General features: G+C 43.1%; 1 protein-coding gene across 4 annotated transcripts; it reads right to left on the bottom strand.

The window, feature by feature from the left end:
• Nucleotides 1-29,332: 29,332 nt before the first annotated feature.
• Nucleotides 29,333-111,701, bottom strand: Mme (membrane metalloendopeptidase). Of its 4 annotated transcripts, none has more exons than XM_076867329.2 (23): nucleotides 111,554-111,701; nucleotides 107,159-107,325; nucleotides 106,287-106,322; nucleotides 78,540-78,701; nucleotides 77,659-77,739; nucleotides 77,464-77,559; nucleotides 77,233-77,351; nucleotides 75,761-75,826; nucleotides 68,268-68,402; nucleotides 66,301-66,402; nucleotides 64,665-64,801; nucleotides 64,463-64,556; nucleotides 63,250-63,378; nucleotides 62,266-62,364; nucleotides 59,492-59,572; nucleotides 57,542-57,645; nucleotides 46,418-46,476; nucleotides 41,088-41,207; nucleotides 39,613-39,746; nucleotides 39,386-39,451; nucleotides 36,743-36,838; nucleotides 36,363-36,439; nucleotides 29,333-30,749 (listed from the first exon to the last, which is right to left on the bottom strand). In XM_076867329.2, the coding sequence occupies exons 2-23, from the start codon at nucleotides 107,313-107,315 to the stop codon at nucleotides 30,650-30,652; spliced, it is 2,250 nt and encodes a 749-aa protein (XP_076723444.1). In that variant the 5' UTR covers nucleotides 107,316-107,325; nucleotides 111,554-111,701; the 3' UTR covers nucleotides 29,333-30,649. The 4 variants fall into 4 exon arrangements, with proteins under 4 accessions (XP_076723444.1, XP_076723445.1, XP_076723443.1 ...); XM_076867330.2 differs by lacking the exon at nucleotides 111,554-111,701 and adding an exon at nucleotides 111,303-111,366; XM_076867328.2 differs by lacking the exon at nucleotides 111,554-111,701 and adding an exon at nucleotides 110,927-111,108.
• Nucleotides 111,702-144,179: the final 32,478 nt, after the last annotated feature.

Raw genomic sequence — 144,179 nt, 5'->3', positions numbered from 1 at the left:
TGAGTTGAGCTTTGCTTTGTCACACCCTCCCAACCATAATGGTGGGCTCACCTTGGCCCAAAGCAATGGGACCAAGCAAACCTTTGAAACTTAAGCCAAAGTAAACATTTCCTTTTTAAAGTTGTTTACGTCAAATACTTTGTTACAGTGATGGAATTGTGATTACTGAAGGAGCTAAGCAAACCTTCTGTGGGTTGTTGGTCAATTTCAAATTTCCTTCTGTTTTGGTACCAGGGAATGAACCAGGGGTGATTAACCACTGAGCCACATCTCCAGCCATTTTTATTTTTTATTTTGAGACAGGATCTTACTAAGTTGCTTAGGGCCTCCCTAAGTTGCTGAGGCTGGCCTTGAACTCACAATCCTCTGGCTTCAGCCTTCCAAATCACTGGGATTATAGATGTGCACCACTGCGGCTGGCTCTGGTAGAGTCTTGACCACTTTGCTTTGTTTCAATTTCTTCATCTGTAAAATGGGGATACAGATACATTAATATGTACCTTAAAAGTTTGTGGTGAGGATTAGGTTAGATAATGCACGTAAAACAGAATGCAGAATTAATGATGCACGCTATTCAGCTTTTGGGGGTGATCCCAAAATAACACTTCTCTGTACTGCCCACACTCTGACCAGTTAAAATATAATAGCATGATTCCATGAAGTACTGAAATATTCCCAAGATCAACGAGAAGAGCTGGGTTACAAGATACGACTTAGTTTGAGCAACAAAATAGGCTTCTCTTCATTCTCAGCCTCCGACCAACTCTCCTGAGGGAAACTTTTCTTCAGAGGAGCAGACAGAGCCCAGGTTACTCCCTGTCCCTGGTGTGGATGCAGAGGAAAGGGAAGCGGCTCGGTGTCTTTGACCCTTCTACTCTGAATGTTGTACGTGACTTCTGCTCCCCACCTCCACAAAACAAACAAACAAACAAAAAAAAACCCAACAAAAACAAAAACAAGAAAACCCACAGCCAGCTGCTGTCAGCTGATACAGATGCTCCTCCAGGATGGGACTAAAGACCATGGAGTGAGGAGAAATACTCAAAGACGAGACAGAGTGAGAAAGGCAGAATGAGAAAGAGGCACTTTCCCTGACACTTTCCAAGGGCTTATGGGCAGTACCTACATGGTCATCATCATGCATATGTACAGCCCGGATCATTCAGTGTGCTAGCTTGTCAGGGCAGGATGGACCCTGACCACATGTCATCCCCAAATTGGAGTCCTACAGACTGTACTTTGTGAGGCACTCAAAGGGTGGCTGGGGAAAAATGGATTATTCCAGCCTCAAATGATTTTGGAAAAACCTGAATCAAGAAAAACAAAATAATTTCTTCCCTTTAGGACACCATAGGGTCTTTTATGTGCTAGCACACATTTGACAAGCTGATGAATAAATATTCCCCTCTATTTCACACCTTCCTTCCTCTGTTAATCGACAGTTCAGGAACAGTGTTCTGTGGATAGCTCTGTGGTTGACAGTCAGGGAGAGGCTTGATTCAGATTAATCTTAAATCAACCAATTTATCCAACTGCTTAGAAGAACAATGATAACTATTGTATATTGTACATGTCAACTTATTCCTGATTTGGACCAAACAAGACAAGGTCGTGGAAATCGAAGTAAAGTACATTTTACAAAATAAATATTGCTTTTTTTTTTTTTTTTTTTTGACCCAGGAAGAAAAATACGAGTTAGCTCATTCTCTTAAGTAAAGGCTTATCTTTTTTTTTTTTTTTTTTTTTTTTTCAGTGTTGCCATCCAGTGGCCCACGGCCCTCCTTCCTGGGAAAAGGCAGGTTTCTGCATATCAGTCATGATAGATACTACTGGCACGGAGGGAGAGTTTGAATTTGGGGGCTCATTGAATTTAGGTTTTTAATTCAAGCTAAGGGTTCCTGAGAAACTGGTTTTGACCTGAAAGTTTCTTGCTTAATTTCCAAAGTCACTATAATAATAAAAGTTAGACGCCATAAGCTTGTAATTCCTTTATAATTCTTGTTCCCAAATGTTGTATTAAAAATTATTTGTTTATGAAGGCCACAGAAGAGCATCGTTAAGTAGTAGAAGGAAACTACTGTGGACTGGATTTCTTACCCAGAGAAAGTATCTTTCACAAAAGAATAACGTACTGGGGCTGGGGTTGTGGCTCAGAGGTAGAGCACTCACCTAGCATGTGTGAGGCACTGGGTTCAATCCTCAGCACCACATAAAAAGATAAACAAAATAAAGGTATTTTTTAAAAAAGAATAATGTGCTATGCATTTCACAATCTAGAGGGGTTTTGAATGTGTTCATCACAAAGGAATGAGAAATGTTAGAAGCTAGATGTTCACCTGGATGTAAACACGACACAATGTATGCATGTATTGAACCATCACATAATACCTTATAAACATGTACAATCTTTACATGTTTAGAATCTGTTAAAAATAAATTTAAGCCGGGTGCAGAGGTACACACCTGTAATAATAGTGGCTGGGGAGGCTGAGGCAGGTGAACTACAAATTTAAAGTCAGCTTCAGCAAGTTATTAAGGCCCTAAGCAAATCACTGAGACCCTGTTTCTGAATAAAAAATAAAATAGGGCTGAGGATGTGGCTCAGTGGCAGAGTGCCCCTGAGTTCAATCCCCAGTACCAAAAGTAAATGAAAAAACTTTAGGGCTGGGGATGTGGCTTAAGCGGTAGCGTGCTCGCCTAGCATGCGTGCGGCCTGGGTTCGATCCTCAGCACCACATACAAACAAAGATGTTGTGTCCGCTGAAAACTAAAAAATAAATATTAAAATTCTCTCTCTCTCTCTCTCTCTCTCTCTCTTTAAAAAAAAAAAAGAAAAAACTTTAAAAGAATTATGAAAAAGGAAAGTAAAATAAAGACCTTCTCTTTCTCTGTCTCTGTTGCTCTCTCTCTCATACACACACACACTCACACACAAATATAGATTTCTGAATATTTCTGTTTTAATTCAACCAGTTCATTTCCTCTCTGTAGTTGGCAGGTATGGCCGTCTAACCAGTTTCTGTGAGCACTTGTTCTTTGGCAAATCCATGACACTGTTTTAGCCTTGTTTTGTTAATAAAAGAACCCATGGAGGTGTGTGAGCACATTTCTTTCCCTGATCGTCACCAAAGCCCTCTGAGGTCCATGGATCGGTTGCCCTGTACACAGAAGGGACTGTGGAGAGGTGGGTAGCTCCTGAGGCCCCGTCCACCCATAGCAGAGGCTGGGTGGGAGCGGAGGCCAATTGTGCACTTGACCTTCACCTCCGTGTCAGTTTGCGAGTACTTGAAGACACTGTCCTTAAAATCCATCTGGTCTTCAAGGTCTTTCCAGCACCATAAACTGTGTGAATCCAAACATACTTTGTTTACTGTTCACATGAATGACTCTATATTTGGTAACTCCCAGGGCTCGCTTAATAATTTAAAAACCACAATGTTCAAACTGTCCTGGGAGGAAATGATTAATAGGAACAAAGAGTCAGCTAATCTTGTTTAATTGGGCCAGCATAAGTGGCTGAATAAAAAGGAAAAATAAGAGCACAGTCGCTAGTGGGACGAGACGGGATGAGCACGGGGCTGTGTTCCTGAAGCTTCAAATGGACCTGGGTGCAGTGCCGGCTGTGATCCAGGCGTCTTAGGAACGTGAACAGGGTGAATCAAATGCAGCAGAAATCCCAGGCCTCGAACTCCCAAAAAAACTGCTCTCAAAATATTTGCCATAAACAGTGATCCTTTTGTTGTTTATGGGCACTTTGGCAGATGTGCCAAGATTCATACCTTACCTGGTTTGAATTCTGAAAAAGGGTGTGATCACAGATGAGGGTAAATCACCTCCTCAAATGTGACAATGTTTCCGCCTTCATTTTCCTTTTATTTTTTGTTGTTCCAGCTTGAGAAATGTTCTATCATACGAAACTGATTAAGCTCTGTGTGGCCATCTGAAAGTACATTGAAGCCACATTGCCCCAGCAGGCATGATGCTTGCTTTGGGGGTGGGGGGGTTTAGTTTAGCATTTCAATAATCACATGGTGCTCAATATTTGAGTTCTAGGAAGAAGATTAAACCATGTTCCCCTGTCCTCCATCCTTTCTTTAATTCCTGCCTCATCGAACTTTTAAAGTTTTCAAGAAACCTTTCTTGTGCATGTAGCAAAGCTACTCTATAAGATGATAACGTGCCTGAAGTAGACTTCTGCGTCCACAGGATGCACAGGCTCTCTGAGAAGCCAGCCATCAAATTCCTTCTGCCTGAGGAGAACGGGGCCACGAAACTGCAGACCCAGAGGAGGCAGAACTGAACTCAGCCTGAGAGCCTCAGGGAGCAAGTCCTGGAGGAGGAAGTGACATTGGAGCTTGGGTTAAAGGACAGGGAAGATTTTGACTGATTGAAAAAAAAAATGTTAGATAAGAATTTCAGACTTAGAAGTAGCTTAAAAGAAGAAGGAGTGGTGGGGATTATGGGTACCGGAAAGGTGCACACCTTCTTGAAGGCATGAGAGTCAAGCCGAAGAACCCATCACAGACACAGTTGTTCCAGACTCAGCTGGTGGGTTGGCGGTTTCCAATCCCTGGGTTACAGATCAAAGGGCAGAGATCACAGCCACTGAACCCATCACCACTCAGAGCTCCAAATCAGCCTTCTCATTGCTCGGCTCTTCAGCATGAGCAGATGAGCAGATACCTTAGGACAGCCTCTGGCATGAATGGCAAACACACACACACACACACACACACACACACACACACACACACACACCCACGAGACTCTTGGAGGAAACCAAAACTATACAGAAAAGTGAAAACAAAAAGAGGAAAACAGCCGTTGTTAATCTCCTCAGGGAGCTAAGAAAAGATACCGTATCCTTGAAGCAGGGGCAAGATGCTCTCATAAAGGGAACATTTAGAGAACAAAAAAGGACTCTTACAAACAAAACATGTGATAGCAAGTAGGAGGAAACTTTTAGATACTCTTTGGAAAAATCAAGAAGAACTGCTGTGAGGCCGGCCGATAGTCCGCCAGGGCTGCTCTACACAGTGCCACAGACCGGGTGGCCCAGCCACAGAGGGCCATGTTCTCCCAGGCATGGAGATGCAGAGCTTGCTCCAGGTCTTACAGTTGGTACCTTCTGAGCCTCTCCTCCCCTCAAGGTCACGTGGTGTCTGTCCCCCCACCTGTGCTGTGTCCTATTTCTTCGTTTTATTAAAAAAAAAAAAACCACTATCATATGGATCAGGGTCCACCTGGATGACCTCACTTTAACATGATTACCTCCTTCTGAGGAATATGGGGCTCGACTGCCCCATGTGAGGCAGGGGTGGGCACAATCCAACGCAGACAGGGACCAAAAGGACTTAGAAATGGAAAGTAGGTATCGGATGGTCAAGGAGATCCAACACCCCGTGGACAAGCTCCTTGATAGAAGGACAGAAAAGAAGAGGGAGAAGATGTTAAAGAAGAAAACTCCTGAATGAAAAGGCTCAATCTACAGGATTAGAAGAGGCTGTGATATGCAAGAAAATAAACCAGGCACAGAAAGATCCTACAGATGCCTCAAGAGAGAAGCATGGAGCCGACTGCTCCCTTGAGAAGACGGGTTGAGGGCCAACAGAGCCTTCCCTCCATGCACTGCTCCATGTGTGCCTCAGCTCGCACGAGGCTCCTCTCATCCTCACCTGGAACTCCGGTGGGGACCCCTGGAGCACCACTCACAGCCCCTGCCCTGTTCTTCTGTGTTCCCTGGGTCTTCTGTGGCTCCTGTCTTTCTTCTGTTGAGCTCAGGGCACCCTCTGCATATTGCAGGAATGATCCTGAGGAAACCAGCAGATCCCTGAAAACCCTACACACGTGGCCTCCTCTCTTCCATCTTCCCACCAGGACTCTCTCCTCCATGCTTTTCCAAGTTCTTGGCCTCTCTTGGGGTGAGAATCATCTCATTCACAGGTAACAGGTGTGCTCTTAGGAAGAGATTGTCTTTTTAAGGGAAAGTTCTCAACAATGTCCCACTGGCAATAGGTCAGCAAGGGTTCTGGTGATGCACCGTCCAGTGAGGACAGTTAGGAATCTGCCAGTGCAGGGAGCAGAGGAGGTGGGGGAAAGGCTGGGTAGCAGGAAGAGGAGCCACCTGAGACTTAGAACAGGGGTGTGGACGTTCAGCGTCAGGGTGCTCACTTAGTATGTTATTTCCCAAGTTCTCAGCAGAGTATGCCACATATTTAAAAAACTTACTGAAAGTGGGGCTATTATTTATTTTTGAGAAGCATGTTTGGTTTGAAAATAGTGACGATAAAGGTACACAAAGAAGGCACAGAGTAGACTAAGTTGGCGAGCAGAAAGTCGAAGCTGAAGATGCTCATGAGTCACCAGACAAAAACCACGGGGATTTATATCAGTCCTCTCTGGATTTCAGGGGACAGTAAAACCTCAGTTGCCACCTTGGGTTCACCTTGATTATAGCAGACACCGTTATCCACATGGGATCTTCTGTGATTGTACATGACATGCACGGTCAGAGGGTTGGGGGGCAGGGGCAGGGGGTGGGGGGCAGGGTCACGGTGAAACACAGCTGATTCCTCTGTGGTAAGAGACGTGGGGACTACAATTGGTACTAGAGGGGGTTCTAGAAGAAAAGCAACAGGTGTCTGGATCAGAAAATTTTCCTTTACTCAGCTCAGATGTAGTTGCTAAGATCATGATAAGACCCTTAACCCTGTGTTGTATATCATATTACGATTTGAGAATTCTTGCCTGGGTCTGGTCATTATCATTCAGCATGAAGTTCACGTGGGAATGCATTCCTGAGCTCTCCTTCTGTACCAGCCACAAGTTCACACACAAGATCAAGGGCAGTTTTATGAAGACAGAAAATTACATCTATTCTGTTTACCTCTGTGTCCCAGGACAGTGTCTGTCCTGCACTAGACACAAAATAAACATTTGTCGAATGAATGAAAAATTAATAGTTGCTTAGTAAATTTTTAAATAGTTTCTTAAATAATGCATTCCAATGAACAGGAGCGAGAAGAAATGTGCTGATTGGTGATGAATGAGAAGTAGACACCAAAAATAGGCAGAATGTACTGATCTATGTAACCCATTACCGTGCTTCCTTCTTCTTGTCTGGTGCCAACTAACCTCATGTGATGCACAGTGGAAGCATGATTATTTCAATTCTTTGCGTGGGGAAATTTTTTTTCCAACTTATTCACGAGTGAATTTCAGTGTTTGCCAACAAATGGAAGCTGGTTGGCTAAAATGTACTCTTTTTTTTTTTTCATGTTTTTTTGAAGTCTATTTCTTTTGTGCTTTTAAGCAAACTAATAATGCATCTGACCTGGATCGGGTTGTTGGAAGCTATTCCCAGAGGTTCTAGAAAACGGTACCGGTCTGCTTTTGCCTGTCACTGTGTATTCTCAGTCACCTGTATCCCAATCTTGCTGCACCAGGCTTACATCGATGACTGAGTTTCATTAGTTAAACATCTTTCAGTTTCTGGGTGATATCAGTTTTCTCTGTGAATGGAAAATAGGCTTGTCAATATCACATGCATGAATCTTGGTGAAATACAGTTCTAGGGAGGCTTAAAATGACTTACCAGACTAAAAGCTTTTATATTGTGAGCAATTAATGTAATTAAAATACTTGGTTACATCTGATGGCCTCATTTTCTGAATAGAGTAGTGATCACAGTAGAATAAATGCATATCGATCAAGTATTGGATTACTTTTGCCTTCTGAATTTTTGTTTGATTTTTCTGGGTAGTTTCATGTTGTATAATCTCCTGCTTTCTTTTACTGGCCTGTGTATTATTTGTATCAATTAAATGGTGGCTGTCTTAATTTCCTGGGGCTAATGTAATAAAGTACACAAACTGGGTGGGTAAAAGAGCAGAAAATTCCTGTCTCTCATTGCTAGTTCTGGAGGCCAGAAGTCCAGGATCTAGGCATTAGCAAGGTTCTGAGGGTCACAAGGGAGGTCCTCAGTTGTATGAGATTTGGGTCAACAATGGCAGTTGTATTAGATTTGGGCCACCCTAAGGACATCATCTTATCTTAATCATATGGAAAGACCCTATTTTCAAATAAGATCCCATTCAAAGATACTGGGGGTTAGGACTTGAACATCTTTATGGGCGGGGAGGACACAATTGAACGAGAGAGGTAGCATATCATGTCAAGGAATGGTGGTGTAAGGTCAAAGTAAATAAGAATCAGAAATTTCTTGGGGTGTTGAGCAGGGCCTCAAGGGGGCCGAGTGCAAGGTCCGATGGAGAGAAGCCAGCACCGTGGGAATTAGGAGTTATAGCAGTCTTTTGATTGCTGTATAACAGCTGAGCCAAATGCAAATGGAAGCCTTTTTTTGGAAAGAGATAAATAGCCAAAAAAGAGTCAGATTTCAGGCCCAGCTTTGCTATTTTTCCAGCTAGGTAACCATCATCTGCAAACCTCATTTTCCTTGTCTGTCATGGAGAATCCAGTAATCTGTGGCTTCTATGAGACAATCTCTGTGGAGTACCCAGAACTGTACCCACAATTTGGCAGAGCTCAAAAATGGAAAGTCTCTCCTGTTCCCTTTCCATTCTCCTTTACCCTGTTCCTTGGATGGATCTTAAAATTGCCCACATTAGTGACTGTAAATAAGTGAAAGTGTTAGAGCCTCGCACTGTAATTGCTGAAGGTAGGCGATTGAAGGATGAGCTTGCAGATCTATTGTAAAAAAAGGAAGGATTCTGAGCTGCTGCTCGCCTCCCATTCTGGCCCTGGAATTGGAGCTAAGGCCTGGGGCTTAGTAGTTCTTCCTCAGATGCTTGCCTTTGACCTGGGAGATTGTCATGTGAAACATGAGCACCAGATGGCTCTCAGAGGTGGGGGTATTTATTGGATGAGTCAGTAGGGCTGACAGGCTTGTGATAAGGTCAGTTTTGTTATGTCTGAAATGCTTTGGATCATTGCCTAGAATTTATCAAGCTCCTACTCTGTGCCAGCATTGGGTGGGTGCAGGATGGCTGTCTCTGAACACCTTGACTCTTCCTTCCAGGGAAGCATGGGCTGTCTCCACAGGTGTGTTCCTCTACATAGGGCCAGGTGAGCCAGAAGGAAGGGTTCTGCTACAGGCAAAGAGGGAGAGGCTCTGAGGACTCACTTCATCTGTTTTGGAACTAGTGCTGAAAAACTAAACTTTACTCCTTAAACAGTGGTTATAGTGATAAGGTTAGAGTAAAACTTTTTGTTGTGGCAGTACTCAAAGAGACAACCTAAAAGCAGAGCCCACTGAAAAATTACTAGTGTCATAAAAACTACAGTGTTATAAAAGAGGCCATCCTGTCGACTAGGCACAAGAAACAATGTCCTAAATAAGGAAATTAGGAGAAAAGTTAGAATTCAGGCACGGGGGGCCTTGTTTAATCCTAAGAAGGGGAGCAGGCGTGGGCAGTCTCACAGAAACATGCCATTCCCTGACTTAGCCATGCTGACCTTCCAGAAGCATCTCAGTAAGGTACAACGTTGGAACTGGGTCAGAATTCAGACCTTGTCTACTCCAAGTCCCTCAATTTACAGGAGGAATCAAAGTGCAGAGAGAGTAAAACAACTTACTCAAGTTCTTGGCCTCTTTCAGGACGGTCGGGTCACTTCCAGCCCGATTCTCTTTCCTTTTGGAGTTGCTAATAAGAAACAGCACTATGATCATTTCAAGTTTTTAATTGTCGATTTCTCTGTCTATTCTTAAAAGTTGGACCTGGACTTTCTGTCCTTTTCCACATTTCTATCAAATTCAAGTTAAATGTGGGTGCTGAGGTCTTCTGAGATTTAGACTTGGATTGTTGGAACTAGAATTTAGCAGCTTGGGAAATCTGAATTCTTTCTTTCTTGTAGGGTTCCTTCTTTTTCTGCAAATGTTCATCTTGACAGTTTATTGCTATATAATCAGTCCCCTGGCTCTTCTCACCACTGGATTGTGGTTCTTACCAACTAACTGCCAGGTGTCAGGCAGCTGGTTTCCTCATTTTGACTTCCTTCTAATTTTGGGGTACCTCCTTTATCACCCTGGGCTCTTTTTTGTATAGACTATTTTAATGTCTTGGCCTCATTTCAAACTACAAAATAGGTTTATAATTAGTTAGATGCTTGCCAACTCCGGTTGATTTCAGAATAAGCCCTGATTTTTAAATACTTTTCACTAATTTTTAATACTGGCCTTATTTGACAACTTTATTTGTAATCTTGGATTAGAAAAAAGAGTTATATCATAATGTTCAAGGCTGGGAATGTCAAGTAATTCTGTTTGTTCTTCATGGTTCATAAGCCACAGGCATTCAAACAAAGGGATTATTATGTTGGTTCTGTGTTTCTTAATAAAGCTGGTATCCTGCAGGCATTTATTGCATGAATACCTGGTCTTATTAGTGTCCAGACAGAAGAAGTCTCTCTCTCTACCTTCTGAAGACGCAATTGATAAATGAGCTCGTTAGCCAGGTCAACGGGTGGTGAAAGGCATTTTGGAAGCCTACATTGCCACAAATGTTGTTTTATTTTTAATGTTTCATAACACACCAGTAAACCCATTAGTAAGAACTCCCTGATTTCCAAAGTCGTCGCCAGTTCAGATTATCTACAGTGACCCCAAGACGACTTATCAAGGAAGAGCTGGAATATAAAGACGCGAGGGTTCTTGCCAGGCTGGGCCGAGTCTGAGTTGACCCACCAGAACTTTCTTGCTCTCTGTAGGGGATCAGGAGGCTCTGGGGAGAAAGCCCTTTAGAAGCAGTCTGAGAGCAGGGAAGAGCTGCCCCCAGGACTGCTGACCCACGTTGGTCCTCATCACGAGGCTGCCCTTTGGCCAGTCCTGTTCCAGCTCTTTCGGCTTCTCAAGTAAGTGCAGGGACTTCAGCGCAAGATAAGATGTTTCAATGTGTGTTCCCTTTTGCAGAAGCTCTGCATGCTGGGACCCACTGAGCCATTGGGCACATGTTGAGAGGGACAACTGAACTCTGGGGGGGGGGGGACCAGATTAAGATGTGTTTTCAGTGTTTCTCCAAGGATTTCAGAGGAGATGAAAAAAATAAATTTTTATCTCTCATGAAATTCTAGTCAGTGTTGCAGAATGAGGGCTGTGCTGAGTCCTTCTGGACTCTGGTGTATGTTATTGACTATACTTTGCAGAGGATCAGGAAAAGACGGTGAAACATGACCATTCACGTACTCCCTCCATCTCTTCATCTTGCCTGTGACTGGTTCTGATCAGTGAAATGTGAGTGAAAACTTTGACTCTTGCTTCTAGGCCTAGGTGACAGTGCATACTGTGAATCTCCCCCAGACCCACTCTTTACCTGTCCTCCTCTCTTTTAATCAGCGTTTTCTCCACTGTGATTAATTTTCTGACCAGAACAACTGTAGGGGAGAAAAAGTCTATTTGAGGGCTCACGGTTTCAGTGGTCTTAGTCTATAGAAGGCTGGCCCCATTTCTTGGGGTTCGAGGTGAGGCTGAACATCATGGTGGGAGAGTGTGTTGGAAGGAAGCAACCCACATCATGATCAGAAAGAAGAGAGACTCCACTTGGCAGACACAAATCTATATACCCCGTGGCTATGCCCCAATGCACCACTTCCTCCAGCCATACACCCTCTGCCTCCAGTTACCATCAGGGATTAATTCACTGATTTTGTTAAAGCTATACCCCAGTCACTTCTCCTCCAAACCTTCTTACACTTTCTCACACGTGAGATTTTGGGGGATACCACATCTAAACCATAACACCATTCATGTTGTGGGAAGCAAAGAGTCCCTAAGAGGTGGGTAAAAAATATTAGAAAGAGCCCAGGTAATAGAGTCACAGATTAGAGAATTACCACCAGGAAGCCTGCCCAGCAAGCATTAGATTGTGTGTGATGAAGAACAAAAAAATCTCAATTGGGTTGTCACAATGGCTGGTACAGTCAGCTGTCTGTGGCTCAGGTTCCACATCCATAGATTCAACCAATCTCAGATTAAAATATTCAGAAAACGATGTTATGCTCTTGCTGATGGTTACGGTGCAGTTAGGTCTACAGTGGCCGTGTTTATGCTGAACATAAATAGGTCATTTTCTTGTCATCATGTCCTAAATAATACAGTACAACAAGTATTTCTATATCATGGACATTATATTATAAGTCATCTAGAGATAATTGAAAGGCTTTATGAGGGTGTACACAGGGCATATAGAAATACTATGTGGTTGGATGGAAGACTTGGATTTTGGTGCTCACCAGGGGTTCTAGAGCTAGTCCCTCTTGGATACTGAGGGACAACTGTTTATTACCCTGTCCAATCCAAACAACTTTAAAAATTTTATTTGTTTATTTATTCATCATACTATGATGGGGTGGGTATTACTATAATATAAGGAAGTGTCTACAGAGGGCATCATTAGGGAATTTCTTTATTTTAATGCAATTCTCTTTGTTCATAGTGAATCATGATTAGGGCTGCAGCCCATGATGTAGTTTGTAATGTTATACCATCAAAAGTTCAAGCCCACAGTTTTTCTTCCCAATAGGTGTATTCCCACACGGACTGCACAGTTCCTAGCTTCTATCACACATTAATACACAAACTAAGCTGCCGTCCCAAAGAGACACCCCCAAAACAAATCAATGATTATTCAGACTCAAACAGAACAGGCGTTTGTTTTCCTCTCATTTAACAACCCGAGTGAGGTTGACCAGGGAACCAGGTTCTTTCTATGATGCGACTTTACCACCCCCAGCCCGAGGCCAGCTCACCAGTGCCATGTTTGGGAGTTCCAGTGTGTGCCCTGGCATGCAAATAATCTCATGCCTTAGTGACAGGACCCAGAGCTGCATGTAGAGCTTCTTTCACATCCAATTGGCCCAAGCATAATCACATGTCCACTCCTGGCTGGGAAATGACGTCTCTGCAGCCAGGTGACCGTGTGTCAGACAGAACTTGAGAGTCCTGTCACAGAGGAAGAGAAGGAGCATGAATGTTAGGGCAGGTTGAGTACTTTTCATCTGATGATTCACAGTAGGTTTCTTGCTTTTGAGCATCTTCAGTATCAGAGGAGATCAGTCTTTTACATTCTGTACTGTCTGCTATGGTACCTTTTCTTGCAAATGAGGACCATCAGACCACCTCAGGTAAACGTAAAATTCTGTTATGATGACACAGAATTCTATTTTTTTGTCACCCTAGTAAGGAACTAAGGTATGGAAAACATCCCTTCCAGTGGTATTTTCCTGTTTTTTTTTTTTCCCTTTCCACATTTTTATCAGTGCATTGTAGCCACACATAATGATGGGATTTGTTGTTACATGTTTGTACCAGCACACAATATAACTGGAGTGTTTTTAAAGTGCCCTTTGGGGAGCCTCCCCTGTGTTGGCCCTCAATTAGGGGTGTCATGGAGGCTGGGGATGAGCTCAAACCTTTATTGCCAGTTAATCAGGCTGAATGCCCACCATGAACATGCGGCTCCCCCTAGACCAGCTAAGCACCAGCTCTGTGGAGGGTGGGGTGTGCTCAATGGCACAGTGAAGTGAGGAACCTCAGGAGGAATAGTTTATCCTAAGGTGAGGGCTGAGATGGGGAAGGGGAGATTCCGAGCTCTGTGAGATTCTCTCCTTCAGAATGTCACCGTGAATTAAAGTTTGAATTTTGGTTCAAGGACTCTGCTGCCAAGCAAACAAACAGAGCAGGTGGATGTAGATGTACCTGCTGTCTTCATAAAACCCTCTGTGGGACAGGGGAGCACAGGATCTTAATAGCAGAGCTGTTGATGCAGTGGAAAGACTCTCCGCTGGACTCTGGCAGTAAGGAGAGACGGTGCCCTTGGGTCAGATGAGAGTGTCCTAGGTCTGGCATCAGCATGCTCAGAGCTGTGCCACTAAGGAAGGTAGTAGTCACTGTTCCCTAGGTGAGGATTAGCAGTGGCCACCCCCTCTGTGGACCCTGGAGCACGGTTGCCACATTTGGAATTGGCATTAGTAGGAAAAATCCTTGCCGAAGACTAGAATCAGAGGAGAAGGACTTCTTTAGTCGGAGAGGGTTCTGGATATGGTGCAGTATAGAAAGCGTGGGTCCTGCAGAACTCAGAACTGCATGAGCAGAAATTGGGAGGCTCTAGAACTTGATCCTACATGGCAGATGGATTTAAGACCAGAGCCATCTGATGACACGAGTGTTAGATTTTCCTCTGGCGTCTCTCCTTGCTTCTCTTGGCCTTCTACAAACAGGCACCTCACAGTTAGTGCTCTTGATCTGCTTCCTCTGGTGCAGGAGACCACCTAGGGGAGCGCTGAAGCTAGTCACCCTGCTGTCCCTCCACCTTACACTGCCCTGATTTCCAGGATTCCCAGAAGAGGTACGGCTCCAGCTGCGCACACTTCGACTCAGGAGAAGGCAACCCCAGGCTGACGTCAGTTCTCTTCCAGTTTCACCCAAATCCACTTTTCTTTTGCTCTGCCTTGGCCTCACGTCGGGGGCATTTGATGCACCTGAGTCAGGGCTCTGGGACATAAAGAGAATCACGCTATCCAGCAAGTCTCTCTTGTTCTATGCTCTTTCGTTATAGGTAGAAAAATTAATTTTCTATTATGATTATATTCTGCTTGTCATCAATCTTGCCTCCTACCATTTTAATCTGGCAAGACAGTGCACCAGAAGAAAGGATACAGAAGTCATTTTGTCAAGTGACTCTAGAGAGGGTTGGGGGGTTGGGTTAGTTGGCATGTATTGAAAATATTTTAAATATATTTTGTGATAGAAGGATCAGGGACAATAACACTAATTTGACTCCTCCTTTCCAAACAGGAAAAAAAAAAAAACATGTTGAATGCTGCCAGGTACTGGATGCTGGGCAAGCCTGGAGGGGCAACACTGAAGAGATGAGGCCCTGCTCTCCTGGTGTTTACTAGGCCTGCAGTTTCATGTTCATACACATTTTATATATGGGGATTTTTTTTTGTTTTTTGGGGGGACAGAAACTCAGACTCTAAAATTTCAAATGCACCTCCACAATTAAAATGGCTCAGTTTAGAATTCTAAATCCTCATTATTTGACCCCAAACCACCTTGAGGGGTGACTTTCCTTCTAGTTAGTTTGCAACTGCACTGTGGGCTCTTTCAGGAACTGTTCTGGCTACCGAGATTCATGCAGCTTCCCCATTCCTCTTGGAATTCCCATCCTACATCTTCCCCTGGAATCTGTCCATCATTAAAGCCTGCCCTGGTGGAGTGGAGCTGTGAGTTGGAGGTCCCTGGCATTCTTCTTCCCCACCAGATAAATCACAACTGGACACAGCTCTATATCCAGGTGGGAGATTGTGGAAGAATGCTATCCACAGTGGACAGAGACTTGGAGAAAGCCAGTGATCTTGGATAGCAGAGCAAAGGGTGAACTTGTTTCCCTAGCACCAATTACAGGGTAGAGTGGCAGGGATAGAGTGAGTCCCTCCAGCCCTGAAATTGGCACCTTACAGAAATTCAGTCTAAACATAAGAGACCTGGAATCTGCATTGCAAATCCCGGGCTCTGGAGAAGTTCTCTGCACTTCCCAGGGTTTACACAGTGCCCTAAGAGGGACCATCTTGACAATGTCTTGCCTGAGCTTACTGCTCTGGGAGCCAAAGGCCCCTGCATTTTCTTGTCTCTGAGTCCCAATGGCAGTATAATTGCACTGACTCTGTGGGTAGCTGCTTCGAGGGGCAGCTTGGTCCTGGAGAGCACCTGACATAAATTGGCAGAGAATTCTATGTGGTGGGAACGAGGTAAGAGAATGGAGGATGCTTCCCTTTTAAAACTGGCAGATCAGGAACCTGGCTGCGGGATCCCAGGGGAAGAAGCAGCCCTGCACTTTCAAGCAGGAGCTAAGCTTGGGTGCACCAGAGTTGAAGGGAGAAGATCACTCAGCACCCGTGGCCATTCACCCCCAGCACAGATAGCTAAGACTCCAGAGCCTCTCTCAGGTGTAGCCCAGAAGGGCAGAGTCCTTGGCAAGCTGCAGTGCTCCTGGAAGCACAGGGAACCTGTGCTGGATGAGTCCCCTCTGTGGGTGAGCTTGGTGACAGGCTGCAACATTGTGTCTGCCCTGCTCTTGGATTGTGCAGCCCAAATAACCCCAGAGTAGATCTTTGCCGACGAACTCTGATTTCTGTCCCAGCTCATCTGGCTGGCAAGGCAGCAGGGAGCTATGCCAACTGAGGGGTCACAAACCACTCCATCGCTCACCTAGGAGTACCACAAAGGAGAGAAGGAGGTGAGTAATTTCCAGCCCTTCCTCTGTCTGAGTGGCACGGTCAAAAAGACCTGGAAAAAAATTCTCTGTCCAGCATGGATTGCAATCACCCAATCCTACCCACACCATGGAGCGCTTCAGAGGAGAGGAAATTTTAATTTTTAAAAATTAATACACTTTTTGTAATTACTGGTTTTTGTTTGTATATATACTTACATCTCTCTGTGTTCTGCTCTTAATATATAATTCTTTTCTTTTTTTTCTCTTTTTTTACAGCTTTCTCCTGCTTTTCCTTTTCTTCTTTCTTTTTAATTTTTATTTCTGCTTCTTTTTGTTTTCCTTTTTTCTTCCTTTCTTTTTCTTTGTGGCTGTGACAAATACCTGAGGAAAAAACTTAAAGGAGGAAACACTGACTTTGGCTCATGGCTCTGGGGATGTCAGTGTGTGGACAGCTGGCTCCGTTGCTTTGGAATGGGGCCAAGCACAACATCATGGTGGAAGAAAGCTGCTCACCTCACAGCAGCCAGGAAGCAGAGAGGGAGAAGAAGGGGACAGGGACAAATTCAGTATGGAAGGGCATGCCAACATGACCCACCCCCTTCAACTTGGTTTCACCTCCTACAGTTTCCATCACCTAATAATCTATTTAGCTATGAATCCATTAATGGGTTAATCCACCAAAAAGTCAAAACCCTCATGATCCAATCAATTCCTCAAATCCCCACCTCTTGAACATGGCTGCTTTGAGGGATCAAGCCCTCAACACATGAGACTCTGGGGAACACTTCATGTATAAACCATAATATTCTGCCTCTCCCCCTAAAGTCCCATGTCCATCTCATAGTGCAAAATGCATTTAAGTTATTTCCAAAAGTCCTCATAGCCTCAATGGTTCTATCACTGTTCTAAAGAAAATCAGGGAAGAACCAAACAATATTAATACAGAAGATCATCAAACCTCTAAGACAATAATCCTGAATATAAATAGTCTTAATTCAACAATTAAAAGACTCAGACTGGATGATTAGATTAAGAATATGCTTCCTTCAAGAAACTTACCTCTCCAGCAAGGACATATACAGAATGAAATTTCAAAGAAAGGAACATCATATTCTGAGTCAATGGAATTTGAAAGCAAGCAGGAGTAAGTACTCATAATCCACAAAACAGATATTAAGCCCAAGTCAGAAGAAACAAGAAAGTCACTACAGATTGATAAAGGGAACAATTCATTAAGAAGATGTTACAATTATAAACAAACGCGCACAGATGTTGAAGTACTCAATTTTATATATTACTACTAGACCTAAAGAGATAGATAGGTCCCAAAACAATATTAGTGGGTGACTTCAATACCCAACTCTCACCAAAAGTAGGTTATCCAGACCATAGAAGTTAGGAAAGAAGCACCAAAGTTACATTATACTACAGATCAGATGAACTGAATACAGAACGTTGCAGTTAAAAGCAGCAGAATACAGATTCTTTTCATCAGCACATAGAACTTATTTCTAAAATAAATCATACATCTGGCCATAAAGTAAATATTAACCAATTCAAAAATTTGAAATTATTTCTTGCATTTCATCAGTCCATAATGGGATAAAACTAGAAATTGATAGCAATGAAAACTGCAGAAATTACATAAACCCATGAAGATTAAACAATAAAAATTTGAACAAGAAGTAGGTCATTGCAGAAATCAGGGGGTGAAAATAGAAACACTATCATAAGCTATCATAAGAAGGCAGTTCATAGCTATGCATTCCAATGCTAAATAGAAAGATATGTCAATAAATAATGATAAATAAATAATGATGAAGCTCAAGACTTTAAAAAAGCAAGAACAAATCAAAACCAGAATCAGCAGAAGAAATAATAAATGCCAGGAGAAATAAATGAAATAGAGACTAAAATAAAAAGAATGGTCCCTGTGAAATAATAAGGTTGATAAATCCTTAGTCAAGCTAATGAGAGAGAGAAAGAGAGAAACCCCAATAAAGAGAGAGAAAAAGAGAGAGACCCCAATAAACAAAAAATGGGATGATTACAACAGATACCTCTGAAATTCAAAGGATCATGAGGAAATACTTTGAAAATCTATATTGAAAAAAAAAAACAGAAAAAATCTAGAATAAATGGACAAATTTCTAGACACATCTGACCTATTAAAATTGAATCAAGAAAGTATTTAAAATAGATCAGCAAAAAGCAATGACATTGAGACAGTAATAAAGTTTCCCAACGAATAAAAGCTCAGGATTAGATGGATTCACTGCTGAATTTTACCACTCCAACTATTCATATTATAGAAAGGGAAATAACCCTTACATACTTATTCTGCAAAACCAGTATTATCTAATAAAAAACCTAATAAAGGTACAACAAATAAAGAAATCTACACACCAAATACCCTTGATGAACATAGATATAAAAATCCTCAATAAAATACTTGAATTCAATAGTACATTGAAAATACCACATGCTATGATCAAGTTTGTTTTACCCTGGGCATGGAAGGATGGCTCAACATATACAAATCAAGAAGTTTAATACAGGATGTGAATAGGATCTTGGATAAAAATCATATGAGCATCTCAATAGATAGATGTAGCCTTTGATAAAAATCCAACTTCCCCTCATGATAAAGCCTTTAATAACTTTGTATAGCAGGGAAATACCTCAACATAATTAAGGCTATTTATGAGAAACTCAGCCAACATCATACTACTGGATGGGTAAAAACTGGAACCATTTCTTGTGAAACCTGGGACAAGGTAGGGGTGTCCTCTATCACTATTCTTATTTAATACACTACTAGAAATCTTAGCCAGAGCAATCAGACAAGAGAAAGAAATAAAAGGGATACAAATAGAAAAGGAGGAAGTCAAATTATCCCTGTTTTCAGATGATATGTTTCTTACTTAAAAAAGATTCCACTAAAAGACTCTCAGAACTGATAAACAAATTCAGCAAAAAGGCAGGATACAAAATCAACACACAAAACTCAATTGCTTTTCTATACACCAATAGTTAACTTGCTGAGAAAGAAATCAGGAAAGCAATCCCATTCATAGTAGCCCTAAAATAAACAAATAACAAACAAACAGAACTAGGAATCAACCTAGCCAAGAATGTGAAATAGCCCTAAAATAAACAAATAACAAACCAACCAACCTAGGAATCAACCTAACCAAGAAGGTGAAATAACTGTATACTGGAAATCACCAAGCACTGAAGAAAGAAATTAAAGAAAACACTAGAAGATGGAAAGACCTCCCACATTCATAGACTGGGTATATCAATATTGTTAAAATGGCCCTCCTACTGAAAATGATCTACAGATTCAATACAATTCTCATGCAAATACCAATGACATTCTTCACAGAAGTAGACAAAGCAACCCTCAAATTTATACAGAAGCACAAAAGATCCTTCAATAGCCAAAGCAATTGTTTAAGTCGGATCCTGTGTTGCTCTGACCAAAGGACCTGGCAAGAACACTAAAAGGAGGGAAGTTTATTTTGGCTCATGGTTTCAGAGATTCAGTCTATAGTTGGTCAACTCCACTGCTCTGGGCCTGAGGTAAGGCAGCACATTGTGGTAGAAAGGTGTGGCAGAGGAAAGCGGCTCAGGACCTGGCAACCAGGAAACAGAGAGAACTCCTTTCACCAAGGACAATTATAAACATCAGAGGCACGTCCCTTTGTGACCTACTTTCTCCAGCCACTCACAGTTTTGCCTGCAATTACCTCCAGGTTAATCTACAGCAGTAGATCAATCCATTGATTAGTTTATATCTGTCATAATGTTAATCGTTAAGCTTCTGAATATTTTTGCATTGTCTCACACATGAGATTTTGGGGGACACCTCATATCTAAACCATCTAGGAAATCCTGAGCCAAAAAAGTAAAGCCTAATTTCAAATATACTACAGTGTCATAGTAACAAGAACAAAATGGTATCGGCGTATTGGCATACAAACAGACGCGTAGGCCAATGGAACGAGGATCCAGAAATAAACCCCTGCATCTACCAGCAACTGATTCTCAACGAAGGGGACAGAAACACACGTTGAACAAAGGAAAGCCTCTTGAACATGTGGTGCTGGGGAAACTGGATGTCCACATACGGAAGAAGATTGGAATGAAACCTCTCCTCACCCTGCATGAAAATGAACTCAAGATGGATCAAAAACCCTCAGGCAAAACCCCCCAAATTGAAACTACTAGAAGAAAACATGAGGGAACACTTCATGACCTTGGTACAGGCAAAGATTTCCTGAAGAGAAGGAAACAAGGGCAAAAATTGGCAAATAGGGTTACATGATCCGCACAGCAAAGTAAACCATCCACAGAGGGAAGAGCCGACCCCCAGAGTAGGAGGAAACCTTTGCCAGCTGTCCATCTGGGAATATTGACATTCCAAAGATTTAAAGACTAAAAACAACAACGATAAGTTAAAATAATAAGTAATATAATTTAAAAAACGGGCAAATGAGCTACCAGATACCTCTCAAAAGAAGTAGAAGTGGCCAATGAACATGTAAAAGAATGCTCAATGTCTTTAGCCATCGGAGAAAGCAAACCAAAACTCCATAGAATCCATCTCACCCTGGTCAGAACGGCTTTTCCAAAAAACCAAAAAACCAAAAAAAAAAAAAAAAAAAAAAGATAACAAATGCTGGTGAGAGAAAGGAACACTTATCCACTGCTGCTGGTGGGATTGTCAGTCAGTACAGCCACTGTGGAAAGCAACGTGGAGGTTCTTCACAGAACTAAAAATAGGGCCTCCATATGATCCTGCTCTGCGGCTCCTGGGTCTGTGCCTCAAAGGAAGGAAGTTAGCAAGCAGAAGAGACCCATGTGCCCACATTCACATAGTCATGTTGTGGATGAGTCTAGGTGCCGGCCTATAGTGAAGGAATGAAGACAACGTGGTGTATGTACACAATGCAGCATTATCCAGCCACGAAGAAGAATGAATCATGTCATTGGCAGGTAAATGGATAGAACTGGAGGAAATTGTGCCAAGTGAAACAAATCAGACACAAAAAGATAAGTATCGCATGCTTTCTCGCATATAGGAACTAAAACCAAACAAATGTGAAAGTAGAAGAGGCACTTTTAGGACCAGAGACAGGGGGAGAGAGGGCAGGCACAAGATGGTAGGAGGGAGGGTGGACATTTGGAACAAACCCATCAAATTGTACAATAAATTCATGTTAATAGCAAGAATTATTTCAAGCACCCTACCCCAGGGACTCATCTTCCTAAAACCTTTGCAAGCATTCACAAATAAAGGTAATCTCTTCCTCATTCGCACTCCTTTATCATGTCCTTCATGATCAAATCCATGTCACATTCCAGATGTCCCACCGTGAAGCCAACATAGGTGCTACTACAGAATGCTGTGTGATGGGTGGCCTATGCACCTCAGCCTTCTCTCCATGGTGGAGGGTGGGAAGTCTATCACCGCAGCACTGAGTGGCTCAGCAGCTGGTGAGGGTCCACTTCTGGGCTCCCAGTTGTCCATTTTCCCACAGTGTCCTTATGTGGCCAGAGTGAAGGGGCTCTGTGCAGCTTGCTTTTTAAAGGCACCAACTCCAAACATGAAGGCTCCATTCTCATGACCTAAACCTCCACCAAAAGTCCCACCACTCCTCATAGTATCTCATTAGGAATTATTTCAGTTTTTGAACATGGGGGACACAAGCACTTGGTCTGTTGCCCTGACTTAGGGTAGGCCCCTCAAGTCCGTTTTAGCTCATATGTGCAAGTCTTGTATGAAGCAGGAGAAGGCACCCTGTCCTCCAGATACCTTAATTCCATCTTTTGAAAAATTCTAACATACTGATTCTCTTAGGAGAGGGATATCATAGCCATCTGCAGGAAGAGTTACAAATATGCAAAGCTTCTCTAAGGTGTGTGAGAAGTCCCCTAGACTGTGTATCTCTTTGAATGGTGAGCTGGTTTAAGTTCCTGGGATGTGAGTTGTCCTTGGTCAGGGCCAGGGATGTGCTAGTAAATGCTAAACGGCTGATGCTCTGAGAGGAGCAGGCTAGGCAACCTGGATTGTAGTGTTGGGCGATTTCGAGGTACCAATATGACATCAACTCACAAAATCTGAAAAGTTAACAGTCCGCTTTGAAGACCTGTTTCTGGCCCACCCCAAGCCCGGCTTTTTCAACCCATTTTGCTATCTACAGAACTCAATAAATGTTGAGGAAGTTCTGAGCAATGTCTCGATCTACATCATAGTTGTTGTGCATTAAAAAGCCAGCAACAGTCTTGGTCCTGCTACCACGGTCAACACATGCTCACCAGATGCTTTATTTTTAATGTTTAAGCATTTGAGCAATATATCTTTTTATGACATCCTCCTTAAAGCTGAAGTGCACAAGTTCCTGAGAACACAGCAATTCATTATTAGCTTGCCTAAGGTAAACATATTACCTATAAATAAACTCTCAGGAAAATGCAGCGTACCAAGTACAGAGAAATCTCAAGGCTGCTTTATGATTAGTTATTTCCATGGTCCTAAGTTTCTATTTTCTTAGAGCTTTGCCTAAACAATTTATATTTTAGCTACTTTAATGGATAATGCCATAAATATTTTCCTGACATATCTGTGCTGATCCAAGGAAGGTAGTCTCAGTGGCTAATTAGTCCACATGCTGAGATGAAGGGTGGGTGATAGGCAGGCCTTTTGTTAATTGCAAATACCGAACCTCTTCATGATGAATTATGTTTATTTTATAAAGGCCAATGTTTTAGTCTTTGCATGAGTGAATCACTTATGACTACTTATTTTAGTTTACAATAATACCAACTCCTATCTAGTTAGTTCAAATTGATGTTATATCCATACACTCAATATTTAATAACACATAAGTGCAGAATAGTAAATGTTTCTATCTGAATGTTTATAATTGCATGTATTTCACCATTAGAAGATAATACCTGAGCTTAGTGTAACTTTCAATAGTTTTTAAAAATTCTGAAGTACTTTCACACTGCTCCTATAACAAATGACTACAAGCCTAGCATGGCTTAAAATGACACAAATTTATTATCTTGAAAACCTGAAGGCCAGAAATTTGACAGGGGTGCCATGCCAGCAAGCAGGAGTGGAGGTATCCACTGGGCTGCGTTCCTCTTGGGGGCAGGAGGAAAGAGCTCGCGGGCCTTCTTGCCCAGCTCCTAAAAGCTGCCTGTGTCTCTTGGTTCACGACCCTCTTCCTCCATCTTCCCTATCAGCAAGAACTGGCCAGGTCCTCACCTGGTAGCCCTCTGGCTTCTCTTCTGCCTCCTTCATTTTTAAGCACCCTGTGACGGTCATCACAAGGCGGGTCCATCTGGAGAGCCCAGGAGAATCTCACCTCTTTAGAAGTCAGCTGATGAGCAAAAATAATTCAAACTGCTACTTCAACCCCCTTTGACATGCATCCTGGCATGTCACAGGTTCTGGGAATCAGCTCTGGGACATTGATGGGGAAGGACGTTTCCTGCCCACCACATACCTGACGGACCAAAATGTGTTTCTAGTTTTTGCTGAGCAAACTGACTCAAAGGCATGAAATGGCCTTCGCAACGTCTCTGGCGCCAATGCCATTTCCTGAGCAAAGCCATATACTTGCATAACAAACCAGAACCTGTTTTGCCCCAAATTATCATTTCACTCAGACCTTCACCCTTGTTTAGAGTTGTGTTCTGACTTTTGCTCTTTTTACCTTGGAAGAAATCCCTTGCTAATTTGAAGGATTGAACTTTTTGTTTTTTCTGTTTCAAGAGTGTCTGGTGAGAAAAATGATTCAAAAGGGATCAAGCAAGCGACTCACTTAGAGCAACATGAAAGACAGTATGAGGAAAGGAAAAACAAAACTGTAGCCTTTTAGCCCAAAGGCCTCATGTTTTTAAAGATCCACGGAATTTAATTAGGGCCAGGGAAATGTCAGAGGTAACAAGCAAGGATTAAGTTTCAGTGCGGTTGAGCATACAATTGGCTGGCAACTGGTACAGAACTCTTCCCCGGGAGGTGCAGGCATAGGAGGAGAACCATTTGCAGAGGAGGAAGTTGAGGCCAGAGAGAGCCAAAAGCTCACCATGTACCAGTTGGCTGGTCTTTGCCCTGACCCTGGATGTCCCTGGGTCTATTTGGCTCTCTCTGGATTCAGATTTTTCCAAGACACTGTGCCCTAGTTCCTCTGCACCGATATTTTTTTTTTTTTTTTTTTTTGCCATTTTGAGTATGATTTGCGAAACATTCCATCTGCCTGCCTTCTGGTTTTGGGAAAGCCTTGATCCTAACTCGATTTTTTTATTGAGACAATGCAAACGCAAAGAAATTGAGTTAGGAGAAATTCACTCAGCACAGTGTGTTAGCAACAGGGCTTAAAACAGAGCAGGACCCTAAACTTCTAAGAATGAGACAAAATGTTCTCCTCATCCCACGACTTGTAGTAAATGCAAGAAATGCACAGGACGTCTTTCAAAGTAGAAAGATAGTGGGTGAACTTTAAGAATGGCATATGATGCTCAATGAGTAAATAAAGATGACTTTTGTTGATGTAGGACATGTCAGAAAGCCGACTGTGAGTAAGGAAGGGCTGTGTCACAGTGTACGCACGCTGGCCTCCCCCTTCGCTGTGTCCTTGCAGAATGGCATTGCTCCGGTGTCTGTGCAGTCCCTATTCTTTGATGCCAAATTTTGCATGAGTTATCTTTAAGCCAAAATATTTCCTTATCTTCTTTCACTGTCAAAGTCTCATGCATATGTTCACATGCAACTTAAATATAATTTTCTCTCAAATGTCTTTAGCATGCTGGGAAACTTACCTGAGTACTCAAATTCAGTTTTCTCTCCGTCTCTTTACTATGTTTGTGGACCTCTGTAGCATCTCTACTGTATGGAGAGGGCGGCTGCGTTCACTTATTTTTGTCTATTAATTGCACATGTGAGTGGTGGCTAATGTTTGATCAATGAACAAGTGAACAAATGTAGTGGACAGTGTAGTGTTGGCCAAAGAACATTATTTTATCTTATATTTTTTTGTGTGGCTACTTTCAATATTGCTTCTAATATAGTATTTGGAATACAGCAGATGTTCTACTGTGTTTATTGATATAATTGATTAAAATACTTAATATTCTTTTAAAAATATGATTGGGCTCATAAGCTGCACCATGATGCTTTGTGAAGCATTTGAGAAGTATCTAGAATTGGACAGTTTTCCCTTCCTTTCTCTTCTAGAAATGGTGTTTTCCTTCTTCGGGGAGGCTTATTCTTCTTGAAGAGGTCACAGACCATAATTTCTACAACCTCCCCTTGTCCCTGTGCCTTAATCACAGGGGTGTGTATATTTCCAAAATGGGCCAGTCGCTTTTTTCTTAGGATTTGTCAAGTGCACGTGCAGTTAGAGGCGCCCTTCCCCAGCAGGCTGCCCATCATGGCTTGATTTCAGAGAAGGCCAGTTCTTACACACCTGCCCTGTGTTTGTAACATGAATCAACAAATATCCAATTTTGGTTAGAGGAGTGTGAGTTTGATAGTCACTGTTGCAAACAGAGTCTTAACACATGTGAGCACAGAAAAGCAGTGAGTGGCCTGGGATTAGCTGTACCCTGGGGTCTCCTCCCTGCGCAACTTCTAAATTGCGGCATCTGGCCATCAGGTAAATTGCGGCACCTACCAGCTGCAGCATTCAGGTCTGATCACTGTATCATCTTCGGGCTTCAGTTTCACATCTTAGGTCAGGGTTTGGCAAATGCTAAGGATCTGTCTTTGTTCTATACCAAATAGGAGAGTTTGGTTGGAGCAGTCAACACAGGTGTACCCAGGTGAACAAACGCGCGCACACACACACACACACACACACACACACACACATGCACACACGCACACAAGCACACACCTTGTGGAGCACATGCTTTTTTCTCACTGAACCAGTGCAGACAGAGGGTGCCTGCCAGCCTCCTCATTCCGGAGAGGGTGTGTCAGAACCCCCTCAGAAACTGTGAGCTGTGATTGTTCCTGAAGCAGGGTCTCCTGTCCCACGTCCCCTACACCAGCCCTGAGACACCAAACCGGAGAGAGAGCCCTTAAATGAATTAACAAACCTTAAATTTAGGGAAATTACATTTCTCTCTCTCTCTCTCTCTTTTTTTTTTTTTGGTCAAATTTCCTTCAATTTTTTTTCTTTACCACATACCCTTCTTCTTCCTTTAAAATAACATTGTTAAAATGACTTTTGAACACTAACATTTTCCCATTTTGGAAAAAGTAGAATTCACAAAACAAAACCAAAAGAAAAAAGAAAAAAAAGAAAAGAAGAGTCACAATACTACCACCCATGATGGTTGTGGTTAATTTTTGGCATATATTCTTTCCAACTTTTTTTTTCATGACAATATTTTAATAAACTTGAAATGACAATGCACTTTAATTTAACACATCTAAATATTTTCTGCTGTTTGGGTTTTTCTTTCCTGTTCCTCTGGCCCTGTGAGGTTACCATGAATACCCCAGCACTCGATCTTGGATGTCGTGTTTTAGGGGCTTAGTGCATTTGCAGCATGTGTGAATGATTTATACCAATGCAGATGGCAATCCAGCACTTGACCCCACTTCTCTTCCTGGAGACAGAGTAGATTTTTAGCATGTACTACAAAATGAGATGATCAGACTGGAGATGAATCACATGCATTTATAGGGATTCAGGAAAATGCTAATATGCCTGATTCCTGGAACATTCATTAGTTTCTGGATGGAAAGGAAATCCCAAGTGCAACACTGAAATGTGAATGTGAGGCCCTCCGTGTCTACACTTCCCCAGCGGAGCCCATCATTATCTCCAGCAAAAACCAGCGCTTGGTTGTACCAGCCTTCCCTCATAAAACCAATATGGGTTTTGTCAGACAAAATAGAAGCACCACATTTTCTCTATGAGGCTGAAAATGATAGGAATGTTTCTCACTGTTTCAGCAAAACACAAAGGAGCTGAAACTAAGAAAACACTGGTAGAGAAGATCAGAGGGCAATAAATGTGTCCTCCATATAGCAGTCAGATGTGGCTCCTCTGTTCCCTTCACCAACCAAAGGGTCTGGTTCCTTAGTCCAGGGCCAGTGCACAGAGACCCTCCCTCCAGCGTTTGGCAACCTCCTCACCTTTTGAAAACAAATCCAACCATCAGAAAATGATGGTTCTCTTTGGAAGGAGGGGGGTGTGAAAACAAGACGATATTGTTAAATAGTTTTATCCTCCATTTTTAAAAGCTTCAGTTTGTGGCTAGCAGGCAGTGTATGACTACAGAGCCACAAAAGATCCATGTAGTCTTAATGGGTCTTAACGCAGGAGGGTTGGGGGTTGGAATAGAGTGGACTCGGCCTAAAAGTGGTAGTATGAGAAAGGTTTGTTTGTCGTTATTTTGTATTCCTGAGCCTGGAGACTGACAACAAAAATTTGGAATATCCTTTCATGGAGTGGAATCTTATTTTCTTTCCAAGCTGGCAGACTAAAGAGCTTGAAGAGCTCCATCTGTGGCAACGGGAATGATAAATGCTTTTGAGGAAATCAGCAGGCTTTTGCCCTGTGTAATGCCTGACACTAACAAACTCAACAAGCTGGGGTCCTTGCTCCTCACCCTAAAATGTGGTCTAATGAGACTGATGCATTTAAGAGGGGGTTGGATATGACCTTTTCTAGGTGAGAACCAGCAGAATGGAAAGGCCTTTCATTTAGGTGGGAGAAGCAGAAGCCCCAAAGAACACTCAAATGGCCAAGGTCACCTGGCCTGTAGTGGCAGAACAGGACTAGAACAGGGGCACGTCCAGGACAGCGTCCCTCCCACCTTGTTCTTGGTGGCCACGTGGGCACAGTGGCCTGGATGTGCTTTCCCCCAATATGTCCTGCCAACAGCTTCTTCCTGTCTCCATCCCAAGTTCCATCAGCTTCAGCCCTGGGGTCATGGCTTCTGAACCCTCTGTCCTTGCCCAGAACCCAGTGTTGGTGGAACTGGATTGACTTGTGAGATTCCAGGTATGTCTATCTAATGTGGCTACTCCAGATGGCTGGCAGTGGTTGAGGGAGATCACAGGGGTCTGTGGTCCCCAGGAGTACCGGGAGAAACTGGGGATGGACGTCTAGACACGGTGGAGGGAGGGATCACTACCCTGACCTTTATCTATGCTTAGGCTCCTCCCCACCAATCTGAAGTTTAGATACAGAGCAGGCATCCAGGACTGGAGGGCTGTCCCTCCACTGGGACGGGAGCCTGGTATGAGTTGCTTTGATGTCTCTTCAGTTGCTGTGATGAGATAGAAATAAAATAACTAAAAGATAGCTGTTTTATTCAAAGCTGAGAGTACCTATTTCTTCAAGTACAAATACCACTTAGGGTATGTTTAAGTTTGAAGATGTATCGATGTAAATATGCTTTGATTTATCTGTGATAATGGCAGTGGTGATAAAGGGGAAAGGGTGAGGATGTTCATTGGTTAGCCTGAAACTGCATCTTCAATATTTGTAATTTTTGCAAGACGTGGGGAAATGTGCTAATACACAAGAACAGCTTGTCACTCGTAGTTGTGCTGTTTGGAACAGCCCCACCCAGGAAGCTGCTCAGGAGCTGGCTGACAGTAGGATGCATATGAATTCTGGAAGAGTCCCACAAGAGAATGTTCCTCTGCGGTGTGAATGAAGGGTCCATGACTAGGGCAATAATAGAGCGAATCTCACAAATGTGGGGCTGGAAGGAAGGGCCCAGGAGGGAAAGAATCCACACTGACTGATTCTATTCTCTAAAAGCCACCACAGGCAATACTGGCACGTGATGTGAGAGCCTGTGGACCCCTGAGGTGGCACCGTGGGCTTCTGCCTCCCTGGTGCTGCTTCGGAGCCTTGCTCAGAATTCACGGAGCTGTACCTCGGGCTGTAGGCAATTTCAAGTGTGTGTGTGTGTGTGTGTGTGTAAAATGTCTTAGTGACATTTTTAAAGGCAAACGGGCATTTTTCAAGAGGCAGTAAAATCAACACCCATATTTTGGGTAGATTCTTTCATTTTCACCTTTTATTTGGAAAAATAAGGACTTTGGAAGTGCATCTCTTTTGTAAAATTTTAATCAGGTAAATGAAATGAGCTCAAATAGCCAACAGGACAGGAACAGAGAGGAGCATAAAGTCTCAAGAGATGGATCCCCATAGGGAAGAGGTGTCCTCTCCAAAACTCTGTGCCACCTACATGAATTCCAGAAGCAGGCCCACCGAGGCCTCCCACCGCCACTCAGAAGCACACCTTGGGTTCTGAAGCCAGGGGGCTCGCACATAGGCTTGTGAGCAATGGGCTCCCAACTTCAATTTATTACCAAAGTATCTGCATCAGATGACAAACTCGAGCACATGTACACGGGCAGTTTTGCCCTTCTGTCTCAGCCACCCTCAGGGACAGATTTGCTTTGGAAAATCCTGCTTGTGATCCACAAGCATCATCCATCTCCATACCACTGTTCAGTGGCATCTCTGTCCTGAAGTTTGTGCTTAAAGCTTTCCATCCATTTATAAATTTTTAAAGTCTCACATTTTCATCTGCACATCGCTTTATGGATCTTGGTTCATAACTGCTTATCTTGGTGAGAAACTTTAATATTCCATGATTACCTATAATAACAGTTACTTAGTTGTAAATGTAATTAATTAAATATAAAAATTATTATTTATACATTACTAGAAATCCCTTAAAAAGACCAAGTGTTGAGAGACAGAGAGAGCAAGAAATTGTTTACAAAATTGCAGGGGCCCCAAGAATCTCTGTATCAGTAAGACATATATAACCAAAAACAGTTTTGGGGCATTCAGTTTTGCCCTAAGAGTGCTTAGAATAAAAGAAGGCAGAATGAATAACTGATATATGGAAAAACTATGTCCATTCCAAGGCCCCCAAATGCATAAGAATTCTTTGGAAGAGTTTTGAAGAGCATAAATATTGCAAATAAAGGTAAAGAGGAGCACTGGCCGTGTGTTTTAAACCAGCATGTGGTGGCCGTGCTTCTGGTGCCCACTGTATTGAACCCCTTCTTTTTCTCTTTGATGAGAAATCCTGGTCTGGCTCAAGTGGTCAAGTTTCCTAGGGACAGAAAACTGGCAGATCACAAGAGAAACAGAAATGAATGGTAAGATCATCTTTAGAAACGAAGCAGTATTTACACGGTGACTCGATTGGTTTGACAGGCCTTGGACCCCTCCTGCTCCACACCCTTTCCAGAAGAACCTAATTTGATTGGTATGGTGAAGTTCTCATCTCTGCTAATCACCTCCAGGTAACTGCAGTGACCTCGGGGCCCCTGTTCTCTTGGCTAGAATGTTCCAGTCTTCTGTGCTGTTGACGAGTCCAGCCAAGAGCTGTGCTGCTTCTTGGGAAGATCACCAGACGCGGCATTTCTTCTCTGGGTTCATGTAGGAGTTCTTGCGGCAATGAAAGGCTTCTGAAAACTCTGCCGAGTTCTGCAATGTCCCAATAATCCTTTGACACAAACAAAAAAGACCATCAGCATTGGCTACTCATGTCCACACGAATGGAGAGCCCTACAGGATTTCTTTGTGCAGGCCAAGTCAGTAATTCTAGAATTTGAAATTTAAAAGGAAAAATAAACCTGGTACAATGAGTCGATTCCTTGTCATTAACAGTTTTTCAATGGAGAGTCTGCTGAGCAGAAGTTAGTGAAAGGCATGGATTTTGGAGACAGGCTGCTTAGTTTGAACCTGGGTCACTAGGCTTCTCTGTACCTCAGTCTCCTCATTTTAAAAGTGCATATGATAATAGTTTCTGCACCTTGAGATTGTAATGGAGCATTAATCATCCATAAATGCTCTGTGTTTTCAAAATAAACAAACAATGCATATTTGGAATTGTAGTTTCGTAAGAAAAGTCTGGGTGAAGAATGAAATCAGGATTTTTTACTGTATTGTGAAAGGGCTCATACAATCATTGAAATATAACAGGTCTTTGTTATTTTCATTTTTTTCCCCAAAAGGACTCCTTAAATATCAGAAACTGGATTCAGCCTGAATAACTGGAAAGGGCTGGAAAAATGCCCATGTCTTCTTATCTCTGCTCCCAATGGGCGAAAACAACCGTGTCCAGCACACTATCGGCACCGCACAGCACTGGAGGGAAGAGATGGGTGAATACAAGGATGTGGAGGGGACCCTGTCATGCCCAGCCAGCTCCGCCCCGCCTCGTCCACCTGAACCAGCAGCAGGGGTGGGGGCTGGGGGCAGGGGTGCTGGGGCGATGCAGACCAGGAGCGTCCTGATTGACAGAGCTCTCCACACGCACACAGCCTAGTCCCTGCCTGCCCCCACACCCATTCTGCACACAGATATCCACTGGTGAGTGACAGGAGGTGACAGGCTCCACAGACTGGGAGGCAGTGACAAGGTGGTGCACAATAAGGGCCTCTGAAAGGCCTCCACTGATTCTGGAGTGGAGGCTCTTGAGGCCCTTGACCATGACCATGACCATGGAAGGGAGAGGAGCCACCAGGTTCACATGGAGCCCTCAGGCTGTGGGGGCCTCAGCAGCCACTGTGGCAGGTGGGAAGGCAAGTCCCCAATTCCCAGGCCTGTGTGGTAAACTCCTGTGCAACCCTAGAAAGTGGGACACGGGGCACTAGTGGGACTTAATTTCCCACCGCCTCGCTTAGGCCACGGCCTGAGAGCTTGACTTCTTTATTTATTTTTTTAAGTGCCCATTTCTTATATCTGAAGTGTTCAAGAATAAATTCTGTTTTTCCACCATGTGAGGATACAACGAGAAGTCTGCAGTTTGCATCCTGGAAGGCAGTACTCCTAGAACTTCCTAACTCCGAAATTCTTAGAAACTAGGAATTTTCACTGCTCCTATCTCTTGGGCGCTGGGCTCACGTACTCTACAGGACGGAGGTGCTTTGGCGCATTGATTCCAGTCCGCCTCCCAATTTAGGAAGCTCTAGACTCTGGCTAGGGGACAATCCTCATGGTGGCCTGGGTGTACCTCCCACTGGACAAGCTCCCTAGCTGATAGCACAAACCTGTGAAAGAATAAGAACTGGACTTTGCTTTTTGTTTTATTAAGTTTTTTTTCAAATGCTAGTATCTTAGATTCATCACATGGGAACAAGTACTTCAGCTGTAATGCCCAAACCCATTTGTCTCAAATTAAAAACCGAAAAACACCTTAAACACACAACCGTCTTTGGAACACAGGGGAAGTTGGAGAGGCAGGAACACTTGACCTTGAGCACTCAGTCTGGTCTCCCCTCCACCAGAAGACTTCACTTAGATGCATACCAGGGCCTAACTCACCTTCCTGGGTCTCTAATGAATGTCTGGTGTTTATAACATCAAATCTTTGGATGGAAGATATGCATAACCATTTTGAAAAGTGGCACAGTATGAATAAACAAATCCTTTCTCTGAGAGTGAGATTGAATTTCATTAATATTACATAAAACAATTACACGAATTTCATGCTACATGAGAATCATGTGGCTCCTGCGTTGGCGTTTCTAATAACAGAAGATGAAAACTTTGGTTTACTTGAATTGTTACTTCATTAAATAAAATACTTTGTTGTGCTGCTGCTGTTTATTGCCTTGGCAAATAATCACTTGTATTAAAAACATCTAAGAGAGGTAGAGTTGAGCATCTATGTGACCAAGAGTGGACTTTCTGACCTATAACATACCTGACTATGCCTGCCTACATGACTTGTTATGCATCTTTCAAAATGGAGCCCCACTGATGAGCACTTGCTCTACTGTATAGTCGCTCTCTCTTTCTTTCTCTCTCTCTCTCTTTTTTTTTTTTTTTTTTGGTACCAGGGGCACTCAACCACTGAGCCACACCGCCAGCCCATTTTTATATTTTATCTAGAGACAGGGTCTCACTAAGTTTCTGAGGCTGGTTTTGAACTCACAATCCTCCTACCTCAGTCTCCTGAGCCACTGGGACTATAGGTGTGTGCCACTGTGCACCCAGTTCACTGTATAGTCTAAAATAAATAAATGCCTAACAGAGATTCTTAGGTAGGTGCTAAAGTCTGATAGGTGCTAACAGGAATCTTACAAAGCTCACCAAGATCCACCCTGATATTTATAAAATATCAGGAACCAATGTTAATATTTTAGGTAAATGGAGGAGATGTGAGCATTTTAAAGAGGAGTTAGTGTAAGGACGCTAAACTATAAGAAGAAAATAACCCTATAACTTGAAAACAACTGCACAAAACACTACAAATAATATTCTTTCCAAAATATTGGAAACTAAGCTGTGAAAAACATTACCTGAGTTGTTTTTTAGTGGTATTATTTCTATAAAGTTCTCTTTCATTTTCCTGAGTGGGAGATAATATTAAGTAATTTAAGCATGTAGATGATTTTGTCTATTTAGATTTGTTTTAAAAATTAACAGATCCCTTAATAGAAATATTGTATCTAAGTAACATTAGAAACATTGTTGCATATAAAGTAGTAAATATTATAACAAATAATCACTCCCCAAAGTGCCTATGGATGACTAGCCAAATCTATATTTTCAAAAAGAAGCCAATATTTAAATTGTGGACTTAATTTCTAGCACATTCAAGGGGAATTTTTTTTAAACACTAAAGATTTTGAGGTTTTATTTTAACATACATAAGGCTTTAGTTAAGAAGAATAAAACAATTCTAGTTTAGACCTAACGAATACACTTTTATAGATTTCATCTTTATATCAAGTGTATTTTGCCTTTTGTTTTCAATGTCTGGCTATTTGAGCACAAGGTTACAAATCTCCCTCTATTTTGGAAATATTTTTACATACACCACCAAGCACAATTTTTCAATAGCAACCCAATGTCTGTTAGTTTTTAAAGTTCTGTTAAAAATATGTTTTACTTTGTAGAGTCAGGAAGCAGCCTGTTTCCAAAACGAAATGTAACCTCAACCTTTTGCCAAGGAAATCCCTTTACCTCCAGAGAAAATAATAATTTCCTTGACAAAAGGTTGGCATTCCATTTACCCTTCAAAACACACAAACACACTTCTCTTATTATGAATGAAAAATAGTCAAAGAGGCATCTTTGAAGCCAGGACCAAAAGAAAATCAAAGATACAAATAATTCCATGTATTGACTAAAATATTGTTTTTCAGTTTAATATAGGGGGTAGGAAACAGCGTACTTAGCTCTGTATTGCTGGACCGGCTATCACTGATGTGCTGGAATAGGCAGGACATAATTCAATTCATGAGCCACAGAAAGCACCAGCCTGGAGCTGATAGGGAATGTCACAAGTCCATGACTTTTTCCTAAGAATTTTTATTCTGTTCAGACTTCTTATCTAAAAATAATCCTAATACTAATTTTCAAATATGTACATGTAATAGGCACATCACCCGCATTAACATTAGTCCTCTGCCACTCTCATGGTAACTTAATCCTTATTTTAAATGTCAAGAAACTGAGGCACAGAGATGAATAGCTAGTACCAGGGAAAAGCAGCAAACCCCTGATACAGAGATAACGTGAGAGTGCACCCTGGGTGTAGGGATGAACAGTCCTAGACCCACCATAGGCTTTGAGGGTCTCACTCATCTAATAAACAACAAGAGCATAACTAACGGTCACAACAACAGTTTGTCTTGTTAAACAAAACAAAACAAACAAAACCAAAAACCAAAACCAAAACCAAAACGTTAGGTATGGTTCAGGAAACTGGGTTATGACGGGCAGGTAGAAAATGCATTTTTAAACAAGGAAATTTTTACCCAGTGGTTCAGATAGAAATGTTAATTCTTAAGAGTCGAATCTCTACCTATTGCAAAATTAAACTCACTCTCTGAGAATGGCAGATTCACAAGTATTACAGTCATATTGCTTCACTCCACTGGGGTCTTTATGGAGCCCTGGTTTGGTTCACAGGACACGCAGGGCAAAGCTTTGACAGATTAGACTGTATGGTGCTTTGTGTGAATTTACCAATGTTCTCTGGTATTCTCGACATTGGATTTGAGACTTCCATAGGAAAATAAAAACTTTTAAAAATTAAAACTAAGAGTTTCACGGGTAGAACATAATGGGAATTGATTCAGTAACATTTTTTGCTTTGTACCTATAAAGCAATTGATGTAACTTATCAGCAGGACTAGATGTAGCTCACATCATACAGAAAGCAGGCGTACAGTGACGGCTGTGAGTAAAGGGGTTTCCAGAGAGCTGCTAAGGGGATGAAGTCAACAGAGAAGGTACTAGATCACGCCAAGTGAGGTCTCTGACATTCAAATGTGCCACTTTGATACGTCATAAATGAACCTACTTCCTCACCAGTGAAAGACGGTGTTTGCATAGATATTAGGCTGGGTTTTTCAAATTTAGCCCATTAGTTCCCTTCTGTCCTCAAACTCTCTTTTCCAACAACTCTATAAAATCTTCAGATTTTTATTCTCCTGCCTTTTTTTCCTGGGAGGTGGTGTTGATTAGCAAATGAGTGATGAAGTGTTATGGTCCATGGGAAGGGGACAGCAGTCAGAATTCAGTCCTAAAACAATACATAGAGACTTAGGAGTCTCATCTGTGGGCCTCTTAGACATTCTACCTGGTAAAGGGCTTGGGCTTCTACTCTCTCTTCCTCTCTGTAGGGCAGTTCTCCCTGGCATCCCTCATGGGCTGGCTTGAGAACTGAGCTTCACTGTGCTCCCCTGGAGCTTTAGAGATAAGGTTATTCCTGGCTGCAGAACCTCGGTTAGTAACCAATTTCCCTTTATGTTATATAGAATCTTTCTTTGCAATCTGGAAGTCACTGTTTCAGGCCTAAACCACTAGATATGTGCTTTTGCTAGCTTCAGATGGAACCACTGTTTGGGGACAACATCTCTGTTGGAACTCATCAAGCACTGAGCAGAGGACAGGTGTATTCTGCAGAAGGGAGCGGCCAGAATGCTCATGTAAACCTTGCACTGAGGTGTGTTCCATCAGTCCCATCTTTGACATAAACACACAGAAGCACTGGGGTTTCCAAGTTTTATAGAACCAGAGTTGGAAAAAGCCAAATTCCAAACAGAGAAACAATGGCGCCAACCTTGGGTCACCCAGACTGTAGCTCACACCCACATACCTGAAATTGCCTGGACTGTGCACATCTGTTTTAATGGAGTTGACGGCATACTCTGGTCTGTAGATCCCACACCACACCTGGAGACAGGAGCAGAAAAAGCAGGCAGTGTGCTCAGGAAGGTGGGCGAAAGCAAAACCAAGTGATCTCTGCATCCCTCAGCTACTGACTCCTCGGGTAATGTTTAATGAAGGGCAACCAGGGAAACAATCATTCATCACGAATATGACCTGACAATCTGTCATAAACAATGGGAGTCGGTGGAGTCAAATTTCCTGCCATGAGTGATTAAAATAAGACCACTCAGCATGCAGTGTCTAACTTACTGTGAAATCACAACTCAGAAAGGTTTTCATGTTTATCAGTCAAGAAGGAGGCGATACCTGGGCAAAGTTCAAGAAGAACAGTTGTCTGTGGTTCAGGTCAAGTCCAGGAAGTAACTTCTCTTCACCATTCTTTTTAACATAATTCTGATAGGCCTGGGCAGTAGTAAAATAGAAACATGTTTACAATTTCTAAATTTATATATAAACCTATTCAAAATACCATGTAAACAAGTAGTTTACTTTTTATATCAAAATCACCCCAATACCTTTAGATATGGCAAATGTATAGCTATTTCCTAAATTATGAAGAAGGCTAGAATTTGCTTATAAGAGCAAGGACAAGAGGCAATGATAAGAGTAATGATCAATAAACGCCAGCTGAATTAGAGGGTAACTTAAATAAGTGGGGAAAAAAGTACACACGTGTGGTTCTAGAGGCCCTGCCAGAGGGCGGATGGATTGCCAAGGGACTCATCTGCATTTGCTATGTTTAGCTTGGTTACTACTCTTGGCAAAACAGAGTCACATTGGATTCATTTGAGTGTTTCCGAACCCCTTGGAGGCCCAGGATCCTATGAATCTAGGGAATCTAAGCAACTATTCTGGCTCTCCAAAGATAGGACAAAATAGACTAAATCTCAATTATGTTAAGAGAAAGGAATTTAGGTGATTTAAATGTCAGTAAATATTCTTAATCCGTAAGGATTTATAGACAATTGTGAAAAAATTGCAGTTTTTCTCTATTGAATTTATTTCAAAAGGGATTGACAGTGAACTTTCTGGGATGTGTCATTTTCTCTTTCTTACAAAGGAAGGTGATTAATTAGGCAATACATTCCATTTCTTTCTGTTCCCCATCAACACAAAGTTTCTGAACCTCTAGGTGAAGACTCCGTGGTTAGGTGTGGGGAAAACTCCTTCTCAGGGAGCTCACGATCTAGCTGAGGGGCAACGAATTCATATAAAGAACTCACGTATTCAAAGTATAATGAATTATTTGCACAACTGTAATTTGCTTCATTATTATAATTGTGTCCTGGCACTGGGTGAGGATCTCTGTGGAATGACCAGCAACTGTAGTTCAGAGCAAAGGATCCTCAGTCTGGCTGTACGTTAGAATCACCACGAGGCTGCCAAGAGTGCAAAGGCCTCCCACTTCCAGCCAAGGTGGGGTGGCAGGTTTTTGGGTTTGCCCACCCACTGAAATAACCACGTGACAGACAAGATACTAAATGGCGATTGGCATATCACTGAGCATCAGGCAAAAAGGAAAATGGTCCCTGAGAGATGCAAAAGAACGAAGTGTGCATACGGCCGCCCTCTCTCACTGCCCAGTGAGTTCAGGCCACATGCAGGGAGGGAAACTCAGCTGGACTGAGCTGAGGGGCAGCTGACAATCTCGAGTCACCAGAAGTAAAAACTGAAAAGAGAGGACATCAGAGGTCACAGACGGTCACCCTCAAGTGCTCCATTAAGCAGAGATCTGAGATGTGTGCGAGCTACTCAGAGCCAGGAAAGATGGCCCAAAAGTCTGAGAGATGAGAGTGCCTGTCGCTCACAGGACAGAGGGGAAGCTTTGAGATTCACAGCAGGACTCCCAACAGGGGGAATAACTGTCCCCAGCCTGAGCACTCTGCTAATGTCACTTAACAGTGTTGTAAAAGTAAAACCAAAGGTCAAAACATTTCTACAGACGTTAACTCTACCCTACAATAAAGCTTGAGGATATTTATAGAAAAACAAGAAACAGTCCACACCCCAGGAGGTAAAATGCACAGTGTGTGCCATCCAGCCAACAGATGGCAGAAGACACACCAGCCAGCGTTCTACAGCAGGAAGGTGTGGGGACTCCCTGCTCGGGGACCTTCAGTGTTCCAAGCCTCGGACTCTGATCATTCATGGTCACTGCTGACTGCAGGTCCTCCATCGTCCCTGCACACTGCTCTGACAGTCACCAAGGTCCTCTTCTGCCCTCTAACCCAACGTTCCTATGTGAACAAATAACCCTGCATCTTCCTCCAGTCCAGGATGCACATCCACCCTTGGCACTGAGAAGCCTGGTTCTAGGCCCCTTGGGCCATCTCAGGTGGACTCTGCTCACTCCCTCCTGTGTGTGGGTGGGGAAGCACTCAGAATCACCCTCACTCCTCCTCGTTGCCTCCACGGGCACCCTTCCTCCACCCTTTTGTGAAAACCCCATGTGCGTCCTCTGTGCACATGGCAGTCCCTAGCCGGTCCTTTAGTTCTTAGATCATCAAATGACACCTTTCATGGAGGGTGTGTTGCTGTCTCTCCAGCACACAGACTGGTGCCCAACCCAAGGCAGAGCTTTCAAGGAATACCTGTCAAAGGCAAGAGCGATGGAAGGCAGCTGTGACTCCCAAGATGCTGTGTTGGCGACAGTTGGGCCATTGGCAAGGCCACGTGCTAGAGCCACACCAGTCCTAACTGCAGCACTGGAGATGCAGCGTGCTTCCTTGGCTCCTTGGCTTTTGGGAACCCAGGAGCATGGCGTTCAGCTCTGTCACATCAACCCTACTGACCTGTGGCTGGCCACAGTGAGGGTCCCCATGCTCCTAACTTACATTCCTCATCTGCTGATCATAGTACATGTGTCTTTGCAAAGATCTTAAAATAAGTGATTAAATATAATAAATATTCATTCCTCTCATTAGAGTGAAAGAAAATACCATCACTCACTCTGTATGCCTGGCCAATGCCTCCGTTATCGGCAATGTTTTCTCCCAGTGTATTAAGTCCATTGAGCTGTCAAAAAAAAAAAAAAAAAATCCTCCATTAGAATGATTGTGCAAAGCACCAGTGCTCACTCAAAAAATCCTCCATTAGAATGATTGTGCAAAGCACCAGTGCTCATTCATGAGTGAGTGAACACAATGAAGCTCTTCTGAAGAATGCGAGTGACGTACGTGCTGCCCGCCTGCCAGGTCCCAGGTGAAGTTTCCGTACTGGTGCACCATACACTGGGACAGCTCTTTGAAGTTATGTGCTGACTGTGGCGTCCACCAGTCAATGAGATCACCATCTTTGTTAAAATTCCTGCCTGCAACACATTTATTTAAGTCAAATGGAAACTCATTGCAAAAGTTGCTTATCTTTATCTTGCAGAGGCTGAAACATGGCTCTGTGGAGAACACTGGGCTGGACAGAGGAGAGAAGCTGCTGTTCTCAACCATGGAGTGGGCAAAGCCCAGGCCATCAGTGCCTGCTGAGCTTGTGTGCCTGGGCTCTCGGTATCTAGACGAGGCCACAGACCCAACACCCTGCAATCGGCTTGGACTGTTGGGTGGCTTTACCTGCATGAATCTATTGGATTCGCTACGTTGCTCTTTATTCTGGCACCTGCCACATTCCCAGGCCCCTCCCAGGTCCTGTGGCTTCCCTCTACTTTGAGCACACCCAGCAGTCTCCTCTTTCTTCCAGAGCTCTCCTGCCAAGCCTCACCTGATCTTTCCCTTTTCTGAGCTCTAACCACATTTCCACATGCCAAGTGGTTGGATACTGAACTTTATCATCTTTTTATCTATAAACAGGAAGAGGGCTTTGGAGCCGTACTATTCAACCCACTCGCCAATTCCACCAGTTCCTCACTTGTGTCTGTGCACGGGCGTTTCGTGTGCTTCTGTTTGTGTTCCATTTGAAAAGTGCAAGCCGTATTTGCACTGATCTGCTAAGGCTGAGTTAACAGATGCTTAGCCAGGCTTTTTAAAGACTGCACCTCTCCTGTCACCTTCTTCTCTATGGCTCTCTAACCTTGGGTCATGTTAATGCTTACGTTTTTGTTGTTGTTCTCTTCCTACTATTTTTCTACTTGTGAAATAATCCTGTTATAACTTCAATTATCACTTTACACACCTCTGTTTCTCTCAGCTTTCATTGAAACTCTAAATCTACTTTGCCATTTAGGGCAGCATATAAACATGTAAGTGTCTATTGTTTGCACAGGTCTAATCCATGTAGTAGGTTTAAGATTTAAACAGAACATCCCCAACTGACAGCAGCTTAATAGTCTTATGGGCACCCGGATAGGAGAGATCTTCAGCTTTTATTTCTCTTTTTAAGACATGACCCTGCCCTCTAGGATCACTGTGCAGCCAGGGAAGAAGACCCACACCACTGCTGGTGCCGACCAGTGCCACCGTCTCTTCTCAACGTGAGCAGTGCTTTACTCTCGCAGTGCCCAGCACACATCGATCCCCACGCTAGTCAGCATCTTGTGATCTCCTTAAGCAACAATTTAAAGGGAACTCTGAGAGTATAATCAAACTTAGGGTGATGATACACTGACGAACAAGTGTAGTGTTCTACTGCTAAGTTATAACAACTCCTAACCAGATTTAAGGGGATGTATCTCAGCCAAAGGAGGATGCCAGCCAGGCTTTACCATTGTCATCGAAGCCATGGGTGATTTCGTGTCCGATGACCATGCCGATGCCCCCGTAGTTCAGCGAATTAGACTGGTGGGCACTGAAGAAGGGGGGCTGCAGGATCCCCGCTGGGAAGACTAGAAGAGAGAAGCTGGTTGGAGGTCACTGTGGCCTTATTTGTCACACAACACCAAGCCTGGGCCTGGTTGTCCCTTTGCTTGCTAATGTGGTACCACTCTGCCAGTGTTATGTATATAAACATCTTCTGTGACAGAAACAAATGCCAGTCTTTTATTACTGATAGCAACAAAGAGATCAGCCTGGAGTGGCACCATAATCTATGATTTATTCATGGCAATCTACTTTACGATCTCTTTTTAAAATTGTTTTTTGCTGTAAGGAGTTCTGGACCAGGGAAATTTATAATCTACATTCAGAAGGTCCTTTTCCCCTTGTAAAAATTTGGAAGAAGTAGTTACTCAATAACGCTGCACTTCTTCCGACATTATCTCTAAAAATGTATCCATCTATGACAGCATCTGAAATCCACAGTCATTCCTTCAAAGGTGTCTCTCCATCACATAACCCTATTTTACTTTCGTCAAGGCACCTATAATATATCTTTGTTTATGGTTGAGAACTTGCTTTCCCTCTAGGCCCCCACCTCAAATTTCAGCCCTCGGAGCCAGAGGTCCGTGTGACTGAACACACACTGTTTGTGGCTTTCTGGCTCATCTGTGTTTTAAGTCCCCGTATCAGAGCTTCCACACAATAGTGCCAGGAGCACAGAGGGAGCTGGGAAGTGTGTTGTTGAAGGAGCCATCAAGGTAGGTAAATACACGGACAATGATGTGGTCCTGAAAAGCTCAGTAAGCGAACCGAGTCCACCTTGACAAGCCCACGTACTTGCTGACCTTCTGCACTGGGATGCAGGACCTGGGGATGCGCCCTTCCTTCCTCCCAGTAGCATCCACCTTTCATCTCTGATGGTCTGACTACTGTCAGCCTCAGAATTGTTCATTTCCTGATTGGTCTTTCCATTTCCTGTCTCACCCAATGGAGATCTGCCCTGATTCCAATCTAGCCTCTTAATCTAAGTGTGGCTTAACGTGCAGCCCTGGTCTTGGTTTCTCTGCTGCAGAGACACCCCAGTGGCTCTCCATGCTCAGCAACTGAACACTGCATCTTCTTCCTGGTCTCTGGCTCCGTCATCACCTCCTACTCTTCTGTGTTCTTCTTCTTCCTGCATCACTCTCTCTATGACCCTCTTATATTAAAGTGCTCAATGACACTTTCACTGCTGTAAAATAAACTCACAAGGTGCCTTTATTCTCTTGCCTTGGAATATATTTCCCCTGTTGAACAACAACAACAAAAAATCACTGCTTTGGGATAATGCTATTTAGAAGTGGTTAATCTTTGACCTTGTAAATGAATTAAAATTAATGCTCACAGTTTTGTTGTTTTTATCTTTCATGCTTTAAAATTCTACTCTCCATTGAGTAACTGAAACTTTCTGTTCTATAATTGAAAAAAAAAATCTTCAGCAGCAACACCTGTTACATGCAAAGTCCTGGGCTGTTGCTTTGTGGTCCATCAAGAGTATAAGAGAGGGACTCTGACCAGAAGAAACTTAAGAGCTGGTTCACATGAGCAGTAATGTTTCTTTGTCTTATAGGTAGGCTATACATGACCTAACCTTGCATGGATTTCAGGGACAAATATTAGTTATTTGTAGAGGAGACTTTATAAACACCCTAAACAATTTAATTGCTCCCCAAACTTTTAAAAAATTGAGAAGTTGCCATCACACTGAAATGGCAAAATAATTAAAAAAATACTTTGTCCTTGGAGAATTTTGATGAAAGTTATACCTCACGTGTAGCTGCCTGAGCTAAACAGTGCCAAGAAATTATTTTTAGCTTAAAGTCTAAAAATTATGTGCAGCACTTTATTAACTTAAAGTGAACACTATCTCCCACACTATGTACTTTGATTAAAATCCACCCATTATATAAAATGCTCTTATGAAATGTGCTCTCAAGACTAAACATTAACTAAAGATCCTGCTGACTTAATTGTACCCTTCGATGTCATTCTTCAGGCAAGAGATAAGATTTTTATGGCTCATATTAAATACTAGTCTCCAAGTTCAACTTTGCAAATTATGACCTCCTCTTTTACTCTGTCAGCCAAATCCCTGTAATGAGGATTTTCCCTGCTGGTCTTATCGCTGTTGCTCGTGAACTTCACAACTGTTGTTTATTAGCAATTGCTCAGTTGTGCATTTTTTTTTTAATGTTCATGACTGTCAACAAGTTAATTAATTAAATAAGTCACTGGTCCATGAAACAAATGAGTGGGTTTCCTCTGCCCTTTTCTCAGTCCCATCACCCCTGCCTTTGCACCTTCTCTGGTTTATTTTATTTTTTTTAAGGCTGCAAGCAATTCAATTTTAGAATATTTCTTATAAATTCAAGTTTGCACTCAGTAATTTTTTTTTTTGTACCAGAGATTGAACCCAGGGGCACTTAACCACTGATGGCCATATCTCCAATCATTTTATTGGAGTTCAAAGCCAACCTCGATAAATTGCCGAGGTTGGCTTTGAACTTGTGATCCTCCTGCCTCAGCCTCCTAAGTGCTGGGATTACAGGCATATGCCTGGATAGGTAATTTTTTGTTGTTGGAAAATGACTAAACATTCTTTTTGTATTAAATGGAGTAACATGTTTAGAAACACTTAATTGTTAAGCCTGAAACCAATGTTCTTAAGAATGAAAAAGATATTTTAGAAAATCTAATTCAAGGTATTCAGAGGCCACATGGTCTGAATACATGACACAACTCAGACATTCCTGAAATTTAAAAAAGAATTGATGTAAAAATTTGATTCAGTTTTAATGAAAAGGGAGAACACCACCGTGTTAGGACTTTCCATCTGACTTGATCAATTCCTTGAGTCAGATTTTTACATTCAGAATGATGCCTGAATAGTGCCCGGAATTTACAGAGAAATGCTTGACAAAACATTCACGTGCAGCTTTCCTAAGGGCGTGATGTGGGAGGATTCCGGAGCTCCAGGAAGCAGGTGAGCTGGGAAGGGGAGCCCTGAATCCCACACACTCAGTGTACCTTCTGGCTCTGGTAACTGTGTTGATGTGAAGTGGAGGGTGTCTACGCATTGGGATGTGGCTACTTGCATGAGTTCTAACCAAAGGTAGGAGTCAATGGAAAAGTAGAAATTATTGATATGAATCACTAACTCCCTTTGTGATAATAAAACAAGCACTTTTTAATGTAACAACATAAGACAACCCATTGCGTGAGAACTGTATGCAGTGTAATTTGGGGTATGTGTGTGGCAGGGGTCATTTATGTGGCACACACTTGGCATCGATTCTGACATGGGTATCACATCACACCCATTAAGATGCTGTGGCAGAAGGTATGTGGATGTGTACATGTGCATACACACACACACACACACACACACACACACACATTTTTACTGAGGAGGAAGATGGGGAGATGAACCTTCACTCATTTTTAGTCAAGACTCCCCACTTTGAAAATTTAAATGCATCATTAAAGAGAAAAGTGCACATCTCAAAGATATCCCCTCCTGACTGACAGTTTCCCCTTCTCTGAACTGCTGTTATTAGCAGACGTGCACAGGAAAAGAGCTTAATGTTTTTTATTCATATTTTCATCAGAGGAGTTTATCTTGAAAATTTTTCAAAAGGTCTTTCTTATAAATTAAGAATTTAAAGCCAATTTCTAGATTTTCCAGATGATAACTGACTACTTTGTGAAATGTTAGCCAACCTTCCCCCCCACCTTTGCCTTCTCTTTCCTTTGGCTGTGTGCTTATTTGGTGTGAGGATACTAAACTCAAAATGAGAACATTCCCAGCTCCTCTCCGAACAGGCAGTCTCAGAAGTGAACACATTTTGAGCCCCTGGGACTTGGGGTAGTTCAATCATGCAGGTTCCTGTCCTAACAGGCTCTGGAGAAAGGCCAAGGCCTGGCTGAGCCACAGTGGTCCTACAGGGTCTGTCTGGCTCCTGTCCTTGAGAATGAATCACCCCTGGGTCTGATAGGCTCTGGAGTCCTCCCAGAGTGGGAATGCAATGAGGTTATATCCATTGCTCTGCCCCAGTGCAGAAATAAGGCTATGGCTGCTTCACCCTGCTTTGCGATTACATTGCAAGTTATCTCTGCTCTCTGAGTTGCAGTGTAGTATGAACTAGATCTTGCACTGACAGGAGGACTGAATATAATTTAAAGGAGGTCTTCAGGGGCCAGGGATGCAGCTCAGTGGTGCAGCATGTGCTTAGCATGCACCAGGGGTTCAATCCCCAAAGGCACTTATAAGAAAGATCTTCAAAGAGAAGATCCTCCAGAGATAAAGGCATTTGTAAGAAAAGTCCTGACAGGTCTCTAGAAATACATTCCACAGGAATGACTGCCAGGATTCTAAGTAGTTGACTGTTGAGCAGGTTTGGTCTAGGTCTGCCAATCATTTCTCTATCTGGAAAACAGATTAGCCCAGACTTGGAGCCAACTGATTTTAACTTCAGTATACATGTCTTACTTATTATCTTTATGTTATGTAAAGACAATCTTTTCTCATTACTTTATATAATTCATTTTCATGTCATCCGCCAAAGAAAATTCCAGATGTATTCAAGTTTTATTCCAAAAATAGAAACCATAAAAATACTAGAAAAAAATGTTGATAACTTCCTAATGCATCTCTTCCTAAGCTTAAAGGCAAATGGGAAAGGCATACTCAATGTAATTTTTTCTTTTCTGGTCAAAAGTGGTTAGGTAAATACAATTCCAAATGGTTCAGCTTAATACACTTTAGCTTTTAACTGTCTGAACTCTCCAAGGCTTTTGGAAGGAAGATGACATAGACTGGAACCATTTCCACTTGAGCTAGCATAATCACCAGGAGACCTTGATCTATAAAAAGTTGGCTCCTTGAACTTGAACCATTTCAACATGTTAATGCTTAGGAAGTCTGAAAGTCAATATAACTTTACAGAGATATATATTTAATAGACTTTTAGAAAGGACTTAGAAATTAAATAAAAACCACTTGGAAATAAGATAAACTGTTTAGCTATAAATTGGAACATTGTAACAAAACCAAAACTCCTTAATGTGATTTGTACTAATTTAAATTTTGCCATTCTAGTAAAAGAAAGGCACATAGATACATCTACTTTCAAGAAGTACATTCAATAAACCAAAAAGTCAGCCTCAGCTCTGGGGTTTTGGGCATTACAAATCATCCACAGGAGCACGGTGGGCTGGTACAGTGGGGAACACATCTTACCTATCTGGTTTCTGCCTGAAGAATAAAAGGCATTGACCACAGCTGCTCCGCTTATCCACCTACGGAAGACACAAGAACTGGTTAACAAAAGACAATACATCATCCAACTCCATCTGCTCACTATGATAAAACATTACCATTCTTAGAGGAATGTGAACTTTCTGTTTGAAATACGATAAGCAAATTAAAATGAGCTCATGAGGTGAGAGCTCATTGGAAAGGATTTCTATTTCTTAAAAATTCAGCACAGGCCTGGGGCTTTGTAGCTCAGTGATGGAGTACTTGCCTACCATGTGTGAGGCACTGGGTTTGAGCCTCAGCACCACATGAAAATAAATAGATAAAATAAAGGCATTGTGTCCATCTACAATTTAAAAACATATTTTAAAAGAATTTTGGCATAGGGGCTGGGGATGTGGCTCAAGCGGTAGCGTGCTCGCCTGGCATGCGAGCGGCCTGGGTTCGATCCTCAGCACCACATACAAACAAAGATGCTGTGTGCGCCGAAAAACTAAAAAGTAAAAAGAAAAAAAAAGATTTAAAAAAAATAATAATTTTGGCATATATCCAGGTCCGTGATGATGTCATTTTTTACAGAGGTATCAGACAGTGCAAAACCCATGGCGTGTGTCTGTTCAGAAACTACAGTGGGTTAAGGGGTATATCAGGATGTGTTGGCTTTATTTTCCTAATACTAAATAACTATGTCAACAATTCAGGAGCATTTGACAAAATGCTTCAGATTCAAGTATCTTTAAAACCTTTTAAAATTCTAATTTACAAAGAGTCTTTTTGGGAGCTATGATATTTCAGGTAGTTAGCTTGGATCAATGCATCTCTTATCATGGGCTCTTAAAGCTGTTTTTTTTTTTTTTTTAATGCAACATTCCAACTAATTGAGCAAATGTATATCTCTGAGTGACACTAAAGTGGTCACCAGTCGTCTATACCCGATTTATGCTCTACAGAGAATCAAGAGATTTTATAAAAAATACAGTCCCGGACTGCAGGAGACTGGTTTAGCTGAGATGAGAACAATGCACAAATAACTATAATAAAAGATGTAATAAAAGATTGAATTTGAAAGATGCAAAAAATAGCTTTCAAACAATAATCTGAGGACTGAAGGATAAGAGCTAATGTCACGTCTTTCTGCTCAGATGTTATGAAAGATGTAGATCAACAATTGTGCTAAGCACTTGTGTGCAACAAGAAAAATATTCCATTTTAATACACTATTCCATATATATTCACTGGAATGCACCCTGCTGGACTTCAGATAGCCTCTTAAGCATCAGCACCCAGCACACACTCGGGCAAACACATACCATTTTATCTAATGCCTTGCTGTGGTTATTCCATGTTCAGGGCAACACTTAGTAAGACAATTATTACCCTTTACACACAAGATTACAGTAATCTGCACAATGAAGATAAATCAACTGTTCCCAGAGTCAACTTCCCAGATCAGTAGCACCCAAATCAGCACCTGAGTCACAATGTGAGGGAGGTACTGCAGAGGTCAGACTGAGTACTATTCGATCTCCGCAATGGCAGGGCCACATACAGAACTGTCTGGTGCGTCCCAAGTGTGGAATTTGTCTGTAATCACAGGATGAAGGATGCAAACTTCTTATTTATTCTGTCCAGTTCACCTTTTGTGAACTCGTCCTTAGGAAGATAATCAGCTTGGAGGTGGGGTGAAGGGCTGGTCTGTGTGTTTCTCCCTTAGTTACTTAGTTGTTTTAATTAGAGAAAAGCATTCTTAAACAGAAGGGACACCAGATTCATCAGTCCTCCCTAAGGTCCTCACAGCTGTGACATCAATATTTTAATATTTCTTGCAGGCTGATGATTACAAGAATATTTACTTTGTATTTATTTTAATTACACTTCCACTTGCTTCCCACACAATTAGTGGCGACTCACTACAGAAATGTGTACTGTATTTGCAAACCCAGGAATGCTGAACTAAAACTGAGAAAGCAAAAACCGAGAAAGCAAAAACAGAAGGATTTCATTTTTGTGACTTATAAATATTATAAAACAGACTATGTATGTAAACAAAAGTCATGATCAGAAAAAATAATATATTAAGACTATGTTCACATATATTACATGGGTGCTATGACGGGGGTAAAAATATGGCTCCAAGAAGCTGGCAAGAAGGTCAAAATGGAAAATGTGTTCATACTGCTCCTGAGAAAACAAAAGTCTTCCTGATGTGTTCCCCACCCTTGGACAGCAAACATGGCAGCAAAACTGATGTCTCAACTATTCATAATTATTAAAACTTTAATTGCTAATAAGTTAATATAATATGTTTCCTGGTCTTGGTAGATTTCAGGATTGTTTCTCAGTGTTGAAGCTCTGATTCAGGGACAGCAAACTCTGCATGGATTTTTATGAGTAATTACAAATAAAATATGCATATTGTTTGACTCTGAACAGTGAAAAATTCTAATAATGAAACAAGAAAAAGTATCAATTCCAATGGTTTTAAAATTTAGTGTTCTTACAGAGGAGAAGAATCAGACACACGAAACCAGCGCTACAGACCTCAAGAGCAGACAGAGACGAATGGGGTGCCTAAGACATGACTCAGCCCGTGTTTACTGCTTTGGTAAAAATAAGCATCGAGCCTTTTGTTCTAGAGGTTTGTGCTCTTCTGATACATTACGTTTAGAGCTGGAGATTGCATTTTGATTAATGCCTGTGACTTTCCAGCAGGGAGAGTTTTACTTATTAAAATGTCCACTGTGAATTATTCCTTCGAGAAAACAGGTGGCTATTTATGGCCGTGCTACACTCAAATAAAACTTGAATATACCGGCGGAGTTTGCGGAGTGCCCGTGTGAGCACCTGCCTCACCTTCTTTGAGGTCTTCCGTGATGCACCCTCAGGAGACTCTGGGGAGTTACCCAGAGCCCAGAGCACAGGCATTTTGTCCCTGGCCATGTTCAGAACACTAAGTCCTGTGATCAGATCATCACGTCTTAAACAGGGGATGATAAGATCAACACACCCTATGGCTGACGTCCAGTCCACCACGAACTACCCGGCTATGTCAACACAAAAGCTAAATTAACGGGGCAAAGAAAGTACTTTCCAGAATAAGTGGTGATATGGCAACTAAATTCCTATGACTTGGATTCGTCTCCATCAGCGGAGAAGCTTTCTCTCAGGAAATGCAGGCAGTCGGCGGTGACAATGCCCTACAACAGTGGGCATGAAACTCTCCAGAAGGTGCCTCTAGACCTCCACTGTGCAGGACCAGGCCTGGTCAAAGTGCCCTGTCTGTGCGTTTCTCCTCCTGTCTCCTGTGTGTACGAGCTTGGTGGTGTGGGGGACTGAAGAGCGGAAACTCAGGAAGAAACTTGAATTTTCCTTTCTGAGATGAGAATTTTGTCAGGGAATCTTATTTGGGGCATTCAACAGTAGAACATAGAGGGGCTGCCACAAGCCACATGGCCCGCGCAGCCAATGTGGATGGGGAAAAAAACGACAGAAGACCACTTGGGAGAGGGACCAGGTGTTTCTCACTACTTCTCATTACCCTGAAGAAGCTGAGCAGTGATGACATGAACGCACGGACATCACTTTTATAGCAGGAAAGAAAAGCAGAAATAGCCAGATCCCAGAGGCTTCTGGAGACGATAAGCCCACTGGATTACAAAGCACTTGAACAAAATGTTTTCTTTCCTCCACTCTTGTGGAACTTCAAGACTCAGAAAGAACACAGAACTGTTAATGCCCCTCCTTGCAAATGTTCAGCTTCTCAGCATCTAGTAGTCCCAAGGCACCTCCTTTGAAGGCAGCCGTTCAATAGATTTCCTATGACTTGCTCCAGTGCCCTGGGTGGAAGGAGAAGTCCCATCTTGCAGTCGCAGACATCATTGTGTTCCTTTACGTTTACCAATATCCTCTCATCCAGACGGTAATGTTTTCTACATACTTTTATTCATCTTGCAAATCATGCCTTACACAGATGTCACCTCTCATTTGCAGGTGTAGAAACAGGCACAGCACAGTTACTAAACTCTTTGCAAATACGCACAAAAACTAAGTGATCGAGCTGGGAAAAAAATATTTAAACCTGCTCATCCTCCTCTCAAATTCCCCACTGTGAGTCTGCTGATCTGCATCACACACAAAATTCTATCAGGACCATTAATGCCGTTTTTCTTGTTGACCTCTTTAAATATGAAGATGATCATTTCTTACCACTGTTCCACATCTCCGATCCTCCACACCAGGCCAGTGAAGAATGCTGACCTCCACCCCACCCTGAAGGCATTCTAGAAGACCCACCATGACAGATCAATCGTGGCAACAGGAGCTACTGTTTGGTGAACACCCGAGCTATGCACCAGGCACACTGTCTGACGTAACATGGGCATCAGGAGAGGAAAATCAATGCCACTAACCCCTGTTTGCAGAGACGAAGACCCAAACCAGAGCTCATCTATGTTCATTCAGCAAAGTGGCAAAGCGGGAGCCTGAACTCAGGTCCACTAGCCCAACGGCCCACTCCACATCCCACCCTGACTCCCCAGCATGTGTTCTTTCCAGTGTTCCCTTAGACGCAACTTCTTGTGTGTGTGTTACGCGTGCTGGGGACTGAGCCCAGGCCCTTGGGCAAGCTAGGCAAATGTTCTAACCACTGAGCTACCCCAGCCCCAGATGCAACTTTCAATTCAAAAGCTAAAGCACAGTAGAACCACAGAATGTCACTGAGCTGATCCGCACTGTGTCCAAGCATGGTGAGCACAGCTTCAGCACTCTGCCCCCTCCCAGGGCCTCACCCGAGTGAACTCTCATTCTGGTGGCGACACCAGAGAGTCCACTCTCTTTTGAGAAAAGGTTGCTTTTTTTTTTCCCTATCATCAGCTGTTTGTGTGTGGCTCTAAGCTTGGTGACAAGGCACGATGGTTTCAGCTTTGATGACTCCCTTTGCCTGTCCGCGCACCTCTGGGCACACAGTATGTGGTGCCAAATTCAGGGGAACTCCCGATTATGGAGACATGAGAGTGGGTGGGTCATTTCTGTCTTTACTTTTTCCTCCTGATTTAAAGTAATCCTGGGGACTTCTAGGAAAGACTTAAAACCTCTTCCATCCCACACGACCCTTAGCACTTCCCTAACACGACATAAAGCTGTTGTCTGTCTAGCTCACTGGATGGTAACTGGAGGGGACCTTCTAGGTTTGGGTCACTGAATCCCTAGGGCTGGAGCAGTACTGGGAACTTGGCAGGCACTAACACATACTTGGGTCTTGGCATATCAGTGGGTCCTCCGTGGGCCCACGGGCAGACCAGTGACATGTGACCCTGGGAGGGCAGAGGCACCGCTGCTCCACAGACTGCAGAGAGCAGTGGCAGCAGGAAGCCGCAGCCTCTGAACACGATCCTCCTGAGGGACCACCTGGAGTAAAACACCAGAATCCCTCAGAAAAGTCTTTCCACTTTAAATGGGACTGGAAGACCTAATTGAGTTGTTTGAGGATGAAATATGTATTTACAGAATAAACCCTGTTTAAAACTTCAAGCTTTAAATCATTCGGCTTCCCTCCCAACATCCTCTCCCCTTTCCGAAAACAAAACAAAACAGCCTTTCTCGGATGCTAATTAAAAAATGTTTTTGCAGATAAAATATGTTTTGCTTACAGCCCCAAAACATGTTGCGAAGACAGCTGGCTTTCAGGGAATATCAAAGATGGAAATCTGCATGCTTAGAGCATGAGCGGGCCATGGGAACGCAACCACAGGGGGCTGCCATGGTGGTTCAAGTCCAGTCTAAGGCTCAGGCCTCCTGGCTGGGGAGCGCTCACTCACTGAGTCAGGAAGCTTCTCTGCTCATCTTTCCCATGAACACGAGTCTATGCACTTCCACTGGACCCACTCCATAGCCTCTCCTCCCCGCAGCCACCACGGTGGCCCAAGTTCTACATAACTGGTTTCCTTTTATCCAAGTTGAAGGACCTCATTACAAAGAAGACTGGTTCTAGAAACACCAGTGAGGGGCAAGTCAGAAGCCTGGCTTAGAGGTGAGGCCCTTCCTGCCTCTCCAGAGTCGGTCTGAGCTCCTGGGGTCACTCAACTGGAGAAGGGAAGCAGGTAAACGCTGCCCTGGCTCTGATCAAACTTTCCCCACCAGGTCACAGATGGACTGCTGGAGAGAACCTTCCACACAGCCCAGGGCAGGCTGCTCATTTTGGAAATAAGGAAACCACAGGGCTTTAAAGGCCACGAGTAGTAACTGGCAGAGCAGGGGCACTGAGAGAGGACTGTGACTCAGCGCAGTGGCTGAGCGGTGCTGTCACTCTGCTGGCACTCTTGGTGAGGGGGCCTTTCAGGAAGGGCCAGAGAGTCACAGACCTTGGCTGCCAGCTCTCAGACTCGGAAAAACAGCTGGCTCCGAACACACAGGACAGCAGCATCCACCATTTCTGTTCTGCTCTGAGTAACTCCTTTGTTCACCTTGACATTGATCTCAGCGCTGACATGCTGCTGCCAGGGAAAGCTTTACTGGTGTGTAAAGGTCTAACAGTGGTCTGAAAAAACACGCTGGGCCAGCTCTTGGCTTCCCTGTGCTGCACCCACCAAGCAGGCCCCCACTGGGGCTGGCCTCTGTCGCCTGCCTCCCCCAGGGGCTGCGGACTCCCAGGTGGGGGCAGCTCCTATCCAACCCACCGTCCTCTGCTCTGGTCAGCACCGGGCTTTGCTGAAATAGCTGATGTCAAGTTTCCTGGGCTTTACTTTGATGAGTAACAGCAGGAGAAACGCAGCCATGACATAAGCCTTTGTAGTTCAGGGAAAGTGAGTCCTGGGCTCAACGGTCAGGATTCATAAATCCTGGGGCCACCTGTCACAAGTGTATCAGGAAAGTTCTGTCCTGAGAAACTTGACAATGCAGCATCAAGTCTAAGGGGCTCTTCCGTTTTGTTCTTGAGCGTACTTCACAGAGGCTTATTTTTGTTCTATGTGCATAATCATGCTACTAGAAGTAAATGATTTTAGCTCTATTACCAAGTAATTCTGCCAGTGGATATTATATTCCCAGCTCAGCACTATTTCTCCCTGACAACCTGGCGTGCTTGAAATTCTTTACCACCTGGCACCAGATCCCCAGAAGACACGCTTGACATGACTGCAGGAATACAGACCGCGCACTTGTAAAGTCCCTGTCCTTCCATGGTGCCAGCTACTCCTACAGCAAAGGGAGGCCCTTCCAGTCAAAGGGTTCACTTGGATGAATGACATGTAGGTTTCCTGATGTCCTCAACTTCTTGAATTTGTTGAACAGAGAGCAGCAAAGATGGTGCTGTCTTTACCAAGCAAGGTGGTGAGATGCTCAGGCGGAACCAGAGGGGCAGCTCAGTTGACCAGTGTCACCCCCCCACACACACACGGGCTCTTTGGCATCTCTGGTGACACGACTATCTGGCTGCTGCTTCTCACTGAGGTAATGGAAGCTGCTGGGCCTGGACTAAACTGTTCAGGTGAAGCGAAACCTGCAAGAGGTCAGCTCAGCTGGCCGGTGAGTAGGGCCTGGTGAAGTCCTTTGCTGGGTAATGAGGACAGAGGGAGAGGTCCCAGATGAGAGACCCAGGGGGAAGGCAGGGGGAGAGGTCCCGGGTGAGGGACCGTGGGGGAAGGCAGGCAGTGGCTTGGAAGTAACACGCGGCTGGAGCCTGGGGCAGCTGCAGGAAGGCTGCCTCTAGAGGGTTCTAGAGAGGGGGTGGGTGGCACAGGGGCCTTGGGCCTCTTGTCCAAAAGTTCCCTGGGCATGAGCCAGCCACAGGGATTCAATGAAGGTCATCAGAAAAGAGCACACCTTGATCTGTGTCTTCAAAACTTCTCCGGGACAGCAGTGTGAGAAGAAACCAAAGAAGAAACCAAAGATGGGGGATAAACAAAGAGGAAAAACTGAAATAACTCTGGGAAAGGATGAGAAATATCTTAATCCAGGAAGTGACAAAGGTGTTGTGAGATGAAATGTTTCCTCCTGTCCCCTCTGATACCTGGCTAGTAGCTGGTGGATGTACACACCTGTTCCTGGGATGGAGATTTAAATTGAATCAAACGGGTCAGCCTAAAAAGATTAGGCTGAGTCCCTGAACCTCAATATGACTCAACTATCCCATCCCCCCATAGTTACCAGAAAGAACTAAAACAAGCATACAATAGCAACACAGCCCCATCAATGTTTATAGCAGCACAATTCACAATAGCCAAGCTACGGAACCAGCTCAGGTGCCTGTCCAGAGACAAATGCAACCAGCTCAGGTGCCTGTCCAGAGACAAATGCATAAAGAAAATGTGATATATCTATATCTATATCTATATATACATACACACACACACACACACACACACACATACACACACGGTATGTAGTCGTGAAGAACCATGAAACTGAAAGGAGAGAGCATGCTAAGTGAAATAATCCATCCAGAATTTCAAGGGTCAACGTTCTCTCTTACATGTGGAACTGGAGCAAAACGGAGCAGGGTGGGGAGTGTGTGTGTGCTTGCACAGGGGTAGGGGAGGAATCTCATGAAAACAGAAGATGGATCAGTGGAATAGAGGAAGGGACTGGGGGGAGGGAAGAGGGATGGAAAATGGGAGGAACAGTGGAGTGAATTGAGCAAACTATCCCATGCACATATATGAATATACCACAATGCATATCTATGAAGCACTAATTAAAAGAAAACTGTAAATAAATAGAAGGAAGACCAGTAGAGTAGAGGGAAAGATGCAGGAGGAGGTAGGAGGGAAAGGAAAGGGCAAGTACTGGGACTGAACTGGAGTAAATTATATTCCAGGCTTGTATGATTATGCCAAAATGGACCCCAATATTATGCGTAACTATAATGTACTAATAAAACAAATAAACAAATAAATAGATAAATAAATAAACTGTAACCCCCCCTCCAAAAACATGAGTCTCTAGTTTGGGTCTTGGTAGCTACAGTTTGGAGGTTTTTGGGAGACAGGCAGATACAGGGGAAGAAGACTACTAAATTTGCCTAGATGGCAAATCTGGGTTGGTGGGACCATGAGGGTCCACATATCAGCCAGACCTCTGGAACCAGAGCTCAGCATATGGATCTGGCCAGCTGCAAATCCTCACCTGTGATGATGATGGCATTGGGGGGTCAGGAAGCTCAGGAGTTTGCCCCGCGAGGGCAGGAGAGAGTACAGGGAGAAGAACACCCAGAACTCTCCTATTTGATGAACCAAATTCCTTTAATCAGTGCCCTGAAGCTGTTGCACATCCTTGTTTGCCTGAGCACCCTATAAAGCGGCCTGCGGCAGCCAATAGCCTCATCTCTGTCCCCACAACTTTGGGCACAGACAGGTGTCTCTCCTGCAGGAAGCTGGGAGTGAGGATCTTGAGCAACCCAGGTGCCAAGGGCTAGGTGGGCCAAGCCGAGGCCACGCACTCATCTCTGAATGGGCACTGTCGGGACCTGAACTTGACACTACATGAGGGAAGAAAACAGGACTGGGAAGCAAAGTGAGCCACAAACCTTCCTGTAAGAAGCTACAGTAAAATAAGAAGCACCTTCACCATGCCCCATCCTACAGGCCTGGTCCAGACCACGCTGCCCTTGCTGTCAGAGGGTTTCTGATGATTTTGGAACAGAAATTAAATCTCAAATCTAGCTTGTCAAATTAAATGCATCATCTCGTGAAAAATCCCATAAAACTCAATACCAACAAGAATGATACAAAAAGAAACCAACACTAAGCCAGGGCCTCCTGCTCCGGGGTGGGGTGGTACTAAAGAAGCCCAGTACCTGGGTCCCAGTCACAGAGCAAATGCATTACAGAACAATCTAAGAAGACCGAGCTGGAGAAGGCAGGTTTTTTTTCTTTTCTTTTTTTTTTTTTGGTAATGTTTCCCCAGATGATTCCAATGTGCAGACAGAGTTTTGCATTTCTATACTCAGTATACAGGCAAAGATTAAAAAAAAAAAAAAAAAAAAAAAAAGAGAGAGAGAGAGAGAAAAGCTGGCAAGGTATGGTAGAGAAGACCAGAGAAGTGACATTGTACCTGTGACTAACAGAACCTCATGGAAAGGACCCCAAAGTCTACAGAGGCACACATGCCATTGATCAGTATTCGTTAAAACACTGTGCTCAGTTCTGGCTTTTGATTATCCATCTTAAAGAGAGAAAGGCTCAGAGAAAATGAATACATATGTTGAAAGGGAAGACGCAGTGTAAACTATATTAAAAATGGAGACAACCTTATTGACTTCAAAAGAAAATACCAAGCAGTAATTCAACTATTCTTAAAAGCATAAAAAGGGGTGTGGGTTATTTTAGTCAGAAAGACTTTAACAATATCTGTTGGTAGACACTTTACAGTGCTAACAAGTATTAAATCTAAGTATATGTATTTTAAAAGAAATAATAACATTCAGTTCTAAGTGCCAGAATGGAACAGCCCCTGCTCTCCAGAGGTGGGGTGCCTGGGGAGAAAAGGGCCACCAGAACAGCTCTGGGGATTTGGGTGCACAACAGGCACACTGATAAAGAGGTTAGATGTGTCCCTTAAATGGAAAAATAAACACTGTTCATATGAAGTACTGATGTCACTAAGGAGCAATCAAAGCTCCCTAAAGACTCCTTCTGGTATTTCCTGCTTGACTACAGCAGGGTAAAAAAAAGTGCTACGTGAGCCAATCCCGGAAGGGGATGGAGTTGTTGGAGGTCTGATGGGTTGAAAAAGGTGAGCTGTCAGCAGAAGAAAATTCCAGGAGGAGGCTTGAAGGAGCTTTGGGTTAACCTAAGCTAATGTGGAGGGCAGAGGTGTTGAAGGGACGGGGAAGTTAGAGATAATCCTCAGGAAAAAGCTCACACTTGGCTAAATTCCTGACCCATGTTAACCATGACTAGCTGTGGGGGGCAGGCAAAGGTGTTGAAGGGACGGGGAAGTTAAAGGTAACCCTCAGGAAAAAGCTCACACTTGGCTCAATTCCTGACCCATGTTAAAGTCCTCTAAGCTGCTCCTAGAGGACACTGTACTCTCACGTTCTAAGCGCCTGGGGTAGGAAGAGGAGAAAAAGGACCTCCTCTGATGAATATGTTGGAAATAGAATCTACATACTCGTCCTTGTCCACCTTTTCCCGGAGCTTCTTCAGCTGTTTACTTTGGATGAATTTCAAATTTTGAATTATGTTCTCAAAGTATTCATCTTCTTTGTAGTTCAACTGTAACACATAAAAGATTTGGGGGAGAATTATTAAAGCCAGAATCTACAAAAGTTTCACTAGAAAACACATTTTATTAAATCCTATCCGTTAATAAAGTTAAGAAACAGCATTGAAAACTTATCAAAGGAGGGTTATTTCCAATTAACTTGTTGCTAGAGTAGAAGTCAGCACTGTTCTAGATGGATCAGAGCTACATCTTATTCTTTTGTAATTAATCAAGTGAAACAGGGTCAGACAAGCCTTGTGATGCGATATGAACCCTCACATCACAGATGAGGATAAGAGCACATCCTTATTTAGCACCTACTGTGTGCCTAGCAAAGAGTCCAGTACTTTAAACACATATTATACTCATTAATCCTCATGGTAATCCCCAGAACTAAAGGATGTCATCACCAGACAGTTTAGTCACTCACCCAAATCTAAAGCAGTAGAGGATTGTGGGTGGGACTGCAAATTAGTACAACCATTCAGCGGAGCAGTATGGAGGTTCCTCAAAAGACTATAATTGGAACCACCACATGACCTAGATATCCCATTCCTTAGTATTTATCCAAAATAATTAAAATCAGTATACTACAGGCACATCAATGTTTATAGCAGCACAACTTGCTATATCCAAGTTTTGGAACAAGCCCATGGGTCCGTCAATGGAATGATAAATATTTTATACACACACACACACACACACACACACACACACACAATAGAGTACTACTCAGCTATAAAGAAGAATAAAACCATGGCATTTGCTGGTAAATGGATGGAACTGGAGAACATTGTGCTAGTGAAATAAGCCAGACTAGGAAAGTCAAAGGTTGAATGTTTTCTCTCCTATGGAGAAACTAGAGAGAAACAAGGAGTTTAAAGAAAAGGCAGGGTTGGGGAATCCTATGAAAATAGAAGGGACATCAGTAAAGTGGAGGAAAGAGGTATAGTGGGAGGGAGGAGGTTTGGGAAAAGGGGGGAATTGCATAATGAGATTGACCCAATTATGCTAAATACATGTATGAATACACCACGGTGAACTTCACCTTTGTGTATATTTGTAATGAATAATACTTAAAAAAAAACAACAATAAATTTTAAAAATGTAGTGGAACTAGGTGGAGCCCAGGGAGCTTGGTGTGGGGTCCCTGCTCATCCACCACATTTGCCACTGCCCTTGTGTCACAGGGGCCTGGGATGTGCAGATAGCTTATTTAAGAGAAAGTCAAGCTTTTCTGCAAAAGGAAAGGAGCACATGCGAACCTCCCTGTTAGACTAGTTGTCAGGGGCCGGGAGTCACTGTCATCCTGAACCCTGGAAGCTTCACTTGGCTGACACCTGGATGCCAGGCGGTGACAGGTGGTGCTTCAGGTGAGCAGTTGTAGTGACCCTGATCAACTCTTCTCTTCTAACTGATATGATACCAGGGGACAATGAAATGGCTTCTGGTTCTCAGAGACTGTTTACTTTGTTTGTTCAGCAGAGGAGGAGTGACTTGGTTTCTGCAGTGGGGGAATAACTAGGAAACAGAAGGAACCTGAGGCTGTGACTGCAGAGACTTAGATGAGCTGAGGCCTGTCCTTTACACCTTGATGTCCCCCCTCCCCATGCTCTCCAAAGAGTTTCCTCACTGTTCTTAAAATGGAATGTGCACAGAGCAAAGTAACAAAGACCAAGCGTCCAGGCTCAAGAAACAAAGGGCTGAGACAAATATAGCCTGGCGACAGTGTAAAAGCCTTTATATAGTAAGACCTACGGTTTTAGGTTATTCACCTAATTTCTGGAATCCCCTAGCTAGAAATGGCATTGCCACCAGCCCCAGATGTTACTAGCCAGAGTCACTGCAAAGACTTACCTGGAGGTATTCATTATTCAGTTTGTTATCATTTGAAATAATGTCATCAGGGTAGCCGATCCTTTCTTTAATTGCCAGGGCCTATGAAACATATAACACTGAAAGTCAGGATGATTATGCAACTTTCAAATACACAGGTTACAATATGCCCATGACCAGCCATTGAACAGCTCACTCCATACTGTTCTCAAAAAGAGTATCTGATAACACTGGACCCCAGTTCTTTGCAATGGCTCCTTCCCTGGGTTAAAAAATAAACAAAAATCAGGTTTGAAATTTATCCTCTAATACCTTATTACAGGCTGCAGTTTTCCCAAGAAAACCAAAATGGAAACCGACAGAAATCATCATTCCGCATGTATTGTATTTCTATGAACCTTTTTCTCAGAAAGACTTTTCTCTTCAATTTTATAGGAGTAATATTTAGAGCTTCCATTCTCGCAAGATATAATTATCTTTCCACTTCATTGATTTGGCTGAGAAAACAGATAAGGGCTTCTTGGGTTTAGTGTTAATATTCTTCCTGAATATTGGTTCCTGGAGTTTTTATGTTCTCCTTTGTTCTCCAAAGTCAGTGTGCCTGTCTGCCCAAGGTAAATGAGTGACAGTAATTAAACAGGCGGAAAACAGAGTTCTCCTGTCAGCCCAGCTCATATGTACCTTGGGAACTTTATTTATTTAAATTTTTGTTACTTTAAAAATATTTTACTTACTCTGATTATTTCATTATTATTGCTTGTTAACTACTTGCTATTTCTAATTTTTAAATTTCTTTCTTTTGTCACAGACACTTATCTTTGTTTTGAGATTTTGGTTTGTTATCCAATGAGTGTCTTGTTACAAATCTGTTGCATAAGCCCAGGATTTCCCCTGGTGCCAGGCAGCAAACATGCCACTGCGGTCACTTAGACCAAGCCCATTTTCTTGCAAGTGGTCCCAGTATTGGCAATATGCAGATCCACCCCTCATAGACATTTTCCCATGTGTTCTCAAGGGCACCCATCCTACAGACAGTAAAAGGTACTACAAAAAAAGACTTGCTATTAAGAACTTTGGGTAAATACTGAGGGAAGAACACCAAGTCGCTTTCCTTATCGCAGGACTTCTTAGAATGAAAACAGGTTCGATTCTAAGGTTAGCATCTTGGGTTACTGTAAGTATCTAACAAGAGGATTCGTTGATTTATTCATTCAACATATGTTCACACACCAAGAACCAGGTACTCTGTACAGGGCTGAGGATACAGTCTTGGATAACGTTTCCTGCCCACACAGAGCTTATTACAAGGAGCAATGATAGCTAGGCAGTGAAAGAAATACAAACATACGTTAGTACGTGCCGCAGTCCGGCTGCAGCAAACTAACCGGGGGGTGATGAACAACTTGTGTACATTGATACAGCAGGAGAGGGAGCCGTTTATTGTAGGACAACAGAGGTATTTATACATTCCACACAGCTTATCTTAATTAACATAAACTCGATACAGCAGTCAACCAATAAGGAATCTCCACACTTAATGCCTCGCTGGTGTTACTCTACAAACCACTCCCTCTGGCATTTTGCCAGGTGCCATCTTGACTTGTTTACAGACTCTTAACAAGTATGGTGTCATGGAATCATGTTAGAAGCACACACCTAACAGGGGAAGCCATCCCTAGGAGCATTTCCTAAACTCTTTGGACCACTGGTCTCTGGTGGAACAAGGGGTAGGTCCAGTGTTTAGTGACACCATTTTGGAAATGCTGATCTAGAACAATCCCAACTGGTTATCTTAAAAAGAACCACATCATAGACAGCTAAGTCATCAAAGAACCAGCACAGCCAGATGGCCTATTCCATGGGCTTACCCCACCCAGGACTCCTGAGAGAGCCGAAAACCAATACTACTTCCATGTGACTTAATTTTGAAAGAGAACTAGACCAGAGGTGGATTGCAGTAGGTTTTTTTATGGACTCCAATATCAGTTCCAAGAAAGGTCTGCTCTTCCTGTTACTCTAACTGTAGGAGAATACTCAAGCAAGTGGATGTTGCTCTGGAGGCAGGTTGGGATTTTACAGGTCCTACCTACCCCCTGCTAGATTTTTTTAGTGATAAAGACAAATAATCACAGTAAACTCAAGCCTAGAATTCCTTAGGAATCTGGTGATTTATTCTTATGCAAGATATTACAACTTCCAGGAAAAGCTGCATCTGAAGAGTAAACCAGAATAATTATAAAAAGGTTTCTTTGATATGCCTTTAACTGCAGATGGTAAAATCAGGTGAATGATGCACCACATTTCATTACCTTGATCAGGAACTTAGTATTTCCTCCTGTGTAGCTCATGCAAAAAAAGTTTAACTGGAAATTTACACATCATACTGTAATGGGACATCTTAAGAATGTCATTGAACCATTGGTAGGAACATTTCAGGTCATGTTTTATAGGAGGATAAAAATATGAGCCACTGAAATATTATCCTTTAATTCTTTATTTGCTCTATAGGATTTTCCTCTTATTTTCCCAAATCCCCCTTACAGGAAAGGGAAATGTCAGTGCTTTAGTTTAAAGTTTTAAACTAGTTATGCATGGCTATTGTTGGCTGCAGAGATAAAAGATGAAAAATCACAGGACAAACATCTCTGCTGTGAGCACCATTCCTGAAGACGCTGCCCCTTGGAGGAGACTGTGATTCCCTCGTGCATTCTACGATCATGTCTTTTCCTGACTGTGTCTAGGGTTCCCCTTTCCCTGCACAGAACTTTCTCTCTGCCGGTTCTTCTTGATCTTACCTTTTCTTCAGCTTTCTTTTTCGTTTCAGCATCCATCCAAGTGAGGTCATCTAAAGTCTGAATAAACACTTCCCGGATCTGTGCAATCAAATCCTCAACCTCAGATCCAAAGAACAGAAGCCAAATTTAAGCCATTAATTCATCCTTTGTAACATGGTATTTTTTATTATTTGTTGTTTTGTGATGCTGGGGATCAAACTTAGGGCCTTGCACATGCTAAGCAGGTGTTGTACCACTAAGCTGCAGCCCCCGCTCCCATAATACAAATTAAAAAAAAAAAAAAAAAAAAAAAACCAGAGCTACACACTGTCTTGATATGACCTGATGCATCAAAACATACACATTTACAGACAAACTATGATGCGGACAGATGAATATGTGGGATCATATTTCAAAGCAATATTGCTACTAATATTCCTGATTACATAGATATTAACATGAACATTGATTAAAAAAAATCTTCCAAATGTAATGGTTCCCACTATCATTACAAGAACTAACAAAACGTTAGCTGTCACTGCCATCAGTGGTTTAGTTAAGCGTTTAAAGTAGCATTTCAACGAATTCTGCCAACACAGCATTAAGTTCTACTGTCTTCATTCCACAAACAAAGGGGTGAAGTTCTTATACTTCCAACACACTCTGGCTTACTTCCTATGTGTTTAAGAGAGCCCTAGATCTTGGTCCTCGTTGGTCTTGGCAGAGTTCATAAATGACTGTGGGTAGAACGTGACAGCTACGCTAAACATTCAAATCTGGAAAACGGACTGTTGTGTTGAACTGGACAGTAAAGGGCCAGGCACATAACCAGACTCCTGGGGGACAGAGGAAGAGATTCATTAGGAAACAGGGGCCTAGTGGGATTCAGAGCTTCTCTGGTAGGTTGGTAAAATTCTAGCTATGCTTTAGACAGTGGTGACTGCCCACCATGCGGGCAGGCTGACGGAGCACGGCAGCCGGTGGTGACTGTCTCAAAAGCCTTACCACATGCTTACTCTCCCCAGCAAACGCTGCCTCCACATACAGCCTTCCCACCGCGTTTTCCATATTCCCATTGACATAGTTTGCACAGCGTCTCCAGGTGGCAGTTTCGGCTGTTGTGCCATAAATGGCCTAGAAGAGAGAAAAAGAAAATGACCCTTAACCAGGAGCTGAGGGCCGGGGCACAGGCTGCACATGCCTCTACCCTCCATGCCCCAGGTGACTTCTGGCCACAGTGCTCACTGCCCACAAGGCTGGTGTCCCTAGCCCACCATCGAGTGCAGTCCCACTGGAATGTTCACTTAAAGTGATCTGAGAACAAGGTGTATTTCCAGAGGCACGTCCCAGCAGAACTTTTGGCTATTATAAGTTAATATCCTTCTGGAGAGCTTTAGGGAAAAATATACATCACGTCTACACTGCATAAACATAAACGGGAAGAAATGTTCAATGGATGTAACAGGGGAGATCTTATACCCAAGAAAACGCATTTCTGCTTTTTAATGGTTTATCTGAGCTTCTAGTACTTAAGAAAATCTATGCGTGTATATAAATTGAAGTATCAATAAGGGGATTCACCTAGGTAAGGGAAATTGAGCACAATACTATTTTGTATTCTTGAATTCTAAACATGTGTGACTATATTATCTTTTTCAGGGTAAAAACTAGAACTTTCAGAGTTTTATTTATTTATTTTTTGCACCAACCAATATATCTTCTAGAATTTCGCCTTCCTCAATCCCTACTGCCCGCTCTCCTGGCAACAGAATTGAAATGATGTCCCTTTCTTTACATAACGTAGGTATAGCCTCAGAAAAGCTAGTTCTGGCTAGGTATAGTGTCACTGGACTGTCCACATCAAGGAAATCCATCTGAGCTTATGTCCAGGGGCACCTGAAAAGAAGTGACTCGAGAAGGCACCCCTGCAATAGCTTCTAGCACAACCACAACTGACAGGAATGCCACAGTCTTCCCTGAACTGCTCACATAACCACAGTTAACCCTTTCAGGGCCAAGTGACCACCATGTCATAGGACTGACAAAGTCCAGGAAGACCAACCTCTTCCTAGCCATAGCATCCTCAACACAATCACCAAGACCTGGCAGCTTGTCACTTGGCAGTGATCATCACATCCTAGCAGTGGACACACCAAGCCTTCAAAACCAAGAGCTCTTTATGCTTTAAGTCTTAAGAAAAGAGAGATTTTTTCTTCACCTTGCGGAAAGCATTTCTGGACTCCTTGTAGGTTCGGTTGAGGCTGCTTACAAGATCCATTATGAACCTCCAGGACATTAAATTTTGAAGATCTCTGTATAAAAAAACCCACCACCCAGCAACAGAAAAGATGAGGCTGCAGAGCTTCTACAGAGTGATATGAAATGCAAACTTTGAGGGTGCAGCACCCTGACACACCTACCTGGCAGAATATTTGGTAAGAATAGGCTTAAGTTTGGTTAAATATTCTGGAGCATAAACAACCACATCTTCCTCATTTGGAATACTAATATTCACAGTTGACATGATTTCGTTTGTGAAATCTGACCAGCTGAAAGGCTGGAAGAAAAGCAGACACAGAACATTCAGTGATCATGAATTTCTCTTCTGGGCTCCGAGAACCCATTATAGTCAGACAGTCAGATATAGAGGGGTGTCAGTCGCGTCACCACATAATTATCACAATGGCCAGTCTGTCATTTGTTTGGGATATTTCCTCAGTTGTTTCGATCAGCTTTTCAATAAAAATTAGTTCTGTAACCTGATTATTTAGATAGCGGAATTCAACCGCCCACTGAAGAGCAAACACAAGGCTCACAGAAAAAAAAACAATCAGAAAATAGAAGGAAAAGAAAACTTAGATTTCAAACTAAAACTTCAGTTTATGCAAATACAGAAAGGTGTATAGTGTGTTTTGTCTTGTACTCCACACAGGTATGGTTATGTCAAAATGAATCTCAGTATTATGTGTAACTACAATGCACTTATAAAAATATAAAAAGTGGGTATTAATAAACAGGTCCTTGCAACACAGTAATGCACCTGTGTAGAGATCCTGCTGCAAATGAAAACATGCTTAGTGCAGAGGTATGGGATGCTATGGAGCCCAACAGAAGGGCAGGTCTCAAGCTATTCACATCAGGCCCTTGAACACGTGGTTAGCATGTTCCAGAAGCTAAGGTGAGAGTTGCCAAGAGATGGAACTTATCATTCTTTAAGTGGTGAGTTGAGCACGCCTAAGATGGTCAGTATCTTGGACCCTTCGCTATACACACACTTAGTAACTTAGGGTTCTGTGCTGCATTTGTGACTTCCACAAAACATACCACCAAACACATTGTATTAAAAGTTCTACATACAAAATGTCAAACTCAGTACGTTACGCCCTTTAAAAAGTCCTCATTTATGAGAATCAGTGCCTGAGGGAATTCTGTCACCAACTGTGGGAGTTCCCACGTTTCCATGGATGTGCCTCATATCCCATCTGTGTGCATCATCTAAGATGCAGGAGCCACTGCCTAGCCCAGAGAAAGGTGACTGGACGAGAGCTACGCAGGGGAAGCCAATAGCTGTCCAGAAGCAGAATGCGAGAGACAATTCTCCTCTCATTTCTGCCTCTACTTCTCTGTCGTTGTTCTGAATTCCGCCACGGTGGTTGGATGGGAATCTGGAAAGTCCTGTGACTTCCCCATTTCACTGTCTGCCAGCCAACAACCAATGACTATAGCAGTCCCTCAGAGAGGTCTTCACTTTCTCCAAACCCTCTTCTACCACAGAGTCTAATATTATTGCCTACCTGTCTTGAGAGGAATTTTACCTTTGAAATTCATTCTAACTAAATATAAATATGAAATAATATATAATTATGACTTCAGAGAGTCTTTCTTCAGGTGCTATCATGAACTCAAATGGCTGGTGTCCTCTAAATTCATTCTGGAGTTCGGTTTATTTCAAATCAATAAGAAATAAACAAAATTCTAAAAAGATAGTATTTTATAGGGCAGGTTTCAATTTTAAGAAATGGTTCAGGAAGAGGGCACATAAAATTTGCTACTTACCTTCCCATTGATCTCTAGCGAAAAGTTATTCTGCACCTGGGCCAACGTCATTTTGTTATAGAGAGCCATTGGGTCATTTCGATCTTCAGGTTTAGACGTTGCCTGTGGATATAATTTTTGATCATTGTTTTAGAACTATGAACTTCTTTAGAAAACTATCACTATGAATAACAGAAACAGAAATATAAGTATCATACAGTTTGATTTGGTTTCTATATTGTACTTGTTTTGTAATTTATTTTGTCTGACAACAAACTTAAGAGATTTTGTGTGTAGTTAGTGACAATAATTGATATCTGGTTGCAAATGAAACTTAAAATTCTTCAAAAATATTTTGCTAACTGCCCAAGCCATATAGGCAACGTATGTGGGCTCTGGTTAATGGGCAGCTCAGTGGTCTCTGCATTGTTTCATATTATGGCTTTTTGGGAGAGATCTCAGATACTCTGCCTCCCACTTCTAACCTATCACTCAGTACCCTAGTTGAAATTTAGCCAAGAAAACCAAAGTGCCATAGTGGCTACAAGTTGCAGCAAGTGGGACTGAAAAGTCCTAGCACAGCCCAGAGCCAGGCCGCAAACCGAGGGAAACAGCAGCACATGCTGCTGTTGGGCCGTCTTCTCGTCCTGCCCAACTTGTCCTGTGCTCTACCTTTTTCCTATTTTTTTTCCACTGATTCCAAAACAGGAGGAAAAAAAAAATTATGATAGTCACTCCCAATTAGTTGTCAAAATGAGCAAAAGCAAATTTAAGTGAAAAGGGACAAAAGGTGAAGGCTTAACTGGGAATTATTCCTCAGTGACAATGGCTCCAAAGTCCCCTGTAGGTAACTTATTACTCATTTACCAAAAACAAGTGTCACTGAACATCACCTGCAGGCAGCACGGGTGCTGAGCACTGCTTCAAGAGGACAAGGACCCAATGCCAACCTCAGAATTCAAAACGGGGCAAAAACGCAGTTCCAGAGAATTCTGAGGTGACAAAATTACCACTGCTGAGCCAAAGCTGGTCAAAAGGGGACATGGGCCGGGAAATCGGAAGTGGTAAAATCCCAGGGCAGGAAACTATTCTCCTCCAGCAATCCTGTTCCCAGCAGAGAACCACATGTCACCGATCACACTGTCATGCCTCATGCCTCATGCCTCACAACGGTGGTTCAATGTCAGCTGCTGCTCTAGGCAGTCTGTCTCTGATTAGGGGTCTGTGGTTTCATGTAGCCCCAGAAAGCCAAGAGTGCCCTCCCAGAACTTCACCCAAGATTCTGATGAGGCCAGATGGCAGCAGTGGTTGGTGGAGACCTGTGGGTGGAAGGTGGTTGTTTATAATGTCACTGAGCTCTGTGGTCTTAGACCGAATCTGAGCAGGGGGTCAATGAGTAACCTGAATGTCCCATGGACCGCAGGGCCTCTCAGTGGACTGTCGAGAAGAAAGTGCAAACTCAGACTCCATGAGCGGAGTGTGTCTGGGGCCAGAGAAAAACACATCCTGTGGCTCCTTGGCTGCTCTGGTGGTCCTCGGTGAGGCAGCCTGCCAGTCCGAACTCAGTGGTGCCACACTGACCATGAGCATGTGCACTTCTTAGCAAATGGATGGAGACTATTTTAAATTAAAACATAATAAAATTGTTGAGAAAACTAATGTAGATTTGCATGTATCTGAGTCTCAGGGCATCGAATAGTCTAACTATGATGGTAGGATCTTGATGTAACCACTTATAATGATTAAGTGCATCTTGTTCACATTTGTCAAATCTAGCATGTCTCTTGGATGCTGAGAACCCAGTTTATTATAAGATCCTATAGCTCCAAAGATCTTCTAGAAGTCAATGGTCTGTCACCATGGTAAACATTTTTATCACTTGGTTAGAAAGTTACACTTTTACCCTTAAACTATGATAGGGGAAAGAAAAAAGGGGGGGGGGGATGTTGACATTATTCAGTATATCAGAAAAAAAAATTGTATTTTACATTGGCAATTTCTTTTTCCAATTCCATAACTCTATTCATTTCTGAAGAAATCTGCTTTTCATCAATAGGCAATCCTTCCTCCAGACGAATCAATTTGGCCACAGAAATCATAAAATCCACATATGCTGTACACGCCTGCAAAAAATAAACAGCAAATTGCTAGAGAAACTTCTAAATATTCATCATAACTCTTCAGTTAAAACTGGTTTTCAATTCATGTTAATATTTGGTAGCAGATAAAGCACAGTAAAATAGAAATCCTATCCTAAGTGCCAGAAGAAATGACCTGCACAGATTCTTAGAAGGTCGATGCGTCTTTTAATTAGAGCTTAAAGCAAAGTAATAAAGTGTCACTTTGAAAGTACTAAGTAATTTATAGCTATCAGCAATTAAAATAAAGCATGAGCTCATCTTGTTTAAAAATTACTCAAAACTGAACTCCCTGGCACCAGCTTTTCTTCTGGTAAAGCAGGTGAATGTGACCAAGAAAAACACACCATACAACTTGGGGCTGGGCCAAGCCTCCTATATTCCAAGACCGGGTACCTGGGGGAAGGCTAATGTGTGTGCCATGAGGTACTTCACTTTTTCAGTTTTGAGAGGGTTTTATATTCCTAATATTCAATCAGAAGTGAAAGAGGAACCTCTGCTGCCTGACTGCCATGTCCTGAGCTGCTCTCCATCACTATGACCTTCCGCCATGTTGTTCTGCCTCCACCAGAGCTGTGGAGTCAGCTGACCATGGACTGAACCTCTGAAACCACCTTAGACTGTACTTTAAACACATCTAAAATTGACATGGAAAAAACTCCTAGGAGGGCAATTAGGTCTTGGAGATTTCATATTTGCTCATGTGAAAGAACTAAAAACATAAGTGAGCATGTATAAATCTGAGCATTCACTTGGGCTCACCATTACAGATAATGGTGTCGGCTATGTTTGTATCAAGAAAATTAAAGATGGTGGCATCACTGACCCAATTAAAACCACCTGGGTGGAGGATCTTATTGAATTCATTGATGGAGAAAATATCATTGGATGGTGTCACTATGAAGTTGCTAAGAAGTTAAAGGAAATTGTAAAAAGAAGAATTCTTTACCATGAAGTTAACAGAGACTACACAGGCATTTGAAATAGGATCAAGGTCAAAAGCTGGAAGGTTGTTCACAAAGTTGGTGCTGTAAGAGGGACACTTGATCTGAAGGTCAAAATGTCCTGCCACTGTGGAAGAAATGGTGTGAAGAGAACCCAGAATTGAAACACAGTGGACATAAAACCAGACTACAAAAAAATTTTTAAAAACTTAAAAGAATATTAAAAATACCCAAACATGTTTTTTACTGAAAATTTTAATAATAATTTTAGGAAGAAAAAATGTTTTATATCAATACACAAAATAAAAACTGTCTTAAAATTATTATTCCACAGTTATCTCATCCTTATAAAGTTTCCTTTTTGATGTTTTTATAATATACACATTATATAATACATGTGTGTAATTTGTAAAAAAAATATGTATAATAAAGTTAAATAAAAAGTAAATAACAACAAAAAAAGAGGAATCCTCATGTTGCTCATCATCGTGAAGACACATCTAAATTGATAGTAGTTCAATATCAACCTAAAACCAATAGGGAGATAAAAATACTTGTCAAACAAGGGTTAGGCAAAATGAGCTGGGCACAGTGGTGCATACCTGTCGTCTTAGCAGCTCAGGAGGCTAAGACTGGAGGATCATGAGTTCAAAGCCAGCCTCAGTAATGTAGCGAGGCTCTAAACAACTCGGAGAGACCCTGTCTCTAAATAAAATATAAAAAGGGCTGGGGATGTGACTCAGTGGTTAAGTGTCCCTGAGTTCAATCCCAGTATGGGGTAAAAGAGAGAGAAAGAGAGAGAATATTAAGCAAAATGTATTATTATCAGTGTGGAAGTCAAGAGGTTAGATACTGCCTGCTATGATCTTTATCCCTGTGGAGAGGAGCCCTTTCCTTCCATGAATGTGCTGTAATGATCTAGGACTCTGCCTAGCCTCTCATCTATGGCCCAGCTACTCAATAGCATAAACTAGTTTTCAGCTGTGAGTCTGTATTAAAAACCTAGTCACTAAGGTAACAGGAATGAAAAGATAATTTTATATATCTTCTTGATAACTCCATTCTTTTCCTATTAAAAGGTAATCAGAACTCTTGTTTTGCTTGGGAGTAAATAAGTATGTCTGACTTCACAACTCATGGGACCAACTTATTCCAAAGTATAAACACACAGTGCTTTGAATTAACTGTATTTCAAAGCATACAAATCCATCTGCCTTCAGCAGGGAATCACTACTGGCTATGAAGGAGATGGTAATGTGAATTTTCCAATATCAATGTACTGAGATTTTCTTTACTATATGAGATGCTTTTTTGTTAATGAGGTGAGCAAACAATAACAGGATCCTCCTGAGTGCTTTGTTGCTTCTACTTCAATATCTTTATCTTCCCAGATGTATTTAAAGACCCTGGGACTTGGGTGTAAGGCAAGCTCTAGAACTATGGACCATGCTTCTGGCCTGCCGAACTGGGGCTGTTTCTCAGGAAGCTGGTTGATATGGTCTCACTACCTTCTTGGATGAGTACTCACCTAGCTCTGTGGAATACTCTCTCCTCCTTTACCTACTCCACTGTGACTGATTTGAACCTATGTCTTAGCATTTTGATTATCTTTCCTGGCTTCTGGAATTATAGTTGTCAGAAATAAGCATACCACCGTAATTAAATCCTTTTTACAAGACATGATTCTGCCATAAAGTTTTAGTTTTCTTTCTTAAGATGCTGGGATAGGGAAAATGTCAAAGAATTTTAATTGCTGTGATATGGGGAGAAAGTATTAACCCATATTTAAACATTTAATAGTACACTGGCCAGGTTATTTTAAAATTTGAATTTTTCTTTCTTTTCTTTTTTTAAAATGACTGAGAGAGTATTTAGTTGTCAGGACACAGGCCAGAGTCAGTGGCCATGATGACAGGCCTAAGTCAGTTTCTGAAAAAGAGAGACAGTGATACTTTGGTTAAAAAAGAATCCACCAAAATATCTATGTAGCCCTTCCTACACAAAACAAAACAAAAAAACTCCAGCATATCCCAGCACTTATAAAAACAGTTTCAAAGGGGTAATTGGTTTTAAAATGTTAGGTAAAATCCATATAATAGCAATTTTGTAGGGGGTTAAATCTCCCACTCTTGATGAGATATTTACTAATATTAACACTATAGATTGCTACTCTAATCAGAACTACCTCCATTCTTCAGGACCAGGCAATGGGATTTATAAACTGGCTCTTTACTTCTAATGGGGAAGCCTCCCTGGAAAAAAAAAGTTGATGTTTGTTAGAGTTACCAGAGAAGAAGAGAGCAATGCCATTTGATTGCTATACTTCAAAATTTAATATGGTTGCTAATAAATGATAGTAATACCTAGGGAGGAAGAGGAAGCCCTCCAGTCTGACTGGCTGATATCTGGGTACCTCAGTGAGCCAAGTGCCTGTGGACCAGGGGTTTTACTTCCAGAGACTCTGTTCAAAGTAACCCAGTTCTTACTAATTTTCTGTCTTTCCTTTCCTAGGAAGAAAACCTATACAGGGAAGTAACTGGGAAATCCTGGAACAATCCTATTCTTAGCCACTGAGGCTGGGAGACACTTAAGTGTTGCACAGGAAGTGTGTCAGGGGAACACAGGAATATCAAGCAGGAAAGATATGTTTCCTATCAAAAAGTCTTGGGTACTTCCTGGTTTGAGCAGCATGTTGAGCAGCACTCAGCTGCCCAGCAGAGACTCGCTCCCCACAGAGGAACTGCAAGGGCACAATCATTTGGCACCCCTCTGTTTGGAAATGAGAAAAAGCTCATGCACAAGGCCCTAGGTTCAATCCTCAGCATCACACACACACACACACACAAAAAAAAAAAAAAAAAAAAAGAAAGAAATGAGAAAAAGCCTGAACCCAAGCAGGACTCTAGGGAAGGAGAATCCCAGAACCTGAGAAGATGCACCTTGTAATAGCATGGGGACTGTCTGGGGTTCCATCAAGTTATCAGAAAGAACCAGGAGATTCATACAAGAACTTCTAAGGCTTATAACATATGTTTGGAAAGTTGCATGTAGACCTTTTTACAAACTGGTATTTTGAACTGATTCTGGACGAGAAGGCAGATGACCATTCACAAAGATGAACACGTGGATTGAGATTTCTACTGTTCTTTTTAAATGTCTGCTGCCCTTGTACTTTTAGTCCTGTCCAACTATGTTAGCTTTCTCTTTACAGAGGGAACAAAGAGCCTTGGGTAGTCTCTTTTTCTCTTATACTTTTACTCTAGATTCTACAACTTCCCTCTACTTCTAGGGAGAAAATGGCCATATATCATCTCTATCTGATCAAAAACCAAAAGTTCACATTTCTATTATTGGAAAATCTATCTAAAATTTTAGGGCACTCAGGAAATAGAAAAGAAAATATCTTAGTTTTGATGTATCCACAAAATAGTAGCAAAGCGCATTCAACAACTCGTTAAAAAGACCAGTCACCATGATCAACTGGATTATCCCAGGGATGCAAGAATGATTCAATAGACATAAATCAATAAATATGCCACACCATATAAACAAAATGAAGAGCAAAACCAACACGATCCCTCCATAGATTCAGAAAAAGCACTTGACAAAAACCCAATATACATTCACCATAAAAAAACCTCTAAAATCATAAGTACATAAAGAATGTACTTCAGTACAGCAAAGGCCCTATATAACAAGCCCACAGTTAACATCATGCTCAATGGTGAAAAATCAAAAGCTTTCCTGCCTAAAATCAGATACAAGACAAGGATGCCCCACTTGGATACAACATAGTCCTAGAAGTCCTTGGATACAATATAGTCTCTTTTGGCTTTTGAACAGATAGATAGATGATACTTGGCCATTTTCTCCATAGAATTATAGGGAAGTTGTAGAATCCAGAATAAAATACAAGAGACTCTTTGTTCCTTCTGTAAAGAGAAAGCCACTTGCAAAAAACATAGTCCTAGAAGTCCTAACCAAAGCAATTAGATAAGAAAAAGAAATAAATGGCATCTGCATAGGAAGGGAAGAAGTGAAACTATCTCTGTTAATCTCACATACAGAAAACCCTGAAGACTCAACCAAAAACTTTTAGAACTAATAATAATTACAAAAATCAACACAAAAAAATCTGTTAGCATTCCTATACACAAAAAATGAGATATCTATAAAATAAATTAAGAAAACAATACCTTTTACAATAGCATTAAAAAATGGAAGTAAATCCAACCAGGTCTTAACAGAGCATGTGAGTGGCCACTCAGCCCAAGATGACATTTCTGGTTCCTTTACATTTAGCCGCAGCCACAGGGCAATGTGCTACAGAATGGAAAGTATGCAACTTTTGCATCACTAACATTAAAGGAAACTCTCTACCCCATTCCTCTTTTTTTATTTTTCCTGTGGCCTGAAGTGTAAACACAGCCTTCGTAAATCGATTGTGACCAAACAGAGGAACGTGAAACACCAGATGAGCTATGTTCAAGTCATGGCATCAAAGAAAGCTGGGTCCCAGACCTTTTCCTGATGCAGAGCTTGCCCTCTCACCTGTGCTGACTGCTTGCTTCTGGACCGGAGCAGAAGACAGAAATAATCTTCAATCCTGCTTAAACTACTGTATTTTTGAGTCTTTATTATTACAGCATAGCTAAGACCCAAGCTTTAAGCAAAGCTAAGTGCCTCCAGGGACCCGCAAGTTCACATGTGTCAATGAGCATCTAGAACTGGAGGACAAAGGCTCTATCTGAAGGGAGCCGCGGGAGCATGACTCTGCCCTGTCACTGCCACGTGAGAGCGCAAGCTGAGGCTTCCACTCCTTCCACTTTAAATTATCAAGTACGAGCAAGTAAAATCTTCTGACTTTGTGAACAACCGACAACTACCCCAAAAGTAAGAAGTAAAACAAAGCAAACCCTGCAGGTTAAACCAAATGCCTCCACATCAGATCAGGCCCCAAACTGCCAGTCTGCACTCTGACCTAGGCTGTGGAAAGACACTAAATATAAAATGCACCACCATTTCAATAACATCTCTTTGAAAAGCAAAAAAAAAGAAACTTTACCACCTTGGCTGCCAGGTGTACCTGGATATCAGAAATGTAAAAACATGAAAAAAAATAAGTGTTTTTGAGTTGGAAACAACTGATGTTCATAAGAGCACAATCCTAAATATGAAAAGCATCTCAGTTGATGACTATGGTAACACAGTATAATGAGCCAAAAATCCCTTAATCTCTTTCAAATCCGAAACAGGAAACAGCTGGACATCTCTTAGAGCCAATAGCTGCAACCCACACAGTAATTAGACAACTCAAATCTCCCACACTACTGGACTCTCGCGCTATTAATTGTGGCCATTGATATAATACATTGCATACCTTTTGCTTCATTTCAATGATGTGTCGCCACTCAAAAAGATACCTAATTCAGCAAAATACAATTTCTTACTAGTACCACTTCTTAATGCATCATGCTTACCTGGAACGTATTTTAATAATTTTTGTACAGTATAATCTGAAACCCACATGTTTTTTTACATTTTGCCTTTTTCTGTGGGACAGAAGCAGCATGGTCCAGTCATTCCCCACCGTTTGGTTGCATTAACCTCAGAATGTTGGTCGTATCAAACATGAAACTTAAAAACGACCATTCTTTGAATTCACTTTTAAATGTTTATAGGCGGCTGTGCTGTGAAGTGATCTGAAATCTGTAACATTTTTGTCATGGACTAAACTGCTCTTAGTTATTGTAATGTCATAAAAAATAGTTATGATGACTGTGAAAAAAATAACTTGGCAAAATAAGTGGCAGGCATAGACATTTAGCTAATAATTTTAGATAAGAAGCAACTTCAATTAAACCATCACACTGTGACCCACTAGGACCAACTTAATTTCCTTCTGGATTGTGGAATTATGAGGAAGGTATGCAGGACCAACCTCTTCCCTGGTAACTAGGAACACACAATGTTCCGTTCCTGGCTTTGCCTCCTGCTGCTCCTGCCATCAGTGATGCAGGACCTGGTCAGCAGCCCCAGGAGGCAGGGCTGGGAGGCAGGTAGGAAGCTCCCCAGGACACCCAGCCTGTCCTGCAGGCTAACAGTGGGACATGATGTCCACAAGCCAGCTGACCAGAACTAGTCAGGAGGGCATGCCCCTGACTGCACAGTCCTCTGAGAATCCAATGAGAATGTTCTAGAAGGATGCTTTTCATTGCATCAATCAATCCCTGGTCCTGTCAGAAGTAGTTTTACTATCAATGTGTGATTTTAAGTGTCCTGAGTAAAGAACATGAGAAGGTGTTTAAATTTGGTTCTAGTCCTTTTCATTATCTGTAGGGTTATTCCAGATGGTTCTCTAGTTTGTTTCTGATTGTGTTTCCTCCTCCTTTTATTTACCTCTTTGTAGATTCCAGTGCATTCATAGTAGTCCATGGAAGGGAGGCCAAGTCGAGGTTGGTCGAACTGTAAAACACACACCAAGGCAAACATATCACTCAGCAGATAGGAAACAGCTGGACAAAATACAAGCCTGCCTGTTGATGTGCATGTAATACCAGTCGTCTGGCTGCGTATGAGGGTGAGGGTCAGAACCGAGTACAGACCTCGTCAGGAGACAGCTTTCCCACTGCTCACGGTGTTAGACGCAGGGGGAGTTAGACAGTCTGGAGGACTGTCTGTGGGTATGCGAGGGAGACTGAAGAGTACTTGAACAGAAAGTTTGCTGGGAAGGCTTCCTAAATGCAGAGCAGAAGGTACAGGGCCAAGGAGTTCCTGAATCATACACGCGCAGGTCTTCCCAGCCTCTGACACTCTGCACCCTCACTGGGAGACAGTTGTTCTGTTCCCACCCTTGGTTGGACCCGCTTATACCCTTTAGGATTATTTGGCGAGCAGGTGGTGGGGGGGGTGGGGATAACCTCGAGGGCAACTCTAGAATCTTCAGCTGGTGTGAATCTTGCAGAAGCTTCCCCAGCTCCTCTACACAGAGGGACAGGTAAGACTCCTTCCGCCCTCCCCACAGCTGTTCTGCTCAGGACTGCAGCCGGCAGAGGCACAGCCGGCAGGTGGGAGGAGACCCAGTGCAGTTCCAGTGCATCTGCCCACTCCAGGAGTGCACAGAAGAGCGAGCTGGGCACACACCTGCCTACAGCGCCCTGTGCACCAGGTGGTAAAATGGGTACTCAGGCACATCAGAGCCCCTATGGGTTCAAGTGAGAACCCCAGGAGGTGCACAGGGGTTCAGAGGCACATCAATCAGTACAAGAAAAACCCACCTTTTGTAAAGGAATGTTACAGAAATAGCCCAAAGGCCCCTCCACATGAAGGGCCCTGCTCCTTTCCCTTTTAGGCAACTCCTAAAATGAATGGTATCCCTCTTAACAATCCAATAAAGCCATTTAAAAAGAATAGCATTTCGTTTACTTGAGAAAAAAAGTACAGATATTCTTCAATGAGAACCAAAAGTGTGTTCACAATCCACATTGTTTTTGAAAGCAATGAGGCATTTTTGGCTTCCAGACCTGCACTGTGTATGTAAACCAAAGCATGCTCTTTCCATGAAACATACAAAGAAATCAGGGGCTCATCTCAGTGGGAGGAGCCTGGGGCCTCCTCTGTCGTTTATTTTATGAAGCGAGAGTTATTTAAAACAGGTAGCAGAAATGAGAGATGAATGTTGGAAAAATGGCATTAAAAAATACTTTCCAAATTCCAACCCCAGCTGTCAGAGACAGTGTTAATTTCTGACCCCGATGTAGAGGCAGTCAAAATGAAAACACACAGCATTTCTAAATACTAATAACAACAGTGCACCTGGAAGTTTTATTGCAATTTAAAGATAACTCTGGCTGTCTGCTATACAAACTTACATGAATGATATGGTGTGTGGAGTTCTTATCATCAGTGCCAATAAAAAAATTAATGAGGACTTTTTTCCCATATTTAGAATTCAATTGTGCAATAGATTTCTCAGCTGTCCAAGATGCACCTAAAGCAGTGAAAAGAGAAACATATCTTTAGATGCTTTAGTTCATTAATGACATCATAATAGATTTCATGTGGAAATTATTTGTTTAAAGAAAGAAGGAAAATGGCCTTACCATATGTTTGTTCCCAGTTTTCTGTTGCTACGGGCCACCCATAAATATCTGGTAACAGTTTGAGCAGAGGCTGCCCGCCTCTCCTATCAATAGCAGCTTTTGAAAACAATGAAAATGAATTCAATGTGAAGTCTATGCATATTTTTGCACCAATAATTGCACACTCTTAATGAAATCAAAAGGAAGGGCACTTACTCTCATTGATACAAGACCTGTACAATGTTTTGGCTTTCTGCACTGCAACTATATCTTCAGTTTTGGGCTCCTGGAGGACATCTGAAACAGGGCATGTGATAAAGTGCATCAATATAATTGCTCATTTGCAGGTGTGATCCATGTTTTAGACACTGGCGTAGTAAGAAAACTCGCTGTCCTCTCTCCCCATCCCAAACCCTATGGGAAAAACCAAACACCTGGGTCATCGTCCTTAGCACAGAACTGGGGGTTAGTTCCATGATTCAAGTCTTTTAAAAGGAATCAATAATAACACAGGGGAATTTAGAATGTAATATAGATAGTCCTTTGGATGGCTGGAATATAATAACCTTCGTGTGATTGTACTTTCACTATTTCAAATCAATCAGATGATTTGTTCTACTTGTTTGGATATTAAAAAATAACAATTTTTTTTTTTCTACAAAGTCACTTCCAGAAGAGGAGAGAACAGAGGCTAGGGATAGTAGGGAGTAGCCTGGCCTTTCTCAATTTCTCAGGGGAGACAAAGATTAGTAATGTCCTATAGCAACTTTAACACAGAGCTAGGGTCGGGAGGCTATGGAAGGTTTTCAGTGGCAATCCTTCAATTGTTTTTCCTTTGGTAAAATGCATCTAGATACCATGTCTAGGGTTGAAGGAGTTTTATCATGAGTGTACCTACAAATGAAAGGAGAACACTAGGAGATGCCAAAACATCCATTCCAGTGTGGGCAGCCTGCACCGTGGCTCAGGGATAGCCCAAGAGCCTGGAGGAATTACCAACTCGGATGTTTTGTGACGCTAACAGCTTTATCTTAAAAAACAGACACCTGAAGAGCGATTCCTTGATGTACCAGCATCAAGTTAGTGTGGCCACTAACCTTTGAGAATAACTTCCAGCTCATCTCTTAAAATGTCAAAGTTGCTGTACCGGGAACTGGTCTCAGGAATGACGTTGCGCTTCAACCAGCCACCACAGGCATATTTGAAAAAGTCTGTACAAGGCTCAGCTGTGGCATCCATGTTCTGGATCAGTCGAGCAGCTGCAAGACCAGGGAAAGGGCGAGAGAGGAGGGGTGTGGATGAGGAAGAAGGTGACACCTGGCCCCTTCTATGATCCCATTAATGGGACTGCTGCTCCTCTTCCACAACTGTCACCTCTGGTGGCTTGGTGAAGGCCCCCTAATCACAGTCCTCTTTCCCTTGACTGTAGTTGGCTTGTTTTATTCTTGAGCCGACTGGGTCTTCCCACCCTGAGTCTCCCAACACCCTTCCCCCAAATAACTGAATTTCTTGCTAGTTGCTATTTGTGAAGAATAAAGAACACAAGTTGTCTCTGCTCTGACTCTCTGGGCCTGGAGATAACACAATCCCATTCCGTGCTGCAATAATGTTCAGGGACCTGCTCTGCAAGGTGCTGTGACTGCTGAAATGTCTCTGAGACTCTACAGGACGTAGGGTGGCTCCTGGATTTTTATCATTTTAGTGAGGCTCTGAAGCCAGTTATTACTCTTTGGATCTTGTTTACGAAATTTTTGCAATTCAAATGTGCATCCGCTTCGCCTATGTTTATGTAGAGCCTGTCACATGAAATTGGCTGTGAGCTTGTTAGCTTTTCTCGTGTCCACTCTTTTATCTCTGGGAACTTTGATGAAAATGCAAATCCCCCACATGGAGCCTCCGTGGTGTGCAAGACACTGACTGCTACGTGTGGCCATGGGTGGACAGATGTGAGAAATGAGAAGCACCGTCACCAGAGACAAGAACGTGGCCCCGTGCCCGAGATGCCTCCTGCCCCAGGAGAGGACACCCTAATATGGGCCCCCTCACTTTCTTTCCCATAGTAAGTTGAACTGTTTTGCAATGAAAACAAAAGAGCAATTGAGAATTCATGGGTATCAAGAGAATATAAGCTCTCGAATGAGCTTTTGAAAGTACTTTGCTTTCTGAATCAATTAATTAATTAAAAACTTCAAACAACTGCTGAGCCGTGTGGATTTTTCAACTTGGTTGGCAAATCTGTTTTCCAGCTGAGCCACAAACCCCCACTTCTAACCTCCCTTTGGACCCATCCGCTTGTTGACCTCAGGCTCCGGCTCCTGAACACCAGGCCCAGGCTGCCCCTAAGCCAGCCTCTCCCACTACGTACGATGCTTCGGTGGGCAGCAGAATCGTTATCACAGCTTCTCCGTATGAAATTCTGGTAAAATGCCCTTGAATTGTTCCAAATTACTTAGCTCTTTCCTGTATCTCCCCTTCTGTGATTAAGGTCAACCTAGTTTACATCTTCACTCCTTTTTGACTAAAAGTCACCTAACTCTTCATTTTGACAGTCCTGGAGGCCCCCTCCTATCACTTACACATCCCGGTTATCTTTCGTACATTACCAAAGGACCCTTCTGCACTGGCCACAACCTCACTCAAAATGTCAACAGCTTGTCATTTCCCAAGTTAAACTGCAAGCTCTTTAACTTGACCTCCAAACCTTTACCAGGAAGATCACCTTTCCTTTTTCCCCTCTCAGCACTTCTACTCAAACTTATGCTCAGCGATGAGCCTGTGCAGTGTGCCACCAACTCTCCTGTGTGTCCCCAACCCTGCGCCTTTGCTTCCATCCCCTCACCCATGTCTTCAACCCCTCTCCCGTTCTCTCCAAATTCCATCCAGCATTCCAGGTCCAGCTCATGGCCCGGACTCTTCCCGAAGCTTCCATGACTCTACCCTACAAGAAACACCCACCTCCCACCCCTACTCCTCCACCTTTCATGTTTAGATGAGGTCACTTTTCCAACGTGGACACCTGCTCTGTCTCCCAGCCATTCTGGGGATGCTACCAGTCTCTCTGTACACCTGTCCCCTAGCTCTCAGCAATAGGGCAGGATTATGTTCATGTGCAACCACCCCCAGAGTCCTCCTCTCCCTCTCCACATCCCCTCCCCTCTTCCCAGGTCAGGTCAGGTCTTGCTTATGGTCTGCAGACTCCCTCCCATCCCCACCCTGCATACTCACTCCCAGGTTCTACCTGCGCCTTTCACCCAGGCTGTGGTCATGGCCTCTCCCACCCAGAGCACCACACCCACAGGCTGGTTAATGTTCTCAGAACAGGGGCAGCCTGTCTCTTCCACTCCACGGCTTTCAGTGGGGTCCTTTTACATTCACAATAAAATCCAGATTCCACGCATATCCAAACCCCGGTAGGCCTAAAGAAGCTTCTCTGAGCTTCCTCACAGGAGCCGTCTGTTGCAATTAAGTGAATGAATTCAACTTCTGCCAAGAAACACCTTATCATTTTTTGCTTCTGTAACTTTGACCCTGTTGCCTGAAGCCCACCCCTCATCTTTTTATATTTCTTCACCTTTTGAGATTTTAGGCACCTTCAGGTCAAATCATTCCTCCCTTACCCACCCCTCTCAGCTGGCACCAGTCTCAGGTTTGGGTGCCAATTCCTCATCTCCTCCCCAGACACATCCCCGGCTCTCTCACCCACCCTGACACTGGGCTCAACCAAGATCTGGCCAGGAAAACTCTCAGGCAAAAGTTAGGAACTGGATCTGAAAAGGGCAGACAGAAAAAGAAGTCCCTGAGACTGAAGGAAATAAAGATACGAAGATGGAGAAAGAGGAACCCAAGACCCTGAATCCAGAGGACCTCCATGTTCAGGAGAAACCATAAAACCAAGCCTGAAGGTTGGCTAACTGAGGGTCTTGGAAGAATGCATCTCAGCAACTTTATATACGCCCCTCTTTAAAAAAAAAAAAAAAATTGAATTGAATGCTGCAAAGGCCACTGCCATTTGGGGAGAACTTCTGTTTCCTCCCCCTCTCTGGGGAACTGGGTGGCTTTATGTTATAACATCATGGAGCCGATTACTCCCAGGAGAACGGAGAGCAGGCAGGACAATGAGGACAGTGACCAGCAGATCCCGCTGGTGTCTGGAAACACATCAGCCTTTCCAGCTGGGCAGGGGCTACAGCCCCATGCTCAGGTTCAAAGTCACTGTCCCCTCAACTCTGCACCTTCTGCCCCTCCCACAAGGAAAAGGGACAGGCCTCTTCTCTTGCGTCAAGAGTCCCTCCCAGGTTTCCTAGTGCAGTTAAACTCTTTGCACATGTGTGGGCGACATGCCCAAGAGGCCTCCTCCAGACAGTGTGCTTGGGACAGGCAGAGACCAGGGATGAGGGTTCAGTGATTCCCCTCTGAGCAGAGCACATCTGAACATGGGTCCTCCCGTCCCTTCAAAGTCAGCCCCGTTCTGATGGGTATTTTGGGGCTCTGGGCCAAAGCAGGTCACAGGCTAGCACTTTCAAGCTAGGGCTTTGATCGGGCTTCCTTTAATCTCTTATCACGGGCTGGATTCTCGTTTTGCACCTTACACTCCGGACCTCCTCTGTGCTGACTTTTCTTTGAAGTCAGCGGTAGACACACTCGTGGGTAGAAGGGCCGTAGGAAACAGACGGCACAACTGTCAAACTGGTCGTAATTGTTTTTGTGTTTCGCACTTTGTTTTGAATTCCTCAGCCTCTCCACATAGCCACACCTGGGCTCTTCAGATGTTTCCTTATCTGTGGGTTTCTAACTTCTGGGTAAACAAATGTGGTTTCAAACCAAACAGAATCATGCAGCTTAATGAGTAAATGTAAAAAATGACATCTCAAGGCAAACACATTGACAGAGAGCACTGTGGGGCAGGTAAAGTGAAAGTAAACTATAACTTTTAAAACCCTATATGAAAGCACCAAAGGCTAGAAGGATACAGACCAAGGTATTTATAGCAGTTATATCTAGGTGGTGGGATTATGGGTGGGTTTAATTTGTATTATTGCTTATCTGTATTTTCCAATTTGTATTAGATGAACACGCATTGCTTTTGCAACAAAGGAAAAGAAAGTTTATTTTTAATTTAAGAAAACAGTCCCATAAAGACAAGCAAACTAATCTCCTATTAATAATGAGCTTATTTCCTACAAATGACAATTCTTGAATGTTCCAGGCTGATAACAAATGACACGCCATTTTTTTTAAACTAATCTTCTTGTAACATTCTCCCAACTTATTTGACTATAAGAATTTAAAACAAGCTCAGCCTCCGTCTGGGAAGTTATTAATTACTGGAGTCCTTATGGAGAAATGTGTGTGTGTCTTGGGAGATGCTGAGTAAGCTGTGAAAACGTTCATAAGTCAGACCTCTTGTGAATCCCAGGGGTCCATCACTTCTGATTTACACAAGTGACGTAATTTTCTCAGGACCAAACAGCTAGTAAGTGATGGAACCCAGGGCCTGCATTTGGGAGTGTGGCGCTAAGCCCAGGTCTCCTCTCTGCACCAGACATACAAGGATGAGCCTGCGGGGGTCTCTTCAGTCCTTTCCCATCACTGGACCCCCCAGACTTATTCTTCACTTCCTCTCCTCTGGGTCACTCAGAAGCCCTGGCTTCCCTCCTTCCTTTAGTCCTCTCAACACCAGCAACTCACGCTGGGACAGAGGCAGGAGGAAGCGCCAGGGCTTGGTGGCCAGTGGGGTGAGCAGACAGGGAAGTAGCGGGGGGGGGGGGCACTGCTAGGCACATCAAAGATCACTCCTTCTGGAGGTGGCACCAGCAGCGCCCCTGCCTGACCTGTCCTGATGGCACATGGGACTAAGCAGAGTGAAAAAAACCTGAGGAAGGCACTTTGGGCAGTGCTTTTCAATCCTGGCTTGACACGTGTGCCATCGGAGAAGTCTTTTAAATACACAGACGCACAGGATCCCTCCCGATGGGTGCAGTGGGAGTCTTGGAGGTGGTCCAGGCATTCTGTCAAGGTCTCCTGAGTGGCTCTGACACGGAGCCAGGGAGCCACCAGATTAGACAACAGAGAAACACGGACTTGAGGATCCAATACTAGAAAAGTGAAGATGGCCCCACACTGAAGGGGATCAGAAATATCTCCGCCTGCACATGCAAATGGTCTCAGCAGGGAAAAGCCTCCCTCCCGTCTTTCACGAACTTGAGTCTTGAGCAGGGCTCTTGAACCCCTATGCCACATCCTCCCAAGAACCACAGGACCAACAGCCCTGTGTTTGGGGAGATTGTGTTCAGAATCACTTCTCTCCTCTGATGGCAAAGAGACCTTCTTATTGACATCTCAGGAGTTTCCTTGGCCTCTCAGAAGAAATCCGTGGCACTCCATTCCCCCAGGCTGCCACACTGCTTAGATATGGTGTGGGGACACTGAAAGCCTGCCACATGCTCACCTCGAGAAGAAACAGGACCAGGGTGCAGTTCAGGGATAGAGTCCTTGTCTGGCATGCTCGAGGCCCTGGGTTCCTTACGTGCACCACAGGGAAAAGGGCAATCCTTGGCTTGCCTTTGAATGCCAATGGCCCCAAGCCAAAAGGTCCCCTTTCCTTGAATAACCTGCTTTTCAACAGTATCAATAGTTTGCCAACAGAAAATGGGATTTGGGCACTGCACACAGCAACTATTTATACATAAACATTTCCTGGAGACCAGTTTTCTGGTCGTGTGTGTGTGTGTGTGTGTGTGTGTGTTGTGTGCATTTTAAAAGAAAGTTCTGCATCTGTCAGGTGCTTCTGGGGAAATGTGGTTTACACAGGGGAAACCTGAAATCAGTGACTGCCACAGCAGCAAACAAACGCTTGATCCCCAGGGCGGCAGAGGGCTCTGTACTGTGGTGCTTTTTTTATGACGTTTGTCTTTTAAATTTGATCCTCACTTCGGAGGTCATCGATGGCTTTCCATAGAAATGAGTTCACCGGACTTACAAAACAAACACGGGCAATTGTTCAAGAGAATTTTGTTCTGTAGAATCATTAACAATGAAATCATTGAGAATTGAACCATGAAGTGCTGGGGAAAGGCAAGTTAGGTGCCCGTCAGCCTCTGGTCACCACACTGATTAATACGTAAGCTTTTTTATGTGCTTCTGTTTAAAGGTTCCTCATTTTATGTATATTATTGATTCACTAACATCAAACTCATGTCAGAGCACCTGACGTGCTGAATGAGGCTTCGCTAACACATGGATTTTCTCTGTGGGGACCCTCATGGGTTTTTGAGGAACGCTTCAACATCATGTGGACCATTCTGAACAGTGAACTCACAAAAATGAGAAAAACGTGGCATGAACTGCCCAGCTGTGAGGACCCTTGTTTACAGCCTCCTTATTTGGCCTCTGCTGTGAACATGCATACACGAAGACCCCAAAACGTCTCCAATCATCACAAGTCTGAGTATGACCGTGGATGAGCCTGGGCTGTTGCTTCTTGGGTTACAGACAGATTTTAGTGAGGGAGTAAATTAGCCAACTTGGAACTCACACATGATGAGGACGTGTCCCTTTCTTCTTGGAGACAAACATAGAAAATGGTCAACAGCATTGAGTGGGAGTTGGATGCATGCCATACCTTCCCTAATCACTGTATTTTAACCTCGTTGTCATTATGTATTAGACATACTTTTCACACGTTAGGAATCTATTTACAGCCCATGAATCAAATACACGCCTCTGTCACCATGGTGAAGTGTCTTAGGGGACCATCTCCTTCTGTGTGAAAGGAAGGTTTAGGAGGTTTAGGGAGCTGGGCATGAGCAAAAGTGCCTTCAGCTTGTTCTCTCCAAATTGATCCAAGACTTGGCTCCCTGACCCCAAACACATGACTTTTTAATTTCATTACCTTAAAATAATTACAACCAGCTTGATTTATGAATATTCCAGAAGATTCCAGAAATGCTGGCCATCCTGCAAAAGTGTTCTCTGGTGAGCATCTCAGAACTCTCAGAAACCAACCTTCCGTCTTAAATGTGTGCTTTATTAATGGACACCAAGCTTGATGTCATTTTCTTGGTCACTCTTGACAACTTACGAGTCTCCTTTGACAACACTCTGCAAGTGCTGCTGACCTCCTCCTGTTGCCCCTCTCCTCCCACCATCCCCACCAAAATTAAGGCCAAGAGAGAACCCAAGGAACTTGTGATGTACACAACAGGCACCAAGGACTCCATGTGAAAGCCAGCAACGGGGATCGAGAATCTGGGGGACCATTTCTGGAGAGAAAATGAAGTGAAATTAGGGAGTGCGTGGACTGTAGGACTAGTAAAGACCAGAGGGCCTTCACGACAAGGATTCTTTATAAATTCTTCCACAACCCACTCTTAATTCAAACTCCTCCATCAACCACAGATCAGGTTCAGGGTAAACCGAGGCCATCATAAACCTGCTGAATTGGTCAGCACCAAGAGAAGCCCTCATATACAACCATTCAGAAACCGCTGGTAGGCCTGGGAGAAGTCTCCAAGCACATAAAGTTTACTCTGTACAGCTGTGCCCTCAAATAAGGAGACCAATTTTTGGTGTTCTGGCTTGAAGAACAATTGGTTCATAACTGTACTTAATATCCAGAAGCTTCTTGATTTACAGTAGGGTTGCATCCTGGTAAACCCATTGGAAGCTGAAATTATCATCAGTCACAAATGACCTAACATGCCCAGCCTACAGAACACCATAGTCCAGTCACACAGGATACCATACAGCACTGGTGTGTCATGGAACACTGGGAGCTCTGGTTGGCTGCCACACCCAGCATCTCAAGGGTGTTGCCTGCAAAAAGATTAAGATCCAAACTTCCAAGTATGGTTTCTAATGAATGTTTATTGCTTTTTCAGCATCCAAAAGTCAAAAAGATCATAAGTTGAGCTATAGTAAGTAGGGACCATCAGTACACACGTGAGGAATTATGTCAACATACAATGCAATACACAAGCACAGGCACAGCCTGGAACCGTAAACCTGGAATCCATCTGCTATCAGATTTGCAAACAGAACATGAACAGCAGGATTTCCCTTGGGTTTAGACAAAGATGCCTGAATGTATGAATAATAATAATAGAAGTCAATGTGTACCAAGCTTTTACCAAGTGTTCACACCATGCTGGGCATGTTGTAAATACTTCAATATTCATTTCCATCTAACCCTGTATGGTAAATGCATTTTGATGACTAGTTTTGAGATCTAGAAGTCAATGAGCAATCTGTCTGCAAGGTCACACAGTGGGTCAGTGCAGAGCTGGGGTTTGAATCAAGTAGCCTTGAGGCCAGAGGCTAGGCTCCAACTACCATGCCAAATTGCTGCTTTAGTTCTAATCATTGCTTTTCTTTAAAACTGTTCCATAGGATAGGAACCATTACCCCAACTTAAAGGAAATCTATGCACAGGATGGTGCTAGCCCCAGGTCATCCATATGCATTTAACTGAACCTCATTCTAATCCAAGCCAACATCCTTTCCAGTGTCCCTTTGCTGTAACTTCAAACAACAAAGGAAACTTGGAAACTCTTCTAAAAGAGAGGGGGAGGATCCGGAATTAAGTCATACAGCAACCACTGTTTTTCTTGACACCCAATTAAGATTTTAATTGCCCCATAACCTGCATATAGCTATATGAATTTTTTTCACCTCATTTGGCCCTGGATTTTAGAACTCTCAAGTCTAATGGACCCACAATAATAATCTTAGTCATCTCTCCCCAACTCAGTGGAATCCTTCAGGCTTATCTCATAGCCCATTTCAATGAATGGCTCACAGCCAAGAGAAGACTGGCAATAATTTGTCAGCAGGGACTCCTCCAAAATTCACAACCAAAACATATTCTACTAATACACGAAGCCCTGGAACAGAGTTACAGTTAAATCAAAGTTGATTTAAGTTGGAAAATAATTTTTATTTTTCAAGTCCAATATGCAGTTTGAATCCTAAAAGGTTTGCTGACAAAAAACTATTAAGAGATTATATGGTAAATACAATAATATATCACTTAAAATAAATGATTGGCTGGGGATATGGCTCAGTGGTTGAGTGCCCCTGAGTGCAACACCTGGTACCAAAAAAAAATAAAAATAAAATGATTGGGCTTGCTGTTGATTATAATGTTTATGAATAATAATGTTCTTTTTTAAAAACAAAGTTACAGAAGGTCATGAAGAGGCTCCCCTGTTCACTTAATGATCCTCTTGGGGTGGATCCCAAGCTCCTTGGATACTGGCAGATGTCTCTGAAGAGGAAATGATGAGATTATATGCCCTCGTAGCTCCTGTTTTGACAGGTTGGTTTGGACCACGTTGTTGGTCAAGAGTGATTAGCAGACTTCAATAATATGCGATGTCTGAGGGTAACTCAGAGCATTCTGCTTGTGCTTGGGCTGTGGTCAGGGATACAAGCTAGGCTCACGGTGCTTCTAGAATGTTCCTCAAGTGAAGCCAGATGAGCACTGTTAAATTTAGAACCCGTTAATAAGCCACATGATGGTGACACAAAATGGTATTTGGCTCCACCTTTTTATATTTCTTACTGAGTAAATAGCTTTTTTCCATCACAGAAGACCCAGAGGATTATGTTAAATCATTGCCTTTTCCAAAAGACTCTCTCCTTGCCAAACATGAAAAGACTGGACTTTTCATTTTATCTCCACCAGTATTTTTGAGTACCTCTAATACCCGACACTATTTGGAGCTGAATAAACAGACATACCCTTGCGCTCTCAAAGCTTGTAGTTCTAATCATGACCATTTCCTTGACAGCACACATGAAGCCTGTGATGTGACAGGGCCTTGCTCTTCAGGGCTCTCGTCAAGCTCGGTCTCATTTTCCATTCCCAAGCTTACCCAGCGCTCAGCTGAGGAGGAGGAAGCCCCACTCTCTACACAAACGAAAGGGGAGCGGTCACCTGCACAAATGAGCTGGACATTTGTGGATGCAGGCTGACCAGGGTTTGCATTGCTGTTTTTTGAACGGAGCAACCAGAGACAGAAGAACCTTAGAGGATGATGGTCACTGAAAACAGCAACACTTAGCTAAACGAAGGTGTCCAAGAGAACACAAGGCTCCCTTGAGGAGAAGCAGAGATGAGAACCAGAGTTGGAAAAGAATAACCAGACCAGCAGAGACTCGAGTCTCAGGGAGCCCACGATTCTTTCCCAGGGAAGAAATGAACAAGTAGCTAACTCTCCCCGAAACAGGAAAACAGTGTGAAAAGAGAAACACAGAGAAACGGTCGCCTCAGTAACCTAGTTCTAGCTTAAGAGGGTAGATTAGGAAGGTGAATTGGACAACAGAGAACCACGCAGACTTTCCTGCTTGCAAAGGAGCCAGATGTGACAGAAAGGGGCTAAACTAGGAGCCTGGACAGAGAAATGGAGAGCTGAGAAACGGGATTTACACAAGCAGGGCAAAGCCAGACTGAAAACACATTTTTTGCTGCTCTATTTGTGTATTACTGACAAACCACCTTCCATAGGCAAGGTGACTTCAAGATCAGGAACCTGTTCAGCCAGGTTTATTAATGACTTACTATGTGCCCTGTGCCCTGCTGATGGCTGGAAATGGAGCAGTGAATAAGACAGAAACAGTGACCCTCACAGCGTCTAGGCACACAGGAGACACAGGGCAATGACCAACAGCGAGACAGGGCTGCAGGTAAGGGGTGAGGCGCTCTGGGCGGAGGGGGCATTCCTAGTCGGAGGCATTGGGGACAGATGAGCACCTCATTCCTTCAGTCCCCAGTGAAGATCTGATGCAGAAACCGAGCTGAGTTCTAGGCAGGAAAGGCAGGCCAGGACCCTGAGAAAGGAAGGGACTACAGCAAGACCCTATGGCTCTGTGGAAGGGGAGCAGTGGGCCGACCTCGACCACAGGCAAAGGGCTCAGAACCCCAAGTGCCATGCCTGTCCAGGACTGGGGTGCTGAGGCTGGCCATCATGGCCCTGTCCAGAGAAGAGGAGGAATCTGACCCTGGGAAGGAGACACGTTCTTGCTGAGGCTGCGGGAGCAGCCAGCAACCCTGGGATCCTGTTAGTGGGCCTAAGGTGGCAGCAGCTTTCCTTCCCGTCTCCATGGCTCATCCTGGAGGTCATCTGTGTCACACACCTGGTCAGGTCAACTTATGCTGTCATAAGCCCGAGCTGGGGCAAGTTCTTTCCATGAATCCATACATGGCTGACCTTCCTGTAAGGCTCCCACATCACGACTGACAGGTTCTAGCACGTAGTTAGGGGAAGGGATGGAGCCTCAGACCACCAACCACAGAATGGGCTATCAGATCAGAGTGGGACATAGTTCTGAGAAGGAACTCAACATGTACTTCAGGGCTACCCACAGAATGTAAGAGCAATGGTAACTGTAAAGTATACCCTTGCCCCGGGCACAGACTCATGTCCCAACAGCAGGCCCAACAACTGGCTCAGAATGAACACTTTGAAAGCATCGCTCATTCTCCATTAAGTCTTCTCATAGCAATTATCACCACCAGCCATTTATAAACTAAAACCCACACGCATCAGAATCTCGGAAAGCGTTGCTTTCCCTGTTACTATCCTCCAGTGAAAAAATGACTTATGTTCACTTAAATTCAGATACACAGCATCTGAAAATCTTTGAACTTTTCACACTAGATTAGATTTTCTTTTGTTAAATAGACAAAAAAAAATTGATTCCTCCCTCCTCTAAGTTTTTAAAAATGAATCGATGTGGCAGCAGGTGGTTGAGGACAAGCCCGACCCTGGGTTTGGGCATCTGCATGTGCAACTAGATGAGCTGACCTCCTCAGAAGTGAAGGAGGTGAAAGGTCACTCCTTCACACAGCTGGACTCACGTGGACGGAGTGACCACAGCAGAGAGATGGAGTCCTACTGTGGACAGACAATGAGAGGTCAGCAATGGAGGAAGCAATGGAAAGAAGCCGGAGGTGGGAGCAGCGGGCAGCTGAGGGAGGGTGCTGTTGCCAGCAGAGGTGAGTGCAGACCCATCCCACTTCAGCCCTGGCCTCTGGCAAAGGTTGTGAGGGGAAAGCTGAGCTAGAGTGAGGCCCAGAAGACAGGAAAGAAAAGCAGAAACTCAGGCTCGCTCCAGAATGGGGAATGGGCCAGGAGAACCTGAAAGACCAGGCAGAAATCTGACCACCAGAGACGGGTGGAGGCTGATGGCCAGGCCCAGGGCTGCCTGGAGGTCAGGGCCTGAGGTGGGCCGGGCCTGCCCTTGGGCTGCAGGTGGAACTTGACCTCACTGGTCAGCTCCTCAGATCCTCCTGCTTCTTCTTGCTGATATCGTGTTATCACTACAGCTGAGATACACCAGGCAAAGGCCACTGTCCTTCCACCATTCACGTTGGCAAAGGTACGAGTTAGTTCAAGGTGACCTTCAGGGTTTCACCTATGTCCTTCCTTTTCAGCATGTTGTCACACCCTTGCTATGTGCAATGTTGGGTAAGGAATGCAGCCAATTGCTCGGTGTCTACTGCCCTCTTCACATGACTCACTCAAACAGGATTAAAACAATTTCTCTATCACAGATACCATTACTACTGTTTTGCTTTTTGGCCTCTAAGTTAGTGAAATCATTAACCGCTACATTCGTGTGTTTTGAGGGTAATGAATTAATGTTAGCTTCCAACTGGCAGAGGTATCAGAAACACCCCAATTTCATCCAGTTAATTTCATTATACCAGAAAATTAAGTCAGAGAATTTAACAAAAGCTTTTTTTGTGTGTTTTGTTCTTTGAAAAGTATTTGTAAGGACCTGCTTGATCGTCTAGTAAGTACGTCTTATTATAAGTCTTAAGCAGTTGAGAATGCTTTAAGAATTTCTTTGAAGTTCGGGAAAGCTTTGATTAACCAAAAAAAAAAAAGAAGAACTTTAAAAAGATATGGCCTTATTCACCATTTTATATGTGGTTTGCTTGTACCTACTTAAGCATCAGGCACAGAGAGAGAGACTCGCTGCAAGCTCCTGGTCACCTGAGTGACTGACTGACTGACTTCAGTCTGGCTTCCCAGGGTAGCGTCCAGTGGGCAGGGCCCTCTGGACTGGACACTTAAAAACAGAAGACAATCTGACTTCTGAAATGTGACAGTTCTGTTTTGTTTTGTTTAAATTTGGGGAAGATCATATCTTTGAGAAATGTTTAAGCAAAACATTTTAAGAACAGAACTCATTGATTCATTTTGGGTTTTTAATTAGGAAAGACAAATACAGATAAACTCATTATTAATTCTAGTTCTGCCACATTATTAATTCTAGTCCTGCAACAATACGGCAAACAGCTGGCACACATGAACAGAAAACCCTCACCTGTGGGAACGCACCTCCAGATCAGGAGGCATATCCTCTGGTTCTAGAACCTTCCTCTTGCCAGAAAACACCTACCTCCACTTACAAGAGCATCTCCTACAAACCAGCTCTAGAGGGAAGAATGAGGAGCCCCGGTTGTGAGAAGGACAGGCAGAAGAGCACTTGTGAATTGGCTTCGGCACGAGGGCAGGGGAGTGTGAAGCCCTGAGCTGTGCATGGACGTTCCCAGCTGACTTAACCACAGTCCCTTCCCGGCAGCACTCCCAGCCTCATCCACTGTGTCCACGTCCTCTATCCTGGAGGCCTTGCTTCTGCTTACCAAGAACTCCGACCTTCCTCGAAAGCCTGACCATCTTCCAGGAATCATCAAGGATGCATGGGTGACTGCTGTAGCCTAGCACAGGGATTTCCTGACCCTGGGAACGCTCACGACCTTGAACGCCTCCACCCCACGTGGATGAGGCATTTTCATGATGACAGTTCGAAGTTGTCATGGCTCAGAACAATTCTATCTCTGAAATCTGCAGCTCGGGCAAGCCCCAGGCTGACCTTCTGATTCTCAGAACTTTCTTTCATTTCTTGACTTCCCCATGTCAGCTCTTCAGCTACATTTGTTTGTTTTGTTTTCTTAAATATTTTTTAGTTGTAGATGGACACATTACCTTCATTTATTTATCTTTTTATGTGGTGCTGAGAATCAAACCCAGTGCCATAGATGTGCCAGGCAAGTGCTCTATGACTGAGCCACAGCCCCCGTCCCTCTTCAGCTGTTTTAAAATTTGCCTTTCTCCTAGCTTCGACCCAGCCTGTCCTGCGGCACCATCACTGAAACCATCATTTCAAGGAAGTGCTTCATTCCTTTGCCCCACAGATGAATGGACCTGAATCCAGCCAGCGACCTTTCTCCCCCAGCACCAGGCTAAGACATTTAATGTTGTGCTTCATGTTAGATGGTTTGTGGTCTGTCTCCCTGTCTAGAGAAAGTTCCCTGTGAGTGGGGACTTTATTGTGTGCACATCAGTATCCTCAGTGCCTAAAACAGCACTTAATAAAAAAGTATGTTAAGACAGTCTCAGTGAGCCCACCCTGTGGGCCTAAAATGATGGCCAACTACTTCCCCAGGGCCACCAATATTCTGTTTGTGGCTCACTCCTTGGGCATGTCCCTTCTGGTATTCATCTTCTCATTTCATTTCTTTACAAGCTCACTCTTGGGGCAGATTTCGCCTCTTACCTTCATATAGATCATTTGACCCAGCTACCCACTCCTCGGTATATATCCAAAGGACTTAAACTCAGCATACTACAGTGACACAGCCACATCAATGTTTATAGCACTTGATTCACAATAGCTAAGCTATGGAACCAAACTAGGTGCCCTTCATCAGGTGAATGAATGAAGAAAATGTGGTGTATATACACAGAGGAATATTACAAGCCATAAAGAAGAACGACTTTATGACTTTTGTTGGTAAATGGATGGATCTGAAGACCATCCTGCTAAGTGAAAGAAGCCAATCCCAACAAACCAAAGGCCAGATGTCCTCCTGATATGTGGATGCTAACACACAACAGGATGTGGAGGGTAGAAACTCACTGGTTTAGACAAAGGGCAATGAAGGGAAGGGAGGGAGATGGAATGAATCCGACATATCTTTCCTATATGAATACACCACCAGTGTAACTCCACATCACAAATGACCACAAAAATAGGTGCTACTCCATGTATGTATGATCCATCAAAATATACTCTACAAAATTATACAAAATTACATATAAGAGGATGTGAGGGGAAAGGGAAAAAAAACAAGAGAGAGAAATGAATTACAGTAGATGGGGTAGAGAGAGAAGATGGGAGGGGAGAGGAGGGGAGGGGGGATAGTAGAGGATAGGAAAGGCAGCGGAATACAACAGACACTAGTATGGCAATATGTATAAACGTGGATGTGTAACCAATGTGATTCTGCAATCTGTATAAGTGGTAAAAATGGGAGTTCATAACCCACTTGAATCAAATGTATGAAATATGATATGTCAAGAGCATTGTAATGTTTTGAACAACCAATAAAAAAATACTCTACTGTCATATATAACTAAAAAGAACAAATTAAAAAAAAAAAAGAGAGAGAGAGAAAAGAAAACTGAAGCAGTGGGCTAATGGATCCCTGGGCTTCCTGCCCTTCCTAACTCCAAATGTGTTTGTATTCCAACCTCTGCTGCCTGTCCCCTCTGGCACCAGGAAGCACAGGCCCTTCCTAAGAGCAGTGGTCTGGGCTTCTTTCCTCTGGATATACCCTCTCTCAGTTGCCCACAGCAATGCCCACCCATCCTTCCATCTTCCACACGAATCTCCCCCCTTCCAATGCTCTATGTCCAGCTGCACGGAGCCCTAGGCCGCTCCAACTTCTGCCACCCCTTCTACTACGCTTGCTGACTTTCCTCCACTTCCTGACTGCTCCTCCTCACTCTCCTTTGGAGAAGGCTTCTTCTCTCTCTCCTGTGAGGCTAGTTCAGGTTCCACTCTCCATTTCCTTCCTGGAAATCTGTGCTGCACTGTCCACTGTGCTGATGCCTCCTGTGTCCTCATCTCCAACCCCAGGTTCCCCAGCTCCGGCACACGGGGCCTTCCTGGTCCCCAACTTCAAACTGTCCCCAAGGGCGCTCTCCCCTGCTGCGGCCCACCTCTTGCCTCCCCAGCACTTCCTCTGTGTTCCCCCCACCCCTGGGAGCAGCCACAGGGCTACCGGTCTCCCACCAGATATCTGAGCCCCTCTTCCCCAGTTCTTTCTCACCATCTCCCTAGTTACATAGAGAGCATGTCTTACGAGTTCTACCTCCTATGAGCTACTGCCCAAATCAATCCATTTCTCTCCACCCCGAATGTCACCATTCAGATCTGGGCAACCATGACCCTCGTCCTGACAAGCGCAGCAGCCTCAATTCTTACTTACAGCTGTGACCCTTCAACAGCTCTGCTCGCGTCATGCCTCGTTTAGAGCCTTCCCTTCTGAGACTTCCACTGCCACCGACAGGAGGTCCTGACGCTTTCGTGTGCCTCCAGCACCCCGCCCCTGCTCACCGCTCTGCCCACAGACTCTTCCCTGCTCACCCCTCTCTCGCACCCCCACGCACACCCCGAGTGACCAGCCTGCAGAGGTCCTCTTGGTGCTCAGTCTAGCCATGTTCTCCCTCACAGCAGGAACCCTGGAGTGCCCCTCTCTTCCTTAGGTCAGACTTGGCCTCCACCTCACCAGGCCTGCGCCAGACGGCAAGCAGGTGGGGGAAAGCCACACCCCGAGAGGAACCCCTCAGACACTCCCTGTAACACACATTTTATTTATTTTTGACAGATTTCGGGAGAAATTGCAACCCACGGAGCTTGGCCTGTAGGACCTCTGTCCACGTTTACTTCTTCAGCCCAGAGTCTTGCCAGCCCGGTGATGCTCACAGTATACACCAGCCCTCAGGATCCACCTGTGGGCCCTGAGCTTGCCAAGCTTCTCACTATGTCCTGCACCAGCCTTGCACAAACTGGTCTTTGCTCCGCTGGTCTGGAAGTCCCTGAGCACCTGTCAGAACTTGGAGGCTGATGCCTGCTCTTGGGAACATGCCTGTCTCTGAGTGCCTATGGCACACTCTGCTCATCAAAACCAGAGGGTAACTTTGTTCATTGTCTGTTATCCTGACCCGACTATCATTTTCTTGAGGTCAGAGGGTATCTTAGTTCATATTCCCGGTGATTGAAAAGCATGCAATATCTAGAAGGCGTTTGATTAATGTTTTTGGAAAAATAAGTACATGAATGAGTAGATGAATGGATAAAGGAATGAGAGGAGGAGGAAGAAGCTGGTCAGCAGTGTCTATGGAAGCATCCGTGCCTGCACTGCATGGGAAATTCATGAGGGCACTCCAGAACTGGCTTCTCCAAGATGAGGAGAAAAATGGATCCGGTGTCTCTCACACTCTTAATTAGAGTCATCCTGGATGCATGGTCTGAAAGTGCACCTGTTCAAGCCATCAGCTGGCTAGTGTACTTCTTTAAAAATTGCAAATGTCCAGGTGATTCCTGTGCACTTGTCTATTTATTTACTTAAATTGCTTTCCCTCCCAATGTAACAAAGAATACTCCTTGAAAAGACAGAAATTTTGTGTGTTCAGGAAGGATAGCAGGTCTGGCAACATGGGTGTATTTTAAAAGCCTCCCAAATCACTCTAATAAGAAGTCACAGATGAAAAATCATGATTCTTCAGAGCTTCCCCCAAATTCACTGTGCTGGCCAACTTCCTAGAGGCTTTGTTAAAAATGCAGCAGCTGATTCAGTAGGTCCTGAGAATCTGCATTTTGCAAGTTCCCACTTAATGTCCATGCAGTTGGTCCCTGGAGCAAAGTGGGAGAGGCAAAGACCTAGTCACTCTCTTGCTGCTGCTTTACCTTTGTCATTTAAGGGCTAATGTCAAGGGCGGGTGGGGATGGGCATGGAGTAGCTGGATTTTCAAATCAAGGGGTGCCTGCAGGGAGGCCCCGCTGAACAGAAACAGGATTAAAGCGATCACTCCTGATTTGCTCACTTTAACTGAATCAAAGAAAATGTTAATAAAAAAATGACACATTTTTATCTAAGACTATCTAAAAGGTCCTAACACTTTCTTTTAAAAGATATAGTTTGTGTTTTGATTTTTAATAAAAGCTTTAAATAGGGCAGTGGTAATTTTCATGACCTAAGATGTTAAATGAAATATATCTATGTGTTATACCTACGGCACATCTCCCCGCCAAGGATAGGTAACATGGATGGGCTGAGTCTTTGATGCTTCTTTGTAAATGGAGACACTTTTAATTCCAGTTTTGTAGATAAGAGAAAAATGAAATACAGAAAGCTAAAATGATTTAATTTAGATCACGTACCAAAAACACAGGATGAGGCCCAAACATATGTCCTGGGGGCTCTGATGCTAAAAGATGTTTAGTAGAAAAAGAAGCAATAGGGGCTGGGGATGTGGCTCAAGCGGTAGTGCACTCGCCTGGCATGCGTGCGGCCCGGGTTCGATCCTCAGCACCACATACAAACAAAGATGTTGTGTCCGCCAAATACTAAAAAATAAATACTAAAATTCTCTCTTAAAAAAAAAAAGAAGCAATAAACTTTCAAAAGATCCTAACTTAATTTTTTTCACAACTCTTGTATCTTCTTGAAATACAGTTACAACTTAGTCCTCCTGCACATTTATCCTGCTGGAATGTCTCTGTTCTGTTCATCTAATTGCAACCTATATTGTTCCTAAACAAGAAGTCAAAGTGGCATTATAGAGGTACATCAAATAAACTCATATACATTAGAGGAGGAAGAATAAGGAGACAAAAATGGTAACAAATCAAGTTTACACAAATAGATCTGACCCAGCTGTCCCACTCCTGGATATTTGTCCCGAAGATCTAAAATCCACATGCTACAGTGACACAGCCACCTCAATGTTTATAGCACCAAAATTTACAATAGCCAAATTATGGAATTAAAACAGGTGTCCATCAATAGATTAATGTATTAAGAAATTGTGGCATATATATACAATGGAGTTCCACTCGGTCATCAGAAACAATGGAATTGAGGCATTTGCCGGTAATTCGGATGGAAATAGAGACTATCATGCTAAGTGAAATTAGCTAAATTCAGAAACTCAAAGGTTGAGTGTTTTCTCACATGCAGGAACTAGAATAAAATAGAGAGAAGGGAAGCATAAGATTACATAAGGAACCAGTCACATACAAATTAATAGTCGGGTGAAAGGAAGTCTAGTAGAGGAAGGAGAAGGGGAGTGGGGGAGGGTGGGAGGGAACTGAAATGGATTTCCATGTGTGTATGAGTTTGTTGGGATGAACTCAACTGCTTCCTATAACTATAAACTCTAATCATCATCATCATCACCCAACAAATTGGGGAAGCTGGGCAAGGTGGTGCACATCTGTAATCCTAGCGATGAGGGAGGCTGAGGCAAGAGGATCCTAAGTTCAAGGCCAATCTCAGCAACATAGTGAGGCTGTGTCTCAAAACACAAGATAAAGAGGGCTGGGATGTGGCTGGGTGGTGGAGTGCTTGTTTGAGCGTGTATGAGGCTCTGGGTTCAATTCCCAACTGCCGACAAACAAGCAAACAAATTAATTCTGCTCTTCTATCAGTCAGGTTGAAAGAAAAACATTTCATAGCACCTGTTCCGAAACACCAACACCTATTTTCTGATGGTAGGCCTGTCCCTGGAGGCTGCTCTGTGGCTGAGCCAGCGGCCTGGTGTTGGTTCCAATGGCTGGTACATCTGGCCCCATCATCTCTCCTATTCTAAGTGAAATCTCAGAGAAGGCAAACCCTGACATGGTTTTAACTTCCTGGTGGAGTTTCCATAGGCTCTTCCTCAATACCATCTGGTTGCAGGTATGCGTCAGGTAACCACAGGGACGTGTGCTAGGAAACGCATCTTCTGGGGATCTCTGGAACCATCAGAGAGGGTGCCTGCACAAGCAAGATGCTGCAACGTCACTGGGCGAGACCTTATGGGCCATATTCCTGTAGCCATGGCCGTCATGGGCAGAACATCCCTACGCTGAATATGACTATGTGACCAGACAACAGGAGCTCCTCAAACCCAGAGAGTTAATTTTTTAGGAAAGGTTTACTAGACTCTGAGAACCACCTACGATCATGTGAATTTTGGAAATGGAGCTCAGCGAACCCAACAGTGAACAGCTGGCGTAAGACCAAATCAGAAGGTCACTATTTAGAACTGGACATTCGTGAGATGAGAAAAAAAAAAGGATGCAGGTGACATTTTGTTTGGTTTTTAGCAGTTCTGAGTTGTTAACTAGAAGACTATAAAACTCCCCCGATGATTGTCACTGAAATGTATCGTCATGCCGCCATCACCACGTCCAACTTTGGGACACTCCCATCACCCCCAAACTTTCCTTTGTGCCCCTTAGCAGTCAATACCTGCCCCTCCCCCAGACCCAGGAAGCCACTATTCTGCATTCTGCTTCTATAGTTCTACCTTTTCTAGCTTCATATCAATGGAATTATACGTGTGCTCTTCTGTGCCTGGCTTATTTCACTTAGCGTGATGTTTTCAAAGTTCACACGGTTGCTTGTAGATGTAATTCTGATTGCTGTGTAGCACTCTGCTTCACAGCTTTACCTGATTTTGTTTTTTCACCTGTTGACAGACATTTAGGTTGTTTGTGTGGCTTGGCTCCTATGAACACTGCTATAATGAGCAATGGCTTGGAAGTCCTTGGGAGGAATTGTGTTTTCATTTCTCTCAGGTAATAGCTAGGAGTGGCATTGTAGGTGGTGTAGAAAGTCTACGCTTACTCTTTGTAAAACTTGCTAAACTCTTTTCCAAGATGGTCCTTACCGTTTGAACTTGGATGTATTGAAATTTACATTCCTACCAGCAATGAATGGTGATTCTGCTTCTCCAGACTCACTAACACTGGGCACTCTCTTCCTTCATTGTAGCCTGCGATGGCTAATTTTAGGTCCCAACTTGGCTGGGTTAGTGGGTATCTGAGAGCTAACGGGGCCTATCTCCAAGTGCATCTGAGAGGGTGTTTCTGGAAGAGACTGGCCTTTGAATCAGTGGACACAGAAGATCCACCTTCACCAATGGGTGTGGCCTCATCCAGTCTGCTGAGGCCCAACAGGACAGAAAAGTGACGAGGGCACATCCTCTGTCCTTCCTGGAGCTGGGACACCCACCTTCTGAACTTGGACATCAGAACTCCAGGTTCTTGGGCTTCTAGACTCTGGGACTCACCTCATCAGTTCCCTTGCTTCTCAGGACTTTGGACACAGACTGAGAGTCACGTGGGCTTGAAGTCAGCACACCTCGGGACACCCTGGCCTCTGTAATCTTGTGAGCCAAGTCCCATAATAAACTTTGTTATATCTCTGTCTCCCCATATATAGAGAGATAGATATGGCTACTGGTTCTGGTGAACCCTAATATGTGATCCTTCCAGTGGGTGTAGGGCAAGGATTTTTTGTTTGTTTGTTTGTTTTTGGTTTTGGTACCAGGACTGAACCCAGGGGCACTTAATCACTGAGCCACATCCTCAGTCCTTTTTATTTTCATTTCATATAGGGGTCTTGCTAAGTTGCTGAGCAGGCCCAGAACTTGCAATCCTCCTGCCTCAGCCCCCGAGTCACTAGGATTACAGGTATGCACCACCACAACAGCTGGGTGAGCATGTTCTGAATAGAGAGAAGGTACTCGTTTGCACTGAATCTAGAAACAGGATCAAAATAAGAAACCACCAGCCCCATCCCCCACCTGAATTGTCTTAACAAATGAAAGTATTCAGAATCTAAGAGCTTGTGTGACTTTTCTCTCATGGTCTTTTTAATTTTATATTTATCAACTTCTCTCAAATGATCTCTTAATTTTATAAATTTGAGCCTCATATTAAATCAAAGTCTTGGTACAAAGTATCTCACTACATACAGAGGGTCTTTCCATATTTTGCTCTAAAATGCGAAGTATAAAACCGCAGTCCTCGAGCCAGCCTGGGCTACAATTTATACACACCCTCTGTACAATCAGGTCATTTTATAGCTGTAAAACAAACCTTGGAACTACAATAAGCCTGCCAGGCACTGGTACCTTCTCTCCTGTCAGTGCTTAATTCAATTTATCTATGTTTTCCATTCCTTGACGATGCATTAAAAAAAAAGCAACGGTGCACTTCTGCTTGGAATTTCCCCAGCAGGTAAGAAAACGCGCTGTGTGTGTGTGTGTGTGTGTGTGTGTGTTTATCACATAGCTGACTCTCTTTCTAGGAAAAAAATTGATTGACAGATGCAAATTTTTACTGGAGAAATACTGAGGCAAGCATGCTACAAATTAACTTCAGTCATGTCGGGAAGTCACCTAGAGCCACCCTTCGCCCGCCATGTGGAAGTCCAGAGGTGTGCTTTGGTCATCTTCTCACAAGAAGCCTGTGGGGCTCTTACTGCCTCAACGACTTTTCAGGCTTAAATCACATAATGAGAGAGCTTTGTCACCTACTCTAAAGGGCGGCCACAAGGCTGGTGACACCAAGTCTGCCTCCTGCACTGATCTGGTCTGTGCAACATTTTTCTTCCTGGAGGCCACGGGGTGGAAATAGGTGAGAAGGGAGAGAACGTGGCCCACAGTGAGCAGGGATGCCCAGGTGCTGCTAGGAAAAGGCCAAATAGAGCCACGATACTTCTCCTAGGGCACTACCAAGGTTTAGCCCTTGCAGAAATGACCAGACTTTATTTGGAAGATTCACTTTATTTCAATAGTCATAGCTCAAGCCACACAAAGTGGTAATTGAATCAAAATGTGAATATATTATATCTCACCATGCTGAATAATCTTTCATGTGAACAGAATGCTCCCTTTCCTTGTATTAATAATTAAGTACTCATCTGAAGTTTGCTTGGTAAGTACAGAATTAAAGTAAAAGGTCTAAAGTAATGGTGCATGAGCTACCAGAGACAATTGTACAGTGCACCGTCCGTATGATGTACAGGTGTCCCCGCTCTCTCTTGGGAACTAAACCACTCCTGTAGCTTAACCTGGTTTCTCTAGACCCTGGACTGTCTAGGGCCACACTGCTAACATTCACGTCTAAAGAATCTGCCATGGTGTAGACATGGTTGGTACGTGTTCCCTGAAGGTTCAGGGGTTGAACTTTAATCCCCAGGGGAGGTATTAAAAGTCTTAAAACCACCCAACCATGGTACCCCAAAGCAGGGCCTTTGGGAAGTGATTGGGACGGGATAAGGTCTTCTGGGTGGTCGCCCCCATGAGTGAGTCCTGGTGGCTTCATAAGAAAAGGGAGAGACCAGGGCACATACGTGTGTGTTCCCTGTCCTCGCTCTGTGATGCTCCGTGCCACTTCAGTACTCTGCAAGAAGGTCACTGCCAGATGTGGCCCAGAACTGTGAGTGACACAGACTTCTATTCTTTACATAGTTACTCAGTCTTGGATATTCTGTTACAGTGACGCAAAGTGGACTAACAAAGTCCCTCAATCTCTGCTGCATTTTGATGTACTGGATGCACTAAAGAAGTTGCTCCCTGTTCTTAGTAAAGCAGCAGGTTTCTGGGGACTTAGCGATTTCACCCTCAGAGTTGTCTTGGGTGCTTTAGCTCCACGTTCCCATGGGAGGGAAGGCAGCCGTCTCTCGAAGACTGACTGGATCCACAGGCACAGAGTATGAAAGTCTGTGAGACTCCTGTTCCTTCCATGCGTCACAGAGAATGGTCGTGGATACAGGTGTGAGGACCAGGCTGCTGGGTGGGGAACCTGGCTACTTATTCACCTGTAAGAGAAGACATCAGCCTATAGGGCACATGCTGAGGCCCAAAATGGGAGGATCACCAGAGGTCAGGAGTTCAAGAGCAGCCTGGGCCACATAGCAAGACCACAGCTCTTAAAAAAGGAAAGAAAAGAAAAGAAAAAAAAAAAAAACAAGAAGAAGGTATAATAGTACCTACCTCATAGGGTCATTATGGGGATCAACTGTTACTACACGTCAGCTGCTTACGGAGGGCCCAGCACGTAAACATTCAGTCAGTGCTAGCTATTATCATTCTACTCTACTCTGAATTTATTATAATCTCTTAATGTTACCTCCCTATAACCTATCATTGTACTTATTCTTTGTCTTGGTCTTGGTTTTGTGCTCCTGAGGTTGGGCAATTTATAAAGAATAGAAATTTATTTCCTCCTCCTTCTGGAGGCTGAAAGTCTAAGATCAAGTTGCCAGCGTCTGGTGGGGGGGCCCCTGCTACATGCTCACGTGGCACGAGGAGGAAGACCGGACAGAACCAACTTCCTCCAGCAAGTCGGGAACCCAGTTCCAAATCCTGGGGCCTCATCGTCCCTTACAGGATATACCTCTTACAGGATGCGGAAACACACAAAATTTGGAGCAGACCATAGCATCCTCTATTAGTCTAGTCAATGTTCCGTCCCCAGTCCTGCATATCACAAACCCCAGTTTAGTAATCACACAGCTGTCCAGCAGGAAACGCGGGTGTATGTATGAATGTGCCTGTTGTAACTCCTCGAAGTCAGCCTTAAAAGAAAGGAATTGTTGGAGGGAAATAGTTCCCTCTTACTGCTGTGACAAATTACCACAAGTGTAGTGGCTTGAAGCAGGACACATTTATTGTCCTCTAATTCTGGAGGTAAGCAGTCCAAGAAGGGCCAGCAGAGCCACGCCACCTCTAGAGGCACTGGAGACAGCCCAGGGCCTGCTCTCTGGCTTCGGGGGTCCCAGACTACACCTGCACCTTGGACTTCCACTTCCTCTGCCCCTGCTGTCAAGCTTTCTTCTCTGATCCTCACACTCTGCTCTCCTCCTCTTAGAAGGACCCAATTGCTCAGGATAATCTCCCCACTTCAAAAGCCTTAGCTCAATCCCTTCCTTAACAGATCTGATGCCATCAAAGACAATGTACCCACAGGTTCCAGGAACTGACATGGACATCTTTGGAAGGCTATTACCTTGTCTACCTCAAAAGGAAAAGCACTGTGGACTTATCTGGTTCATCTACACCAGTGGCACCTGATCACAGGGCACTCCACTGCCCTTAGGGGACATTTGGTAATATCTGGAGACCTTTTTTTTTTTTTTTGGTTTTCACATCTGGGAGAGGAATGCTGCTCTGGTGGGTAGGTCAGGAAAGCCATTAAGGACCCTACGATGTCCACACCCACAACAAAGAATTACCCATGAAACCTTCAGTTATCCATGGAACCTTCTGAGCTGGGAATTCACAATGCAATGGACACCCGTTTGGGGATGTAGGCTTACAGAGAAGTTTTATTTTAAATAGGTCTGGTCAATCTAATGTGTTTTATACATTAACAAGTTAATTTAATATGTTACTATAATATGTTATAACTACGTTCTAATATATTACATATGTTAAAAAAATTTAAATCATAGGTGCCCAAACTTCAAGATGGTCCTGAGCCTTCTGCAGGGTCTTGCTCTTGCCCAGCTCAGCCTGACTTCTGTTCCTTGAGCTCAGAGGATCACAGGGAGAGGCAGCTTTGCCAGAACATCCCTTCCACTGGGAGAAAGATTCAAGTTGGAGCCAACTTTAGAGAAAGCACCTTGGGTACCAATTCCTACCTTTCCAACCCTCAAGATGAAGGTCAGTGCTCAGGTTTGAACACCCCCAGGCTTCTACCGTGACTGTATGGCTGGAGTGAGATTTCTATCTTTCTTTCCTTTCCATACACTCCCGTGCTTCTCACTCTTCTTTATGACGTGCTTCTGCCCAGGGTTTCCTCTAGAGTTTTTTGAATCTGCAACAACTTCTAAAAGAAATAGTAGCTGCATTTTCGGCGGCAGAAAAGATGTCTAACCAGCCAAGGACTGCGTGTATGTGCGTGGAACAGTGAGCCCAAGAGAGCAGGAGGAAGAGTAACTGCAAACATCAAGGTGTCCTCACAGCCTGTGAACCAACGAAGAAGGAAGAGAGACAGCCTGACCGTGAACTTGGTATCACGGAAGCTGTTTCTATGGGGCCATTTCTCTGCCAAAATGTAGTTCTTGAGGTGTTTTACACTTGACATGATTTCCAAGTTACCATGAAAAGATGCAGGTTAAATACATTTTGGTGAGTTGAGAATTTCCAGACTCTATTCAAGAACCATGTCCCCAAATCAGGAGAATTCACAAGGTTCCAGATTCCAAACGTCACTCTGCTCTGTGATGTGGGTACTACAGCAGGAATCTGCCTAGAGCTCTGGGGAAAGCCACCTGGAGGGGTTTACAAAAATGTGCCTACCTAGTTGAAGAATCCGATTTCTTCCAAATTAAACTGTAATAAAAATGAAGAGGGCGGGGAAAAAAGGTAAGCGAGAGGAGAGGACTCGTACACTAAGAGATCAGAGTCCCAAGGACAGAAGAACTGACCCTGGCGAGGTCAGCGCCTACATGGAGGTTTCTCAAGACTGGACAGGCATGAGCATATGACAGGATGGCTGGTGGAGAGAGAAAGAGGCGTGGGAGGACCTGCGGGGGAGCAAGCAGTCTCTTTGGCAGTTGGGTACAATGACCCTGGACATCTCCCAGGCAAAGTAGCTATGTAGCATTTCCCCAGAGAACAAAGAAACGTCTTTGTTTCTGAGAAAGCCCTTGGATGGGAAAGCACCTGCCATCATGTGGAGCAGCAAGCGGCTGAAATCAAATCAGGTCTCCCTCCAGTTCCCTACGGTGCGTCTCAGGGTGTGGGATCATCGCACCTGAGGCCCAGAGCAGAGTGTCCACCAACAAGCAACACAGAAAACCAAAGGGCGCCAGACCTCACGACTCGTCTCCCAGGCACCTCCCCTGGTTATCTTGCAGCTTAGTGAACAACAGAAACCCAGGTAATAATTTCCAACAGAGAATCGTTAAAGGGCGTGAGTGTAGCATTCATTCCCGAGGAAGCTGCATTCAGCCTCTGTGGCTGTCCTCCTGAGGCAGGGACACGTGCTCCTCTCACGTCCTCCTCTGACTTCTGTTCCTTCTATTCCTCATGATTGACATCTCCTTCAATTCAACCCCATGCCTCTGCTCTTCTCCTTTTGAGAACCCAAATATTCCTGAGGCTCCCACTGTCCCCAAGCTGACAGATCCAAATCGGAGCTTCTTATGCCACCTCCACCGACCGTCCTGCTCACCCTCCCTTGGATGCCCCTCTCAGCTCAGCCAGCACCTCCTCGTTCATCTCCCAACCACTCTACTTGTGAGTGGCCCGCCACTACCCTCCTCAGTGCCTTGGATATTAAACAGTGGCCTCATTTCCAGCTCATTCACGTCCCTCATTTCAGTTAGCACGGCAGTTCTCCATGGCCATCTGGGGCTCCCTGCCCACTGCCTCCACTGAGCCCTGGCTCCCTGCAGGTTGCAGGCAGCTCCCACTGCTTGCTCTGTCCACCCCACCTGGTGTAGTGCTTCCAGACCACACCCTGTATAGGAGGAAATCTGCTTCCCCTCACCACCGCACTGAGGCTACACATGGCCTTTCAAGGCTTTCTACCACATATGCCTGTCCATCAAGCCTACTTCCATGTCCCAGACCCCTTCAAGGCATTCCCCACACCCTGACTTCCCCACCTAGCCCAAGATGACCACAGGTCTCTTCCTCCTCAGAGCTCACACCTGAGATGATTGAGCACTTAACAGTGTGCTCACCATCCCTGCCTTCATTTTCTTTATCTAACTACATATCGAGTTTCATAAAAATAGACATATAGTTCTTTATCACGTCACCCTATACCCCGGAGCTAAAACAGTGAATTATTTTTTAGAATAGGCAAGTTATTTAATCTACTACTTCAATGCATTTTGATATTTCTTGATTACAAAGCCAGACACAAAAATAAGTGGTCTATAATGAGGAAGAATATAAACAAAGCAAATGTGGAGATACATCTATTAGCACTTTGTTTTCAAATGTTATACATTAAATGCAAAGACAATTGCTTACCTGATTTGATGCAGTCTGATGATTTGCAAACGCCATCTAGACAGAGAAGAATATATGCATAAGTATTTGCATGTTTTCTATTTTATCCTTCTCTTTAAAAAACTGACCATTAAATAGCAACTCCTTAAAAACTTTATGTTATATATAATTGCCAATGGCTAGAAAATAATAGAGGGAGAAGATAGGAAAATCCTAAATTTTAATTTGATTATGAAGAGAAATGTGTTGTTATTATCATCTCTAAAAACTAAGCCTTAGGCCTGACTAATTGAAATAATCAGTTGTTCCAGTTATCTTTCAGTAATCACTTTTTCCCATTAAAGAATCTTTACTAATCCCTATTGTGAAAAATGTCCAAGACTCAAATTAGACTTCTTAAATTCCTGTGAAGCTCTTCAGAATTTCCATGGCGCAGCAAAAATTGACTAATTGCTGAGGCTGGCCATAAAACTGTGTATATTTTAATAAAATAAAATTATATATTAGGGGGCTGGGGTTGTGGCTCAGTGGTAGAGCGCTTCCCTAGCACGTGTGAGGCACTGGCTTCGATCCTTAGCACCACATTTAAATAAGTAAAATAAATTATGAATACATATATATATATTTTGAAAATATATATATATATATGTATTCATAAAGTAAACATGAAGGCCCTAAATATATTTGGCAATTAACAATTTTGCTTCAACATAAAAGGCAGTGTACTTGAGCCGGCTCAAGTTCATTGTTTCAACACACAGGTGTTACACTGTATAAGTGAATCCTGTGTTGCCACATGTCTCTGTTCTTAAGGTATCTGTTGGGTGACAGCAGGAGCAGGAGATGGAGACCCTTCTCTTTGCCCTGCTGACACGCAGCATGGGGTCACTCACCGTCATAGGTTGCGTAGAGCGCGATCATGGTCACGGCTATGATGGTGAGCAGCAGGACCAGGACCGAGAGGCTGATCTCCAGGGGGGTCCATCTTGGCTTCTTTGGCTTTGGAGTGTTGATATCAGTTATATCCATCTGACTTTCCGATCTTCCCATCACCTAAAATCTGCAGATAAACACAAAACTCTTAACAAACAGATAAGAATAAACTGTGAATAATTTTATAAATGCTTAATGTGGCTCAATAAAAGTAAAAGGTTAATTTATTTTAGATTTGAAATAAAAGTTGTTGTTGAAAAGTCAAAACCTAGATGCTGAAAGCAAAGAATATACAGCCATGTGAATTCCACAGGCCCCAGTCACAACCTTTCTGTTTTGTTTTGCTGTCACTGAAGATTCCAGCAATGTTATACAAAGCGAGTTTGTTAGACACTCACATAGTTTTAATGCAGAAGTTCATAAGCAAATAAGGAGCTGTACCATCATTAAGAAAGCTTCCAACTCACTCTTTGAACCAACGTCAAAGGTGGATTTTACATCTTGCTCCAGTGGTTTATTTTACAAGCTCAAAATCAATGACTAATACCTTGAGGTTTTGACTAAGCAATAATTTGAAATATGATTACAGATAGAAAACAAAAGGAACAAACACTTGAGGTAGTTTAGTCATAAAAACAACTTTTGTTTTTACAGCTCAAAATCACTACTCCTGCTGATAGAGGCATCAGTTAACTGGTCAGACAACATTCTGAAGACGTCAACTCAGAGACCAAAAGTCAGTGGAATGAAAGATATTAGCCATATCAACATTTCTTTTGCAACCAAAGGAGAAACAACATGATCAAAAAAGCCTACCTTGCAGATTAGGGTATCAGCCCTTAAGCCAAATATTTAACTTATATAAATTAGTGTTATTCCTTCTACCAACTATAGCTGACATCTAGTGGGTTCTTTCCATGTGCCAGCGTCAGTTCTTAGAGTTTTCCACAACCTGATTCATTTTACCTCCACAAGGTGGATATTAATATTCCAATTCTAGGAAAGTAGGCCACAGAGAAGTCAGGTAACTTGTCCAAGCCCACACAGCAAGTCAACATTCTTTCTAAGAGACACCTAACTGCACTATCATGCAGTAAAAGCCATCTTACCTCTTATGGCAGAAATTGTGAATACAAACCTAAATATTAAATCTTGGTGCTTCTTTTAGAAGCACCTTTAAGCCACTTCTCAAAACTTAGTTTAAAAAGCTTTAGTTTTTATGCTCTACTTTATGAAAGAACCTCTGAGATGAACAAATTAGCTGTGGAATTTAGTAGTTGTAGAATTTAGTCCCTAGATTAAGTAACTGCTCAGAAATGTTCTTTCAGATAAAGATCTTTGTTGAATTCACACACACAAATCCCTGAGGGTGTGTTTTATAGAAACTGAGCCACCAGAGAAAGGAAAAACAGAGTGGCCATTTGAGGTGTGATCTGGGAGACCCAGCAGACAATAAGGTGCTCATTTCCTCCAGGGAGTCATTAATAAGTGAACCATAACTGGACTTTACAGTCCTGGATGCAAAGTCTTAAGCACTCTGTCCCTTTGATTACATGAGGCTATAATCAAGGACAGACTATCAAATAAAAATATTTTATTGAACAATGAAAACCACGTCTGCTCAATGAAAGTGGAATGTAATGTACCTGAATGTTAAAATGTCTTACTTAATGGTTATGTAACTCACGCTACTTTAGTAGCACAGCCCCTGGGGTTACAATATGGAATTGCATTGACTGTAGTTCTAATTTAATAGAGGTGACAGTTGGGCAAAGAAAAGGCAGGAACAAATTTAATACCTGGACACTCTACAGAGAGGCAAACAATCAAACAAGTAATTCTCCCAGTCCTCTTCAATTTCCAGTCCTGCCTTAAAGAACACCTAAATGTTAATCACATCTGCTTTAGGATTTCTCTGAAATTTCTCTCCTCTTGCTCTAGTAATATTTCAGAAGACAAATCAAGAGACATTTTTTACTGGGTTAAAAAAAAAACAACTTTCTTATTTTATTTATTTTTCTTTCTTTCTGAGAAACATGACTCAGTGTCTCTGTAAAGTAAACTTGAGACTGGGGAACCAGGGCAGTGCTCTTTGGCACCACCAAGCTTCCCAGTGTGGCACAGCTGGTGGGCAGGCATTTCTCGCTCCCTCTGGGCTACCTTCCCGGGCTTCTCCCCCTTATCCTTCAGCATGGAGAGTGGAGGCAGCCATAGGAACAGCTATGGGGAAATTCAGGTAGCGACCCAGGTTACTAGCCCTTGGACTTCATCAAAAGAATATCATCTTGAGTCACCAGCAGACTTTTTCTCCATCTGTTCCTCTTAAAAAGCTTTGTAGATTCTTTTTGCCCTTAAGTAGCACTTTTTAACAGTATTAAGCAAAAGTGGGAAAGCTGCAAGTTTAACCTCTTAATTAACTTTGTCATTCATTTTCAGTTAGTTCCAGATGATATGCCATTTTCTTTGAAGAAAACAGGGGTCAGGATACTGAATCTCAGGAAAGGACATAGCACTAACTCCTAGTTACCTGAACTTCCAATTTAATCATATACAACCACATTTAAGAGAGAGGGCTAAGGGGCACATGGAAATGAAAATTATATAAAGTTGATACTTGGATTCTCATGTAAAGCAGGATATGCAAAAACATTCCTACATTCTTAAAATACTTCACCTTAACTAGAAATGTGTTAGAAAACTTCAACTAAAAACCAGATACCACCCCAGAGGGGAGTAGATGATTAAAATTGAGATCTAACCCCAAAAGGACCCTGAAAACTTCAACTTGACATTCTCAGAATTAATTATCATTTTGCTTGAATATAAGCTGAATTCCAAAGCAATATGATGTAGCAATTCTCATTCTCACACTGGTACAGCGTTAAGTATCCATTTATCAGACTGTCAAATCATGAAACCTGGAGGATAACCTATTTGTCCAAGGGAGATCTGAGTCTAAGCAATTTCATCTTCACAGCATATTATAACATTAACTTATTTCTACAAGTCCCTGAGGTTTGCTAGGTAATGACAGTTTGCATTCATGGAAACTGAGGCACAGAAAAGCAAAACAGGTTCCATATTGAGGCTGCAGAAGCTGAGGAGGAGGGTACTCAATTGAAATCCCCACGTTTCCCACATTCAATTAAGCCAGTGCTTCCAGGGTCTGAAGTATGGAGTCCTGGACACAAAGTCCCAACAACATTACTCCCAGAGGCACAGAGCATCCAGTCTGAGAAACTATAATATCGTTTTTTAAAGAGCTGGAACCCAGCAAAAATGCAAGGGAGTGAAGCTACACGCTCTCAGAGCCTATTTGCTCTGAGTAGCAGCTTCCAAACGCTGACGCTGCAAGCCAGATACTAGTTTCCAGTTTAATAAAACTGCCATTTGAATCACATATGGAGGAGAAATAGACTTGATTGAGAGGCTGAAGAGGGATGATCGGTTGCAATTACCCTTATTTTAAAACAGTACAAATAGACTGAAACTGGTTAAGTAAGGAAAAGGTCTTTTAAAAAAACTTCCATCTACAAAAGAACACCCTCCATGCCACATCAACCAACCCTTGTGAGATTTAAGCATAAATTATATAATAGGAAATCAAGGTTCAAAGCGAGACGAAGAGGTGGAATCATGAAAAGATCTTCAGGTTAAGAAAAGAAAAAAAAATAGAAAAGTGAGTTAAATGAGGAGAAAATCCGACAGAAACCAAAATGAAAACAAACCTTGCTTTTTTAAAAAACCAGTGTCTGTACAGCGGAATGGCAAATTCCCAGCCCCCAAATCAACCCCGGTGCAATTTGGTAGCGCAGATCTCGGTAACCAAACATAACTCCCAGGCAGAGGCTGCAGGGAGCTATGGAAATGAACCTGGAGAGTCGACCTGACATCACTCGCAGAGCCCTCCTCCCCGGCACCCTCGGCCCCTTCCCTCCCCTCCCCTGCGCTCCGCTCTGGTCCCGGCGGCGGCTCCTTCCCAGGGCACGCCTCCTGCGCCCACGCCCCGGGGCGAGGGGCGCCCGCCGCTGCCCGCGCCCGCCCAGCGCCCCGGGCGACCCCTGCGCCCCAACCCCGGGTGCAGCCGGCCCTCCCGGGACTCACCAGTACGATTCGGGAGAAGTTGGAGGCTGAGCAGACACATCCCGACCAATGAGCGCGCGGGGCGGGCGGCCCGGAGCTTCGCCGAGCGCCCGTCGCTCCGTGCGTCCCCCGGCGCCCCGAGGCGCGCGCTCCGGCTAGCCGGGAGCGCCGCGCCAAGGCCGGACTCCAGGGAGCGATCGGCCCGGGGCGGCCGGAGCGGCAGGGCGACGGGGAAGCCCGGCATCCCTCGGACCCGCGCGCGAGGGACTCACCGTGGCCTCTCAGCAGATCCCGCGCGGGGAGTTGGGCGGCTGCTCCCGCCTGCGCCCGGCCGAGCTTCGCCACTTGCACATCTCCGCGCCCCGCGCGTCTCGGCGCGCTCAACCCCGCCTCGCAGCCGCAGGACCAGCGAGAGGAGCAGTTCCCTGGGTGACCTGAAGGTTTCCGCTAGGTCTCCCAAATCCTGCCACATCACGCGAGGGGGCTGGCACGGGGCGGGGGCGGCGAGAAAGTCCCGGCTCCTGGTCCCCCACCTCACCATTCCCAAAAGGGCCTTGCCAAACATTCTTGGAATTGCTTAGCTTGGGGCTTTCAAGAAAACAATGCACCGGCTCTTCGGGATTCTGTAGTGCGGGTGAAGGTCCCTTGGCCTCCCTAGTGGACTCGGGCAGTAATGCTTCTCCTTCTCGCTCGCCTTCGCTCCTGCTCGTCCCTTTCCTCCTGCGTCCAAGCTTCCTTCCTCCCTCTCTCCTTTATTGATTTTTCACTCTCCTCCTCCTTTGTATTTCTTTCCTTTTCCTCCCTCCTTTTCCTTCTCCCTCTCTTCTCGTCTCCCTTTTTTTTTCTTCCTCAGAGCAACACGATGTCAGGATTTGCACTGAAACTCTCCACTCCCGCCTCCTGACTCTGAAGCATCTTCTACCTGTGTGTTTGGGTTGAGGGTTACAGGGTGGGGAGTGAGAAAGACCGAAATAAAATGCGAAAGCGGCGCCTACCTACTAAAATGAGCTGGGGTGTGTCGGGACCCGTGTCAATGTCATGCTGCTAAGCAGCACACACCATTTCGCTTAAGACACTGAGATTCCTTCTTGAGCGTTAGAAAAACAAAGAAGTACTTTTTGCACAAAGGAGGACCTTTATTAAAACTGCTTTTCACAGTTATAATAGCCCAGAAGCCAAGGAGCTCAGATATATATGCATATTTTTTATTGCACTACTAGGAATTGAACCCAGGTGTGTCCTATCACTGAGTGCCATCCACAACTTCATATTTTAAATTTTGAAACAGGGTGTCTCTAAGTTGCTGAGGTCTGCCTTAAACTTGTGATCCTCCTGGCTTAGCTTCCTAAGTACCTGGGAATACAGGGGAGCTACACACCCCTCAGCTGCTTCCAGTATTTTTAATGCCAAGTGTATAAATCGCTTTAACAATGATCCTTTTCCTTCTCTGGATTAAACACACACACACACACACACCACCCTGGGGAATTAATTCTGAAATACAACTAGGTTTTCCTGAATTTGGAACAACCTTCTAACATCAAAATGATTTACTGCTATAGAGCAGTCCCTTCACACTAACAAATTTTATGGGGTTTTTTCATAGTAGAGAAAACTGAAAAGCAAGGAGAAAAGGTAATACATGCTTATGAAAGAGTTAAATGGAATAAGATAAAAAGACATTTTTGACCAAATTGCATTGCTATACTGTATGTGTGCAAATATGTAACAAGTTCTGCTATTATGTATAATTAAAAAGCTCAATTTAAAAAGCAAAAAAAGAGACATTTTGAGAAAATTAATATGGAGAATATCAATTTTCTATTAATACAGAAAATTAATCTAGAGTAATCTGGTGCATGATCTTCACAAGTACTGTCCACACCTCTATGCTCCACTGTCTGTGCAAGTTGCAGGCATAGTACTCATGGTAACCTACAGGCGCGATGTCCTGAAATAAGCACACTTATTAGGTTTCAGCTGGAATCTGAACACAGTTCATTTTGACTCAAATGCTTACTTATTGGTTATTTCCAAAGCAGACTCCCCACCTCCACAGGTGTTGGGAAGCCACCTGGACAAGTTAATTGAACCACCTGATAATGGAGAATAAGCGGGGAGTTGGGTGAGGCGGAGGTTGCCAGAACTCAGGCACCACTTTTATGGAAAGGCCCTTCCAGTATGCTCTGCTGGGTGTGTCACTCAGCATGGAAATCAGATTATAATGAAGTCGGAAGCTATCTGTGCTCACTCTGGCAGGCTTCTTAGCTAGGAAGGTTTTGGCCTGCCCACCTGAAGAGGACTCTCCAGACTTAGGCATCAAGAATAAGATTAGGGAAGGGCAGAATGTCAGCTAGGACGCATGGGCAGTACACCAGGAAAGAGTTTTACGGAGACACAAAGAAAATTGATTGACTCAGATTCATTTGGCGGGAAATCTAGGTCTTGTAACACTCCATTTCTTAATTTTTAATACTTCTCAGTGAAATTGCCAAAATGTTATTTCAGCTTTACTTAATAACAAGGAATTAAAATGAATTTGAAAAAAAATCGTTTTTGAAAAAATATCTCCAGTTATCAGTTATTTCATATGGAGCCATGTGCTGAAAAGTTTAATGTAATTCTGATTAATATAATAATGCATTTTTGGTAGAGGGAGTAGCTTAGCCAGAATAATCCAAAAACTTGTATATTGACTGGAAATGCAAATCAAGCTCATATGCCTGGACTGAACCTTCTCATTGGAGCTTTCCAAGTTCTCTAATTTGCATAAAAGTTTTAAACTGAAAAAGTTTCTTTGAAGGTAGTGGCATACCCCTCAAGTTCAAGAACACCAGTTCCCTGCGGATCTCTGGGCCTTGAGCTTGCTAAGTATTTGCTCTGTGACTGTCTTACAGCCCCAGCTTTCAGGAATATCTTGATAGCAGAAGAAAATAAGATGGCTTGGTTTGTTTCAGTTATAAACTTTGAACTGACAACTGAAAATGTAATTGATTTATATTTAATTAAAGAGTCATTAATGAAAAAAATTTAGGCTATTTAGTTATGACCATACATCACAGTTTTATTTCACTCTCCTTGTAAGAAAAAAAAAAATGTAGGGAGAAATTCAAATGTCATCTTGGTGGGGACATTTTACAGGAAGAGGAGTGAACTGAGCTGGAATGTACATCAAAAGAAAAGCAAAGCCTTACTGCAGGCTTTCACTTTCAGCTGATCATCAACAATAGGGGTGGATCCCTTGCTCATTTAACCACAAGATTGAATCTCATTAAAGTTCATTAGAGACTTAAGTAAGGTTTTATCAAGAATGTGAAATCTTTTCCTAAGGAGGTTGTGCAAGTTGGAGATAATTTCTCTTCTAAAGGACCTCCAGATTCTTCTAGTAAGTAAAATCACAGAACTGAGGTTTCCTGAGGCTATCCAAGGTCACTCAGGCTGGTCAGTTGCAGGAATGAGGGAGAAAGTCCCCATGCAGGTGGCCATGCTGTTATTAGCCATGCAGTGACTCAGTTCTGAGAAATGGGAATGATCCAGAAACCTAGAAGGTGTAAATTGCTGTCCGGGAGCATCTACCTATCTCCGAGAGCCTCACCAAACCTAAATGACCTAGGACTTCCTTTAACAGGACTTGGAAGTCCTGGGACTTCTACCAAGTCTAATCCTGAGCAAGGTGAAAACTCAGAGCAGAGAGTCCTTCAGAGAACTGGGACACGGAGAAGAAACATCCACAATAAACTATGGAGAAACACACACCAACCTCATCGCGCTAACTGCTGGTCCCCCAACCACCTCTGGCAGAGTTGCTGGGGTGTCAATCACGTACTTCTAGAGAAGGCAGACCTTTTTCCAAAAGGTTGACAAAGTGTACCTTTTATTCAAAACTATATTCTCATCCCCACCCCCCCCCCTCTCTCTTTAGCTTGAACTCAGGCTAGTAAATTTACAACAGAAATTTCCTTTGAGAATTCATGATCAGCCCAGACCTTAGCTATCTGAATATTGGGCTGAAAATTCCCAAGGTAAAAATATAGTCAAGTGGTCCCAGCTGGACTGAGCCAAATTAAAAAAAAAAAAAAAAAAAAAAAATGGACAGAATTGCCACTATCTAAATCCTACTGCAGGCACTTCGTGAGAATCAATTTATGAATAAAAATGACAATTGATGGAAGATCTGAAATATGAGAGGGAATGTAGCAGAGTACAGTATTCACACAGGTAAATCTAAGGAAATGTTTACCAGAAAACCATGGTGATAAGAAAAGATCAATGAAGCTGGGTGTATTGGTGAACCCTGTATTACCAGAGACTAGGAAAGCTGAGGCAGGAGAATCACAAGTTCAAGGCCAGCCTCAGCAACTTAGCGAGATTGTGTCTCAAACAAAAAAATAAAAAGGGCTGGGAATGTGGCTCAGTGGTAAGTACCTCTGGGTTCGATCCCCAGTGGGAAACCAATAAGAAAAATTAAAATAAACTAAAATACTAGACATTGATATATGCCGCAGTCTGGCTGGGCACAAAAAAAGCCTTGTAGGTTCAAACAGCAACTCTTTATTCCTGAACTCACCTGCACTCTACACACACTTCCCGAGAACACACTCCCTCCACCGGGCTCCACACGCCAATTCTCCGGGAACCTCCAGGAGAACTCAACTCAACTGGAACTCCAAAGTAGCAGGCTCCCGAGGCAACAGGATCCGCCCTAATCCCAGCAGGATCCGCCCCCCCCCAATCCCAGCAGGATCCGCCCCCCCCCCAATCCCAGCAGGATCCGCCCTAATCCCCGGAGCAGGGTCACCTTTCAACTATTCCCTCTAGCAAAATGCCAGGCGTCATTCCGACTAAACTGTGGCTCTCAACAGATATAGATACTGTGCAAATTAAGAGAGTATTAATCAAAGTACTCCAAAGTCCTTATATTGTTGGAAAAGAATATAATGATACTGATTAATGTTTAGGTCTTACACTTGAGTACATTAATTGTACTTTAAATGCTATTAGTTTTGTCAATAAAAGGATAAAAAATAGAATACATAAGGTTCAATCTTGCAGCAAGAAAGAAACTAGAATTAAACAGAAATCAATTTTTAAAAAATAATGAAAGAGAAAAATTAAATATTAAAAAGGGCATATAGGAAAACAGAATAAGATGATAGAAGTAAATAAAAAAGTGTTCATCATGGTAAATATAATTGGACCAGATTCTCCAGTTAGAAGACAAAGACTGAAATAAAACAAAATTTGGCTATCCCTGTTTAAAAGAGACACACCTTAAAAATTAAGATTTAGAATGGTTGAAGTCAAAAATGAGAGAAAAGCATAAGCAAATGTAACCAAAGGATTGTCAATGTAGCAATATTATAAGATAAAATAGACTACAATTTTACCCCCAGAAAGAGTAATCAGTTCAGCCAATGGCATAGTCCTAAACTTGATTACATGTAATAGCACAAATTTTAAGTCTATACTTCAAAAAGTAAAATGAGAACAGACAGGGGAAACTGATAAACCACCGTAGTGGTGGGTGATTTTGAAACAGATGTATTTGATAAATCAGATGCACAAATCAGTACCTGTATAGAAAGAAGATCTGAATAAAGTGTTAAAAGATCAACTAGTGGAAATATGTAGAGCTTTTTGTTCAATAAATGGAGAACACATGCTTCTCTTCCCCCCCCCCCCCAGGTATCTAAGGAATATTTAGAAACATTGATTATGTGCTAACTGCAAATTTTCAATGAATTTCCAAGACTCTAATTATAAGTAATACATCTTGAGGGGCTGAAGATGTGGCTCAAGCGGTAGCGCACTCGCCTGGCATGCGTGCGGCCAGGGTTCGATCCTCAGCACCACATACAAAACAAAGATGTGTCCGCCGATAACTAAAGAATAAATATTAAAAAAAATTCTCTCCCTCTCTCACTCTCTCTTAAAAAAAAAAAAAAGTAATGCATCTTGAACCTTAAGATAACTCAAGAGAAATGAAGTCACATGTACATTGGAAGTCAAAAGATGCAAACAAATAATTTAAAATAACACATGAATCCAAGATGAATTTACAATAAAAATTTCAAAAATGTATCTGAATGTCAATGAAAATGCTATCTACCAATGTATATCAAAATTTGTAGTCTTAAATGCTTTTTACTGCATGAGAAGAAGATTAACATTAAACAGGGATGAGAGGTGGGAGGGTAAGGGAGAAGGGAAATTGCATGTAAATGGAAGGAGACCCTCAGGGGTATACAAAATTACATACAAGAGGAAGTGAGGGGAAAGGGGGAAAATTATAAGGGGGAGAAATGAATTACAGTAGAGGGGGTAGAGAGAGAAGAGGGGAGGGGGGGGAGGGGGGATAGTAGAGGATAGGAAAGGCAGCAGAATACAACAGACACCAGAATGGCAATATGTAAATCAATGGTTGTGCAACTGATGTGATTCTACAATCTGTATACGGGGTAAAAAATGGGAGTTCATATCCCACTTGAATCAAAGTGTGAAATATGATATATCAAGAACTATGTAATGTTTTGAACAATCAACAATAAAAATTAATTAAATAAATAAATAAATAAATAAATGCTTTTTACTTAAGAGGAAACAAAGCTAAGATATATTAAAATGAGTATAACTTAAGAAGTTAGAAAAAGAACAGAAAGAATCCTAAGAAAGCAAATTGAATGCAGATGTGTATAAAAATGAAAATTAAAAAAAGAAAAAAAACGTAAAAATACAAATTTGGTTATATTAAGTATTTATTTCAGAGGGTGTAGACAGTGCAGTTAGAAAAGAGAGAGAAAAAGGAGAGAGAGAAGAAAGGAAAATGATAGAAGGAAGTAAATAGGAATAACAAAACTCATCCATGAAAATGGGATGATCTTCAATATTGAAAAATGAAGACAGTGTATATAAGATTACCATCTTTATAGGAAAGTAATGTGATTTTTTAAAGATTAATGTTAATAAGTTAATTACATTTTTATGTAACAGAAAATGTTAGAAAATATAATCTTAAAAGACTCATCTATAGTAACAAACATATGTATGGATAGATAATACTATAAATGTAAATGTAGACATTTTCCAGAAATAAATGCCAACAGAAATCTTAAAAGTTATAAATTTTGAAAAATCCTGAAGAGCCGGCAATTGTATAGACTGTCAAAGACCAGGTAGTTAACTATGTACTTGGAGTTAAATACTCAACATATTAAAACTATAAATTCTCAAACTGATCTATAGATTGTTATCAACCGAATGCCCAATAGAAATTTTTTAGATTATAATCTAAATAAGCATATTATAAAATGTTTGTAGAAGAACTAAGAGAATTATAGCCTGAAAAAAAAAAACAAGGTAGAAGTGATTTAGCCTACTAGATAGCTTTGAATATTAATAGTAATTTATTAATTTACTAATTAGTAATATTCAATTGGCTCAGGGAAAATAGATCAATCCCTATATTAGGGATGCAGAAATAGACCCATACTATAAGGAAATATGGAGGAGCAGAAAGGGGTGGGGGGTGATCTCTCTCTGGCCATTTATGAAAGGGTCATGGCCTACACCCCAGACCTAAACAAAAGTATAGTAAACGACTAGATCATACATTTCCCTGTCCTGGGGTGCTTCAGAATGCACATCCAAAGACCCAGCTGAACTGTCAACTTTTATGTCTAGGTTGTTTTTTTTTTTTTTTTTTTTTTTTTTTTAAATTTAGTTTTTCCTGTTGCAATCCTAAAGTCATTGATCCATTTTGAGTTGACTTTGGTGCAGGGTGAGAGATGGGATCTAGTCGTATTCTTTTTCATATGCGTATCTAGCTGTCCCAGCACCATTTGTTAGAAAGACTGTCTTTTCTCCAATGCATGTGTTTGGCCCCTTTGCCAAGGATCAGATGGCTGCCTCTGTGTGGGTTTGTCTCTTTGCCTTCTAATCTATTCCATTCATCTGCATGTCTGTTTCTACGCCTGTGCCTTGCCATTTTTTGTTACTACAGTTTTATGGCATAATTTGAAACTGGCACTGTGATGCCTCCAGCATTGCTCTTTTTACTGCTTAAATTATTTTGGCTATTCCAGATCTTTTATTCTTCTGTATTTTTATTTGGATTTTAGGATTATGCTTAGTTTTGAAGAAACATGACAGGACAAAGGTCTGATCTAATGCTAATAGACCGAGTGGGGAACCCAGCAAGCTCTGTCGGTCCAGTTTCTTCCTGGCCCCTCAGTGGTAGCATCCCCTCCCCCACTTGCCCCACCCACACTGCCTTGCTACAGGGCAGAAACTTTCTGAAATGAGGTGTGATGAGGTTCTTAATTTCCCTATGGCTGGCCTTGGGGAAGAGGAATTCTAGTTTCTGTAACTTGCCTTAGGAAAGAATAAGCATCCCCTCCCCCACTTGCCCCACCCACACTGCTTTGCTATGGGGCAGATCCTCTCTGAAATGAGTTATAATGAGGTTCTTAATTTCCCTATGGCTGGCCATGGGGAAGAGGAATTCTAGTTTCTACAACTTGCCTTAGGAAAGAATAAGGGATAAGAAACTGGAGGACAAAGATCAGGGAGAAAATTTGCTTCTGAGGTTGCTTTTGACAATCTGGCAAAATATCTAAATACCTCTTTAAAAAGGATTTAAAAATTCTTTAAAAGTCTGCTGAGACCTGCAGACTGAAAAAAAAAATACTGCATTCCTATATTATAAAAAAAAAAAGTTAGTTCTACATGAAATAGGAATTTAAATGTGACAGGTGTAGGTTTATTAAAAAAGTGCTAAAAGTACCAGGAATACACGGAGGATGGGCTGGCGATGGAGCTCCAGGTAGAGCACAAGCTCAGCACGCGAGAGACCCTGGCTTCAACCCCTGGCACGGGAACGAAAACAAACACAAAACTGTGCATTAGTGAACAAATTTGGAAACATGCTATCTGCAAATGTTGAAGGAGCACATGACTCAGAACCCCGCAGTTCCCCCTTCAGGCGTGCACTTCAGGAAAAACCTGGAGATAGGTGAGGATTTCACAGCAGCATTGTCTATGCTATTTTTTTTTTTTTTAACAACTGAAAGCACAGAAGTGCATTAATGGGAGAAAGGACAAAATATTGTAATACATGCATAAAATGGAATACGGTCCAGAATGCAAAATAACCAGCTGCGACTAAACAAATCAATATGGGTGACTCGCGGCAAAATAATGTTGACTAGAATAGCAAGCAACCCCTGTGCATGGTATTATAGATGCAAAGAAAACAAAAAGATGAACCGATTATGTAATCAAGGAATCCACAATTTAGTGGGTAGAAGAAATCCAAACAAGCATTTACAATAGAATATGTTGATTTTCATAATTGAGTTACAGGCAAAGTTCACTGGAAATATAGGCAAGGGCAACTTTTTGCCATTGGGTGTGTCAGAACACTTTATCCTATAATGTTTTTTATTTGATTTGAGGAATGAGTAGGAATTTTCTAGATAAAGGAGGTGACGAGGGCGTCTCCCTTTTGAGAGGGAGAGAGAGCATCAGGAACAGTGGCACATTCTCTGTCTTGAATATTGTGTGGGACACAGTGGAATATGCAGAAGGGAAGGTATGGCTGAGATGCAAAGGTAGAGAGACGGAGGAGAGAGAGGAAGCTGTTTCTTGAGGGCCGGCTGCAGAACAATAAGGTGAACAGATTGGTACACCACGCAAAAGGGTTTACATTTTGTTGCCTGCAATCGAAAGACATTTTGTGCAAAAAGGTCAGAGTGGTTCCCGCCAATGCCTGCCCCAGTGGTGGGAACGGGAAGGCTAGACAGATAGGGCAAGGGTGAAGGCAGGGAGCGCTTCTAGATCTTCTGGATCCAACAGGAAGCTCTGTTGGAGAGCCCGCGCCATCATTCTTATGAGAGACGTTTTGAAAAATAAGTAAATGATCTAAGGCAAACAAAGGAGAGATTTTTGCGGTAGGATCCCACAGGACTCAGGGGTTTTGTTTGTTTATTTTTGTTCTTTAAATCTTGAAGGTAGAGAAGAATCAGGAATGACTCTTTGGGTTTTGAGCAATGGGGAAGCTCTGCCCCTCACTGAGAGGGAAAGCTGGTGGTGGCGAGCTGGTATGAGGTGTTGGACATCCTCAAGGTAGCACTTCTGTCACGAGGGACCCTGACAGCGGGACGTCTGTTGCTTCTGACAATTTGGTAAAATGTCTGACCATTTTTGAATGGCACATGCACTAACTGTGAAGGTGGACGCATCTGACTACAATATTATGACTTCAAGCCTCATTGGAGAAAAACAAAAACAAAGATCCCCCAAGTGACTATTTTGAAAATAGTCACTGACCAAGCAGTTTCTCAACTGAATATAACTGAGTCACTGGAACTTAAATTTCAAAATGTGGCATTGAGCCAGTTCTCTGGCTAAGCTCTTCCAGGTGCTCTGATGTGATGGGGCAGGAAAGTTCCTACCAGGGCAGGCTTCCCCTTCCTCACCTTAGGGTGCCACTCCGTTTCATTTCAAGGCACATCATCCCCCCACTCTCCCAAGAGGAATGTATGTCTCCTCCCAGCCACACGTGTGGACCCTGGCACTGGTTATGTGCAGCTCATATGGACACTTGGCATCCCAGACCTGGAACGGACTCCAGCTCAGAGGGAATCTGCTTCAGAGCCCGGGGTGGCCAGAGCACCTCTGCATCTGATTCGCTCAGGCTGGAGCTCTCTGCGGCATCCCCCTGGGGGTTCCATGGTCCTGATCCAGGAGGTGAGAGGAGGAGATGAACACTGCACCCCAGCAGCCCTGGGAAGAATCTGAACACCTATTTTCCTCGGGGCACGGTGGTTCAGCTTCGCATGGTTAACCTTTAAATCTCTGGCTCTTTCTGACTCTGATCATGGGCATAGATGCTAATTCCAAATAGTTGAAACTAGGAGAAGCAATACAAAGAAATGCAGCTTCTAATAAACCCTTGAGTTGGAAGTTTTCGTCTTTCCCTGAGATAATCACATTCTATGTGTAATCAGTTCCCAACTGCTCTTGGATCTGTGACATTTCCAGAAGTGCCAAGTGAAACAGAAATATCTGGATTTTAGACTCTTGTGTTTTACGCTCTATTAGCACGTGGGATCATACCAGTTCTTTTGCAAGGATGGAACTTGTCTTCAACCCAGCGTTTTTTAATTCTTTCCCTCAGGCAGTTGGCTCTTGCATGGAGAATCCTTCTTAACTCAGATTATTAGACTTCACTACATTCTTTAAGACTGAGTAAACAGAACACTTTAAAATTAAACCTTATTTATGCAGGCAAATGTGTGTGCCCTGTGCCTTTAGTGTTTTCAGTCATCCCTTGGAATCCCCTGGAGACTGGGTTCAGAACCCCTACAGATGCCGAATTTGGGGTTGCTTAAGTCCCCTGTGGAAAGAGGCATAATATTTGCATATGGTGGGCTGGGGATGTGGCTCAAGTGGTAGCACGCATGCGCGGGGCGCTGGGTTTGATCCTCAACATCACATAAAAATAAAATAAAGATATTATGTCCACCTAAAACGAAAAAATAAATATTTTAAAAAAATTAAAAATATTTGCATATGACATAACACATCTCTCTGTACACTTGAAATTATCTCTAAATTCCTTATAATACCTAACACAATGCAAATGTTGTGTAAACAGTGGGTATACTGCATTTCTTATTTGTATTATTGTGTGTTGTGTTTATATATATATATATATCCCAAATATTTTCCTTCTCTGTTGGTTGAACCCATGGGTATGGAATATGAGGTTATGGAGAACTGACTGTACTTTCATGAAAATGTTTAAAATATCCCAATGCCAAATATAAAGAAAAGCAGTTCTCATTATTACAAGATGCTTTTTTTTTTTTTTCTTTTTTTGCAATCCTGGGGATAGAGCCCAGGGCTTTGTGCATATGACACAACTGCTCTACCACTGAGTTACATTTCCAGCCATTCTCATTTTGAGACAGAATATGCATAAGTTGCCCAGGCTGGCCTTAAACTTGTGACCTTCTTGCCTCAGCCTTCCAAATCACCAGGATGTGCATCACCACGCCCAGTTTCCAAGCTGCTTTTTAATGTATAAAGTCTTTTCAACTATAGTGATGGTATTTCGTAAGTGTACCCAGTGCATATAAGTACACTCTGACTTTTAAAACTAGGTAGGCCAGAAAAAAAAAAATGTGAAGAATTAGTAGGACCATTTGATTACTTCCTGATCATACATAACTGTAAAACAACTCCAAAACATTAAATGGTGTAGTTTGTCTTGGTTTTGCCCCTATCACACTGGCTGCATCATTCTGGAAGAGTTGTCTGTTCCCCTCATCTGCCTGTGATGTCTAAGGGTTGTCATTACTAAGGGAAAACAATCTTACTTCCTGGTTGTGCCCATGTCCTGAGGCTGTGGAGCTGGGCAGGGTGGCAGTCCTCAAGGGGGTCTTTCTGCTGGGAATCACTGACATCACACAGACGAGGGGTAGGCTTCACACAGTCTACCAGGCTGTTACAATAGCGGAAGGCAATGGAGCCTATTCCTCACCTGACAACCTAATGGCATTGCCTTTACGCACCTGGAACTCAAGAGAGTCTCATCCTGTGAAGGAATTCAGACGCATTTATTTCTCCAGTAACTCTTTGAAGTGATAGACCCAACATGATCTTTTCTTAAAATTGGGAGCCATCTTGCCACAAAGCCATGAAAAGATAATTTCGGCTTTACTATAAATTACTGCAAATTCTGAACCTGCTTGGAATGCCTGCCCGTGCCTTGAACTCACCCATGCCTGGCTCTCTGACCAGATAGCAGCCCTCTCTGAAACTTAGTGACACCTCATAAATATTGGCCTTCCCTGGCCAGACAACGACCCTCTCTGAGGCTCTAATGGTCCTCATAAATTCTGATGTTGGGGCCAGCAAAAAATGTAAACCATTAGTGTGATGCTTGTCAGAGTTCTGTTATCTGTAACCTCCCTTTGTGTAACTTTCTGGGCTATAAAGCTGGGCTGCAGGAAAGCTGCTGTGCTGTCTTGTTCCCGCCGTTTTGGGAGGGAGAGGCAGCCCGGCCGGTCGAAATAATAAGCTTGCTTTAATTTGATTTTAATTGGAGTCAGTGGTCTTTTCTTGCGTCCTGGTCTAACAGAAGTAGGTATCAATAAAAGTTTAAAAAAAAAAGAAAGAAAGAAAGAAAAAAGGGCCTCTCTATGAAGTAATGTTCTCTCTTCTTGTGATACCACCAGTAAAAGTTCGGGACAGTTTCACAGTAGGGGGGGTGGTTAATATGCTTCTGAGGTGCCTCAGAGGAAAAGGGCCAGGTGAGTCAGGACACTTGTCACAGGGATGTGGCAGCCGCTTGGTGGGCCCGGCCCTCTCCTGGGCTTTGGTCAACCTGTCCCCTTCCCACTGTCCCCTCCACTGTCCTCTTGCCCTCTTTCTGAACACAGGCTTTCTACTCCTGGCCCTCGGCCCTTCCTCGGGTATCATCCAGGCTTCTGGAGTCTTGAGTTCTCCTGGCTTCCACAGCACTTGCCAGGCCTCTCTTCCTGTCTGCCTGCTGAATGAGGCTGTCCCTGCCTTGGTCCCCCTTCCTGCCTTTTCTTCCTTGGTGGTTTCTCCCCATGCTGTTGTGTCAGCCTTTGTCTCAGGGCAGACAGTGCCCACACCCACACGGGTTAGCCTGACCTATTGGCCACCTCAGTTCCCGAGCAGGCGTTCCTAGGGCAGGGGCAGCACACACAGGGGGTCTGGGCTGCACACATCCAAGTGGCTCTCCTACTCCTTCATTACCCCACACAGTCAGTTTCCAGGCCCTCTCCACAGGGTCTCCCCAATCCCCCGCCCCATGTTCCACTCTCAAGGCCAACACTGGCCAGGGTGAATTTCATTCTCTTATTTTGCCTGAACTGTTATTCTAACATTTCAACCAGTATCCTTACAAAGACAGGGCTTCATTTTCATTTGAATTCATTGTTCACATTACTTCCCAGTTGATTGTCTTAAACAGAAGCTCGGATTTTTTTTTTTTTTCAAAACTGTTCAAAAACTTTCAATAACCCCCCTAGTGCTACAAAATTCTATCTTTTCTTAGTTCACTCATGTGAAACCAAATTTAACAAAACTTGTGCTGGCTAAATATATGGGGGGCCTGTTTGAATGGGAGATGCTGTTATAAGTACAGAGAACTGAAAAACACCCAGCTTGTTAATACAACCAGTGACCCCGTACAGGAGCTGCCTACAATATCCAGTTTTGGGGGAGTTATGTTTGTTTCAATAGCTTTATGATGCAGTTTATTGTTAAACAATAAACTGCACGTATCCAAATGTACAATTTGATATTTTTTGACAGATGCATGTATCCATGAAAGAATTACACCATCATTATAAGAAATTAATCTGTCACCTTCTGAAAGCACCACCTGCCTATTGGTAGCCTCTCCTTTGTGACCTTCTTGACCTTGCCCACCCCTCTGTCTGCCACTCCATCCTAGTTTGCCTTTTCCTCAATTTTATATAGATGCAGTAATACATTATGTACTTGCTTTTGCCTGGACCTTTTTTACTCAGTGTAATTATTTTAATATTCATCCCTGTACTAGCAATAGTCAGTGTTTGTGTTTGGACTATGTTCCATAGTCTGGGTGTACCATCATGTGTGTTTGTCTGTGTTGATAGATACTCGTGTTTCCAATTTGGGGCTATTACAGTCAGAGCTGCCACGGAGATTCGCGTTTAAGTCTGTGTGCAAGCACCTGAACTCGTCTCTTCTGGGTCCTGTTGCTGGGAGTGCAGTGGCTAGATAACAAGGCGGTCATGTTCCCTGCTGCTGCCATCTCATCACCTTGGACAGACTGCCAGGCTGCCTTCCAACCTGTTGAACCACCTTATATTCTCACTAGCAGTGTGTGTGTTCCACTTGTTCCCCATTCTCGTTAACACTGGGTACGGTCATGCTTTTTAATTTTAGCTGTGCTTACAGATGTGGTTTTAATGTGCACTTCACTAATGACTGATGAAGTTGAGAATCTTTTCATGAAGCTGTTATCCATAGATTTTGCTTGGTGAAGTGTCATTCAAAAAAAAAATTTTAAAAAGAAAAAATTATAGTTAAATCTAATTTTTTTTGGTACCAGGGTGTTTTTAAAATTTTTTAAATATTTTTTTTAGTTGTTGATAGACCTTTATTTTACTTACATATTTATATGTGGTGTTGAGAATCAAACCCAGTGCCTCACACATGCCAGGCAAGTGCACTACTGCTAGCCCCAGTCACAGCCCAGTACCAGGGTTTTAACCCGGGGTACTTTGTTCTTTTTTTTTTGATATTTTATTTAGACAGGGTCTTGCTGAACTGCTTAGAGCCTCACCAAGTTGCTGGGGCTAGCTTTGAACTTACAATCCTCCTGCCTCAGCCTCCCAAACTGCTGGGATTACAGACATGTGCTAAATTTTTTAAATATATAAAAACATCTCTATTTTGTCTTTGAATTTTTTTTAATAGATTGTATTTTCTCTTCAATTATCATTGGACTAATGACTATAAGAAAAGATCTTTGGAGAGTTTGTTGGAAGCCCAAGAAAAGCCTACTCGTTCTCAGCATTGCTACAAGCAGAAAATACTTCAGATGAGCCCAGCCTGATATGCCGGAACTGCTCAGGTTGCTCTGTGGTCTCTCCTCAGTGACCTCTAAACCGTGCTCTGAGCTCTGCCAGGGGACGGGCTATGCAGAGGCATTCAATAATGATGAATCCCACTGTGAATATTGGGATTTCTGCTTTGACTCCTCTTTAGATCCTTCTAGTTAGGTCAGGAAAAAGCCAAGTTGGGTTGGTGTGGCACCTCTGTACCACAATCGCTAACCACATCCCTCAGCCAAGGGACATAAGTGCTCAGGCCCAGGGTCGGTGGCAGAGGAGCACATCCAATGAGCATTCTTTTGCTCACATTTTTTTCATTGTATTTACTTTTATAGCAGGTGACTTAGGTTTTCAACCAATGGATGGTAGTGATGTAAAATTTCATATAAATAAAATATGTATAAAATATATAAGTTCTGGTAGTACCAGGGTTTGTACCCTGGGGGCTTTCCCACTAGCCACCTCCCCACCCCTTTCTATTTTTTATTTTGAGACAGTGTTTTACTAAGTCATCCAGGCTGGCCTAGAACTCATGAACCTCCTGCCTCAGCCTCCTGAGTAGCTGGGATTACAGGTGTGCACCACCACACCCGACTTACATTAAAATATATTTTTAAGTTGAAGAAAGTGAGTTGATTCATGGACAAAATTTACGTAAGTATAGCCAATTGCCCTGCAGATTTGTTAGAAATCATTAATATACAAACCAATGACTGAATTTGGGAGGAAATTATGTAATATTTAGCTGCAAAATATACTTTAAAACTAAAGTCTCTCCATGGCAACTAGGGTCCCCAAGGAAGTGGACCAGTTGGCTGGTCATGGGCCACAGGCAAGCGAGGAGAGGAAGAGGAGATGGCCTAGGCAGCTTGGCTGGGACAGCAGCCAGAGAAGCTCATGTTATTTATTTATAAGAAATAGGAAACTTCAGAAAATGTAGGGACAATAGCCATGCATGTTCATATGTGCTCTTATTTCTTTTTACTAGATATTCTTCCCTCCTTCTTCTAAGCTCGTTTTCCCCAGGGCTTTCTCCTTAGTCAACGTGCTCAGGTTTTAGGATAGACAATTTAAAACTTGATGTTGGAGATCGGTGAGGCTCTGTCATGCTCCCTTTTAAGGAAGTAACAGATAAGGAAACAAACTTCATTTTACTTACATAGTTTTCAAGATGATTTGAGGCTAACGATAGTCTACTCTTTATTGACAGCTTTGTGGGGAAAGACCCTCCTCTGCTTTTGCTCAGCTGGGGTCTGAGGAAGCGTACTTATGCATCTTTGTCTCCTGGGGCCCTTAGGACCAAGGTGAAGTTTGATTGGTTCATTTCACACGTCACGGGCACTTGGGTAAACCTGTCTGCTGGCCACTGGTGGGAGCTTCAGACATAACTCTTTGTATTCCTGGAACCTCAGAAGGTGCCTGCATTGGCAGGCAGGGCTGTGGCAGGTGTAGTGGGATGCGCTCGGCTGGCCCTTATCCCATGTGAGGAGAAGGAGAAACAGAAACAGGTAGACCGGGGAGACGGAGCTGTGGCCACCTGTACACTGGGGCCAGGCATCAGTGACAAACACGGTGGCTGAAGAGTCCAGGGATTCTCCCTGTGGGTTTTGAGGGAGCATCACCCTGCCACACCTTGCCTCCTATGTGAGGCAGCACGTCTGCCTTAAGACGCTGCTTGCTGTACTTTGCTCCAGTGGCTCTTGGAAGGGGGGTACAGACAGGAAGGAGCTCTAGAGTGGAGGGAGGGAGGTCTCCCAAGTAAGGGGACAGACCACAGGACTCTGCCATCATAACTGCGGTTCTGTGAACAGTGTACCCATGGACCCACATGATGAGTATGAGTCACAGCCCAGCACAAGCAGTGGACAGAGCCTCTGGCTTTGGCCACAGTCAACAGCACTGATCTCTGTCCCTGAACCACAGAGCCGATGTCTTTCTCTCTTGCATATTCTTTTTTCTTTTCTTTCCCTCCCCCCATCTTCTTCCCTCCCTTCCTCCCATTCTTCCTTCCTTTTTCCTTCTTTCCTCTTCTCAGTACAGGGGATTGAACCCAGAAGCCCTCCACCACCAAGTCACATCTCTAGCCCTTTTTCTTTTGAGACGGCCTCACGGAGTTTCCTAGACTGACCTAGAACTTGCACTCCTCCTGCCTGGCCTCCTGAGTCACTGGGTTCACAGGTGAGCACCACCATGCCCACTACCTCCATCTTCTCCTGTGTCTTTCATAATTGAGTATTTTACAGTTGAGTGTTGCTATAGGTATCAAACATACTATGGAAGAACATTCCCTCAACATGAACCACATCCTTACTCTGGTGCTCTCCAGTCTAACATGGGCCGGAACAATGTATGTATTCTGATTACTGAGGGGTCTTTTGCAGGTTTCCAATTTAGCACCTTCCTGTGGACTCTGAGAGCAGCCTTGCTCTGCAGGGCTTTGTCCGCCCACTGGTATGAGGAGCAAGATCCCATGTCACCTCCAAGGGTTGAGCGTGGCCAGCTTCCTGCTTCTGGTGGCCTCAGAGTCAGGATGGGCGTGGGCTATTCATAGCTTTTATTTTCTTCTTCACCAGACCAAAGCAATTTTGAGAAAGTTTATAGAGCTGTTTGTCATAGTTTATTCATGGATGCTCATTTCAAGGGTTAAAAAAAAAAACAAAACCTGCAGCGTATCTTATGTAGCTGTGTATATTCCTGCACATGTATGTAACCTAGGTGCACATATTTGTATAAACGGATATAAACGTACAGTGGACAAACTGAGATGAGGAGAAATCAAAGTATTTTCTGAAAATGCTTAGAAGTAATAATGGAAAATCCAAGACAGTAACTTAGGTGCTCAACTCTAAAGTTAGCATTCCTCTATGTGAGTGTCACTCTGTGGATACAGTGTTCCAGCACAGAGGTTCTCGACCTGCATTTAGCTCACCAGCCAATTTTCAGCAGTGACTGGACACATCGCAGGCTGTCACATTTGTGGGGCGGGGTTTCTGCTGGAACCTGGTAAGTAGAGGCCAAGATGTACATGAAACTCCTTAGAACAGAGGCGTCTAGGCCAAAGAGCCAATAGACCCCAGGTTAGGAGCTGTCGTCTAGTGTAATGCCTGATATTGAATGCTTTAAAAAAAAAAAAAAAAAAAAATATATATATATATATATATATATATATATATATATATATATATATATGTTGTGGATGGACACAATACCTTCATTTTACTTATTTATTTTTATGTGTTGCTGAAGATCAAGCTTGGTGCCTTGCATGAGCTAGGCAAGCACTGTACCCCTGAGCTATAGCCCCAGGCCTTACTGAATGCTCTTTATCAAACATTTACTACATACTAGATGCTGTGCTAGAAAAATCATTTGTCAGCATTGTTTTCTTCACCCTCATGATATCCCTGATTAGGCAGATACTGTTATTCCTTTCTACCCACCATGAAGCTAAGGTGCTGAGATCTGAGCGCTGGTGTCCCCTGCGATTCACATGTTAAGCCTCATCACTGTTGCGGTGACATGCAGAGGTGAGGCCTTAGGGCTTTGTAATGAGGCTCTGCCCTCGTGAAGAGGAGGAGCACCAGGATACCAGGAGCTCAGAGAGCCCGTTGACCTTTCCCCACCTGTGAGGACATGCAGGAAGTGCCACCTGTTACGAACAGCCCTCTCCAGACACCAGATCTGCTGGCTTCTCAGCCCCAGAGCAGTAGCCAATACATTTCTGTTGTTTATAAGTTGCCCAATCAAAGTGTTTTTTTTTTTTTTTTTTTTTTTTTTTTTTTTTTTTAATTGGCTTGCATGGATTACGGTACGTGGATTGGAGAGGTGAATTTGAACCAGCAGGTAGGCTAGAACTTAAATACAGATGTGTTTGTTGCTAAAGGATTTCCCCCCTCCTCTTCCTCCTCCTCCTCCTCTTTCACTCCTGGGGATAGAACCCAGGGCCTCCTGCATACTAGGCATGTGCCCTGCCACTGAGCTGCGTCACAAGACCTTATATTTCTTTGTTTTATTTTGAGATAGTCTTGCTGATTTTCTGATGTTGACCTTGAACTTGTGACCTGTCCCTGCTCAGCCTCCCGAGTGGCTGGAATTACAGGTGTGGCCACTGAGCCACCTAGTCTTTGCTTTTAACCTGTTACATTCTTTCTCTCTGATAGGAAGTCGGTCATCATAGGATGGGATTCTGAATAACCTCCCATTAGAGATGACCTTATGCTTTGATTGCCTTTGCCTGATAACAACTTTTGTGAACCTTGTGAGACAATGACATGGTGCAGAATCTACTAACACATGCTCACATAACAAGATCGGCCACACAAGGAGCTGAGGATCACTTTACCCTGCCTGAAGAATACACATCTTTGCCTGATTTATACCTTAGAGAATGAGGAATATAATTTAAAAATACTTCAACCTACTTTAAGCTAAAATTTACAAAGTACATCTGTGATCATTTTTTTTCAGTAATTTTTATCCAGCTATATAATGATTGAGAACATTAAAAATATATATGAGACTATTTTAGGCTTTTTTGTGTTGCTATAATAGAAGAGCACAGACTGGGTAATTTGTGAACAACAGGAGTTGATTTGGCTCATGGTTCTGGGTCTGGGAAGTCCAAGGATTGGGGGGCTGCATGTGGTGAGAGCCTTCTTGCTGTGTTATCCCATGGCAGAAGGGCGAGAGGGCATGCCTGAGCCATGGTGAGAGAGATAGAGATAACTTATACCTCAAGTCCTTTTATGATCCACTTTCACCCATTCATTAGAGAGAGGCCCCAGGACCAAACACCTGCCAGTGAGCCCTGACTCCCATCTCTGCTGCATCAGGGAGTACGTTTCCACCACATGCCTTTAGGTGGATACATTTAAACAATAACAAGAGAATTTAGGAAGCTGATTTTTTTTTTTTTTTAAAGGAGTGTGGATCAGTAACAGCACACCACAAAGCAGGACAGGACTCCCAACAGAAAAACAAAAGCAAATATGATAAAATAGTAAAAAGTCATGCGGTCAAAATCCAGAACACAAGGAAATCAAGCGAATAAGAACTCTCCTTGGGACTTTGTTCCCTCTGGGGTCCTCTGTCAGTTCTTGTGGAAGCGTCAGGAGCCTGGAATGGAGCATAGCTCAGGGAGGAAAAGTAGAGGCTAGGGGTGCAACACAAAAAAGAAGGACTGGGAAGGAGGACTAGAAAGCCTTCGTTGCTCTGGGATGGAGCCCCAGAGGGCTACAGGCTCAGGATTAGAGTGTCCCGACAGTACTCCATCTCTTTAGGAACTGACCACCCCACTAAATGCGCATCCCTAAAACTGGGTTAAAATACTCTAAGACCCTTAGCTCCTCACCACTAGCAAGAAGTGACCATCAATCCTCTGTGCAGGAATATGATAGCATACCAGACTTGTAACTGTTTTACCTATAATACTCTATCAAAAACAGCTAGATGCACAAGCAAAGAACAGAAAACCAAGGGAGACCAGGCAGCAACCAATAGTGGAATTATCAGAAGTGGATTTCAGAATAATTATGCACACTATGATCTAAACTGTAAAAGAGAAGGTTGAGATTCTTGACATACATACTACTGGAAACTTAAGAAAGGACTAAGTCAAAGTTGAATATAGAATACATGAACTTAAAGCTAAGGAGAAAATAAATAAAACACAGAATGAAAACTGAGAAGCAAAAGGAAGTACCACAGAGAAAATAAGAGGCAGGGAGATTTCCGGATCTACTGAGAAGGGCTAAATACTTCTAATTAGAGCCCCAGAAAGAGGAAAGGGAGTGCATATGGTGGAAGTAGTATTTGGAAAAATGTCTGAGAATATTCTAAAACTGGTAAAAGCTATCAAAGTAACAGTTTCAAACGCTAAGGATGAGTTAAAAGAAAGTCAGAGGCCCATGTGACAGAGGGACCATGTTGAGGGTCAAGCTCAAAGACCAAACCTGAGAGCTGGCCAAGGAGCAGAGGATGCAGGGAGGACATGGGAGGTGGCTCTGGTCTTGTCTGCAGTGTGTCATTCCTCTAACGCTTTGCTTCCCTTCTCTTTTTTCCTCATGTACCTGGTTATTTTGAGGTGCTAGAAATTGTGTATAAAACATTGTAAATAATTCTAGCTCCAATAAGACGCCATGGTTTAATGAATCATACATACAGAGGATTACTTTTGCCTCTTGCTGAGGGTGAGGCAGTAACCTGATTCTTAGAGCTAGCGATAAGACTCACAGCTGAATTTTCAACAGGAAGAATGGGTGCCTGGAGACAATGGAAAGACTCTTTTCAAAGTTGTGAAAAGAGTATGTTTTTCTGGAACTGGAGTGTAGATCAGTGGTAGTGCACACACGTGGTATGTGTAGATTCCCAAAGGAGAAAAGAAGTGTTTTCAAGAATGAAGGCAAACTAAAGAGAAGGCACGTTATCATCAGACCTACACCAATGGGAACACTAAAGGGTGTTCTTCACGTAGAGGGAAAGGGATGTGGGTGAAAGCTCTGAAAGGCAGGAAGGAGTATGGACAAGGCAGAGGTGAACGGAGGTCCACCTAGATGAATGCCAACTTCAACAGGTGGCCAGCGCCATCCTCACTATGTCGCTCAACCCTGACTGAGAAGTCCCAGCTCGGACAAGGAGGCAGTGTAAAGAAATAAAAATGCTTGAAAATTCAAAAGTAGGAATTTACAAATGACTTGATTTGTACCTAGAAAAAATCTAAGCAATCTACATGTGAATTGTTAAAATTAATAAGTGAGTCTAGTAAGATTGAGCTCTATAAGGTCAGCGTAAACAAATCATTTGTATTTCCATGGTCCAGTGACACTTGTGAGTTTATATTAAAAAAAACAGAATCCCCCTTCATGACTTCATAGCCCAGAACAAACATGAGTAAAGGATGTTCTGCACTTTTTATCTACGTTGCCACTTCAAATGTAGCACATCTTCTTTTATGTGTCACACACAAAATGATCCTTTGATCATGCATACACCTTAGACCAAGTGCTGAGGGCTTTGGAGTTCATTTGTAGTCCTACATCATGGAATGATTGTGCTCCATCCTCATATGCTGAACCCCCACCCAGTACCATGGCTTTAGAGGTGGAGACTTTGGAGGCATTAGGTTGAGATGGGGGCAGGACAGTGTGCCCCTGGGGAGACTGTGTCCTGAGGAAAGAGGAAAAGAGACCCTGCTCCTCGTCCTCCTGTTCAATTGTGCACACAGCAGGGAATGCCCTGTGAGAGCATCCAGCAAAATGGGCCTCACCTGGGTCCCAGAAGTCCAGATTCCAGAACTGTGGAAGAATACATCTCTGTTGCAGAATCCACCCAGCCCACGCAATCCACCCAGCCCACGGAATGCTGTGACAGCAGTCTGAACAGAGACCCCTCCTCCAGCCATGTCCCTCCCCCGTCATGAATGCCCTCTGCTCCTTCTCCATCTCTTCACCACCACGGGCACCTACTTCTGGGAAGGATCCGAAGGCACAAGAATCACGGAATGCTGCACATGGGGGAAATCTTAGATCCTCTCTATCAGTTCTTCTCATTCTACGAGTGATTAGACTAAGGATCAGAGAAGGTGATGTTCTCGTCCCAAATTACCTGTGCTAAGGTGGGTAAGCTTGTTGAAAGTGAGAAAGCTCTCTTTACCTTATGTGTTTAATTTGATCCATTAAGAAAGCTTCTAGGGGGCTAAGGTTGGAGCTCAGTGGTAGAGCGCTTGCCTAGCATGTGTGAGGCACTGGGTTGAATTCTCAGCACTGCATATAAATAAATGATAAAAAAGGCCCCTCAACAACTGAAAAATATTAAAAGGAAGAAAGAAAGCTTCTACCTACTCAGGTGCAGTGGCACACACCTTTAATCCCAGTGACTTGAGAGGCTGAGGCTGGAGGATTCCAAGTTCAAGGACAGCCTCAGCGACTTAGCAAGACCTTGTCTCAAAATTAAAAAAAAAAAAAAAAAAAAAAAGAAAAAAGAAAAGAAAAGAAAAGAAAAAGGGCTAGGGAAGGATATGGCTCACTGGTAAAGAATCCCTGGGTTCAATCTCCTATACCCCTGCCCCCCCACCCCACAAAAGAAGGAAAGAAAAAAAGAAAAAGCTTCCACTTTGAACAAGCCCAGAGGGAGGGTACCTGCAGGTCAAAGAAGCTACCTTATAGCTATGAACTCGTGATTTTGCTAAAAATATCAAAATATCATTTTTATCCCCAGCCTCTCAAAGGGCAGGTATAAAGAACTATTTCTCCTATCAGTAACTTATGGCCTGGTGGGACAAAGTCATCTTAAATGGCAAATAAAGTATCAGGATCACCTCCACCCTTATGGTTGTTGCTCAAGAGCACTACCTGCTGATAAATAGCTCCTGCTTTGAGACTCTGGGTCTAATTGCCTATCCATCAGAACTTCCTCCACACCCCTGGATTCTCATACTGTTATGTTTTATTTTATTTATACTCTTTGTAAACAATGATCTCTATATATTTTTTTGCTCTCTATATATTTCATATATATAAAAGTTCTCATTTATGATTAAATAGATTGCATGAGAATTTTAATTTTCCTGGAAAGAGTTTTTAGTGGATCAAGAAACTAGGAATTAGACCAGAGACCCCCCTCCTAATAGAAGAAAAAGTACCCAACCCCTGATCATATTGGCTTAGGACCTGACTTCCTTAACAAGACTCCTAAAGTGCAAGAAATAAAATCAAGAGTCAATGGGATGGATTCAAACTAAAAAACTTCTTCTCAGCAAAGGAAACAATCAATAATGTGAAGAGAGAGCCTGCAGATTGGGAGAAAAATCTTTACTACACACACATCAGATAGAGCACTAATCTCCAGGATACATAAAGAACTCAAAAAATGTAACCCCACAAAACCCAATCAATAAATGGGCTAAGGAATTGAACAGACACTTCACAGAAGAAGATAGATAATCAATCAACAAACATATTTAAAAAATTAACATTTCTCACAATTAGAGAAATGCAAATCAAAACTACTCTAAGATTTCATCTTACTTCAGTCAGAATGATAATCATCAAGAATACAAGCAACAATTAATGTTGGCGAGGATGTGGGGGAAAGGTTACACTCATTCATTGCTGGTGGGACTGCAAATTGGTGCAACCACTCTGGAAAGCAGTACAGAGATTCCTTAGAAAACTTGGAATAGAACCATTTGACCCAGCTATCCCACTCCTCATTCTATTCCCAAAGGACTTGAAATTAGCATACTATAGGGACGCAGCCACATCAATGTTTATAGCAGCTTAATTCACAATACCTAAATTGTGGAACCAACCAAGACTCCCTTCAATAGATGAATGGATAAAGAAACTGTGGTGTATGGAATATTACTGAGCCTTAAAGAAGAATGAAATTATGGCATTTACCGGTAAATAGATGGAACTGCTAAGTAAGCCAATTCTAAAAAACCAAAGGCCAAATGTTTTCTCTGATAAGTGGATACTATCTATAATGGGGGGTGCAAGGGAAGAATGGAGGAAATTTGGATTGGGCAGAGGGGTGTGAGGGGAAAGGAGGGGGCATGGGGGAAGATGATGGAATGAGATGGAGATTATTACCCTATGTATGTGTATGATTGCACTAATAGTGTGACTCTGCATCAGGTACAACCAGAGAAATGAAAAGTTGTGCTCCATTTGTGTACAATGAGTTGAAATGCATTCTGCTGTCATGTATAACTAATTAGACCCCCCCCCAACCCAGAAAGGAGTTTTTATTTTACTAATCTTAGATTTTCTTGAAGACGTCCTATTTTGGCCATGGTCTGTTTACCTCTTTCATTTGCATTGTTTTCTGTTTCCTGTGGGTTAACTGCTTGTCTTGTAGAGCTTTGCCTGGTCCCTCCCAGCTCCATTGCCCACTCCTCCTGGGACCTTGGAGGCCACTGGGCCTCTCTGTGTCCAAGCTTCCTCATGTTAAAGGGTGATGATGCTTGTCTCGTGGACATTCTTGAGACTCAGATGGACTAGTGTTCTGGAACACCTGCAGGATTCCCGCTACACACTGGGCTCTGCACAAAAACTACTCTCAGGCCAGGCCAGATCGCTCTTGGGACCAACATGGGAACATAGTGCACTTGGAAGTGGTCCTTCTTCTTTGCTGTCTGGAAGCCTCCGAGAGGCAAATTATTTATTCCTCAAGGGTTTGAAATAACCCAGTAATAAAATCATCTGGAGCCCGCGCTTTCCGTGAGAGACAGTGCTTTGACGGCTTATGCATTCTTCTCCTTGAGGAAGTTTTGAAAATGAGTTTCCCTAGGAAATTACATTTGCTGTTGGCAAAACGCTGAGATTTTTTTAAATATATGAAAATGGAACTTTTGTTTTCAATCCTTTCCTTAACCCTTTTTAGAGCTGGATTATGGTTTTGTTTACCAATTTATTGTTTATTTGTTTACTTTACATTCAATCCTGGTGTCATGTTTTTACTTATCTCTCTTCTTTGGGTTCTGGTTTTCAACTCATTAAATTAAACTCATTAAGTTAAACCCATTAAGTTAAATGCTCATTTGCGTTTGGCACTTTGAAGGTGCAAAGGAGTGCTGAAGGATGTTTCTTTTTTCTGCCTCTTTTACTGACATAGTGCGCTACGTTTATATTTTATATGTTATGATGAAATTCCCATTCATTCACTTATTTATTCATCCACAGATACTTATCTGGAATTGGAGTTGCCTGGGATCAGAGTGGTGGAGGGGGCCAGTGAGCAGTAAATAAGGCCCTGCCCTTATCTTCCAGAGAAAACAGAGCTCAAGTGTTCTCCGAGGACAGGGAGCTGTTCTTATCCCTCCTTGGGGTCTGACCCCACAGAGTTCTACCATGTAGCACCTGACATTTAGTCTTGGGTCTGCATCAAAAATGTTGATAGTTTTGCACATAAGAATACATAACAACAAATCCCATCATTATGTACAAGTATAATGCATCAATAAAATGTGGGGGATATGTTGAAAAATTAAACTTGCCATGTACCTGTATTATATTATTGTTTATAAAGGTTTATACAAGTTTTTTTTTTAATTGACTACCTATGCATCTACGAATATATGGTAGGTCTTTGGGAAACTGAGCCTCATTTTTCTGGCAAGATAGCAAAGAAAAGTTATAGATTTCTCTTTCTCCAAAATAAATTAAAAAGTAGTAAGTTTGAAACAGCAATAACTATAGACATATAGGAGATATTATTTATGGCAGAAGATATTAAACAAATACATAATTAAATATATATATATATATATACATATATATATGTGTGTGTGTGTGTGTGTGTGTGTGTGTGTGTATCCAATACAGGAGAAGAGGCAAAATATGATAGGCCTTGTGAAGATTCCCTCCCTTTTTCCATCTATCAAAAGCAGGGGAAGAAGATTAATTTAGTGATAAAATATATCACTGATCTCTACCCCTCCTTTCTTTCATTGCCTCATTACATATGGTCACCACAGTTTGAAGAAAAATGAATGCAGAAGTGTGTGGTCAGCTTGAGGTAATCACAGTAAACCATTTGAGAGTAGAGGTTGTAAAACACTTTCTACGAATGCACCAGAGGAAGCAGGTCACCAGGGCTCACCAGGGCTCACCAGGAAGACTCATGGATCATAGTGACCAGCCCAACTAGCTGATCTCCAAAACTGGTTAAAGCTCTAGTACAGAGGAAGTGAGGAGAGAAAGAACATCCTCTGAGAGAGAGACACAGACCCGCAGGTAAAACCCAACTTCCCTTTCTACGAACGTGGTTTGGTTTGTCGTTAAAAACAGCAAAGGAAGCCTGGGTGGGTGGGGATGAGAGCGGCAGCAGGAGGAGGAGGGTGAGGGTGCTGATGAGGGACAGCCCATGAGGAGCTGAGCGCGCACACACACACACACACACACACACACACACACACACCAAACCTGGGCCTGGTTCCTGTTGAGCTAAGGCATTGAACTTACAAAACAAAATGAAATAAAACCAAACCTCCACAACCTTTGATTAGAATATAACATACATCTAGGAAAATCAACAAATCACAGGTTTATTCTGATTAATTTTCAGAGTTAAGACCTCTACGTAACTGGCAGTCGCATTAAGAAACAGGATATTGCTAGTAGATCAGGGATCTCCCTGGGACCCTTCTGGTTGTGTCCACCTCTGCCCAGAGCAGCTGCTACCTTGATTTCTACTTCCATAGGTTAGTTTTGCTTGGCTTTGAACTTTATGTGAACAGAGGGGTCAGGCAGTAGATTTCTTTCTCTCTTTTTTCAACATTATGTTTGTGAGATTCATCCAAACTCTAAAGTGTAGTGTTAGTCTGTTTATTCATATTTCGTTTGGAAATGCTAGGTGCCTATTTGACAAGTCTTTCGGTGGTCCACTTTGATACGCTTCTGTTGGGTTTAACCAGAAGATGACTTCCTGGGTCACTGACTATATTCATGGCATGTTCAGTGGGTTGACACTGCCAACCAGTTTTGCAAGATGGCAGAGTTAAGTTCTGCTGACAGTCCATGAGATTTCTGGTTGTTTCAGAACATCGCCAGTTCAGTCAGGTTGGTCATTGGGGTATCCTCTTTCATAAGATAATCACTGAAGTCTTCAGTCCATGTCCTTATGTAGTGAATTTGGGATGTACACCCAGGTCAAGTCATCTACCCATAATTGTCCATAGCTGAAGTTACTTTTTCTCCTTGATGCACAATTTAAAAAAGGAAGTTTTCACACTAAAGCTCCGAGGAATCAAAACGAGGTCTTGGCAAGAGGAAAGAAAGTCAAGAAGAATGTACCCAAATTGTTTAGCCACCAAGGAAGTTCTTGGAACCCTAACAGATGAAATCCATCATATAGGAGGCAATACCCAGGAAGTAAAAAATGAATTTCCCACTGTATGTTTAGGATACCAGGTTGCACAGCAGTCCCCAGAGCCCGGGCACTTCCTTCAGCCCTACAGGTCTCTCACACCTTACAGAGCAGCTCCGAGGCTGCTGCTGTCAGAGTGGTCAGCTCCACTCATAGGCCTGAGACCTGGAAACAAGCTATCTGCTGTCCTGATGAGGTGGGCATAGGCTAGACAGTCCTGTTCTTGTGGGAGGAAATGGGAGGAAATAAAAGGGTCACTGGTCCCCACAAGCCCAAACCCCAGCAGGACTGACTGGATCAGGCTTGGGGCCTGGACATGGTTCTGAGGCTCGCTGCTCTGTCCAGGGGCACCAGACCCTCTCTGGCTCTGTCCTGTTCTGTGTGGCTTGGCCCTCGCTGTCCTTCCTCCTTTCTGGAAGTTTGGCAAGCATCTGCAGCTGAGTGCCTCTAATGGAGTCCCGAAGTCTGACCACATCCTGTGTTTTTGTCTTCCTGCCCCTCTGGGTCCTGCTGATATGACATCCCCCGAGCCCTGCAGGCCCTCCGTGCAGCTCACAGCTGCCCATGCCTGGGCACGGATGGAGGCTCCACTGATTTTCCCCTGAGTAACGCCATCTTGATTGCTGACTTCTGCTCACAAGGTTGGTCTGATTATTATTACACACTGAGCTCTTTGGCCAAAGGTTGTTCAGTCTGTTTCTAGAGTTTACTGTCTGATAGGCTGAGAGTTGGATTCCAAATTCCTGCTGCTTCTATCCCCCTCGATTCATCTCTTTCCTGTGACACTGTACTACAAGCAGGAAGCGGAGACCACGAGACACCTCGCACTCTGCTTAGACATCTCCTTAGCTACATGCCCAAGCCCCTCACTTGCAAGTTCTGCTTTCCTCCCAATCACAGGACACCATTCAGTCTCGATTTCTGTCCCTCTATGACAAGAGTCTTCTTTCTGCAGTTTCCAATATGGCCCTGGTTTTCTCCTGAGACTTCACCAGAACCGTCCTTCAGTTTCTCGTTTCTACCCCATTCTGTCGACGATGACATGTACCTGCTTGAAAATGATGGAAGCTTCTGACCATGTTCTTCACTTCCAACTGAGCTCTCTCCAGAGCTGTCTTGAAGAGCCACATTTCTACCAGCCAGCTCTTCAGGGAGATCCACACATTCTCTACGAAGTGCCTCCCGATTCTTCCAGCCTTTCCTCTTTCCCAATTCCAATGCCACTTCTACACTTTTAGGTATTTGCTGCAGCAGCCCACTTTGGATCAGTTTCCTAGTCTGTCATGACAAGTCACCACAAACTGGGTGGCTTCAAAACCAGAAATCTATACTATCACTATGCAGAAGGCCAGAAGTCCCAAATCAAGCGTCACCAGGATTGTTGCTTCTGGGAGTCTCTGAGGCAGAAAATCTCCTGTGCCTCGTCCCCAGCTTCTGGAGGCTGCTGGCCTCCCTCATCTCCTGGGCCTGCAGACGCATCTCTCCACTCTCTGCAGTCACCCTTGTGTGGCTGCTTCTCCACGTCCTTTTTCTGCTTTTCTGCTGCTCATGGCGTACAGTCATGGAATAGAGACTCCATCCTAATCCAGCACAATCTCATCCTCAACTCCTGGCTTAATTACATTCACAAAGACTCTATTTTCAAATAAGTTCAGATTCAGAGGCTCCAGGTGGGCCTGAATTTTGGAGCATCATTATTCACCCCACTATATATACCATAAGAGAATAACCATAGAATAATTAAGAAGAACAAAAATTCAGTGAGAAATAAAAAAAAAAATAAATGATGCAGCACCAGCAAGATGAAATGGGGGGATTTCAGAGTTAAGAGACCAGATGGAGGATGCTTACCACAGAACTAACGAATAAATTAGAATTAGTAAAGATTAGAATAAACATGGTAAAAAACCAGAGCTTCTGAAATGGAGAAAGGTTTGGGATAATCACAGTGATTCGATATGAAAGGGACAAAGAGATTAAAGGAATCTGAAGACACATATTAGATACAAATAGCAAACAGTTTCCTGTGAAGGTCTTCCGGGTCCATGAGCAAGAATAAACTAAGCACTGGAATCAAAAAAGGACTCATAGATAAAATGAATGTTTTTATAAGAAGGAAAAAAATCAAAACCACAAATGGAAGGTTCACCATGTTCTAGGAACAATGGATGCAGAGTGTTTAGCATCAAGAAATCATTCCCAAGAGTTGACTCAACTTCAAGGACAAAAGCCCTGTGAGGAGCTAGGTGCAAGTGGTTCTCAGCAGGTCACCTCAGACTTCCTTTGATTTGACAGCAAAGCCACATCTACAGAGCTGTGAGGGAAAGAGTTAAACATCACTCAAGTCTCCTTTTTATTTAGGCACAGTAGCAAAGGGTGTCTTTTTTTTAATATTTATTTTTTAGTTTTAGGTGGACACAATATCTTTATTTCATTTTTATGTGGTGCTGAGAATTGAACCCAGTGCCTCACGCATGCTAGGCAAGCACCATGCTACCACTTGAGCCACATCCCCAGCCCCACAAAGGGTGTCTTTGAACATGCAAAAATCTCAGAAAAGAATCCTGCTGCAGCCCAGCGCCCCCACCAAAACTGAACGAACAATAAAATGTTTCCATCCCTGAAATGAAACAAAAGCAGGTTTCAGAAAAGAGCAGGAGCTGAGTGCAATTTCCCACCCCGGGGTGCTTCCTGCGCATTATCAACTGGTTTTTCCTTCTTTGTGACTTTGCTTAAGAGTAGGCCCCACAGGAACCAGGAGTTGGACTTCATGGCTGAAGAGTGCCTGCCCGGGGACATCCTGACAAGGCCAGAGCTAGCTGTGGCCCTACATGGTCTCAGCCCAGCCCCCCGTGGAGGCACCCTCAAGTCAGACCCCAACCAGCCCCAGCTTCCTCCCAGAGGGAGCCCAAGAGCGCACAAGCGTCCTGCTTCAACAGGCCCTGGGGTAACGCCTGCCAGGAGAGACCCAAACTAGGCTCCCAGGACCCCACTGAAACCAGACTCCTCAGAACACTTTCATGGTAACCGCAACCTCTAAGCGCAGGACCCACACCTGACACACAATCACAAAGGCTGGGAACACAGAACGGTTCAAATTACCACCCACAGGACATAGATCTGACTGTCCAAATGAGACTGTTTCGCTGCCCAGGATCACAACAGTACCCATGCTGTGGACAGCAGCTCTCGTCCCTGACAAGAGCACAGAGACTCTGGAGGAGACACACAGAACACACAGAACCCTTCCTGCCGCTGTGTAACCAGGCCCCATGAGGAAGAGAAAACACACCCAAAGAGGGAAATGAGAGAACATCTCCTGCAACAAGGAGTGAGTTATCTTTTTAAAAAGGACCACATGGGATTTTAGAAATGATAAGCACCACATCTTCAACTGAAAAGAAAAAAAAAAATGTACTGGATAGATGGACTCACAAGCTGAATGGAGCTGGCAAGGAACAAGTCATTGAACTTGAAGATAAGAAGTCAGGAGAAATCTCTCTCACCAACAGAGAGAAAAAAGATTGGAAAAAAAGCTTCAGTTTTCAGGGACGCTTGGGATAATAGCAGAAGGTCTAACTTACACAGATGGGAGTGTCATGGAGTCAGGGCGAGAGGTGGAGGCACACACACGTACACACACATATCACGTGTACACAGTGGTACATACACGTACACACACACACACACACACACACACACACACATACATACACAACTGAGATTTTCCAGATTATTCAAAGACATAAATTTTTAGATTTAAGGGCTGGGGATGTGGCTCAAGCGGTAGCGCGCTCACCTGGCATGCGTGCGGCTCGGGTTCGATCCTCAGCACCACATACAAACAAAGATGTTGTGTCCACCGAAAACTAAAAAATAAATATTAAAAAAAAAAATTTTAGATTTAAGAAGCTTGTCATCCCCAAACAGGATAAACGTGAAGTATAAAGGCAAATAAGGGAAAATTAGAAAATAATCTGGAAAGAATAATCATGAAGAAACAAAATATATGAACTTTTATGAGATAGAGCTAGAACTATGGAGAGAGGAAAGCTTATGCTAAAATTAGTTCCTAACATTCCACCTTAAATGCATAGAAAAAGAGCAAATTGTACCCGTAGTCATTAGAGGAGAAGAAATAACAAAAGAGAGAATAGAGATGAACAAAATAGATAACAGACAACAGAGAAAATTGGCAAGGCCAAAGCTGATCACTGAAAAGACCAGCAAAATTGGCAAACTCTAGGTAAAATGCTCAAAAAAAAAAAAAAAAAAAAAAAAAAGAAAAAGAAAAAGAAAAAAAAAAGAAAAGAAAAGAAAAAAGGAATCATCAAGAGCAGTAATGAAAAGGAAATTATTACCATAGAGTCTACAGATGTTAAAATGATAATTA

The sequence above is a fragment of the Callospermophilus lateralis genome, chromosome 10 (assembly GCF_048772815.1).
Source record: "Callospermophilus lateralis isolate mCalLat2 chromosome 10, mCalLat2.hap1, whole genome shotgun sequence".
Classification (NCBI taxonomy): domain Eukaryota; kingdom Metazoa; phylum Chordata; class Mammalia; order Rodentia; family Sciuridae; genus Callospermophilus; species Callospermophilus lateralis.
This window is presented reverse-complemented; position numbering and strand designations above follow the sequence as displayed.

What these genes read in the sequence shown, in the direction of transcription:
- Mme (XM_076867329.2), bottom strand. Translation starts at nt 107,315, where the DNA reads ATGGGAAGATCGGAAAGTCAGATGGATATAACTGATATCAACACTCCA. An exon ending in CCACACACCATATCATTCAT is followed by an intron (nt 75,827 to 77,232) that starts GTAAGTTTGTAT and finishes TGTGTTTTACAG; the next exon opens with TTCGACCAACCTCGACTTGG. An exon ending in CTGGGGAGAGTAAGCATGTG is followed by an intron (nt 62,365 to 63,249) that starts GTAAGGCTTTTG and finishes TTTGGATCTGAG; the next exon opens with GTTGAGGATTTGATTGCACA.